General features: G+C 39.5%; 15 protein-coding genes and 4 long non-coding RNA genes across 21 annotated transcripts; 12 read left to right on the top strand and 7 right to left on the bottom strand.

Annotated features, from left to right (window-relative positions):
• Window positions 1-1,438: 1,438 nt before the first annotated feature.
• LOC103407050 (cold shock protein 2-like) lies at window positions 1,439-2,659 on the top strand. Its single transcript, XM_008346007.4, has one exon. The coding sequence runs from the start codon at window positions 1,561-1,563 to the stop codon at window positions 2,335-2,337; it is 777 nt and encodes a 258-aa protein (XP_008344229.1). The 5' UTR covers window positions 1,439-1,560; the 3' UTR covers window positions 2,338-2,659.
• A 5,821-nt stretch (window positions 2,660-8,480) lies between these two features.
• On the top strand, window positions 8,481-9,554 carry LOC103407049 (thaumatin-like protein 1). The gene has a single exon (XM_008346005.4). The coding sequence runs from the start codon at window positions 8,595-8,597 to the stop codon at window positions 9,354-9,356; it is 762 nt and encodes a 253-aa protein (XP_008344227.1). The 5' UTR covers window positions 8,481-8,594; the 3' UTR covers window positions 9,357-9,554.
• A 1,618-nt stretch (window positions 9,555-11,172) lies between these two features.
• On the top strand, window positions 11,173-12,147 carry LOC103407047 (thaumatin-like protein 1). Its single transcript, XM_008346004.4, has one exon. It carries the CDS (start codon window positions 11,257-11,259, stop codon window positions 12,016-12,018), a length of 762 nt encoding a protein of 253 aa, XP_008344226.1. The 5' UTR covers window positions 11,173-11,256; the 3' UTR covers window positions 12,019-12,147.
• A 4,460-nt stretch (window positions 12,148-16,607) lies between these two features.
• LOC103400493 (thaumatin-like protein 1) lies at window positions 16,608-18,606 on the top strand. The gene is made up of 2 exons (XM_008339151.4): window positions 16,608-17,418; window positions 18,050-18,606. Exons 1-2 carry the CDS (start codon window positions 16,664-16,666, stop codon window positions 18,180-18,182), a joined length of 888 nt encoding a protein of 295 aa, XP_008337373.2. The 5' UTR covers window positions 16,608-16,663; the 3' UTR covers window positions 18,183-18,606.
• A 15,435-nt stretch (window positions 18,607-34,041) lies between these two features.
• Window positions 34,042-35,611, top strand: LOC103456175 (thaumatin-like protein 1). Its single transcript, XM_008395832.4, has 3 exons — window positions 34,042-34,241; window positions 34,359-35,025; window positions 35,170-35,611. Exons 1-3 carry the CDS (start codon window positions 34,187-34,189, stop codon window positions 35,357-35,359), a joined length of 912 nt encoding a protein of 303 aa, XP_008394054.3. The 5' UTR covers window positions 34,042-34,186; the 3' UTR covers window positions 35,360-35,611.
• LOC139189331 (uncharacterized) lies at window positions 35,557-36,319 on the bottom strand. The gene is made up of 2 exons (XR_011573166.1): window positions 36,127-36,319; window positions 35,557-35,833 (listed from the first exon to the last, which is right to left on the bottom strand). It is a non-coding gene; the product is annotated as an uncharacterized lncRNA (long non-coding RNA).
• Window positions 36,320-37,235: 916 nt separating this feature from the next.
• On the bottom strand, window positions 37,236-40,066 carry LOC103456183 (calmodulin-lysine N-methyltransferase). 2 transcript variants are annotated; one of them, XM_029090505.2, is made up of 7 exons: window positions 39,704-40,066; window positions 39,461-39,626; window positions 39,168-39,247; window positions 39,009-39,069; window positions 38,745-38,860; window positions 38,346-38,478; window positions 37,236-37,832 (listed from the first exon to the last, which is right to left on the bottom strand). In XM_029090505.2, the coding sequence occupies exons 1-7, from the start codon at window positions 39,774-39,776 to the stop codon at window positions 37,553-37,555; spliced, it is 909 nt and encodes a 302-aa protein (XP_028946338.1). In that variant the 5' UTR covers window positions 39,777-40,066; the 3' UTR covers window positions 37,236-37,552. The 2 variants fall into 2 exon arrangements, with proteins under 2 accessions (XP_028946338.1, XP_008394073.2); XM_008395851.4 differs by having other exon boundaries at window positions 39,461-39,620.
• A 196-nt stretch (window positions 40,067-40,262) lies between these two features.
• On the bottom strand, window positions 40,263-42,707 carry LOC103456200 (protein NUCLEAR FUSION DEFECTIVE 4-like). The gene is made up of 3 exons (XM_008395862.4): window positions 42,299-42,707; window positions 41,222-42,054; window positions 40,263-40,929 (listed from the first exon to the last, which is right to left on the bottom strand). The coding sequence occupies exons 1-3, from the start codon at window positions 42,629-42,631 to the stop codon at window positions 40,476-40,478; spliced, it is 1,620 nt and encodes a 539-aa protein (XP_008394084.2). The 5' UTR covers window positions 42,632-42,707; the 3' UTR covers window positions 40,263-40,475.
• Window positions 42,708-44,652: 1,945 nt separating this feature from the next.
• LOC103456207 (oligopeptide transporter 7-like) lies at window positions 44,653-49,419 on the bottom strand. The gene is made up of 6 exons (XM_070808117.1): window positions 48,896-49,419; window positions 48,224-48,800; window positions 46,308-46,877; window positions 45,852-46,107; window positions 45,506-45,688; window positions 44,653-45,424 (listed from the first exon to the last, which is right to left on the bottom strand). Exons 1-6 carry the CDS (start codon window positions 48,933-48,935, stop codon window positions 44,843-44,845), a joined length of 2,208 nt encoding a protein of 735 aa, XP_070664218.1. The 5' UTR covers window positions 48,936-49,419; the 3' UTR covers window positions 44,653-44,842.
• Window positions 49,420-50,320: 901 nt separating this feature from the next.
• Window positions 50,321-53,286, bottom strand: LOC103456235 (rRNA (cytosine-C(5))-methyltransferase NOP2C). Its single transcript, XM_029090490.2, has 9 exons — window positions 53,152-53,286; window positions 52,737-52,881; window positions 52,531-52,621; window positions 52,049-52,246; window positions 51,694-51,923; window positions 51,380-51,511; window positions 51,131-51,198; window positions 50,976-51,037; window positions 50,321-50,553 (listed from the first exon to the last, which is right to left on the bottom strand). The coding sequence occupies exons 1-9, from the start codon at window positions 53,274-53,276 to the stop codon at window positions 50,420-50,422; spliced, it is 1,185 nt and encodes a 394-aa protein (XP_028946323.1). The 5' UTR covers window positions 53,277-53,286; the 3' UTR covers window positions 50,321-50,419.
• Window positions 53,287-53,302: 16 nt separating this feature from the next.
• Window positions 53,303-58,750, top strand: LOC103426785 (receptor homology region, transmembrane domain- and RING domain-containing protein 3). Its single transcript, XM_070811522.1, has 13 exons — window positions 53,303-53,526; window positions 53,654-53,814; window positions 54,204-54,431; window positions 54,583-54,981; window positions 55,440-55,537; window positions 55,827-55,855; window positions 56,153-56,297; window positions 57,121-57,301; window positions 57,416-57,515; window positions 57,750-57,829; window positions 57,915-57,985; window positions 58,095-58,148; window positions 58,427-58,750. The coding sequence occupies exons 2-13, from the start codon at window positions 53,694-53,696 to the stop codon at window positions 58,592-58,594; spliced, it is 1,674 nt and encodes a 557-aa protein (XP_070667623.1). The 5' UTR covers window positions 53,303-53,526; window positions 53,654-53,693; the 3' UTR covers window positions 58,595-58,750.
• A 1,010-nt stretch (window positions 58,751-59,760) lies between these two features.
• On the top strand, window positions 59,761-60,328 carry LOC114823757 (uncharacterized). Its single transcript, XR_003771704.2, has 2 exons — window positions 59,761-59,959; window positions 60,072-60,328. It is a non-coding gene; the product is annotated as an uncharacterized lncRNA (long non-coding RNA).
• A 1,495-nt stretch (window positions 60,329-61,823) lies between these two features.
• Window positions 61,824-66,722, top strand: LOC103426784 (MLO-like protein 4). Its single transcript, XM_008364860.4, has 14 exons — window positions 61,824-62,190; window positions 62,473-62,530; window positions 62,635-62,864; window positions 63,160-63,276; window positions 63,377-63,434; window positions 63,554-63,660; window positions 64,050-64,124; window positions 64,460-64,545; window positions 64,686-64,735; window positions 64,910-64,950; window positions 65,063-65,233; window positions 65,327-65,362; window positions 65,516-65,583; window positions 65,719-66,722. The coding sequence occupies exons 1-14, from the start codon at window positions 62,071-62,073 to the stop codon at window positions 66,155-66,157; spliced, it is 1,656 nt and encodes a 551-aa protein (XP_008363082.1). The 5' UTR covers window positions 61,824-62,070; the 3' UTR covers window positions 66,158-66,722.
• Window positions 66,723-70,286: 3,564 nt separating this feature from the next.
• Window positions 70,287-71,612, top strand: LOC103418269 (aspartic proteinase nepenthesin-1-like). Its single transcript, XM_008356405.2, has one exon. It carries the CDS (start codon window positions 70,287-70,289, stop codon window positions 71,610-71,612), a length of 1,326 nt encoding a protein of 441 aa, XP_008354627.2.
• A 1,146-nt stretch (window positions 71,613-72,758) lies between these two features.
• On the bottom strand, window positions 72,759-74,351 carry LOC108171441 (uncharacterized). The gene is made up of 2 exons (XR_011573145.1): window positions 73,885-74,351; window positions 72,759-73,300 (listed from the first exon to the last, which is right to left on the bottom strand). It is a non-coding gene; the product is annotated as an uncharacterized lncRNA (long non-coding RNA).
• A 4,285-nt stretch (window positions 74,352-78,636) lies between these two features.
• LOC103418266 (26S proteasome non-ATPase regulatory subunit 4 homolog) lies at window positions 78,637-83,289 on the top strand. The gene is made up of 10 exons (XM_008356400.4): window positions 78,637-78,791; window positions 78,954-79,067; window positions 79,459-79,564; window positions 79,742-79,856; window positions 79,945-80,154; window positions 80,603-80,915; window positions 81,217-81,334; window positions 81,861-81,964; window positions 82,073-82,141; window positions 82,831-83,289. Exons 1-10 carry the CDS (start codon window positions 78,780-78,782, stop codon window positions 82,876-82,878), a joined length of 1,209 nt encoding a protein of 402 aa, XP_008354622.1. The 5' UTR covers window positions 78,637-78,779; the 3' UTR covers window positions 82,879-83,289.
• Window positions 83,290-85,359: 2,070 nt separating this feature from the next.
• Window positions 85,360-92,296, top strand: LOC103418287 (alpha-mannosidase-like). 2 transcript variants are annotated; one of them, XM_070815059.1, is made up of 29 exons: window positions 85,361-85,796; window positions 86,063-86,146; window positions 86,236-86,324; window positions 86,421-86,595; window positions 86,711-86,830; window positions 86,944-87,027; window positions 87,132-87,203; window positions 87,346-87,459; window positions 87,541-87,641; window positions 87,729-87,822; window positions 87,937-88,104; window positions 88,231-88,320; window positions 88,417-88,482; window positions 88,569-88,625; window positions 88,707-88,932; window positions 89,066-89,202; window positions 89,335-89,400; window positions 89,501-89,563; window positions 89,700-89,771; window positions 90,001-90,048; window positions 90,215-90,334; window positions 90,464-90,529; window positions 90,655-90,767; window positions 90,867-90,954; window positions 91,043-91,153; window positions 91,234-91,329; window positions 91,417-91,464; window positions 91,565-91,633; window positions 91,727-92,296. In XM_070815059.1, the coding sequence occupies exons 1-29, from the start codon at window positions 85,572-85,574 to the stop codon at window positions 91,910-91,912; spliced, it is 3,048 nt and encodes a 1,015-aa protein (XP_070671160.1). In that variant the 5' UTR covers window positions 85,361-85,571; the 3' UTR covers window positions 91,913-92,296. The 2 variants fall into 2 exon arrangements, with proteins under 2 accessions (XP_070671159.1, XP_070671160.1); XM_070815058.1 differs by having other exon boundaries at window positions 85,360-85,796; window positions 91,565-92,296.
• LOC114820121 (uncharacterized) lies at window positions 92,094-93,740 on the bottom strand. Its single transcript, XR_003767525.2, has 5 exons — window positions 93,389-93,740; window positions 93,037-93,147; window positions 92,707-92,817; window positions 92,509-92,604; window positions 92,094-92,425 (listed from the first exon to the last, which is right to left on the bottom strand). It is a non-coding gene; the product is annotated as an uncharacterized lncRNA (long non-coding RNA).
• A 10,798-nt stretch (window positions 93,741-104,538) lies between these two features.
• LOC103418267 (alpha-mannosidase) lies at window positions 104,539-116,561 on the top strand. The gene is made up of 30 exons (XM_070815057.1): window positions 104,539-104,972; window positions 105,199-105,282; window positions 105,372-105,460; window positions 105,557-105,731; window positions 105,860-105,979; window positions 106,092-106,175; window positions 106,278-106,349; window positions 106,493-106,606; window positions 106,688-106,788; window positions 106,875-106,968; window positions 107,083-107,250; window positions 107,376-107,465; window positions 107,562-107,627; window positions 107,715-107,771; window positions 107,844-108,069; window positions 108,184-108,320; window positions 108,450-108,515; window positions 108,616-108,678; window positions 108,815-108,886; window positions 109,115-109,162; window positions 109,331-109,450; window positions 109,590-109,655; window positions 109,795-109,907; window positions 110,008-110,095; window positions 110,184-110,294; window positions 110,374-110,469; window positions 110,561-110,608; window positions 110,711-110,779; window positions 110,873-111,140; window positions 116,527-116,561. Exons 1-29 carry the CDS (start codon window positions 104,748-104,750, stop codon window positions 111,059-111,061), a joined length of 3,051 nt encoding a protein of 1,016 aa, XP_070671158.1. The 5' UTR covers window positions 104,539-104,747; the 3' UTR covers window positions 111,062-111,140; window positions 116,527-116,561.
• Window positions 116,562-136,999: the final 20,438 nt, after the last annotated feature.

The following is a 136,999-nucleotide window of genomic DNA, read 5'->3' as shown; positions in this document are numbered from 1 at the left end:
TGTTAGTGAAATACAAGTGTCAAGTAACAAGTAAAAAATGTAAATAACAAAAGGCAAATAACGAGGGTAGTTGGCATTCCTCTTAATAGTATCTTACGAATGAGGTGATCTGAGTTAGTGGCGTAGCCAGGATTTTCAAATAATGGGGTCATGATTTCAACAAATAAAATTGCATTGGACCATTTCGTTGAGCACTTAGTAAAAACGTAAAGACATAAACTTTATTGGTCCTAAGTTCCATTTAAGGTTTTGATATAAAGGCTCCCAACCAGTGATGTAGCCAAGATTTTCAAATAATTGGGTCATGAGTTCGACAAAAAAAACTGCAATGTACTATTTCATTGAGCACCTAGTAAAAACATGTCAATTCTTGCCAACATCTGCTTAAGGCTTATGCCAACATATGTCAACAATTACTATGATACGTAGAGGCTTGTCAAGAAATTGTAGAGTAATGTTGAAGACTGCCAAGGCTTGTCAACTAAGACATTTCATTCGAGCATTTCGTGGGCACAACAAAGTCGGACACAAGAAGAGAGAAAAGGAAGACAAGATAGAAAAAAATAGAAGTAGGAGAATGATGTTGTAATTTAGTTTGCCCTAACTGTTTATAAGGGTCAAATAAAATACACATGCAAATATAGATATCAGGTTTTTAAGTTGTTTGAATCATAAACAACCAATGATCCTATGTTGGCTTTGATCGGAGCGCCTTATGGACTTTTTCCTCCATCCCCCTACATTTGATAGATCCACGTGTATCTATGCTTGATTAAAGTACAACCATAATTTTGTTGAACTACGAAGTAGATTCCCATTGATTGTGTAAACGTGCTTATCCAACCTAAATTTATTCCTATTCCAACATAAAATCTTGGCCGCCAATGATAGATCTTAAAAGGCAAATCGAATTTTTTATTTAATTAAACAATAATAAAACTAGAATATTTTACAGGAAATAATTAATTAGAGGTTACAGGATTTGTTACAATACATCGAGAAGCAGGAGATCGAATCATTAAAAAAAGCGTAAAGTAAAAGATGCCCAAAGGTAATTAAGAATAGGGCCTCAGACGGATTAGGGCTGTCTTAGGGTTTTGCTTAAAGGGAAAATTTTATTTAAAACCATTAATTCTATTTGCAAATAATTTTTTTTTTTTAACAAACGATATTATCTATACTAAAAATGAGAGTGAACTTAATCTCATAATGGGCTAGCAATAATATGGTCCAAACTCGCTTTTAACGAGAATCAAACTTATGCTCACTTAAATGAAAAGGAATATTACTAAACCGTAATATCGAATTTAAGCTCATTTAAATGAAGAAGAATATCATTAAACCGTAGCAAGTAGCAACTCAACTTAATTTTTTAATCGCATGAAGACACTAATTGGGTTTGAATAAAATTTATCATTAATAAAATACTAATCATCCTTAGATTTGCCTTTGCCTTCACTGCAACTCTCTCTCCTCCTATATATATTCACAGTCTCACCGTCTCTCTCTCGCTTTCAAACGCTCCGCATAAATCCATATCGGAACTTTTAACCTTTTACGATGGCTGAGGAGAGATCGACCGGGAAGGTGCGGTGGTTCAACGACGTCAAGGGCTACGGCTTCATCACCCCCGACGCCGGAGGCGAGGACCTCTTCGTCCACCAGTCCTCGATCAGATCCGACGGATTCCGCACCGTCGCGGAGGGTGAGTCCGTCGAGTTCCTCATCGACTTCGGCGATGACGGCAAGACCAAGGCCATCGATGTGACAGGCCCTGACGGTGCGCCGTTGATCGGTAACAAGAAGGAGAGCTTCGGTCACTCTGGTGGCCGTGGCGGAGGTGGTGGTGGTTCTGGATTTAGCGGTGGATGGAGAGGCGGTGACCGGAGGAATGGGGGCGGTTCCGGTGGTGATGGGTGCTATAGTTGCGGCGAGCCTGGGCACATGGCTAGAGATTGCCGTCAGGGCAGTGGTGGTGGCGGAGCCGCTGGTGGTGGCTGTTTTACTTGCGGTGGGTATGGCCACGTGGCAAGGGCCTGCCCTAATGGGAGTATCGGTGGTGGTGGAGGTGGTGGCGGAGGCGGCTGCTACAAGTGTGGTGCATTTGGGCATTTGGCTAGGGACTGTGCTACTGGTGGAGGAAGCGGCGGCGCTGGCGCTTGCTATAGCTGTGGGGCTTATGGCCACATGGCCAGGGATTGCAGCAGCGGTGGTGGGGATGGCGGTGCTCGTGGAGGAGGACGATATGGATTCAGCTCTGGATCAGGTTGTTATAACTGTGGGGAATCAGGGCATTTTGCTAAGGAGTGTTCTAACCCTCCTAATGCCAAGGCTTGAAGAAAATAAAAGAGAAGAGAGAGAGTAATAGTAAATATTCTCTTGAAGAATCTTTAGTCTTTTTTTACTAAAGCATTAGTCTTTTGGTAATTGGGTCTCTTAATTTTGCGTTTTGGTGGGATATACATATGATGGTTTTTGCAAAAGGGTTTTAATTTCTCTGATGGTTGATAAGTGTTGTCGTTTGGCAAACAAGTTTTCCCCTTTTACATACATATATGTGGAGGTTCGGCTATAGAACTAGGTGCCCTTTTCATATTAATCCTTGTTATCGATGACTCTCGGAGCTATTAAATTGAAAGCCTTATATTTCAAGTGTTAACCTTGGTCTCTACTTTCAATAATCGAACAATGTCTGTGGTTTGATGATGTTCTTTTTGTTGGAAGTTGAATTAGATATTTTCAACTGTTGTGGCAGTACACAGCTACATGGTCTTGATTTTCTTGTCAAGTGTGAATTTATGGTATCTCTAATGCATTGATGTGGTGGTTTGGCCGTGTTCTAGTATTTTCGGTTTGGCGGAAGTTGAATTGAATGTCTTCAATTGTCTTCAACTTTAGGCAATAGAGTTGATTATCATCTTGTTTGCAGCTAGGTATTGCCACTTGCTTTTGTCATTGTTGTTGATACCGCATTGCTTATCAGGATCCTGTTTAAATTTGCTAGTTGTTACATCTTGTTGATGTTGAGAGATCGAGATCATGTCTAGTCTAGAAAAACTTTGAGGTGTTTCGATCATTAGGAGAAAAGGAGATGAACCAGTTGCTTTTGTGTTATTAGTTAATAAGGGATATGATTTGTAAGCGTATTGTTCTGATTATGCTTGATTAGTGAACTTGTGATAATCTTTGTCATAATTGATTGTTACATATAGTATAGCTGCCGCCGTGGTGCTGCATTCACTCGAAACCTACTGTTGTGTTTGCTCCACAAGGCCCCGAATTCACATTTACACTGTCTTGATTTGGGTTTAGGTTGTATTATAGCATAAGCTTGGGTTTTGATTGTTGTTTTTTGTGTTAGGTGGACGTTGGATTTGAAGTTTTAAATCACATCTAGCATTAGGATTTGACGAACAGATTGTAATAGGGTATGTGTGTGTCAGTTCATATCTGTTGTTGCTTAAGTGATGGTGGGTGGGGGTAGGGCTGCAAGTGACTTAAGCAGCTTGTCACTCCCATCTGGGTCTGTTTGGTTCTACCCAAGAAAAGCCTTTTAAGCCTTCCCGGCAAAGTGTTAGTATATCCCGAGCTCAGTTTTCAAACTAGCATAAGCTTTAATAGGACCTGTCAAGCTTGCGAATCCTTTCACGTGGATTGTTTACCTTCGAATGTTGATGGATAGATTAGAGTGTTGCTTCTATAAATCTTTTGTCGATCCCTGTCTGCCTTTGTGTGGTTTCCTTCCTGTTTAGCCCCGTGTTTCAAGGTTACGGTATAACTTTCCTCTTGTAGCTGTAAGCCTTTTACTTAGCTCTGGACATTAAACGCTTGGAGTGAATCGTTTTCCTACTTATCTGTCGGTCCCTGCTCATTGTGCTGTATGGATACTTGATAGGTCAGGCAATAGGGATAGTTACTAACTGAACATTTGGAAATCTGTGATGGTCTTTATATGAAGAGAACCTTCAGGCGGATGTCATGTTCTTGTATATTTCAACATTGAAGGTGCTCTAATTCGGCTCGTGATGACAGCGGCCAAAACCTATTGTATGCATTGCTTGGTTCTTATTTTTGGTAATCCTGTCACAAATGTAGATACAAGACTGTCACGTATTGAAGCTGCACTGAGAGGAAATAGTAATTAAACGTGCAAATCACTTTCACTCCCATCTGGGTCTCTCTAAAATTTCATCTCTCCAAAATTTCATCTCTCTCCTCCTTCAAACCACTTTCTCTCTCTAGAACTCCCTCGCCGCTGCCTTTTCTCTAATGGTTGCATATGGGTCTGCATAAACCCTATGACGAGTAAGTACCTTCGATCTGTTATTTTCAGTGTTTTGAAAAGGGTTAGCTGAACCTCATTTGATTAGAAAATATTGAGAATTTGAGAAATTCGAGTTTCGGATTACTACAGTGATGTCGAAAGAAGAAGACCGACCTGTAATAGAATATGAATCAAAAGGAGAAGAAGAAAGGCAGCTTTTCAACGGAAAAGCTAAAACCAACCCTTCGACCTCCTCATCACGGCGGCGGGTGCTTCTATATTCATTGTTTCTCTTCTTTTTGTATGTGCAAATCTATGCTTGCTCACTGATTATTTTAAAATTTTGATTCTTTTTAAATTTTAACTTATTATTTTGAATTTTTTTTTTGTTGTATTTTAATTGCAGGATGAGCAAGCTGTTGTTTGGTTTTGGCCGGAGAAAGGGAAGCCACATGAATGCCCAGTATGCACACAATACTTTGTGGTAAGTGAAGGCTTGAACTTGATGTGATATAATTTTTTTTCCAGCTCCCTGATCTGGACTGGGGAAACGGATCCAAATCCAGATATGAACTTTTATGTTATTTTTTGGATTATGATCCAATGGCATGTGGTTGGAACAACTGCCATTGGATTATGATCCACTGGCATGTGGTTGGAACTCGATAATCTATAATACATCTGATTGTTAGATGGAGGTGGCCGTATTGCTGGAAACGAAGCCACCAAGTTCTTCGCCATGTCCAAGCTTTCTCGAGAAGAACTCAAGCAGGTTTTCATTCTTTTGCGATAGCAGGCTTATAGTTTTCTTTGTTTATAGGGATTGCTTATGTAGAAGTCACTGTTGCTCATAAGTGCTTTTAGTAAAAACACTTTGAAATTTTTATAAAAGTCCAAATACTTATTTGAAAGCACATTACAGGTTCTCAGAAGCGCTTCTATATATTGTGTCAATCACAGTCAAAAGTGGTTTTGGTTGTGAGAAATGAAAATGCTTCTCTCTTAGCTGTGTCTTCCTTTTACCTCCCTTTTTACTTTATATCATACATTGTGACTTTCACTTACTATTTTCTTGATTCTATACTGACAGAAAACCAAGAGTTTAACAGCATATGGAGTTGAAGTAAATGGTTAGAAAATCGATCCAGCTTTTTTGGGAATGTGCTACAATCTGAATCGGAAGGAGAAGAAGAAAGCCAGCTTTTCAATGGATAAAATCAATCCCCTCGACCTCCTCTTCATCGGCGGCGGCAGCGGCGACCACCAGGTTCATTTTTTTAATTTCATTTCAATTTTTTGCTTTTTAAAGAAAATGAAACGGATGATAATTTAAACTCCAAATTTTAAGAAAATGAAACGGATGATAATTTAAAATGGTGAATTTTTTTATTTTTATTTTTGTGTTTAGTATATCGAGCTGTGATGGGTTGGTGTTGGATTATGTAGAAGGGTTTTACTTTGAATGTTTTTTTGTAGCATAAGCCCTCGATAACGTTAAGCACTTGAAGAGATGTTTATAAAGAATCTGATCTGTTATAAAGTAGTTTAGTCTTTGAAGTCAACCACAAATTTTAAATTGGGTTATAGATGCTATTGTTTGATTCTGCAATTGTAGCAAAGGGGTTAATCATTCTCTTATCAAACATTTATTTTAAGCTCATGTAACATAGATTATAGTATTAATAACAAGCCTATCACAACATCCCACAATCTATCATAATCTGTGTATACCCTTTTTTCCCTGATATCGTGTGTCCTGCAAAACTCATTTATGGTTCAGATTAATTCAAAGTCATGCTATCGATATACATGGGAAATTGTCAAACAAGTTTCCATCTATCCCAGGAATCTTTTTCTCTCTTGTTTTATGTGTTTTTTTTTTTTACAATTAGTTTATTTGCTCTGGCTTCAATGAAAGGATGCGAGATTTACACTGCTCGATAATCTATAAACATTGAAAACAATAGAAGGTTAGCTGGTGAGATGAAGTGGTTAGCATGATTTGCTCTCCCTTCCATTTACATGCAATCAGCTTTTCTAAATTGACTTTCTTTTCATGAGATACCTTTTCAATTCCATTCCATACTCGGAAGATGAAACTGAGAGCAAGAATCGAAAACATCATTGCAAATATAATTGGATCTGTTTTCGTTGCTCAAACAAAAGTCACTCACAGTTTGTAGTAAGCTAAAATTCGTAAGCATACCTTTGATTTCCTAAGCGTGGAGAAAAAACTTAATATTATATTCTAATTTATATTGTTCCTGACAGAAAATTCGACTTTAAAATAGTCGATTTCGTTCACCCTTATCCACTCTCATACTTTTGATCTGAACTAAGAATGAAAATGAAATCAACTGAAAAGCGAAATATGGATTACAACTTTTCCTTACGTATTAGACCAATTTGGTTTGAGCATGATTGACTTGATTGGTTTGCGCGTGAATATGATTTTGATAATTTGGATTCGTATATGATTTAAGGTTTAAACTTATTCATCATATCATCTGTTGTTCAAACCATATATATATACATATATATGTTGTTTCTTCATTTTTACTAAACCTATCACTTACATTATCAACTTGTATTTTTTTTTTCTTTTCAATTTGTAATAGAGAAATGGAAACACCTGCACATAAGAAGAAAAAAGGAAGTTTTAAAATGCAATGAAAGATGATGTGAGAACTTGCGATGATGGAGTTGTATAGCTATTTTTGCTGCATAGATAGAGATGAGCAACCATGGATGTGAGATGACATACTTTTGTACTCAAACCAATCGTTAAAATAAAAAGTTGATTGGTCAAGCGTATAAAGATTGCTAAAATATTTTGGAAAATAAGCAATTAATGATGTAGATGAGAGAATTTAGATGATATTTGAACCTATTATTTCCTTCATTTATTCAAACATTTATTGTGATGTTCAAATATACTTTGGATGATTTTTAGATTTTGATATTGATGTAAATAAATTTTATATATACTTCTCTTACAAATAGCTTGTAATATTATTCATACTCTTTTCAATATACAATGATGATTCTTACTCGCAGCTTTGCATTTCATCGGACACCACGTATGGTTGATGCGTCCTAAAGCTTGTCTGAGAGGCCCAACTCTTTTGTGGTTCCCACCACAAATCAAAATCTTTGGAATTTCATTTCTCCTGTCTCTCTCTCCGTCCTCCCCCACCGCGTTTGCTAATTGAGATTAGCAGGGGAGGATAGAGTGGGTGGTAGGGGCCCGGGGGGTGCGCCTTTCAAACGTATGCAGAATTGGTGCTTCCTAAAGCTTGCATGAGAGACCATATAACAAACAAACAGAGTGACAAAGAAAATCCATTTGCTTGTGTTGGTAGGCTTTCTTTGTTGTTGCTGTTCGTTTGTGTTGTTCCCGTTGGTTGGCCGTGGGTTGTCGGTCCCGCACGCCTTGCTGAAACCAATATCCACCTTACAAATAGAATTTCGTGGAACTTGTCAAATCAAAGGCAGAGAATTGCAGACGTGCAAATGAAAATCCAATTCGACGGATGATTCTTTGTCAAGCAGTGGTGGCTTTGGCTTTGGCTTTGAGTGTGATTAATTAATGTAATTACTAATTAATTAATATAAATAAAATAGATAAGCAGTGGGAGGATCGAGCGGGTGGTAGGTAGGTGGTGCGGGGACAATACTTGGGTACTGCCTTGTCAGTACCCAATTTACTCACCCTCTTAGTCGGCCCACTAAAATCACAACACCTGTCAAAAAAAAATTTAACACAAACCTACAACGAAACACCATATTCTTCCCTTTAAACCTATAACCAAACATCATCATCTTCCTGCCCTTTCTGGGTTACCATGGCAAATCTGTCATGGTTGCCGTCAGCCCCATCCCCTATTTGGTCGGATTTATTGGTTTTCATCAGTGTTGCAGAGGAAGGGTAACGATGGAGTAGAGATATCTGAGGTCTGGGGTGGCTCGACCATTGGAGGATGGAGTGGAGTGTGGGGTGTGATCGACGGAGGACAGCGGTTGGAGGAGAGATGGGAGTGGATAGTGGGTGGTGATTGGTGAGGCTACTTGAAACTGTATGGAACGTGGAAGGTCTGCGTCTATGGAACGTGGAAGCTCTGCATGTAGGAAGAAGATAGGTGTTGTATTTCTATTGGACCACTTAATAAGGTGAGTAAATTGGATAATATGGTCCTTATTACGTTGCGTTGTCTGCACAAGTTGCCGCCACTACAAATAGACACAAAAGACAGAAAAACCAATCTCCCTGCACGCCCTGCTGAAACAAAAAAAGCACAGAAAAAAGGAGACGTTTCAGATTTCACTTCCGATGGCTTCCCATCAAGTTTTTTCATCCTTCCTTTTCCTTCTCTGTCTCCTTCAATCCATGAGAGTCGGCTACCCGGCGACGTTCACCATCGCAAACAAGTGCACCACCACCATATGGCCGGCCATTCTGTCTAATGCCGGGACTTACCAGCGACCGGCCACCACTGGATTCGCTTTGCCTCCTGGAGAGTCCAACACGTTTTCCGTCCCCACCTCGTGGTCCGGTAGGTTATGGGGGCGAACGCTCTGCTCCCAAGACTCAACCACAGGCAACTTCACTTGCTTGACAGGCGACTGCGGATCTTCGGCAGTCGAATGTGCTGGCGGTGGAGCCGCGCCGCCGGCTACTCTCGCAGAGTTCACGCTGAACGGTACGGGTGGGCTTGATTTCTACGACGTGAGCTTGGTCGATGGGTATAATCTTCCCATGTTGGTGGTGGCCGAGGGCGGGACCGGAGGGAACTGCACGTCCACCGGGTGCGTTGTGGACTTGAACAAGGGGTGCCCCTCGGAGCTGAAGGTGACGGCGAGTGAGGAGGGAGTGGCGTGTAAAAGCGCGTGCGAGGCGCTTGGGGAGCCGCAGTACTGCTGTAGCGGGCCGTACGCTACGCCGGACACATGCGTGCCGAGTTCTTACTCGCAGTTTTTTAAAAATGCGTGCCCGAAAGCTTACAGCTATGCGTATGACGACAGCACCAGCACCTTCACCTGTGCTTCCGCCAATTACATCATCACTTTCTGCCCTGCTCCTTCGATCGGGTAACCATTTGCACTATTGATGATTTTAAGACTAAAATCGTCCTAATGCCAAGGCTTGAAAAATAAAAGAGAAGAGACAGAGTAATAGTAAATATTGTCTTCAAGAACCTTTTATATTTTTTTGCTAAAGCATTAGTCTTTTGTAATTGGGTCCCGTAATTTTGCGTTTTGGTGGGATATACATATGATGGTTTTTGCAAAAGGGTTTTAATTTCTCTGATGGATGATAAGTGTTGTCGTTTGGCGAACAAGTTTTCCCCTTTTACATACATATATGTGGCCGTTCGGCTATAGAACAAGCCCCGGCCGGCTGGTCCGGTCGCTTCTGGACATTACACGCTTGGAGTGAATCGTTTTCCTACTTATCTGTCGGTCCCTGCTCATTGTGCTGTATGGATACTTGATAGGTCAGGCAATAGGGATAGTTACTAACTGAACATTTGGAAATCTGTGATGGTCTTTAAATGAAGAGAACCTTCAGGCGGATGTCATGTTCTTGTATATTTCAACATTGAAGGTGCTCTAATTCGGCTCGTGATAACAGCGGCCAAAACCTATTGTATGCATTGCTTGGTTCTTATTTTTGGTAATCCTGTCACAAATGTAGATACAAGAGTTTTTACTGTCACCTATTGAAGCTGCACTGTAGAGGAAATAGTAATTAAATGTGCAAATCCTTTTCACTCCCATCTGGGTCTCTGAGACTAATATGATCATGTACTGTTGATTAAAATATTAATATCTTGAAAAGCTAGAGGGGCTAAAATGAACCATCTGACCAACCTTGGATTGAAGATTTGGATTGAAGATGGTCTAAGTGTCCCAAATAGTTGACGATGATACCACATATGATTGAACAAATATCATCCATGTACAGAATTGAAACTTTTCTCTCCGTGTGAGAGTTCCTTCTCTCTTCTTGAGAGTCTTTTCCACCATCTGTGTGTGAGTGATTCCCTCATCGATTAAAATTGTTGTCGAAGGCCCTCGCTGTGGCGGGGGTTGGAGGAAAGGTTTTTGTTTTGCTTTTTGTTTCTCAGTTTTTTTGTTACTGTTCCTCCCAGTTCTTCCTGATTTACCCAAAATGTCTCTACCCAACGCCTGTTTTCCCCCACATACTTTCAACTCGATCTGCTGTCAGATTTCAAAGCACATGGTTGCGATCGTTTTAGGGGTACGTAGAGCTCCGGTGGACTCATTGGCTCGGGTGTTTAACACACCACCTCCTTCTCCTTCTCTCTGTCTACCTTCGTTGGCAGTGTCTACCTTGTATGTGTAATCTAAAGTTTGAAATAAAATTGTCTCCTTTCTTCGGAAAGGTTATTCCAAAAAAAAAAAAAAAGAAAAAGAAAAAGAAAAGAAGGTGCTCCCAACTCTTCCATGGTTCCAACTTCCAACCACAAATCAAATGGTTCCAACTTCCAACCACAAATCAAAATCTCACATTTCTTTTGTGGTTCCCACCACAACTCTTCTGGAATTTCAGGGGAAGCTCTGCTTTATCCAATTTATTAAGCAGTGGTCCCACCACAACTCTTCTGCATGTCCGCTGAAAATATCAGAGCAGTCGATGAACGTACCAACTATTTACCTTTTTTTAAAATTTTTTTTTTATGTTTGGTCAAATCAAATATCCACCTTAAACGTGGAATTTCGACACATGTCCACTTGTCACATATTTGCTTTACAGGTAATAAAGTTCACAAACATATAAATAAAATAGATTAGCATATTATTACAATGCCTTCTCTGCACAAGTTGCCGCCTATAAAACTAGAGACGCAAAACACACGTCACATATTCTTCCCACACGACACGACTGCTAACTCTCTCCTCTTTCCCTATAAAAAAGCAACATTCTCCCACACCACCTACTGAAACAAAAAGAGCACATTTCACTTCCAATGGCTTCCCATCAAGCTTTTTCATCGTTCCTTTTCCTTCTCTGTCTCCTTCAATCCATTCGAGTCGGCTACCCGGCGACGTTCACCATCGCAAACAATTGCACCACCACCATATGGCCGGCCATTCTGTCTAATGGCGGGACTGACCAGCGACCGGTCACCACCGGATTCGCTTTGGCTCCTGGAGAGTCCAACACGTTTTCGGTCCCCACCTCGTGGTCCGGTAGGTTGTGGGGGCGAACGCTCTGCTCCCAGGACTCAACCACGGGCAACTTCTCTTGCTTGACAGGCGACTGCGGATCTTCTGCAGTCGAATGTGCTGGCGGTGGGGCCGCGCCGCCGGCTACTCTCGCAGAGTTCACGCTGAACGGTACGGGCGGGCTTGATTTCTACGCCGTGAGCTTGATCGATGGGTATAACCTTCCCATTTTGGTGGTGGCCGACGGCGGGACCGGAGGGAACTGCAGGACCACCGGGTGCGTTGTGGACTTGAACAAGGGGTGCCCCTCGGAGCTGAAGGTGACGGCGAGTGAGGAGGGAGTGGCGTGTAAAAGCGCGTGCGAGGCGTTTGGGGAGCCGCAGTACTGCTGTAGCGGCCCCTACGCTATGCCGGACACATGCATGCCGAGTTCTTACTCCCAATTTTTTAAAACTGGGTGCCCGAAAGCTTACATCTATGCGTATGACGACGGCACAAGCACCTTCACCTGTGCTTCCGCCAATTACATCATCACTTTTTGCCCTGCTCCTTGGATTAGGTAACCATTTTCACTATTGATGAGTAAGTTATGATCTCAACTGTAAGAAATAAATCGAAGATTGCGATGCCGTTGTTGTTTTGGTACAAAGTACTCCGATGATCAAGTTAATAAAATAAGAACCATTTTTGTACATATTTCTTTTACTTTTACGCCTCATTTTATAAGTATTGGCCGATACTACATCGGTGTCATTCAGTGCAAGATTTTTCAATTGAAGTTGATTTAGAGCAGCAATCCCATGAAACCAAGTACCTCAATTGGCTCAATTGGGCGGCAGAATAAAGCTCTCCCACACTAATACCAATTATACCTTGTGGCTTGCCTCCTAATTCTAAACCAAAACTCGCCATGTAACCAATTAATTAACCAACTCAACGGTGTTCTATCTAGTGTCCTTCAGACAAAGGTCATTGTCTCTTTGAATTTTGCAATATTGCATGTGATTCCTATTCTCTATTTTTAATAATATAAAAATTAAATCGACACTAATATGAGTGACACTTGGTGCCTCATTTAACAATTGAAAGGAATTTTTATTTTTTTTAAGTATTCATTTAATTGTATAATAATATGTTGTGTAACGGACCTGTTATGGACGCACTGAAAAATCGTTACTACATGACCCTTTGCATGCCTTTGTCTTGTGATTTTCGTTTTTTAAATACAACGATATTGAGAGTTATATACAAGCTAAACAGCACCGGCTTCGAGCTTCCCAAAGGCAGTTCCCGCGTTTTCCAAGCCCCGACCGGCTGATCCGGTCGCTTCTGGGGCCGAACTGGCTGCAGCTTTGACGGTTCAGGTCGCGGTTCTTGTCGACCGGAGACTGGGCCTCGGGCGAGCTCGAGTGCAACGGTGCTGGAGCTGCGCCACCGGCCACCTTAGCCGAGTTCACACTCGGCTCGGGTTCTCAAGACTTCTATGACGTCAGCCTCATTGACGGTTATAACTTACCAATGATCGTTGAGGGGAGTGGGGGAACCGTCCACCGGGTGCGTTACGGACCTCAGCCGTAGGTGCCCTGCCGAGCTCAAAGACGATATGGAGTGTTCTAATCCTCCTAATGCCAAGGCTTGAAGAAAATAAAAAAGAAGAGAGAGAGTAATAGTAAATATTCTCTTCAAGAATCTTTAGTGTTTTTTTGCTAAAGCATTAGTCTTTTGGTAATTGGGTCTCTTAATTTTGCGTTTTGGTGGGATATACACATGATGGTTTTTGCAAGAGGGTTTAAATTTCTCTGATGGATGATAAGCGTTGTTGTTTGGCGAACAAGTTTTCTCCTTTTACATACGTATATGCGGCGGTTCGGCTATAGAACTAGGCGCCCTTTTCATATTAATCCTTGTTATCGATGACTCTGGGAGCTATTAAATTGAAAGCCTTATATTTCAAGTTTTAATCTTGGTCTCTACTTTATAATCGAACGATGTGTGTGGTTTGATGATATTCTTTTTGTTGGAAGTTGAATTAGATATTTTCAACTGTTGTGGCACTACACGGCTACATGGTCTTGATTTTCTTGTCAAGTGTGAATTTATGGTATCTCTAATGCATTGATGTGGTGGTTTGACTGTGTTGTATTATTTTCGGTTTGGCGGAAGTTGAATCGAATGTCTTCAATTGTCTTCAACTTTAGGCAATAGAGTTGATTATCATCTTGTTTGCAGCTAGGTATTGCCACTTGCTTTTGTCATTGTTGTTTAAATTTGGTAATTGTTACATCTTGTTGATGTTGAGAGATCGAGATCATGTCTAGTCTAGAAAAACTTTGAGGTGTTTCGATCATTAGGAGAAAAGGAGATGAACCACTTGCTTTTGTGTTATTAGTTAATAAGGGATAGGATTTGTAAGCGTATTGTTCTGATTATGCTTGATTAGTGAACTTGTGATAATCTTTGTCATAATCGATTGTTACATATAGTATAGCTGCCGCCGTGGTGCTGCATTCACTTGAAACCTACTGTTGTGTTTGCTCCACAAAGCCCTGAGTTCACATTTACACCGTCTTGATTTGGGTTTAGGTTGTATTATAGCATAAGCTTGGGTTTTGATTGTTGTTTTTTGCGTTAGGTGGACATTGGATTTGAAGTTTTAAATCACATTTAGCATTAGGATTTGACGAACAGATTGTAATAGGGTATGTGTGTGTCAGTTCGTATCTGCTGTTGCTTAAGTGATGGTGGGTGGGAGTAGGGCTGCAAATGACTTAAGCAGCTTGTCACTCCCATCTGGGTCTGTTTGGTTCTACCCAAGAAAAGCCTTTTAAGCCTTCCCGGCAAAGTGTTAGTATATCCCGGGCGCAGTTTTCAAACTAGCATAAGCTTTAATAGGACCTGTCAAGCTTGCGAATCCTTTCACGTGGATTGTTTACCTTCGAATGTTGATGGATAGATTGGAGTGTTGCTTCTATAAATCTTTTGTTGATCCCTGTCTGCCTTTGTGTGGCTTCCTTCCTGTTTAGCCCCGTGTTTCAAGGTTACGGTATAACTTTCCTCTTGTAGCTGTAAGCCTTTTACTTAGCTCTGGACATTAAACGCTTGGAGTGAATCGTTTTCCTACTTCTCTGTCGGTCCCTGCTCATTGTGCTGTATGGATACTTGATAGGTTAGGCAATAGGGATAGTTTCTAACTGAACATTTGGAATTCTGTGAATGAACGGAACCTTCAGGCGGATGTCATGTTCTTCTATGTTTCAACATTGAAGGTGCTCTACTTCCCGCATCCATAAACCGGGATATGACTTCGGCTCGTGATAACAGCGGCCGAAACCTATTGTATGCATTGGTTCTGTTGTACAAGAGTTTTTACTGTCACCTGTTGAAGCTGCACTGTACAAGAAATAGTAATTAAACGTGCAAATCTGGTCTTAATTTGGGTTTGCAAATCTGATGGAGTGGATATTTCTCATCTTTTTGGACTTTCTGGGTTGACCTGAATTTGTGTTTTGAACTGACCCAAGGAGCATGGGCTGCAGCAATAGGCAAATGTTTTGGGTCTCTATCGGTCTGGCCCTTCAGGTTTTCAGAGGACACTGCCCCTGTTCCCCTTCTGTTTTTGCCCCAAACCCTTCCCCCGGGCTAGTTGTCAAGTTGCTTACTTGTAACGAAAGCAACATTCGCGCACTCGTCATCGTTGAAGTTTTAGGTTGCCTGCCCTGGGTTGGTGTCAAGTTGCTTGCTTGAAACGAAATCAACGTTTGCGCACTCGTCATTGAAATTTAAGGTTGAATTTCATTTTCTAATTGCTAATCTCATGATACCCACTTTTTTTATATTTGGTGAAGACCAATCCACCTCTCTCGCCCGCTAAAATTAAATATTAGAGAATCATATTGGCACTCGAAAATGAGATGAGTGTTGAATAACTATTTCGGAATGCTGGTAGAAACTCTGTATTAGTATTACAAGTTTCCAAGTTGAGATTGGCTTTCCAAGTTGGTATGTACATATCAAAAAACACCACTGTGTTTGAGAGGGATTGTTTACCATTTTCCACTACTTGAAGCCTTCAACTTGTTCAATCTTGTTCTGCGAAAGAGTAAGTGAAAGCTAGGTTAGAATCTTGAGAACAAGGCAATTGCTCAGGTCACGTCAATTTTGTACTCGATTGAAATGCGTTTTGTGGACTGTCATTTAAGAGCTGTTTTGCCATACAATCGGAAGTATAGCTTTTTTTGTACACGTACAAAATTTATGTACATCAACAATGAATAATACATTACATATATTAACGGCTGACAATCACCCAATTACAAGCTTCAAGAGTATGATATTTGATTCCGATTACCTAACCATGTTGCCTAGACCTAGGGAGGAAGACCGTGTCAGGATTTATTGAACACGTGGCAGTTTCCTAATGCATGACTCATGTTGCTTCTCACACAATAGTGTCGAAATTCCACGTGTAAGGTGGATATCTGCTACCTTCATTGACTGGTCTGATATTTTCAACTGACACGCTGAAAGTTCACGAGTCTGGCTTCTACCGGATCACTTCCCGAAATCCATATCCAAATCCAAACATGTAAGTTTGGAGCCGCACTTTCTGAGCTCTGGAATAAGCTCAAATTAATACAAGAAACTTTGCGCGTCCCAATAACAAGCAAGTTTTATAAACTTCTCCAAACGCATAAGTCGTTTAGCAGAGAAACTTAATAGAAATATAATTGTGTTATTGGCTCAAACTAATCAAACTAATCAACTTAATATAGTTGATTATTTAACTTTTGATAGTTTATAAATAGTTTCTGGTAATAATGCTGCAACAATATTCACATTGCTTGAAAGTTTTTCTAGTAAGTCGGCTAAATTATTTAGAGTAATGCATCGTTATGTTCACTCAAATTCAAAACTAGTTACCTTTACTTTAAAAAAAATCTCCATAGCATTTGTCTTAAAAATTTAATTTCTCTAACGTTACTCAAACTTTTCAAACATATTATTACAATGCCTTCTCTGCACAAGTTGCCGCCACTAAAAACAGAGACACAAAAACACGTCACATGATCTCTGCCATCGTGACTCGTGAGCCCCCCCTCCCCATATTCTCCCACATGACTCCCAACTCTCTCCCCTTCCCTATAAAAACCCCCTCTCCCACACTACCTGAAACAAAAAAGCACATAAAAAGGAGACATTTCACTTCCAATGGCTTCCCATCAAGTTTTTTCATCGTTCCTATTCCTTCTCTGTCTCCTTCAATCCATTAGAGTCGGCTACTCGGCGACGTTCACCATCGCAAACAAGTGCACCACGACCATATGGCCGGGCATTTTGTCGAATGCCGGGACTGACCAGCTACCCACCACTGGATTCGCTTTGGGTCCTGGAGAGTCCAACACGTTTTCCGTTCCCACCTCGTGGTCCGGTAGGTTATGGGGGCGGACGCTCTGCTCCCAGGACTCAACCACAGGCAAGTTCTCTTGCTTGACAGGTGACTGCGGATCTTCGGCAGTCGAATGTGCTGGCGGTGGAGCCGCGCCGCCTGCTACTCTCGCAGAGTTCACGCTGAACGGTGCGGGCGGGCTTGATTTCTACGACGTGAGCTTGGTCGATGGGTATAACCTTCCCATGTTAGTGGTGGCCGAGGGCGGGACCGGAGGGAACTGCACGACCACCGGGTGCGTGGTGGACTTGAACAACGGGTGCCCCTCGGAGCTGAAGGTGACGGCGAGTGACGAGGGCGTGGCGTGTAAAAGCGCGTGCGAGGCGTTTGGGGAGCCGCAGTACTGCTGTAGCGGCGCCTACGCTACGCCGGACACATGCAAGCCGAGTTCTTATTCGCAGTTTTTTAAAAATGCGTGCCCGAAAGCTTACAGCTATGCGTATGACGACGGCACCAGCACCTTCACCTGTGCTTCCGCCAATTACATCATCACTTTCTGCCCTGCTCCTTCGACCAGGTAACCATTTTCACTATTTTTTTCAAAGATGATCCATGACATGAAATTTGAAGAATAAACGGTTTAAATTATTAAAATTCGATGCGGAGTGAATAACCCATTAAGCGATTGTATCTCATGATCACGTTCGTTTGTCTGAGTTGCATTGTGTTTAGCTGTTACGTTGCATGACATGTTAAGCATGAGTTGGTTCTATTACAGTATGATCATAGAGCTAGTCTTAGTTCGAATCTGCGTTATAAAAAATTTGAAATATATTATTTATGTCACTTTAAACCTATTACGTGTGATTAAAGTCTTATCGAAGAACTATGAAAGTAAAACACAATTAAGATCCAATGTTGCGAAATTGTACGAGTATTTGGTGAAATTGTTGTTATACTTTACAAGATCGGTTGAGATTCGACCATTTTTGGATTGTCAAACATGTTAAGACATGGCTGTCACGTTTTTGTTTTAATAATTGACATGCATCGCCACAAGCACCGTCCACGCTTTATGATTGTAGGCAACTGCCACAAACATGTAACATTTTTTTTAATTATTTAATTACATTTTTTAAATTTATTTATCGTTTTAAAAATGAATTTCTGATTGTTTTTTAGTGAAATATTGACGGTGGGTTTTGCAGTGTGAAGTCGTCGAATGGGACAGTCCCTGGTGCAGTCGGTGTCTCAGCTAGTTTACGTAATACAACTCCCAACATCGTCGTTTTCGCCGTCACTGTTATGGCGGCGGCTTGGCGGTGGCTGCCGCTATTTTGAATCTCTGTAGCAGATTTCACACTAGAGATATCTCATCGGAGATCTGACGTAATAGGCCAGCAGTTTGATTTCGAAATACGTTGGGGGCCCAAACATGTTGACCTTTTCTGAAAGCAGACGTCGGAGAAAATGGGGCCCACGATTCGATCGGAGTTTACAACTTTGCACGTGGGTGTCAAACGGCGCCGTAACAAAGCTATGGCCCCATGTATGCAACTTTGGTGATACATACAAACACATACACACTGTGATCCACGTCGTCTGATTTCAAAAGGACACATCAGGAGCGTTGCCTTTGCTGCAATAAGCAGAAAGGGTTTTCCATTTCTTTTTACTTAATTATTGTCAATTTTCGGATTTTAGATTGAGATGTAAATAAGTATATATATTATAATAGAAAGTACATAGAATTAGTAGCTGGAAATGTAGTTCTTTTGCTGCTAGATGTATGTTTTGGTCAGCATCATCATGAAAGTCCGAACAAAATGTGGTCATGTCGTTGTTTCACACTTCGAATTTCTGATCAAAACATGCAACAACAAAGAGCATATTATCGAATTAATTAACATTTCATCTTTCTAATTAGTGTGATAATTGAATTGAATTTACGTTTTGACGTAGAACAACACAAAGTGAGCAGATAAAACTGCTTTTTCAACCATTTCTTGTAGATAAAACGGGTTGATCAATTAAGTAGCTTTTACACCTAGACATTGCTACATGCATGTGCATGGAAAGCAATCCGAATTGGCTATGCACTTTTCCATTTCTCATTCATATTTTTTATTTATTTAGAAACTTTAATTCCATAAGTTGTACGTAGAATATAAAGAAAATTAATGAAAATGACTTGAAAACTTTGACTTTTAATGATAAGGACAAAATAAAGAGTAAAGTGAATAATACCAGGTTTGACTTTTTAGTGTAAAAATGTGGTTTTTCGTTAAAGTGAACAGTATTGTTGACTTTTCGTTAAAACTCTCTAGAATATAACCAGTAAAGCTTTATATTCTTTCTAGCTAATTTCCCAACTTTTTTTTTTCTGATCTAAAAGACCAATTATGACAAACCAAGTCAGAGCACATCTTAGTACTAATTTGAAAGTGATTTTAAAATGATTGAAAACGTTTTTTTTTTTTTAAATTCTGGTTCCAAAAACACTTCCAAGATTCACTTGCATTTTTACTAAAACTGGTTCTAAAAACATTTTCACCAAAAGCTATTTCAGTCATTTTGAAAGTATTTCCAAACCAGCCCCCTTAATCATTTTAAATGTTGGATACTTAAGTTAAGATTCTAAATGTCTTAGTCACCTTAATTAATGTAATCAACATTTTGTTGAACAAGTTACAGAAGATTCTTTACTCGTGATCAAATAACGAAAATGTTTGCATTGACTTCCTGGCAGGACCATGCATACATATATACATTGTAGAGCAAGTAAAACGTGAAATTTTCATACAAACCGTCCCTGGAGGAAGATGAAAATTCATATCTAAGAGCCTGTTTTTAGTTTTTTATTTTTGTATTTTATGCTAATCTGGTCAAGCTTCCTCTTCATGTTTGTAGCATAGTCATGTGCGAGCCGGTGCAACTGTTTATTCTCATGCTTGAGCCCTCTAATCTCCTGTTTGAGACTTATCACTTCAGCCGCCAATGATTCAACTTGGCGGGTTCGAGCAAATAGGCGTTGGGCCATATTAGACACAGAACCTGCACACTGAACACTGAGAGCCAGAGAATCCTTAACAGCTAACTCATCAGACCGTTTGGAAAGTAGTCTGTTATCTTTGGGAGTGAGAAGGTTCCTGGCCACCACCGCAGCGGTCATATCATTCTTCATCACGGAATCCCCAACGGTAAGAGGACCAGTAGGGGAGACGAAGGATGGACGCCATATGTTGTCAGGAGAAGGCGGGGCTGCCTCTTCAACAAGGTTCAAGTCAAAACGACGGTCGGAGGGGCCAGACATTTTCAAAGGTGTTGAAGAGAGAAGAGGTCGGACAAATCAAGATCTTAGAAGTGCAAGAATGGAGCTTCTACTGGTGGAGATTCAAGTGTGCTTTGGAACTTAATGCCAGCCCCTATAAAAATCTGCACTCGACGGAGCTTTAGAAATCGAAGAGGCGCCTGCTCAGAAATCGAAGAGGCGTTTGCTTTCTCAAAAGCAAGGCTGCTCAGATACCACGAGGGTCGATCTCAGAAATCGAAGAGGCGTTTGCTTTCTCAAAAGCTGGGCTGCGCAAAGACCACGAAGGCCGATCTCAGAAATCGAAGAGGCACTTGCTTTCTCAAAAGCTGGGCTGCTCAGAGACCACGAGGGCCGATCTCAGAAATCGAAGAGGCACCTACTTTTCCAGCCTTGTCAGCACCTGTCACACGCACACTTAGCTTTGCGGAAATTATGGGCATTCGGTCGAAGACTTCTGGTGAAGTAGAAAGCACATGAGTTTTACTGTTCAATCACCCACTTCCCACACGCAACAGTAGCTCATGGGTACCACAGATAACTTTGCCAAAGTTCTCTGCCAAAGTTGAACATGTGAAGCTTGCAGCTCCCACTATATCGCTCTGACCAAGAAGGGTAAAAGAATAGCAAAGAAACAACACTAACAAAGTTTAGACACATAAATTTTGAAGGTCTAGCTACCATATTATTACCCACAAGGGTAAAGGAACAGTACCACTGCTGGATAATTGGAAAGTCCTTGTGTGTCAACCTCTGTGCTTCATGGCAAGGTAGACTAGCAAACATGCCCAACCTTTAATCACATTCGAGAAAACACTCCCAACAAGATTGCTTGCTCCAAAATCGAAGAGGCACCGTCCTCCGAATCTCGAGAGCCAGACTCCCAACATGACTACTTTCTCAAAAATCGAAGAGGGTAAAGGAACAGTACCATTGCTGGATAATTGGAAAGTCCTTGTGTGTCAACCTCTGTGCTTCGTGGCAAGGTAGACTAGCAAACATGCCCAACCTTTACTCACATTCGAGAAAACACTCCCAACAAGATTGCTTGCTCCAAAATCGAAGAGGCACCGCCCTCCGAATCTCGAGAGCCAGACTCCCAACATGATTACTTTCTCAAAAATCGAAGAGACACCGCTTTCCGAATCTCGAGAGCCAGACCCCCAGCATGATTGCTTTCTCAAAAATCGAAGAGGCATCGTTCTCCGAATCTCGAGAGCCAGATCCCCGATAGGATTGCTTGTTCGAAAACCGAAGAGGCAACACTTTCCCAACTTCAAGAGCTGGATCTCCTTGGATAAAGTTGTCTGTAATCTTCACACGCAACATCAGCTTTCCAGATACCACAAACCACTTTTTCAAAGTGCTCTGACAGCGTTAAAACATGTGAAGCTGACAGCTCTTACTACCGTGCTATGACCAAGTAGGGTAAAGGAATAGCATTACTACTTGTTGTTAAGGAGACTCCTATATATGTCGACCTCCATCCCCAACGGACAGGCAGACCTGCAAAAATGTTCAACCCTTCCTCATATCTGAGAGGGCACTCCCAACGAAGCCTTTCGAAATATTCAGCTTTCTTTCCCCCCAATAATCCCTCTGCAAACAAGCTATACTAGAGCAAGAATATCTCATATCATCAGGGTTAAAAGCAAGAGTATCCCATATCATGCTTTTTCCCTGTCTTTTCCTTGGACCTTGTTCTTACCTGCAAGACAAGGAGAAAGAGAGCAATCAGTTAGTACTTGGAATCAAGCTTCCAGCCAGGAACTGACTGCCTGGAACCCCTTACCTGATTACTTACCTGACATTGCTCTCGAGTACTCATCTTCAACATCTTATGCTTCTAGGGAAGATACCGCATCTGCCTGAGGAACAGATAGGGCAAGGGAGAAGGATACAAGGAAGCATGTGGAGACAAGCGTAACAGCACACGTGCCGATACATCCATTACTCTGTCAAAGCAAAAGTATCCCATATCAGCAGGGTCGAACGTACTCTAGATTTGATGGACTTGTTTTGACCCTCAAATTCTTCAGTCGGCCTTATACTCTGGAGGAAACCAGAAAACCCTCTAGCTCAGTTCAAGAATAAGCCTGTGGAAAGTTACTTCTTCAAAAGCAAAAGTATCCCATATCATCTCATCTCATTTTCTTCTCTTTATCCTTCATGCTGCCTGCAAGATAGGGAGACTGTGAACAATCAGCCGGAGCTATGATTGCTTACCTTGTCTGTCACCTCTTTCAGCAGATCCCCTAGCTCGGCGACTTGGGGGACTCCTACTACATGGTTTGTATCGCGCTTGACCAAGCCTGAAACTACAAGTAAGCTTCAAGTGAAATTGATACATTACCTTGTGCATCTCCACCAGTTAAAGATACCACCCCGGGATGGAGAAAGAGTACTTCCAGAGAAGATGCCCCATCTACCTATGAGATAGATAAGGCACGTCAAGACGATACCACACTCCGATACTTAGAAGTTTCGTGATTACGAGATCATTCTCCCACAATATTTCCTAATGTCTTTTGTACTAAATTATTCACTTGTACTCACTAAAGGAGAGCTTGAACCTATGTACTTGTGTAAACCCTTCACAATTAATGAGAACTTCTCTATTCCGTGGACGTAGCCAATCTGGGTGAACCAAGTACATCTTGTGTTCGCTTTCCTATCTCTATCCATTTATATACTTATCCATACTAATGACCGGAGCAATCTAGCGAAGATCACAAAAAGCGACCGTTTTCGCTACCTAAGATCTATCGTGCAAGAGAACGGAGAATTAGATGGAGATCTCAACCATAGAATACAAGCTGGATGGATGAAGTGTAAGAGTGCATCCGGCGGGTTGTGTGACCGTCATAGGTCACTGAAGCTCAAGGGAAAATTTTATAGGACGGCAATAAGGCCAGCGATGTTGTATGGCACAGAATGTTGGGCGGTGAAGCATCAACACGTACAAAAATGGGTGTGGCGGAGATGAGGATGCTTCGTGGGATGTGTGGGCACACGAGAAAGGATAAGATTGGGAATGAGGATATCCGAGGTAAAGTAGGAGTAACCGAAATTGAAGGAAAGATGAGAGAAAATCGGTTCCGGTGATTTGGACATGTGCAAAGAAGGCCTACTGACGCTCCGGTTCGAAGATGTCACTACTGGACAGAGGTTCAGGGCCGAAGGGGTAGAGGAAGACCTAGGAAAACTTTGGAAGAGACTCTAAGAAAAGACTTAGAGTACTTGGATCTAACGGAGGACATGACACAAAACCGAGCGCAATGGCGTTCTAGGATTCATATAGCCGACCCCACTTAGTGGGAAAAGGCTTTGTTGTTGTTGTTGTTGTTGTATGCTTGAGATATGAGGAAATTTATATGAAAGAAACGAGACCTAGAAGAAGAATGGTGATGGAAAAGATAAATAAGCAAAATGAAACAAAGTCTCAAAAGCGAAATAACTTAAAATAATTTTTTATTTTCATTTGCGGGAGAAAAAATCAAATTGCCTACGACTTTACGCAAGGTATATATCTAATCTCCGTTATTAATTGTTTTCTAATGTGCATTAATTTATGCTGAACTTAGCAACAGAAGTTATTGTTTCACACCTAATTTTCTTAGCCTTTTCTAATACTTTTCCAACATAATCACTCTCAATCTGACTAAGAAATTTGCCTAATGGCATGCTACGAAAAACAAGTTGAAAATTCTGGTGGCTGTGTGAGAGTGTGAGTAGAAGAAATTCAAAAGCAAATTCTATCTTTGGACTGGTGATTGAAAAGATGATGGGGTTTTAGCAACCAATTTAGTGGGCTTGGTTGGAAAAAGTCCAATGCCACCTCAGAAAGGATGCCTAAATTGTCGAAGAATACACGTTTTGCCAAAGTTGGTGGAAAGTCCAATATGTTACCATCTCGAAATTTGAATTGGTATGCATGCATGCATGTTCAATTAATGAAGCAGGAAACAGATGATTTATGTCTTAACTTTGAACTACATATGTTACAATATTGTCGATAATAATTTTTTCTCCTCCCAAGAAGGGGAGGTGCCTCGCTCACGATTAAACAAATATAAAGTAAGGAAATATCACTGCTGCATCAGCAAAATTGTAAATAACAAGATAGCATGGAAACCCTATTTTGCATTAGTTTTGTTTTATAGAAAACTTCATTTTAATCCCTAAATAAGATTGCTTTTTCAATAATACCGTATGTAAGATTAAAAACTAAAAATAGTCCTCCATGTCAGATTATAGTATTCCATGTCACATTTAATCATTTTTTAATAAATTTATTGCATTTTTAGTTTCCCTATTTACCCTTATTACTCTCTTAAAACCAATTAGAGAAACAAATATATAATTAATTTTTCAAGAATGCTTAATTAACTAGATCCATAATTAACATGTTTGTTATAACATAAATCTCCATGTGTTATTCCAATCAAAGAACCCAGAAAACTTAGAAACCATGATCAAACAAAAAAAGCCATAAAACTTACAAACCAAATATCTCGTTGTATTCGGAAGAAAGAAGAAAAAATGGTCTTTTAGATGCCAAATTGACGGTGAATCCAGAGATAAATGAAAAGAAAATACAAATTGAGAAAATAGAATGTGAAATCACAACTTAATTGACCGTACCAAATTAATCGGACATACACTATATAGTACCTAACCGACCATACCAAATGGATAAGACCTAATTGATAGTACCTAAATGATTAAGGTGCATTCATATAGGTACTATGGTTTAGGTGCATTCATATAGGTACCATGATTTAGGTGCATTCATATAGGTACCATGGTTTAGGTGCATTCATATAAGTACCATGGTTTAGGTGCATTTGACTTGGTACTATGATTTATGTGCATTCAACTAGGTTATATGATTTAAGCACATTAGGACATGGTTTAAGTGCATTCGATTATGTAAAATATATGATTTGGCTATTTATATTTCCTCTATGCTTTGAATGGTGATAATGAATAATTTGAATTAGGTATTTGTTAATTCTTGTAACGTATCACTAATATTTTTTTGAATTATGTTTATCATTTTAGAAAGTCAGACAATAATCAATGCCAAAAAATATGGAGCAAATTAAAATCAAATATTTAATAGGGGCATTATAGGAACCAAAAAAACGCATTAAATATTTAAAAACAAGAAAATATAAATTTTAATATTTATGCTAACATGGAAATTTAGTCAAAGGACAATAATGAATATATAATCTAACATAAGGTTTTAATTGAATTTCAATCTTTATCAAGGATTAAAATGGAGAAACCCCTTTGTTTTATGACTCTGGGAGCAGAGGAAAAAAAAACTCTATTTACCCAAACCATTTGAATCAGCATCTCAATTTGTGAACATACGACTGTAATGTACTTCAATATATGGCAAGAACGGAAAATTCTGAATTACTTGCTTATTGACAAAGAGCTAATCCCATCAAATCCTCTTTTATTTTCTCTAGAAAAACAAAATAAGACCATCAGGGAATCAACTAGTTTTCAACACAATCGTTTCACAATACTAGCAACCAAAGTATTGTTCTCGTGATTAGGCGACCTTACTTTTAAGTGCTTATACCTACAAATCCCTCATTCTAATATGGTTGTAACTTGCCAGTCATCCATGCACGACTCACATCTGTTGATTTAACTATAACAAAGTTATAAAGCATAGATTACAAAGCACTTTTGATTACCATATTTTGATAAGCAAAACTAATTAAAGCTCCTCTTTTTATCATGACTTATTGCCTCCTCCATGTTCACTGCCCCTTCACACCCCCTCCCCTTCCATGCAACTTGTATCGTTCCTGTTAGGGATATCAATTATTTTACTTTTCTCGTGTCAAAAGGCATCTAATTCTTCTTCATATAGTTATCATGTTTAGTTGTCTAATTAAGCCAACTTTACTTTGAACAACCTTTTTCCTTTTCACCATTAATCGTAATAAAACCATGCATTTCTTTCCCTTTAAACAACAACAATTAAGCCTTATCCCAATAAGTAGGATCGGCTATATGAATCATGGAACATCATTACGCTCAGTTTTGCATCAAATCTTCCGTTAGCTCTAAGTACTCCATACCTTTTCTTATTGTCTCTTTCAGAGTCTTCCTAGATCTTTCTCTATTTCTTTTGCTCTGACCAGATCTCACAGTCGCATCTTTTAAGTGGAACATCTGGTAGGTCTTCAGTTCACATGTCCAAATAAACAATTTTATAGGCAAGGGGATGGAAATTAAGGCTTAAAAAACAAAGGATTCCCGATTACATAAACCTTTTCAGAAAGAATAATTTTATTATCAAAAGTGCCACGGTGGGTTTGGGCGACATACTTCTCTTTACTAAAACAAAATAAGGGGATGATCGATCGATCGAATCGATCAATCGAAGATGCTGATGAAAAAGGAAAAAAGTTGAAAATCTTATCTAGATATGTACTTTACACGGCATATAACCTATCACTTGGAGGCTTAAAGGAGTTGACAGAATCATCCGATTTAAATATCACATAACATTACATTTCTTCCCCCACAAGGAACGATATTCGATTCTATATAGCAAGCCCTAGAGTCGTTATGGATCCTGATCGGAATTCGGAGCTCAAATGCGTGTTGGATTTATAGTTCGTATCAACTTAGTACAATCTTCTACAACAATTTTGTTACATAAACACTCAATAGAAGGTCAGGTGGGTTTGTTTTAGGGATATATTGATCTTGATTAGTAAGCTAAGGTTCGTTTGACAATCATTTTGATTTTAGTTGTATCTTTTTGTGTAGGATGTGAGGGAAGCATATTGAGAAAATACGTGATCATTAAGAAGGGTGACAAGAGAGGGAAATAAATAAAAAAGAACGAAAATAAAAATCTTGAAAGTGAAAACAACTTAAACATGTTTTTGGTTTTAGTTTCTATTTTTCATTTTGCATGCCTTTTTTCATACATTTTATCTACATCTCTTCCGCGCCATTGTTTCTCGAACTCTTTGAAACCTCTCAAGCATTATCTCTTATATATTTCTCCCACATCTCAAATATAAAAATGAAAACTAAACAAAATTGTAGTGTTTTTATGAATTTATTTATTTCTAGTCAAAATGGAATATGAGAATTGAAAGGGAAGAACCAAATTAGAGTAGCGTTTAACTAACTCTAAAAAGGATCAATCTCTAGTTTAGTGAGGAGTGATAAAATAATGATCACTATGTACTCCTGTCACATTCACATTTTTCACTTTTCTTCTTTCTTTAGCATTGTCACATTTGGCGTTTTGCACACATTAACCCTAATTACAGAGTCAGAGAACAACTTAAGGCGACAACTCGCATGCATAGTCCCATTTATTTAGGTCATCGAGTTTTAAAAAGCATGCATTCGCGTCACCAACAAAACCTAGATGTGGACTAACGATAAAGTTTTATGTGGTGGTGTATTATTTTACGTATTATGATATAGGTGGATCGTAAGTTTGATTAAAAAGTAATGGTCATTGTATATATGCTATCTACATAGTTATTAAAATTTTGAAAATAAAATTTACAAAAACAAAAAATGTATCAATGGTTCTGGTCGTTTAAGCTTTTTAGTGACAACCTTTAAATGATTTTTTGTCGCTGAATAATCTTCTTATATCTTTAGCGATTGTTTATAGGTAACTATTTTGTCACTAAAAGTTTATTTTATTCAGTAGAAAAAAAAAAGTGGAAAAGAGAGGAAAATAGGAGGAAAAATGGGGATAATTGATGTGGTTACTTGGCTGTGAGGGGAGAGAAAAAAAAACAGTAAATTATTTTGTGTTTAATTTACTATATTGTCCATAACTTTTCTTTTGATTTTTTTCTTTACTTTTGTTGATACGGTTAATTTGATCTTTGCATTCGTTATATGTTAACAAAATACATTTTGTTCCAAATGATATATATATATATATATATATATATTAGTTTGAAAGGAATATTAATAATATGTGGTAGCATTTCGAGTACATTGAAAAATCTATCCTAAGAGCTTCTCCAGTGAGGGGCTCTATATGAGGCTGGAAAAGTAATGGATATAGTCTATTTTAGAGCTCCGAGGAATCTTTGGGGCTTTATAAAAGAATATCTCCCAATATCGGGCTGACACGCCCCGACTACGCCCTCACGGTTTTGTTTCTGGGAACTCACACAAGAACTTTCCAATGGGTCACCCATCATGGGATAAGGATTGCTCTCGCGCGAACTCGCTTAACTTCGGAGTTCTGATGGAACCCGAAGCTAGTGAGCTCCCAAAAGGCCTCGTGCTAGGTAGGGATGAGAATATACATTTAAGGATCACTCATCTGGGTGATGTGGGATGTTACAATCCACCCTCCTTAAGGGGTCCGACGACCTCGTCAGCACACCACGACCAAGGTTAGGCTCTGACCATTTGTCACATCTCAACCCGGAGCAGGCCCGGGCGGACCACTTCCCGGGCCCGTTCCACCACCGTAGCACGATATTGTCCGCTTTGGGTTTAAGCCCAAACCACCTATTTATTTCTAACCAAAATCAAAACCCTTTACCTAAACCCATTAGACACTAACCCATTCAACCCAAATCCTTCAGAAAATCCTTTTATTTATTTATTACATTTATGTGCTTATGGGCAATTATAGTGGCGTTTCTGTCTTCGCTAGCTGCGTGGCTTTTCGACGGCGAAGTACTATGAGTGGACCCCTTCTAAAATTACATGATTTTATAATTTAATTGCATAAATGAATAGCATGTCTTACAAGTTTATGTTTTGATTTTATGTTAAACATGTTTATTGAATATGTTGATTTTCGTCTCGTGTTTTTGTAAGGAATTAATTGTTAGCCTATATTGAGCTATATTTTGATATATCGTATTTTCTATAAAAACCATGAACTGGTAGACTATTTGATGGATGACGATAGGATGCTAGAACATGTTTTAGAAACCCTTCTTTATAGTATAAACGATGGATGACTTTATACTATGAAGTGGTTATTTATTAGAGGCGTAACTATTTGTGCGTACCTAGTGGTCACTATGCCGCCTAGGGTGAGGATCTGGTGTTGGCAAATAGGTCGGGAGAAATAATCCCTAGCTACGGGCTGAGGGACACGGAGCAAGCATTGGGCCGAGAGTTGGTAATCTCTGGCTACGGGCGCAGAGACCACGGAGCAGGCATGGGGTTGGGAGTTATATTTATTCAGTGATCTTACTAGTAGCACACCGCGCTTACGAGACGATCTACGAGACGATACACGAGATGATTTATATGATGTTTTTCCGCGTTATACCTGCCGATATATTTTATGGCATGCTAGAGTTTCAGAAAAACTTATCATTTATTATGCTAGTAGTTTTCATTATTTATAAATCTGGGGGTTAGTATGTTCATAACTGTTTTCATATTATGTATATATATAACTTGGTCCACTCACCCTTGCTTTGCCCCCCCTTTCAGGATTTAGAATCGAGGCATACGATCCCGACGTCAACATCTTCGCTTTGGCATATTCGAGTCCTCTCGGTGTAGGACCCACATCCTTTTATTTATTCAATTTTATATTAATTCTTTTAGAGCTCTAGTTAGTTGTATACTCTGAACACGTTCATAAATTATTAATTCATTGTATTTTAAATTCCTAACCCTTATTTATTTCTTATTCTTAGCTTTTGTATCAATTAATGGCTTTCGTCACCCTTGGGTGTCAACCAGCACGTGTCTATCCTGTATTCGGGGAATATCAGGGTCGGGGCATGTCACAGGCTATATCTTTCGGGCTCTATATAGGGTTATATATATTTTTTTATGTAGTAATTTGATTAAGCAATGATTTTCTTTTGTGTTAGCTTTTTTTAAGTTGATTTTTGAATGTGTTATTTTATATATTTTTGTATGAACCTTTCAACCTAAAAAGTTCAAATTGTGACAAAGTTAAATTTAATCACTTATGAATCGTTTGTTGGATTAGATTCCCTTATATCAATCTCCTCTGTTGAAAGAAAAAAACCCCCACTTCGTCCTCTGAAATAATTTGATTTTCACATATAACACAACAATTTACATAGCACCAATTGGTAAATTAGTATCATATACAATTTTGAAAAAAAAAATATTTGAAAATTTCACCCATCAATGCCCATGAACATTAAATCAATTTGAAATTTTAATTCTTATGGAATTTAAAACAATTGATTAATTAGTCAAATTGCAAGAAAAATAAGTAAGAAAAAAGAATTTAAAAAATAATAAAAGGAGAGTATAAGTGTATTCGCAAGTAGAGGGAGAGTGATAAAATTTCGCTCACATGGGTTGCTACTTTTTTGTGAGACCCATTGTTTTTTTGGACTAGATGTAGCCCGATTTTATGCTACCCAAGAAAGAAAGTTGCTAGCCTTAGTTGTGGATCTAGCCTCATTTTCCAGCTCATCAGAGATGAAATTTCTCGCTAAAGCTGAAAATGTGATAACCTTATGGAGGATAAAGCCCCCATTGAAGATGCTCTAACATAAAAAAGGGTAACATGGCATTGCCACACAGAAGCTAGACAGATGCTGTCCCACTGAAAAAAGCTAGAAAAGATTTAAGCATAAAGATTGGGTGAAACGACGAACGAACCTGGGTACAAGTTGTTATGTGACCCCTTTCATAAGGTTCTGTAATTTGTACATCATACATGTGAACTTTGTCGGTCACTCCCAAATTCCCAATTAACTTCTTTCCTCTCTCATGTTGCAGACAAAGTTATAGACCTCAAAATATTTATACTTTTTCAGCTGGACTGGATAAGTCGATTTTGATCTCAACTGTAAGAAATAAATCGAAGAGTGCGATTAGGGCTAATACCCATCGGTTATGGGTAATAGCGGTTACCCGTTTATTTAAATTTCACGGTTACGGTTATAGGTAATCGTTTAGATAAATAAACGGTTATGGGTATAACCGTTTATCCGCGAAATTTAAATAGACGGTTATGAGTATTAACCGCGGTTATAAACGGGTAACCATTTACCCATTTATTTTATATATGTAAAATTAACACAAACTATGTTCCTTATCAGACAAAACTTAGATCAATGCTATTGACTATAGTGCATGATTTTTATAGCTAATATAATATAGTTTTCCTTAACCATTTTAAATTTCATGATCCATTATATATATTATGTTAATATTTTACATTATGAGTTAAATAACCCAAGAATACTGTCTTTTAACAGTTTTTGTAACCCAAGAATACTTAAACAAATTTTATATAACCTTCATTGCTAACAATTAAAAATATTGTCTGTAAACTATTATTTCAATTATTGGAATGGTATAAAGACTTAAAAAATTAAAATGAAGAAATGTATGATGAATGTAACTATAACGGTGTTTAATTGTTAGAAAAAGAAAATTATGACAAATTTTTGTTTTTTAATTTTCAAGTTGTTAAAAAAAATGTAGACTGGTGAAAAATGAGTAAATGGTAAAAAAGAAAGGATAAACGGGTTTAAAAATAATAAATGGGTAAACGGATACTAAACGGTTACGGTTAAATGGGTACACGGGTATGAGTTTGGTTAACCGTTTATAAACAGTTATGAGTATGGGTATAAACGTTTAGATAATTACCCAACGGGTAAATGGTTATGCGGGTATGAGAATAAACGGTTATAGATAATTAACCTCGGTTACCCGCCCGCCATAATCGTTGTCCATCCCTAAGTGCGATGCCGTAGTTGTTCCGGTACAATTACTTCAATGATCAAGTCAGTAAAATAAGAACACGCATGAATAGAGAAATGACAAATATAAAAACAGAGGAAGAGAGTGGAAGGGGCCGGAGGGAGGAGTGAAATGGCTATTTAGCACGAAACAAATTGAACAAGAATATCATTTCAAATTACTTTTAGTGTTCATTTTATAAGTACCATTATGTACATATTTCTTTTACTTTTACGCCTCATTTTTCTTATACAATTTTTTTGTCTTCCTAACAAAAAAATTTTGAACAAAAATTAAAATAAAATCATTATCAAACGAATTCTAAACATAATATATCTCAAAATACTCTTAAAGTATTGGCCGATACCACATCGGTGTCATTCAGTGCAAGATTTTTCAATTGAAGTTGATTTAGAGCAGCAATCCCATGAAACCAAGTACCTCAATTGGGTAGCAGAATAAAGCTCTCCCACAATAATACCAATTAAACCATGTGGCTTGCCTAAACCAAACCCCGCCATGTAACCAACTGATTAACTAACGCAACGGTGTTCTTTCTTTTGTCCTTCAGACAAAGGCCATTGTCTCTTTGAATTTTGCAATAGTGCATGTAATTCCTATTCGGAGGCAGATTGTCTGCCCTCTTGTTTGGGTGTCGTTTTCATCTCCTCCTATTTTGTGCGGTCACGGTTAAGTCACATTAACATTTTATATTAATTTTTTATAGCGATAACAAGACAAAAAATAATAAGAATATAAAATGTTGACGTGGCTTAACCGTGACCGTACAAATAGAAGGGGATGAGAGGGCAGACAATCTGCCTCCTTCCTATTCTCTATTTTTACCAATATAATCAGGTGAAGCAGAATCTTATTAGCGAACAAATTAAATCCGCACTAATATGAGTGGACACATGGTGCCTCGTACTGCCTTTGACTCCACTAATATGCTTTTACATGGCGAGAAAATTTTCAGTGTGGCTGAGATCTCAAACATGATATCACATGTCATTTAACACTTGAAGGGAAATTATTTTTCAAGTATCCCTCTAATTGTATAATAACATGTGGCGTAATGACCCGAGTTACAGACACACTGAAAAATCTTTACTACACGGCCTTTTGCATGCCTTTGTCTTGTGATTTTCATTTCTTTATAGGCAACGATATTGAGAGTTATAGGTAGGGCTAAGTCATACAGTAGATAAATAATAATTTGACATTAATTTTACCATTCTTGAAAGTTGAGTCTAAAACTTTTCACTTACAACTGAATACAAATGAAATGAAATTTCAATAAAATGTAGTGCTAGTGTCATGATACGATTTGAGATTGTGACTTATCAACTCAAACGGATAACATACAATTGGACTCATTCCTCACTTAATAAGATAAGAGTGAAACCACAGATACCCGTTAAATGTTAAGAATAAGAGAGAAAGGCTGGTGTTATAGTGGAAATCAAGCACTTTTATGGCCATTCTCACCCAAGTTCAGAGATTTGAGATTTCGAACATAATTGCATTCTCAAATGTGCGATAATGTTTTGGTGCATTCCACCTTTGCAGTCATCTTCTCCTTCAAGAGGTTGATGTTAGGTTATTTTGTTTTGTAGTGTTTTTCCCACGATAATTAGGGGAAAACCCATCCGGTGATGATGAGATGAAATGAAACTAAACTAACTGAATTATGAGAAATTAGACAACTGCAAAAGAAAAACGTCCGCCAATCATACGCTGCCACTGGAGCAAAGTTCCAGCTAAAGAGACATCTTTGCCCAACAACTCATACATTTTTAGTCATTTCACAACACTAACCTCATATCTAATTGGATCAACTTCTCACTATTAAAATTAAATTAGGATTAGTGTTACGGAAACTAAATTTATGTATTAAATTTGTGCTATAAATGATGTGACGCTTATTAACCAAATTCCATGTGAATCGAAGCACATATCTAACTAGTGAGTCCGTGACACATCAAATCCATTTGACGCACAGATTTAATACAAAAATTTGGGTGCCAAATCTTATTCGTAAAATTAGAAATTAAAAAAAAAAATAGTGAGTCAGTGGTAGCTGACACTCACATTGCTTTCTGTTTCTTTTTTGTGCATGAATTCCTCATAAATAAGACTCTCAGCTGATCATTCGGAACCTCCCACCACTCCCTCCACAACCCCCCCCCCCCCCCCCCCCCCCACCAAAGCACCAGCACCAGCTCCTCCTCCTCCTCCACCCTCACTTCAATTTCTCATACAGCATTTGCCATTCAAGATTCAAAACCTTTTCACCAGAATCCTTATGGCTACTCCAATTCCTTACCACTTCACCTTCATTCTTCTAATTATTACCGAAGGTAAAAAAAAGACACAAACTTTTAATAAATCGAGCAATTTTACCACCTGGGTTGTTCTTCCATTTTATTAATTCAATTGAATTATCACTAATCTATACATTTGTCTCTGTTTTTTAGGGGTGTTAGGGGCCACATTCACGTTCACAAATAAGTGCGACTTCACAGTATGGCCGGGAATTCTAGCCAGCGCCGGCAGCGACAAGCTCGACAGCACCGGCTTCGAGCTTCCCAAAGGCAGTTCCCGCGTTTTCCAGGCCCCGACCGGCTGGTCCGGTCGCTTCTGGGGCCGAACCGGCTGTACCTTTGACGGTTCGGGTCGGGGTTCTTGTTCGACCGGGGACTGCGGCTCGGGCGAGCTCGAGTGCAACGGTGCTGGAGCCGTGCCACCGGCCACCTTAGCCGAGTTCACACTCGGCTCGGGTTCTCAAGACTTCTATGACGTCAGCCTCGTTGACGGTTATAACTTACCAATGATCGTTGAGGGGAGTGGGGGATCGGGTGCGTGCGCGTCCACTGGGTGCGTTACGGACCTCAACCGTAGGTGCCCTGCCGAGCTCAAAGTCGACGGCGCGTGCAAGAGCGCGTGTGATGCATTTGGAAGTCCGGAGTATTGTTGCAACGGCGCGTACGGTTCACCGTCTACATGCAAGCCGTCCATGTACTCGCAGTTGTTTAAGTCAGCGTGTCCGAAATCATATAGTTACGCTTACGATGACGCTTCAAGTACGTTTACGTGTATAGGTGCTGATTATACGATCACATTTTGCGCTTCTCTTACTTCAAGGTAAATACTTTAATTTTTTTTTAACAGTGTTACATGTTATGTTGTTCGATTATTAGTTTTCAATCCACAGTAATCAGTTTTAACGATTTGCAAAATATGTTTGTAATTGACATTGATTTGGTTCCGGAATATGTTTTTTTGCAGCCTAAAATCTTCAAGAGATTCGGGGTCGGGGTCGGGGTCAGATTCCGGGTCGAACCCAATAGGTTCTTCATTGCTAGCTGATTTGGCCAGCGGAGATTCAACCAAAACCCAACCTTCCATTTCCATAGCTCTTCAAAGTATGTTGATTTTGGTCATCTCTTTGGCTCTCACATTTCGACAGTTACATTAGCCAATCATGCCCCAAATGACCCAGTGACCACATCCTTGAGAGAGAGAAACTTACATACAACCGAGAGACGCCAAGGTGGCGGTAGTCACGAGGAAAGTCGACAAAATCAAGGATTGTAACCCACCCACATCCAAACCCCACAATATTGGTGTTCGATACACATACACGTATTAATTTATAAAGCAAAAGCAAAAGCATTTGTTGAGAAATAAAAATGTGCTTCATTTCCTCTATGGAAAAAACTCTTTACCACGACCGCCTTTCTTCTTGTAGGGGTCTACAAATATTTTTAGGTCCAACGTTCTTTTTTGTGATAGTACGACGGTCACACAGAAGAATTACTCGTAACCTACCACCACGTAACCCACATACGCAAGCATTTTTCAGTGTGAACATTTAGCACGACGAATAGGCGTGTGCGATGAGCATTGATGAATTGATGCGCGTAGGGGTCTCCCATTCGGATCATCATACCTGAAGTCAAAAAGAAAATAATGTGATTTCAATCAGTAATGGCAATTCTGAATGGTTCATCTTCTCTCTCATTATGATTACTAACAAGATAAGCAAACAAGGCTAAAAATGCCAACGCAAGTAGGTTCCAAATTGCCGCCCTACGACAGTGATTTCCTTCGAGTTTCATATCCTGGATGTATATGTATACAAAGAGATGATTCTTCAACAATTTGTGTGGGGAAACCCCCCAAAGCAAGCAAATACAAAGACAGAAAAGAACCACTTTTTCCTTAAGATAAGATGATTGATACCTGATCATGACTGCGGTCCATTTTCAAAGATGATTCGTAATCCATCTTTTTCGACATGTCTCCAAATCAAAAAGTTGTGTGAACGAATACACTACGAAAGCACAGACATGAAAGGGAGCGAGGAGGGCAAATGGATAAAACAGGAATGCAAAAATCACCATCCACAGAAATGCGAACATAATTTGTTACTGGTGGTATGATGAAGCTAGCAATGAATTATATTTTACTCAAGTACTATATATTGGGATCACCATCTTAACGGATACCCTTCCCAGTGATGCCTATACCGATTGAGAACAATATATATTTTGCTATTTTATCAGTTCTTGCATTAATCAGTGTTGAAAGTTGAGGCAGTTAGGAACTAACAGAAGGAAAACATTAATTCGTGATAAAATTTAAGCGATCAAACTAACAAGAGGAAAACAGTTCAAGGTAGAGCAAGAGTATGAGAACCACGGTATTATTCAAAATAAAATCATAATATATCGTTCCCAAAATTTCACCCTATTGCCGAATCATGCATTATAATCAATCAATGGCAATGCTCGCGAATTTTTTATTACTTCTTCAGAGAAGATGTGCACTGCAAACTTGAGTATACTTTCCGAGCTAACAAGTAAAATTTCATATAAACAAGTGGCACTCGGAACCAACCAGCGTAAAGTAATAGTGAAAGGAGAATAGAGATAGACTTATCTTTAGAAAAGCTTTGGATTTGATCCAGGACATGTCATCTTTACACTCTTCATCCAAGCCTTCTTCCTTTCTGTGAGCCTGCAGTGACATATAACTTCAAAGCAAACAAGTAATCTCCCACACCCAATATATGTTAGTTTAACTGATCCAAAGAGCATGTCGCTTTTGACATTGTTCAGCTGCGTCCTTTACTGTCCATGTCGTTGTTTAGCCATGGACGGCTATGTTTTAAATCTAATAATGTGACTTGATGCTCAAATAAAGATAAGGAATCTTCAGACAAAAGTTTCAAACTTTCAGACCTTGAGAATTGGAAATCAACAATATATAATATCAATCATGAAAAGCAATCTGATTCTTCCATTACAATTGGTAAACTATAAATCTGGCAGGAGTCAGGACACATAGACTTTAAAAGGAAATCACAATTATTTTACATCAACCAACAACGGTAATGCCATTCTTTCCATTCCAATTGGTAGCTACAAATCAGGGAGGATCAACACAATGATAAGGAAGGAATACGCTGTTTAAGTGACTATGGATCTGTACCCACCACCATTTGCAGGGGCCAAACTTTGGCTGTACATTGCATTTCCCATTCCTAATGATAACAAAAACAATTCGCACACGCAATCCATGCTGCCAGAAAAAACTGACACCCTAGAGACAGAATCTATATTGCCTGAAATATGTGCAGCTGGTGAAGGAATATGGGTTCAAAAGTTCATACTGTAATCCTGATCAATAAGGGATAGCAGTGATCCTTTTGATAGCTGGGCCAGGAACCATCACCGTCCAAAAACTCCTCGTGATGCTTCCAAATTTCTGCATCATAATTCTCTGTTATGCTGAAGTGCAAACCACATTCTTTGATTGTTTCTAAGAACTTGTCTAAGGAGTCACCCCTTTTAGGACTGAAGAATATAGCTTCGGAGGATTGCACTTTTCCCAGCAGAAATTTGAGAATTTGAGCAAGTCCATTGTGGAATTCCTTAAAAAAAGTGCTGTGAATATGACATATCAAGTTAATGAATATAAACAAGATAGAGCATAAAGATTTAACAACATGTTAGGGTGCATTTATGTTACATAATTAGTACAAGTGCCTCTTGTCATTTAATGAAGAAAACCAAGAGGTTAAGTTTCCCCACGTCAACCAAAATTGCAACCAACAAACAACTTTTCCCCACCAACAACCTCCCATACTCATTAAAAAGTATTAATTAAAAATAACCAAAGAGGAATCGACAATATCCATTCAAGAATAATGGGTGGTCTGCTGCAAAGTTGGGCCTATCATGACAACACCATAGCACCAAGTCTAAATTTCATGCCTTTCAGATGGAAAGAAGAGATCCTTGGGCAGTGCATAGAACTTGCCACATAAGTTGAGGTAACTATGGCACATAACCTCGATCCAGATTCAATGATTCCCTTCCTTCATTTAATGAAAAGGGCAGAAAATGATGTGGGATTGCACATATTAATGAAGAAACTTCAACGAAAGAGGAACATACCAGTCACTAGCAACAATGAGATCAAATTCGCTAGAGATAGTAGAAATTTCGTTCTGACTCCAATGCAACATCATGGACTTCACTCTTGTACCACCAAATGCCTTAGAGTTTGCATCAATATTGTGCTGAATATCTAAATATTAAGGAATCTGTACATAATGTTTACAATTGACCAAGAAATAATCTGGTTTCAAATTATCACAATAAGAGAAATAAGAAAATACGTACTTCCAAATGTACTTAAAAGAAAAGGGGAGGGGGGAAGTCTATTTACAATTAATGGTTCTTTGATGACATAACACAAAAACAGAACCAAAAAATAAAAATAAAGGACGTGTTCATGTTTGAAAACATTCCAAGCCCGACCATGTTCACAGTTCAACGATGCAATTAGGATACAATGTACTACTTGCGGATTCCCATCTGAAATTACAACTTCTGATGCCTCAGTAACAGCTGCAATAACCAAGCCGCCTAAGCCATAGCCTGACCCAAGCTCAAGTACACTTTTCGACCTAGAAAAATGCAAGGCAAATGCAAATATATCACACAGAAGAAAAATGAACACTGAAAGTTGCACCAAAATGTCGAAACAGCCAATACAGAAACTTCAAGACCAAATGAAAATTTCCAAAAGAGCAGTGCAAGGCATAATTTGTAAACCTGAACATGTCCGCGTGAGTCAAGCAAAAATACGCAAGAACCTCTTCCGACGGCCACTGACCTGCACAACAACATGAACAACATATATTAAGTCAAAAGCTTGCTCAAAATTACAGAACCAATAAAATGTGCAGTCAAATTGCACAAAGAGGAACTTACAAACAAGCCCAGTGTTGTCAATATTGTACTCATTACAAATCTCAAAGTCACTGAGCTCAGCTCGGTCAACCACTCTTTGACTGCTCCAAAAAGCAACAAAATTCAAACAAAGCCCACAAAAATTCAATAAAAAATTTCAAACTTTCGCATCACTTTATCAAATTTCAAATATCCCACATCGAGAAATCATATATCTATCTGGGTTTTGCAAATGTAAGTTCGAGCATCATTTACTGACACGAAAGATTCGACCTTGGTGCAGCATTTGAAACAAAAATTGAATGCTAACTCACGTGAGGTGAAGCTTGGGGGCAGAGTCGCCGGGCAAGGTGTAGCAGACGGTGACGTCGCCGGAGCGAGACGATGGGTCGTTGGCGATGTGGGATGGGATCAAGTTGAAGCCCTGCGTCGTCTTCCTCGTGATTTTCTTGACGCTGATTTCGGATTGCGAATCTGCTCCTGCAGTTCACGGTATTAAATAAAAACTCCATTTGATCAGAAGAGAGAGAGAGAGAGAGAGAGAGAGATAGAGGCACCGGTGGGTTTGCGGAGGAGAGCTTGGCGGAGAATTTTCCACCGGAGAGAGGAAGCTTTGACGGTGGCTTCCATTGGATTCAGTCTCTGCAGCTCTTTCTGCGGGGACTTACTTCAGTCAGGTGGTTTGGTACGGATCAACGGAAGATTGTGCGCAATATTTGGCGCTGTCTACGGCGCCGTTTCGGTTGCCTTGAGATTGGATCCATAGATTGGGCTGTGGTTCAGGTGGGCCCAATTCTAAGTATGGCCCATATACAAGCCCACACCACCCAAAAGATTTTGTTAGTAGTATATTTCACTAATCCGAATCGTCTATTTTTTGTACTTTCATTTCATAGATTATGCATCCTTGAAATTTTTTATCCAAATTCAAAATGACTGGGGCATTATTGTGACTAATGAATTGACTAATATGAAATTTTATGATTAGAATCAAATGGGCAAATAATTTTCGATTGAGCTAATTTTTTGCAAGAATGAATTATGAACTGAGACTTATATAAAAGATAGTTTAGATTGTTGTACAGAAAGCTAAGCAGATTCGCATAACAATTCCCATTTCTTGAAAAGTCTTTCTAAGTGCAATGCGAATACTCTTAGCCACTTTAATTACAAAGACGCTCGCTGTTATAATATCACTTCAACTCATTTATCTCCAAAAACACAAAAACCAAAATAAAAACATAAATGTTTGTTACAAAACTAAAAATTGAGGGTTCAAAATCTGTACAATGAAATCAACATTTACAAAAAATAAAGGGGAGTTTGAAGCTACTGCGGTTTCTTGCTCTCACAAATCTTGGCATAAACATGCTTTGTCCTAAATGCCAGCAAAACGTCCATTGCAAGCCCAAACATGCAAGCGACTGCCATCACAACAAACACAAGCATGTAGCAGTGGGACCCAACGCAAGTGGTCCCACCTCCACTGGGGCTAACTGTGGCTTGAGAATCGTAGACAATGCCAGCAAGCAAGCCAGAGAATAGGAAGGAGCCCAAGGGAAGGTTGAGGATGAGAATGTTGTACAAGAGGCCATAGTATTTGAGACCAAATAGCTCCGAGGCAACTGGAACTGTTATGGTGAGAAGGACTCCGTAGCCCATTCCGACTAGACTCGAGCCGATATGGAAGGAAGCCGGCAAGGCCGACGCCATGGATATGAACCCGAGGGCCAGTAGAATCTCGGAAGCTGCATTCCAAAGAGGCCTAGGGGTGGCTGATTTCCTGAAAATAGTGAAATTAAGGTTAGCACATTTTCGGAACCCTAATCGAGTATGTTACTCTTTAACTTGATTACATAAGTACGGAAAAAGTGTTTAGTAATGGCTACTAGTCTACAGTATTAGGTAAACTTTTATTATGTGGTTGATAGTTGACAGTTGATACTGTGCTGATAATATCGACAATGTATCAAGTACTGTAAATTGGTATCCGGTACCAGTTAAGTACATCAAATTATCTTTACATTATCGAAACAGTTACTTTAATAAACGGTTTAAAATTAGAAGGAACATACCCAATATAGTATTCCGAGACTAGGCCGGAGACTATGCGTCCGAAGAACCCCCAAATGCTAGTAAGTGACACAAAAATGGAGACATCATAGTAGCCAAGGGCAAGTCCCATTTGAGCCATGTTGTTCATGACACACATTCCAGTCCCTACACCACAAAGAAACGACACAAAAAGTATCCAAAACTCAAGTGTTTTTATCATTTCAAAAATGGTATGGTCTTCCCCAATCAAAGGTTGTCTCTTCACCGCAACATCTTCCACCTTAATGCCTGCACCATTAGAGTTCTGCATCTCTGGCTTCGCAATTGGTCCGACTTGAGCAAGCAAAGGCTCCTTAATTTCTTGTTCTAAATCGTGATGAGAATTGCGTTTGAAGAGCAAAGTGTACATAGGTACACACAAGGGAAAAGCTAGCAGGAAAAGAAGTCCAACAGAAAATATCAAAGAGAGAGCATGGCCATGCTTTCCAGACATGTCAAAGGCCAAGAGATAGATAGCTACGAAAACCGCAATTAAATCAAAAACATGGAAGAACTTGGCTTCTTGTTTTATCTCCGGTAGAGTGGAAGCCGGTGGGGTTTCGTTGAGGAAAAGGGTAGCTATGAGGCAGATAACAGCAGGGACTACGGCAAGCATGAAGAGAAATTTGGAGGGATTGGATGAGAAAAGAGCTGTGCATAAATCTGTGAAGATTGCTGTGCTTAGCCCTACATACCCTTTGAGGATTCCTGAGACCGGGCCGCGGTTTTTCGTGAAATTTCTCATGCATGTCACTAGCACTGCTGTGTTCATCCATGTTGTGCTGTTTCCTCCCATGCACATAAATATGCACATCTGCAGCCAGAGTAGAAAATCATTTCAAGAACCCGTAAAAAATATATACGAAAATAGAAAGCAGTTCAAATGATGTAAATGTTCTTGCATATAACCAATCTCGAGTTTAAGATGTTGAAATTGCCAGTTTGACAACGCAAACACAACAGATTGCGCAAAAAAATTTAAATTAATAGTATGACAACATAACATAACATATTGCACGATAAGAGAACATAATACCTAAATGTCGAATCGACAATACCTGCCAGTAGGGAAGAGGGCTGATTCTCTGACTAACAACCAGCCATTGAACTCCATATCCAATGAGGCCCTCCAATGCTCCGACAATGAGGATGGCGGAAGTCGGCAAACGATCGGAAGCAAGGCCGGATAACAACCCGAATGCCTTGCCAACATCTTTAGCAACGGATAGATTGTTGAGTTGAGTCTGGGAGAGTTCCATCAAAGATTTTAGGGCACCAGAATAGTTGGAAAATGTGTAGTTGTTGCCGCTGATGGCTTGAACCCAAATGGCTGTCACAAATCCCAGCCATTTTCCGGCAGGGGAAGCGAGAAATCGCGACGGAAAAAGCATGGTTAAAAGTAATCAAAGGAAAGAAAACTCAGACCAGATGTGTTTGTTTTGGTTAGTTTTGTCCGAGGATTCTGGTTCTGCCTGACCAAGTTATTTATAAGTTTGTTTTTGCCTTCATTAATTAGCTTTATTAAATTATTAATAACTAAAACAAATGTCTAAACATATCTGTTTGGTTTTTCAGTCCATGGTTTTACAATTCCGGGACTGATAATGATATGATTAAATTTATTTAAACAATACCAAATTTAATAATGTAATGTCGGGTTCATCAAGTGGATGGAGAGGACAAAAAGGACATTTCAAAATCCACGGGAGAGATTAGAGCTAAAACCATCACATAAACCAGGTGAACCCCTGGATCAAAACCGTCTGTTTTTTCTGTAATCCTTATTTGCCCAAGGTGGCAATAGTGTATTTGGACTTCCAAGCCAATCTCATTTTAGATAGGACTAATCTGTTTTTTCTGTAATCCTTATTTGCCCAAGGTGGCAATAGTGTATTTGGACTTCCCAACCAATCTCATTTTAGATAGGACTAATCTAATAAACGGTTATTATGGTGATAAAATAATCAGGAGATAGTCTCCGTACTAAAAAAAAATTAGGATTTAAACTCTGATGATGTAGTCCGTTAGCAACTTTAATCCAAAAGTAATTTTTTTTTCATTAATTTTCTGTTAAATGTAGGGATAAAAATGTCTTTTACGTGTGTACCTTCTTTTTCCTCCTCTGAATCCACTTTAGAACTTATTATTCAAATAAAATAAAAAATTTCCGCATCCGTTGGTAACTTAAAAGTCTTGTCTCTAGTTTTATTAAAGGAGAAATTAGGTTCACATTCTTTTTTTTGCTACTCCATTGATTAAAATTCTATTCATTTTCAATTTTTTATCAAGGTCCTTGGGTATTAATAACATCATTAATTATTTGAATAATAAAATTTTTATTTATTTTTAAATTAGTATATTTTATATTTATGGCTAAAATTTTTATCATATATTTTTATTTTTAATTTTAATTTGTGCCAATTTTTTTTTCATTTTTAATTTGTACCCATATATTAGTTTCTTTTTGTGCCCATCTTTTTTAAAGTTTTATTTGTGTTTGTACCCATGTGTATACCGTCACATGACATTGTATATTTAATCAATGATAGAAAAAATTACATATGGTATATTTATGTTTTATGCCTAAACTTTGTATATCATATATTTATATTTTTAGTTTGTACCCACTTTTAATTTGCAACATTTTTTTAGATTTGTAGTATTTTATTTTTAGGTTTTTTTGTACCCATGTATTAATTTCTTTTAGCGCCTATATTTTTTAAAAATTCATTTGTACTCATAATTTTTTAATCTTTTATCTGTACTTTAAATAATTTATAATATACCCATTCTTCTTTATTAATGTACCACTTTGTTATATGTGAAATGTACCAATTTTTTTTGTAAAATTTACCAATTTCTTTAACACTATGGATACATTCTGTTGCCATTTATTATTTCTTATTTTTACATAGTTTTTATCCATTTATTCAATCAAAATGTTTGAATTTTTTTTATTGTAACCGTTTCTAATAGTATTATAATAAGGGATTTTGAATTTATAGGATTATAAATCTCATAAAATATCAAACAATTAATGTCATAACTATAAAAATATAAATATTAATTGTAATATAATGAGGTGTACAAAGTCAAGAGACTTTGATCAAACTTTGAATACCGTTAAAGTTTTAGTCAAAGAATGTTAAGAATTAGGAACCGTATCCAAAGTATCCATTTATTAAACTTGTAAATGGCAAGTCAATATCACTATTTCTAAGCAAAATGCTCTCATTCATGCATAGCAAAATGCAGCTCAAATTAGAACCATCGCTTGCAATAAAAAATGAATTGGTAATTTTATTTTATTTTATTTTTTTTTTGTGTAGAGTGGACTAAGCCTGACAATGGTTTAGCAATAATATAATTCAAATTTACCTTAGCGAGAATCAAACCTAAGCCTCACAATAGGTTAGCAAAAATGAATTGGTATTTGCTATCAAATAATCAATTAACAATAGTTATTACACAAGTTATTTACAGTTCTACCCTAAGCGCACAATTATGCATATCAAACATACAACATTTCTGTTCTAAAAAAAAAAAAAAAAAAACACATACAACTTTTCTTGCAGCAGGGGGCATGTTTTAGCTGTAACTCATTAGGCTGTTGAGGAAGAAGCCAAAGGACAACCATCTGGACTGCTTCCCCACCATTTCAAGCTAACATGTTCCATCCCCAGACACAAGTACAAAAGTACCCCCATAAACGCTAATCCGGCGTCCAGAGCTCCAGATAGCACGTAGTTGTGGCGACTCCACAAGGCGCGATAATACCTGTAAGCGATAAACCCTGATGCGAATCCAATGAGAATCCAGCTGGTGTAGTTGACAGCAGTAGCCGGAGGCATGTTAACTGTTGCCCCAAAGAGCACCGGCATGGTGATAAGTTTAATCCAATGTTTGCTTGGGAAGGCTTTGTGAGCAAGCCAAACTGGGACAGGAGCTATAGCACCAGCTAAGAAAAACCAGTTGATGGTGGAATAGTGGCCAAGATTACCAAATATTCTGCGAGGCCCGACAAGACCCCAAATAACAGAAGCATCGTAGAAGACATGGTCGCCCGGGCAAGTCCATGGACTGTCTGATGGTAGTAATGCCCTATCACATATGTCTGGGACTGTGCTCATAAGCCACCAGGCAGTTCCTAAATGGACGAACGCTGCTATAACAGTACCAACTACCTGACAAGAAATTTGATGAAACTTGGTGAGTTTTTTTTGTTTCCGAATATGTTTGAGAAGAGAAAAACACAGGATGCTAACCTGTGCCATGAACATTGCTCTGGGAGGAATTTTCATGTAGTGCCCAAGCTTGAAGTCTTCCAGGAATGCGATGGCCTGCTTCATGCTTATGTATCCATAAACTTTGAACAATATGTTGGCAACTGGATATCCTGGATACAGATACCCGATGATGTACTCTGTGATCACATTCAACGCTGGCATCTGTTCGGAAATGAAAAGATTGTTAATGCTAGAGAAATAAAAATGCAAAGCTAGAAAGACGCGTGCGACAAAAGATTGGATGACATAAGTGGATAGAAAGGTAAATAAAATCCTAACTCAAAACAAAAAAAAGCAGAATATGAGAAGGAGCGTGATACTACACCTGATTTGTTGTGGCATTGATGACTCCAATAGGAAGAGTGAAAAACAAGGCAAGACCACAAGCAAGCAAGACACCCCACCATTGCAGTTGTAGTTGATAATTGTAATAATGGCAAGTAAATAGGGTTGCGGTTATGTTAGCCAAAAGGATGCACATGAACCACCATCCAGGAACTTGCTTATATTTTCTCATGAGCTTTGTGTGCACATCCATCTTGTTCTCGTTGATGGCAGACTTGCTTAGCTGCCAGATGTCTCTGCACGCTCGATACAATAAGGCTTTGTGAGCAAAATGTATAACAATATATAAGCTATTTCACCAGAGAATCGATATCACTGCACATATATTGATGCAGAACCCGAGCTTAAGTGAAGAATTCTAATACAACTTATGGAAAATTTGCTTTAGAGAATATTGAACAGACAGCAGCAGTTGAATGTGTAAAGTGTCACTTACCTCCCATTAAAGAGGAGAACATGAACAATAGTGGCAGTAAGGCAGGCAAAATTGATGCCATAATAGATAGCAAAGAAGGTGCTCATATAGAGGGGGCCCTCTCCCTCGTATGCATTAATGTCAAGGCGGAAGTTGGAATCTATAATAGCTGATATGTTGTAGCTTTGGCCAGTAGATGTGAACAGATCATCCGAGAATATGGGAAAAGTTTTGGCATTATATACATTGAGCCAATAAGTCACAGGAGTAATGACATACATCACAAGGAAAAAACCAGCAGCAATATTGGCAGTAGCGAACCACGGACTGGCAAGTGGGCTCCCGAGGTAAGAGGATATACTTGACCAATCGAGGCCAATAGCACCGATGCCAAGACCGTGCAGTCCTGAACCGAGCTGATGAGCCAGGATGGAACTAGGGAAAATCCAGCAGATCCAGGAAAGGGAAGTTAGCATTGGGAATAAGTAACCGGGAAGGACATAGTAAGCGAAGCTGCAAGTGAAGGCAATGAGGAAGAACTGGTTTCTTGTTAATCCACCCTTTGGCCTCTCTTCTTTCTCATGCAGTGCCCTGTAAATACATAACATGCACACAAACCACACAGAGCAGTCATGATTCATGACTTCCTCAACATTCTCGTTTATACTACTTAAGTGAGAGGCTGATAGTCTTATAGTATTACACTAAAAACCAACTGCAAAGAAAAATAGGCAGCAAGAATTACACATTCTCGGATCTTGAAAAAGCACGTTCATGAATTTCACGATTCCATTTTCTGAAAATATTCTCTGAAAACGTTACAAGACGTGCCTAACAAGTAATGCTATTATGCTAGAAAAGCCCCATCTTGAGGAAAAATAAGTGAACATATTATGTAGCATATGGAGACCCCTAATAATGCCAGAGTGTTCAAAATACTACTTATGATAAAAATGAAGGCTAACATAGCAAGAGGTTTGTAGCTTAGTTGGTTTATGAGTATTCTTCTTTACACCTTAGTTTCGCTTTTGAATCCCCCTTCCCCCAAATATCGTTTGTAAATGCTTTTAACTACTAAAGTTGCAAACTCTGGCCCCTACATTTTCCTTGCTATAGTAACTTCTATTGTAATTTTTCCTCTAATTACTTAAACCAGCATGTTTAGATAATATTAGCATCAATTATCACAACTAATAGGTAATTAACTACCACTTGTTAATTATAGACGGAAGCATAGCTATATTGGTTAGAGCGGATGAAGACTTATATGCACTTGAGTTTAAGCTTGTATTAAATAAATAAATTCAAGAGTTTATAAATTTATGGAAACCCTAAGCTACTATAAAAGATTTTAAAATAGTTATTAATTCATGGAGTTTAATGGAGTTCCATAGACTCTATGTTAATTTTGGGTGAAATCATTAAAAATCTTAAGACGCATAAAGCCTAAACAACACTATAAAATCCCTTCAGATCTATTAAAATCCTTTATTTTAAAAATACTTCAGATCAAATCCTAATTTAATACATAAAGAGTTTTATTAACTACTTCAAAATTCGGAATTAATACACTTAGATCGCTATAGACTTTAACTCTTTTAAAATGTTGATTGAATAGTAAATACTATGACTTCTATAAATTCATTTATCTTGATTGAATAAACTCTTAATTAAAATCACCCTTACCTAAAGGCCCAAGACAAGGCGTATTACTATGAATAAGATAGTGTTATTTACACGTTCATTTTTACATCCGACACAATTTGTTATTTTTTTTTATTGATCTTTTTTAATTCATCTGATGTTGAGAAAAGATATATCGCTCAATAATAAGCAAATTGGTTTGACCATTGGCTAGTCAACGAGCCTACGTAGACCAACAATTACATGCGCCATTAATGAAACGACACGTGGATGAAGAAATCAGGCGAGTTTACCTGAAGAGCGAAACCTGAACGAGATTTTGAGGCCACCACATTGCGGCGGGCTCCACCAAGTACCGCCGGAACAGCCCGGCCCACCCGAACCCCAACACCTGAGTAGTCAAAACGACAAGCAGCGCAACGAAAAACGACAGGTTCTTCTTGTAAAAGATCTTAACCGCGCTCACGATATGGATGGCGTAGACGTTCCCAGCTCCGGAGTTGGCGAAGATGGTGATGAGCACGTGCTCCTTCACATTGAAGGGTCCCGGATTGAGCGTGAATTCCCATTTTCGCCCCTTGAAGAAAACTCGATCCGTGATCAGCGACGCCATGAGGTGGCCGAGCGGGACCACCGCAATCTGAGCGGAGATCGAGGTGAGCGAGAGGGGCTCGCGGCGGTACCAGAAGAACTGGTTGAGGAAGGAGAGTAGAACGCACGCGAGGGCTCCGAGCGTCCATGTCCTGAAAGTGACGGTCGGGAGGGAGGGATCGTCGGTGACCGGAACGGTGAGGGCGACTTGCTCGATCGGAGAGTTCTCGTCCGCCGGCGGCGGAGATGAGGCGGAGGCATCGTATTGAGTCTTCGGAACTGCGGCGATAGCAAAATGGAGGGAAATTAGTGGAATTAGAAATGTAAATTTGGCGAAAAAGAAGGAGAAACTTGTAATTTGAGCGTTTGCTTACTGAGAGGAGCTGCGATTTCGTGGCCGCTGCCGCCGGTCATCTGCTCCTCCGAGCGCTAAACGAGAATGTGAAACGTGGACGTTTTGGTTTCCGAAAAACGAGGATTGGAGCCTTTTTGATCGGAGCTTGTGTGTACCTTGTAGCAATATTCTGGGTTTGACTGGCAGTTCTTGAGAGACGTCAGCGGTGACCTGGATTTACCGACGAGTTTGTCCTGAAGCTTTTTGGAGGCTTGCTAATAATGCAACGTGATGAAACGACGGCGTGTTGGTTTTGGATACTGAAGTATGCATATGTAATTACGTCGGATGAATCTGTACACATTTCCGGCCGCGTACATTTTCTGATTCAGATTCAGTCTTTATTAGTTTATAGAACAAAAAACACGTACCAATTATTATTAGAGAGATTGTTCACCGTCACACGAGATAGTATATTATGTGTTTCTATATAAATGGTAGGTTATATGTATTAAAAAGTTAATAACTTAAAAATTAAAATTTTTCACTACTTGTATAAAAACATATGATATACCGTCCTTATTCGCATCATAACCAAAAATTTCTTCAATTATTGGGGATGTACTTTCCACTTGTTATTTATTAATTAATGCACGCAGTGTACGTACCTAAATGCTCCCTCCAAACATTATTGGTAGGAATGGGCTTGAACTAATTTGGTTTGATTTAAGAGAATTTTAACAAAAAAAACTTCTGGTATTGTTTATTTTAACGAAAAATCATATTTTTAGACTAAAAAATCAATCATATACTATTCACTTTATCTTTTATTTTGTTCTTATCATTAAAACTCAAAGTTTTCTAACATTTTTCATTAGTTTTACTTTGATTTAATCCTCAAATAGCAATCAAGTTAATATTAACATTACAGTTTGGCTTCGTATAGTTTAGGAGGTGAATCTTCAATAGCCTGGACTACTAGATAATCCAGTTTTATAACCATTAGATTGACAAGTAAGCTAAAATAGAGTTTTTTTTTAATTATTTTTTTAAATTCAATTATGATCATTCATTTTCCGTACTAAGTAGTCTAGACATTTCAGAAAAATTGTCATTTAGGTATTAAACTAGTAACATAACAAAGCCTTACCGATTATCGTTAGGATCTAGTAGTTTCTTGACAAGCCCGACCGATTTGGTATAGTTCTTCTACACTATCCGGGGAAAATACTTCAACAAAACTTTAATTGCATAAAAAGAGATGAGTTTTGTGACTAATGAACTAGCTAACTTAAGTTTGTCGTATTCTCTTAGTCCAGTTTATTTCGATCAAGCTCTTGCATGTTGTCATAATATATTGGTGTCGAACGCTGATGGAATCTCTAGATCTCTTGATGTTTTGCTTTTTTGCTTTAGTTTCTCTTTGTTGGGCATGGAGCCACATTTATTTACCAAAAAAAGGAGGGGAGGAAAGCTGAAATGCCATTTGCCTTGCTAAATGGTTGTCTGAACTATTCAGCAGTGCAAAGAAACGAAAAGAAAATGCAGTACAACTAAAACTTGATTAAATGGTCAATTTCGAGAACTTTGCGACAAACAGTCCGCTCGTTTTTGAAGTCACGGGATCAAAGCGCAGGGTATCTGGTACTCGCCCGTTCTTGCACGGCCAATTTTCAGCAGCATCTATCACCTGCAACTCTGCGGAATAAGAAGGAACCGATGAACCACAGGGATATCAGCGTGTAAAATGATATGACTATACTCTGATGTAATGATAAATTGTTCATAGAGTACGAACTAGAGATGCAAGAGCTGCGCGAGCAGGAGAAAGTCGTAGAAACAACTTCAGCTCGTAATGTAATGTAGATAGTATGGGATTAACAACTGATTATGAGTTTGTCTAGAGTAGATATTGTTATCTGGTTTCTTTATGACATTAAAAATGTAACGAAAAAACAAAGTACTTAAACCATCATGTCTGGTAAACTAATTTTGATTAGCCGTTCTGCTACAGGTAAAATGATACTTAATCGTTTAATACAGTCACCATACCCATAAGTTGCAGGCTGTAAATTACTTAAACCATCACTAATGATATTACAAAGCACAAAGGACTTTACCCGCACAAGGATTTCCCTCAAGAAACTGCTTTACCACGTCTTCATTCTGAGCAACTGTCAAACTAATCAACAGAAAACGAAAATTAGCAAAATACAAGCGAATATCCTTTATGCGTAATGTCCTAAAGGTTAAAGGAGCAAACAACAGAAGGCACCTGCAAGTGCTATAAACAAGAATCCCCCCAGATTTTAGCAATCGAAAACCATTGGTTAGGAGCTTCAACTGCAAACCAAAGACACATTTTCATCACTTTACTAAGCATTTTTATAACAGGGGACGATGCACAAGGAAGCTAGAATTCTGCCATTAAATGCACATGGGAAAAATTACAATAGAGAAGTAATAATAATAAATGAAGTAGCATAGTTCGCAAATACATTTGAGAGAAACTGAAATCAGATACCTGAAGCACGGTGAGGCTATCACTTCTTTCTGCATCCAGTACACGACGTTGAAGAGTTTCCCATCCCCACTGTTCGAATTTCTGGACATGTTTAATTGATCCATCATGAGTGCACTCTGCATCCACTAGTACCTGAATAAACATCCCGCTAACTTAGCAAACTTCAATGAAACTATAAACGACGTTAAACGACAAAGAAATAACATAAAAGATATGGAAATGGTGTTAGTGATTGTCCAAAAAAATACGGAAATAGAAAGAGTGAAGAGACCTGTAAAGGCGGGTTTAAAGAACGAACCAAAATGCAGTATTACCTTGTCATAGCCGCAGCTCAAATATTCGCTGTCACGAAAAGTTTGGTACAATTCACTTTTAGTCAGTCCAGCCACACCAGAGTGGCGGCCATAATAAATGAGCTCTGGAAGTTGATTCCCTGACCGAACGGCACCATTTTTTCTTACCCTAGCTGCTTCTTTCCTTTCTTTCCATGGTCTCCTAGATGTCCACTCCTTGAATGTCACATTTTCTTCCCAAGTAGATTCACCTGCATAATTCTAGACAGAATGACAACATATTAAAAACAGAAACATGCTTGGATATAGCATTCTTATGATTTTCACTCCACATATGATATGAAGCTTCAGGTATATGTGGATTCAGATCAGTTACATGATTTTGGATCTGAAAGAACTCTCGTGGGTACGAGGGAAAAAGTTGTCCCATCAGCAACAAATAGTCGGCAGCGATTGCCCAATGCATATTTCTGTAACATTGTCCTACAGGCTGCTAAACGATGGCTTGAAACATCAACACCAGTTACAGAACCCGAATTGCCAAGAAGGTCTGATATCATACAAAGCTTAGCACCTGACGATAGAACATACACGAGAAGAAAGCAAAGTGAGCCATTTGCAAAAAAAAAAGAAAGAAAAAAAGTCATCATTGTAACAACTGAATCAGATTTCGCACATGAATATTGTCAAATACATCTCACACGGAATTAGTTGCATTTGCTCATAATCTTCAACTGGCTTAAAAAGCTGATAAATTTACACATTGTTACACGTTAAGCATTGCATTTTACGAAATCAATTTACTCCCATTCGACGCAATCTACGATAGTAACAAACAGAAACAAGAAAACAACTTACCAGGAGCAGCACAAAGGTCAAGAACATGATCTCCAGCTGAGATACTCAATGCTGAAACAGCAGCACCAGACGCCGCGTCAATTCCATATATCTAAAACCCAAAATCCAACGAACACAAACTCATAATCTTGCAATAAAAAATCGCAAAAACCGAAACTTTCTTGCTAGTAAAAAAACAAAACCCGACTGCCCAATTCCCCCCTCACCTTCCCCTCCCGGTATGCATTTGAGTTAGCAATCTGAACATCCGGCGGAAGAGCATAAAATCCAGGCAACCATTCCACTTCTTCAAGCTTGCACTTGATCTCAGCTTCAATCTCTTCGATTCGATCTTCGAATCCGGGCTTCAGCCTTTCAATCATAACAAACAAAACCCAATTCTTCCATTACAAAAACACATGCAAAAAACAGCAGGGGCAAACATGCACAAATCAACAAAGTTACAAACTTTTAATCAAAAACCGAACCGAAGCACTCATACAATGAAAAATACTAAAAATTAATTTATATATGATTTATTGTTGGTTTAATATCGTTGTATTCTAATTTTTGATTAAAAGTTCGTAACGGTTCTATTTACGAGTATTTATCAAATAATAAATTCACAGAGAGAATTAGTACCTTATGTAACGTGGGGTCGATTGGCTCTCCGAATAAATCGAAGGGTCCAACCCGTTCTCCTTCAGAAAATCGAGGAAGGCGTCCGGCAGCGCCGGCTTCGAAGCTGCTTCTTCTTCTTCTTCCATGAAATTCGCAGACAGATTCGAAAGCTGCAACTGAAAAATCAGATCAGTGTTAAAAACCGAAGCTTTTCAACTCCGGCGGCTAATGGTTACTGATCAAAACGCAGCGCTTTAGGTCAAAACCCTAAACGACAGCGTATAGCTCGAATACAGTAGAAAATACCGTTGAAAAGTTGGAAACTTGGCAATTTTCAGCTCTCCATCTGCTTCTGGGGTTTTTCAGTCTCGCTAATCTTACGAGCTCACTGAATCGGTATGCCCTTTTATTTATTTTCAATTTCTGTTTTCGATTTTCGGTTTATTTAGTCACTAATTGCTTGAATTCATGAATTTCAATAAATTTTGATTATTTTTTTTTGTTAATTTTGTGTTTAATTTAGGTAATTTGGAGCTGAGAGAGAGAGAGAGACAGAGAGGAAGATGAGGGAAGCCGTAGTGGGATTCTTTGTGGTTGTTTATCTTCAGCTTCTCCAACTTAGCTCAGCTAACATTGTTCTCCAACCATCTGGAATTCTTATCCCCGACCTTCCCGCCAAATATGGTAACTTTCCATCTTTTGCTGTTTGGTTGCTGAGAAAATGTGGGAAAACTAGTCTTTCCTTCCTTTTGTCTCTTCAGTTAGCACAGCTTTCGATTTTAGTTGAACCCGTTTCGGAATTTTCAGGTTTTGGTTAATCTAAGGGGTCATTAGATAACCATTTCGAATTTTTGTTTTCACTTATTTCGGAAAGAAATGGGAACTAAAAACTGAAATGGTTATCGAACGATCCCTTAGCTTAACGTAAAAAGTCGAAATGGGTTCAACTCAAATCAAATATATTCGAAATGGGTTCAATTCAAATGCCCTTGAACAAGATTATATTTGGATGATCACTTTTAGTTTTAGACCAAGTACTTTTACTAATCATTGAAATCTGAATATTGTGATAGCTGTTGCTGTCGGCGGCTCTGAAATATGTGGAGCTTTGCTTGTAGCAGACCCTTTGGATGCCTGCTTGCCTCTGCGCTATGGTGTTCAATCAAATGAAACTGATATAACAAGGTTTGCTTTAGTAGAAAGAGGTGAATGTACTTTTGAGGATAAAGTGCAACACGCTCAAAATGCCGGATTTCATGCTGTGATTGTTTACGATAATAGAAGAGAAAAATTGGTTCACAGTGAGTCACCATGTCCCTTGAAATTTCTGTTTACTTCTGTTATATTTGTGTTGTTCGATTTCATTTTGGGCTCCTCTTATGTCGTTGAAGATTGTATTGAGTCTACGTTGAGCTGTTATAATTTATAATGATTGCCGTCCTCTTTTATCAGTGACGATAAACAGCAAGAATGTTACAATTCGTGCTGTATTTGTTTCCAAAGCATCTGGTGAAATGCTAAAGGAACATGCTCGTGGGGAAGAAGGGGAATGCTGCATCTTCGTATTACCAAATGAAAAGGCCTGGTCGGTGTTCGCTGTATGTTTCATCTCATTTCTAACTGTATTGGGTCTCCTTGTGATTGCCCTCTGTGCTCAGAGAAACTGGAGCTGGACTACTCAAGGAAGAAACCAACTTCCTAAAAGTGCTGATACCAAGATTGTGGATGCTCTACCTTGCTTCACATTCAGTTCTGCCGGTTTGGATGAATGCCACACTGAAGAAACTTGTGCCATCTGCCTTGAGAATTACAAAGATTCCGAAATTCTTAAAGTTCTCCCCTGCCAACATGGTAATTTATAAGATGTTCCCTCACGTTAATATTCCTTGTATTTTCATCATAGTTGCGGTGTCAGTTCCATCAAGCCATAAATGTTTGACATCATAGTACATGTTTGCCTCCTACCTTGATGATACCGCAGAAGAATTTCAACTGGTCATAAATTACATTGTAGAAGAACTTGGGTTTGTAATGCGCTGAACTTTCATACTGTGGACATGTGATCACAAGTATTAGAACACGTGTCCAGTCTAAGAAGAAAGAACTTGGAGAAGCTGCTATTATCGCCATGCTGTTAAATCCTATGTTGGTCATAACCTTATAGGGTTAGGGACATTTCATGCCCATCATCATATTAGGCAATTGACTTTGGCCTTAATCGAAAGGTTAATTGTAGTTTAGATCTACTTCCTCACCTTGTTATTCGAAGTCTGTTGATGTCTGTTAATCAGCTTGAGAGCTACTTGCAGAATTTCATTCAAGCTGTGTGGATTCATGGCTGAAAAAATGGGGGAGAAACTGCCCCGTGTGCAAGAACGATATAAGAAAGAAAATTGCGAATGCTGAGGTAAGAGAATTGGGCCCGTCCTCGCTATTTAGTGTTTGATGGATGATTCTTTTTTACTGTTTGAATTGTTCAGGTTGTGGGGTTACTTTTAATTATAAGAAAAACTAATGAAAAGGGCTTGAAAATTTTGAGTTTTAATGATAAGGACAAAATAAAGAGTAAAGTGAATAGTACCAAGTTTGACTTTTTAGTGTAAAATGTGGTTTTTCGTTAAAATGAATAGTACCGCGGACTTTTCGTTAAAACTCCCTTTATTATATACTGAAAATTTGGTTATTTCTTCTTGCAGATCAAGAGAAAAACCTGGTTATACAATTAGCGAATGGAAAATATGACTCTCAAGGTATCGAGGTTAGTTTGAAAGTTTTTCCCTCGTACTCCAACAAAAGGATGAATAACCTTTTTATGGACGAGATTCGCTGGACATGTTGAGGTCCTTTGAAAGACTGACTTTGTTGGCATTTGGACTGTTGCGCTGGCCATTTTGATGCAAATCAAAGCCAAATCATTTTACAAATCTCTATCATTTGACTTATAGAAGTGACAGCAATCCCTTTTGGTTTCCAAATGCTTTTCAGTTGTAATCCACGCCTAAGGCGCGTTCCTACTTTCTAGCAACCATGAGGCTTCTTCTGTCATCACCATTGTCACATCCAACATTGTGTCTGTTGTTTCTTTTCAGGGTTGCTCCTGTTTTTTGTGGACATCCATACAAACGCCACTCGAATGTGTTCCATTGCGTGGATTGAAGAGACATAAGGTTGATATTTGTCTACACTGCCATGGAAATATCAGTAACAGCTGCTGCTTAATGTTTCCGTGAAAGCGTACACCTTGAACGCATCTTGAATAAACCTGCGCTCTCGACGCAGATCCGTTCATATGAATCACCAGAAATTTGATGACCCTCTGCAATCTGCCGCATGTGTTGCATGAAGCTCAGGTGGTGTCACGAAATAGTAATTTAGGTGTAAATATGTATATATAATTTAGGTGTAAAGGTATCTAGTATGTTAGTCGGATTCGATACAATACAAAGCATGTAATCCAAGAGTTTAGAAATATTAATTTCAAGATCTACTTAAATAAAATAGCATTTTGAGCAATTTGCCCTATCAAGAGATTGATTAGTGGATTTTGATGGATATGGATTCCACAAAGTCCAAATCCATTGTTATACTATTAAATTATTAATCAGGTCACATTAAAATATTAAAGATTCTTTTGGTTGAATACTCGTATAATTATATTACAATAACTGCAAGTTTAAAGAAAAAATAATAATTTATGTGAATCACAATTTGATGCACATATAGAAATAACTCATTAAAAACATAAAGAAAATGTTTTTGGACACTTTGAATGTGACTAGTAGGAAAGTAGTAATGCTGTAACATGTTTAAGAAACAACGGACGTCATCCGCAGAGAATTTCTCATAAAGTCATAACATACATAACCCATGATTGGACATATGCTATGAATTTGGTTGAAGTTCACATCAAAGGTGGGTTCTCATTAGGCGGCACGATGTTATGTGGACCCATGATTGAAACTGCAAGTAGCTTTAGCTCCCCATCTGTAAGGAATTCTTCCGGTCTTCCCCACAGAAAAACGAAACACCGCAGCAGCAGTAAGGTTCCTCAGCCCACCTTTTCCATCCTCAGCTGGTTTTTCCCGGAAAATCAACCAAACAGCCAACAGATTTCACAAAAACCAGAGCTACTTATATAACACCAGTTCTTCCTCATGGGTTCTATTGGAAGGTGGCCCTTTTCTATCCAAATTTTCAGAAAATTAATTTCTTGAGTTCTGTATTGCAAATTGTGATATGGGTTTTTCTTGGTTTGCCGGGTTGCTTTCTGGGTTTGTTTATATAGTTGTTCTGTTATGCTGTAGCTCGGAATCGGAAGTTGTCACCGTTGATGTTCAAGAAGCAAAACATCTGCTCGAATCTGGCTATGGTTATTTGGAAGTTAGGTAAAGAGCTCTCTTTCCCCTTTCATTTTTTCTTGATCTTTCTCAAATTAGGGAACTTTAGGGGGAGGGGATGGACTTAGCCTCATAATAGTTAGCAATAATGTGGTTCAAATTCGTATTTAACGAAAATCAAACCTAAGATCTTTAACTTATAAGTAATGATAAATATTATTAGATCGTAGTATTAAATGATAACTTTTCAATGAGGAATTTAATTAATGGTATTTATAATAGGACGGAGGAGGAGTACAAGAAAGGGCATGTGGATACAAAGAAGATTCTGAACATTCCTTACATGTTCAATACACCTAAAGGTGGCTGTAACTTCTGTTAGCTATTAATGTTTTCACTAGTTTTCATTTCTATTTACCATCAATTTCATGTGTTCTTCTACCTCAGGTATGGTGAAAAATCCCCAGTTTTTGGAAGAGGTTTCATCTGCCTGCAACAAAGATGACCTTATTGTTGTGGTAATTTTCTTACTGTTTACTTTCATGGGTTATCTTGTAGCTTTTTACCAAGAATCAAGAACATTTATTTACTGGTAAATTTCTGAATGTGAAATAATTATATTTACAGGGTTGTCAAAGTGGTGTTAGATCCCTTTATGCAACTGCTGATCTTCTGGCTGCTGTAAGTATTCTCAAATCCGTATCCATTTTTTGCATATTTTATCGAAATACGTACAAATAGAACTGATTACAGATGTTTAATCAGAATTAAAACTGGAAGGCACTAAACTAAATCGACAATAAGTCGTATAACAACCACAGTTTATTGTCCCTTTCGTTTATTTTTTATTAAAAGTTTGAAACCGGTTTTATTTGTGCGTATACTTCCACCTTTCACTGCGCTCATCTTTGTTCTTTCATTTCTATCAAATTCTTAGAACATTGTCAATGAAATGATAGGGTTTCAAGAATGTGAGCAACATGGGAGGAGGCTATCTCGCTTGGATCGAGCATGATTTTCCGGTTACTAAGCCGGAAGACGCTGACCGGAAAAAGCCAGAAGATGTTGTGCAACCGAAAAAGGCAGAAGATGTAGACCAGCAGAAGAAAGCAAAAGAAGAGCTCTAGTTTCTTACATGGCAAGCAACATATGTATCTGTAATCTGAATTTCGGTGTATATATATAGTGGATGATATTTAAGAATGTATCACTTCCCAAGTATGAGTAAGGGGAATACAATCTTGGCTACGTAATTGCAAATATCGAAAAGAGTTCGACTCTCATCCTCTTTTTCAAGAGACCTTATTTAAATTATTTAAACACGAAAAGAACATACCAAAGCCTCTAAATATCAGAACTAGCCACGATTAGATTGAATTGAGCCTTACTAGAAAGGTATGAATTCACAAGTATTCAAACATTTTGTTGATTCAACCAGGTGTGGTGCGATTGGCAAATTGTCACCTTCAGTTGGCAGATTCTTTGGTACCTTTCTGGTAGGGGTTGAAACCAACTAAGAGCACTTTATGGCCAGAGGCAAGCCGAACCTCGAGCAGAGATTAGTCACATCCTTTGGGTGTGGGGACACTTCGTGGTCTTTACCGTAAAAAGACATTATGTTGACTCCAACTACAATTAGTTTTAATGAAGTAAGAATTCTTGGAGTATAATAAAATTTTCGCTATTTGATATACATTTGTAATTGAATTCAATATCTCACAATTTTAAATGAGCCGTCTAACCAATGAGAGATTTTTCCAAGTGCCTAGTATTCAAAGCGTACTTCACAAGTTATAATACAAGTGGATGAAATAATATATTTTTCTGTGTCCCTCCACTCGTATTATAACCAGTTGAAAACGATACTTTGAAAAATTTATCATAATGAACAACAGAATTTTTCAAGTACTCAGCTTGTCATAATACATGTTGGAGTTTTTTTTTCCCTAATCATCAATGCCACCTCTGGGCTTCTATTTATGAGAAATACTAAGACGACTTTCAAAATTGAGACTTTTCATACACTATATGCTAGGAGTGGGCAAACGGGCCCTAGGCCCGAGGGTAGGGGCGGATCCTAATTTTAAAAAAGAGAAACGGGGTGGGGCGGGGCGGGCCTTTGAAATTTTAGGTTCGGGCCAGTTCCAAAAGTATAGAAAAACGGGTACCCGGACCGACCCATTTGCAAAAATACCCCCGTAATGGGTACTGTTACTTTCTCCCAGGCCCACTTCTTTTTGTTCCTCCCCGTGGGCTGTGACATTTCTCACTCTTTAGAACACTCCACACACACACGCACCCCACTTCCCCATGTTTCCCCCTCCCCCAATCTCTCGAACCTTCTCCCTCATTCCTCTACTTTGTTTCTTCTCCCCTATCTCTGCAACTCTCCTTCCCGGAGCATAGACACACCACACCCACACCCCACCGAGAAATGATATGTTGCCACCGCCCTCCTCCCCACCAACTCCTTCTCTAATCTCAACACCGAGGTAACTCATTTCCCTCATTTCTTCCAATTTCGTCAATTTCTGAATTTTGATTTACAAAATTTGTGAAAAGTTGTGAAATTTTCAATCGGATCTCCCTGTTTGAGTCGTCCAGCTGTAGTGGGGAGTGGTGGAGAGAACTGAGAAGGCACACAATGTGGTCAACTCAAGCTTTCTCTCTCCAGCGAGGAAGTTGGATTTGTGCAGCTTGTGCTCCGGCGACGCTTTCTTCGTTTTTCTTTTGTTGCCAAACGCTTAGATGGGGTTTCTATTAGAACACCTGGTTTCTGTAATGGATTACAATATGACCCATGCTTTGATTTTGTCTGTTTCTTTATCATATTTGCAATGCTATTCTGATACATCTTCTCACAGTTATTGTTTTGAGAAGATATTGAAAATTAGAAGGAAAAAAAAATAGGGTACCCGTTGGACCCTTAGGAACCGGCCCATTTTATACATGCCTAGTTAGGTCCGGTTCTCGGTTTGAAAATAGTATAATCCGCCCCGCCCTAGCCCGTTGTATTTTCAAGCGAGTCCGGTCCGGTCCCTTCAAGCCACCCCTACTATCCGCCAACTCATATTTTTTGCACAATTCTCATGCCAACATAATAAAAAATTATGTCATAAACATGAGGCAGCAGAGAGTCCAACTTTGAGAGAATCTCTTTAGCATTTCTCTTATATTATATAAAATCCATGAAATCGCTTCCCAGACAATATTGATTGTTATAATCTTCTCAACAACCATGGCCGATAATAGATATACCACAGTGAATATAGCTAGGTGGTCGACAACTCATTAATTACAGACCCAAAATTAACAAATTAGTTGCCACTCTAAATTCTAATAAAAGTGAGCGTCTTAGCAAATGTGTTAATTTTATGTGTTTAAATAACTTTGTTCTTGTAATGTTGGCATTTAATTCAAAACATGTGTACAAATGTGCTGGTTATTTTCAAACTTATCACGCCAAACTTTCATTATTTAACATAGAATACTCTTAACACGTCATCTTACATGTCACAACTTTCCGCTTCTCCTCACATGTGGACTTGTCTCAACAAGGAAGCACGTAAGACTGCTTGTGACATGAATAATCTCCTATGACACCATATTAAAATATAAACATTCAACCCAAAACCAATTAAGAATCAGAGAAGTGACGCTTACAAGATTCAATATTCAACATGCAATCTCTAGAAAAATAAAGGGCATTTATCATGCCTTAGACTGCCATATGTCCTATACACCAACTATGATTAATTTTTCAATTAATTAACTTTATTTTAATTTAAACAAATATATGGTAGAAAAATGCACCAGAAGAATACGATCCTAAATTTGCCCTGCCAATATCCTTTATTAATTTTCTTAATCAATGTGACATTTTTTTTTTTTCTACCAAACGATAAATTTTTTTAGATTAAATATTAGATGGAAAAGACTTAGCTGCACAACATCTCTTTCTGCCAACCAATCACGGCCAGATACGTGTCCAAATTGATTAAAAATTTCACAACTTGAACACCTGTTCAACCGTGATTGGTTGGCAACAAGAGATACTGCTGAATTTTCAGCAATCAAGTCTAGTTCATATGAGATTAGTCACTTACAAAGTTTGATTTTACGCACCATTCAGGTAAATGATCACTTGCAATCAATGCGACATGCTAACTAATGCTAACTAAACAGTATTATATTGACACGGTCAGCATGAAAGACAGAAACACGCTCAAAGCCCCAGAGATGCTGTGGTCAAGGGACAACTTCAAAACATGCATACTGCTAGTGTCAGCTAGTGGGGCCCATTTCTGTGGCCACCCACCATGCTGAAATTGGGTCAGTGTATAATTTCGTGACAATATTCCATGCATGTTTCCTTAAATTTTCTGCTGGTGCACTTCTCAGTATTGGGCATGGAAACCCCACAATCCCAGCAACCCACCACCTAATCGGAGCCCATTAATGGCTTGCAATTAACCCATGTAACAACCAGTCGTACCATTGTTAGTGTTAATGTTCTGGTTCATCAGACAAGCGGAAGCAGATAGCTTTTGAAAAAAGCAGAAGTTGTTCTTCTGGGTTTTTCTGCGTTTGGGATTGGTCAAAAATGGAGGAGAGGGAAGGAAGATCCTTGGCTGAAACCCCAACATGGACGGTTGCTTGTGTGACCTGTGTCATGGTTGTTCTTGGGTTCTTCTTCAATGGCTCTTTGGAACGGGTTGGAAAGGTAATTTTGATCTTAAATCTTCAATGTTTGTCTTTGTTTTGGTGTTTGCTTACCTTTCCTTGAATCGTGTGCCTCTTCTTAGTGAGTTTAGCCAATTAGTCACACCCCTTTTATCTAAGTTCGATCCGTAGATTGCAGTAGTTTAGAATATTGTCCTTATTTAAAGAAAAACTTCAGGTGTGTCCGCCCCTTTTCATCAAGTTTGATCCTCAATCTAAATTAGAGTAGTTTAGAATATCGTATTATCTCAGAGTCTTATATTATTCCCCTACTTTGTGGCAGTGGTTGGATAAGACTAAAAGGAAGTCTCTAATTGCTGCTCTGCAGAAGATTAAAGAAGGTAATAATTTTAGGAATTGGTTTTTTGTTCTTCATTCAATTTGTACTAATCTTTGTTAAGATGATTTCGACTCATCCTTTTGGCTGTCAATGTTGTTGAAGCAGAGCTCATGCTTTTTGGGGTTATGTCATTGTTGATGAGTCACTTCATTATCATTGTGGCCAAGATTTGTGTTAAATCGTCGGTTATGAGCAGCCGGTTCTTTCCATGTGCATCGGAGAGTGAATTTTTGAATGCTGTTGAACATGTTCTTGTTCCGACTTCGGGTAATTTGAATAGTTCAGTCTCCAGAGTACAGGTGAAGGCTGGTTCTCAACACGGCTATTGTCCTGAGGTAATTTCACTTGCTCATGGCATAATGAATTCCTTTTAATGCAGTTGTAGTTGGAAATACTTTAAGTGTATATATTCTCCCGCGCGAATCTCAGCAATCACTTGTTCTAATTTTGTGTATTGATCATTTTGAAAAATCTTGATGACAGAGTTTATGGTTCTTTCACATGTGACAACATTCGCTTGCATGTTAGTTGAAAAATTGCTTGTCACATGGTACTCAGTGAAATCTGATTGGCCCCAATAGAAAGCAATAAACACGAAGATTGTTTCATATCTTGTTATATGGTTGCTAGGGTCACGAATCCTTTGCTTCTCAACAAAGTCTTGAACAGCTTCACCGTTTGATGTTTGTGCTCGGCATCACCCATGTTTTTTACAGCTTCGTAGCCATTGTCCTAGCCATGATTAAGGTAACTATGTCATATCATCGATCAAACTTCTCTAATGGTCCATGGGGTTGTGCCGTCCTATTTACAGGAAAACTAAGCGCATTTTCCTAATCTTATGCAGTTATACAGCTGGAGAGTATGGGAAAATGAAGCCAAAGAAGCAATTAAGACCTTAGAAGGTGAAAAAACTGTTTGTATTGATTTCCAGAATTGCCATGATTACCAGACGTAACTTTGGATATGCCTTACAAATTATAGACGTCATGGATGCCCTATCATTTTTGTTTCCTGTATTCAGATACCGCGCAAGGTCAACCAGGTATTCAAAGAATGAGGAGATTGTCTACTTTCATATGTCACCACACATCCCATCCATGGAGTCAGCACAGAGTTCTTGTTTGGCTGGTATTCTCACATCCTAATTTCTTAATGGATCTAACCGTACACTTGAATTTATCACTTTTTTGTGATTTATATGCTAGATGGTGATTCTGTTTTGTCATCTTGACCGAGAAATGTATCTTAAAATTTTAATTTGAGGTCTCAGACCCCACATTTGCACGCATTTGGGCATTATCACATTCTCCACAGATGCTACAACATTGCTTAAAACTAACCTCGTCGTTCATTTACACGTAGGACAATCAATTTCAATCAATGATATTCTATTTGGCTATTTGCAATGTATGCTTGTGCTATGTTAACTGCAGTTTCCTAAACTTTTATCTCTCAGAGTCGCTTTATCTGCTGTTATGATTTTCTTTACCATCAACTTTGTTCAACCCAATTTGCAGCTTTGTTTCAGCCGCCAGTTCTGGAGTTCTATAAACCGGTCTTCTTACATGGCTTTGCGCTTCGGCTTCATCACTGTACATTCTGTTCTAGTCTTAATGTTTTTTTGTCTTTCTTGAGCATTTACGGTACTTGTATAATTCATATTCATATCTGCATGCTTTTTCACATGGTGAGTCCGGTTATAGTAGAAAAGTTGGCTTTGCCATGGCATCTGGAATATTAATTTCTTTTTACGACTGTTACATTTATGGAAAATAAGTCATATCCACGGTATCATAGCTTGCTTTATGTTTATTTTTTATTTTTTATTACATATTGAGTCATTCAGAGTGCAAAAGAATGTGCGAGTAAATATCACAGGACTTGCTTTGCATTGCTGACTCTGCTGTGTTTCCCCTCCTTCATGTAGACTCATCAACTTCCTTTGTCGTATGATTTCCATAATTATATGATTCGCAGCATGGAGGAAGAATTTCGGGATATTGTTGGTGTCAGGTAAACTTTTTACTTATTACTCTTCTTCGGAAACTGGTTTTTTTTTGTAAAAGTTTATTTCTATGACGAATTTAGTAATTTATTCATCTCAACAGAGATTCTGGTGAACGTAATTACATTTTTTTGCACTTATTTTGCAGTTTGCCTCTTTGGATTTACACCATCTGTTGCGTTGTTCTAGATTTTCATGGTAATTTTCTTTTTGTCTCGAAAAGCTTATACCAATGCTTGACTATGGTCTCAAAGGATAACAATTGTCACCCAAATTAAAATTTATGCAGATAAAATTCCTGGAAAAAAATTGATACATTTTAGCTGTCAAGCTAATCTTACCACGCGCTTTAACTTTGTTACTGACATTCAGGAAGCAACCTTTACTTTTGGCTGTCCTTCCTTCCAGCCATTGTAAGTCACTAATGTTCAAATTTCCTTGAGCTTCTCCAAAGTTCAACATTTTTCGAAGTAACGCTGCATAATTTCTCTTTTTGTTTCCCTTCTTTCATGACTCCCACATCAGTTGATCCTGCTTATTGGTACAAAACTGCACCGAATAGTGGTAAAGCTGGCTGTCGAAATCATGGAAGAAAGTCCGTATATGGAAAATCATCAGTTTAAACTAAGAGATGAGCTCTTCTGGTTTAAGAAGCCCTGGCTTCTTTTACGTGTAATACAACTGATATCCTTCCAGGTGAGTACTAGACACTTGCATCCATTTCAAATCTTAAAATTAATGACATTTAATTCCCACTGTCCTAATATTTTACCGGCATTTGTTTTTCAGAATGCCCTCGAGATGGCAACTTTCATCTGGTCCCTGGTATGAATGTAATGACTTGTTAAGGGCCCATTTGATAACCATTTTAGTTTTTAGTTTTCATCTTAAACGGGCCTCTGAATTAAAAAAGTTCGAAGCTTCCTTATTTTAGTTCCTTGTGATGCTGAATCGCTGATTCAAATATTTTGTTTCCAGTGGGAAATTAAGGAACCTTTGTGTTTCATGGACAACCGTACTTTCCTTGTGATTCGCTTGACATTTGGGTATGTAATGTGCATTTTTCGCTCTTTCCATTGCAACTGATGTGTTTCAGGTCTAGTTCATTGTCTGCAAATTGCGCCAATGTGGTTCGATATCATAGATATAAATGCTGATGACTTATTGATCACTCACTGCAGGGTTGTCACACAGTTCTGGTGTAGCTTTATAACATTCCCACTCTATGTTATCATCACACAGATGGGTTCAAGGTTCAAGAAATCTGTAGTATCCGAAAATGTAAGAAATTCGCTACATGGATGGAAAAGGAGAGTGAAGGCCAGACAAGGTACTTCATCCACTGCTACTACACACTTGGTGAGGACATCAACATCATCCGATTCTATTGTGGATGAAACTCACAAACTAGAAAGTTCTTCCTCAAACTCTTCGGAGAGAAGTTCCTTCAAGAAACAGAATACATCTTTCCGACATCTGCAGGGCGGAGATGAGAAGTTAGAAACTCCTCTCTCTGTTGGTCCAGTTTACGACAGTTATAGCGATGACAACGATGAGGGTGATCACCATCACGATGATCATAGTAACATAAAAGATGAATTGGCTCTCCTTCCACCATAAGCTTTTCTTTGTTGGAGTATCACAAGAGATATAGACTGCTTGTATACACTTTGATACATTAATTAATCATTTAGCGTCCGAATGTTACAACCACTGCGCCTCTCTGAAGCAGTTCTCCCTTACACCGTTGGATCAACCACTGCGCCTACTCTATGTTCTCAACCTGGAGAGCCGTTTTGGTGGTATTAGTAGATCCCACTGGCTGCAGCTCAAAGCTAAGCTTCAAAATTTGAAGAAAGGAGCCCTATCCGTGTCTGACTATCTTCAGCTTGTTAAGCAGACCTCTGATGCCCTTGCTGCAGCTGGTGCTCCACGTGATGACCTTGATTTTGTAGCACATACCCTCAAATGGCCTTCCTAGTGACTACAATGCCTTTGCTACTTCGACTAGTACATATTTTCCTCTTTTTTTTTTTGAACAAACGATATTATCTGTAACTTTGTAAGAGGGAGGGGGTAGCTTAGTTTCACAATAAGCTAGCAATAATGTGGTTCAAATATTTTTCCACTCTTTGAGCTTCTAAATTTCTTTAATATCTTGATTAAAGATGCATCTTCACATCAAGTGGCATTTACGTCTAGTAATACATTGTTATGTAAAACCCCATCCCTAAAAGTAATGTAATTTCATTTTGTTTTGGGTATTATTTTCTTTTAAAATTGTTTTTGGTGTTAAATTGTGTGCCACGTGGGGCCATCCCTTTTTTGGTCTACTTCCTCCCTCTCTTTCCCGTCACTCTCCGTCACTCTCTCTTTCTTCTTCTCCTTAACCGTGCCACACTCATAACCCATATCCTAAAATCATCATCAAATCACAATTTCAACATCACCATCGTCTTTATCTCGTCGCTACGAACTCAACCATAGTCTTGGCATCTTGGAAGTCGAACCATGAAGCCCCGTACACGAGCTCCGACGCAGACCGCCACTTTCGAGGCAATTTCCGGCCAAAATACAACGCGTTGTCCAGCATGCAAGGTATCAATCTCTTTGCCTCACTTATAACTACAACTTTCCATTTTGTTTCACTCAATTTCGTTGAGTATTGAAGAAGTTATACTCATTTGAATTTTACTAAGTTTTCGGCCACCTCCGAGGCTTTCGAGGCATTTTTCGGCCACATCACGGCGAGTTATACATTTTGTGAGGTACCATTCTCTTCGTCTCTTCGAGGGCTACAATTTTTGTTTTTGAATCACTTGATTTCGTTAAGTATTGACAAAGTTATGGCCGTTTAAACTTTGTGTAAATTCCTTCCGAATCCGGCTTTCTCTTTCGAATGGGTCCGGCGACCCACATTCCAGAAAACCCAGGCCTTTTAGGCCATTTAGAACTGGGGCTTTAGGCCCGTTAGATCCGAGCCCAACCCAAACCCTTTTTTCTTTTATTTTGTTTTAATTTTAATTGTTTAATTATAAAGGCCTTTGGGCCATGTTTAAATTAGGGCCTTCAACCCGTTCCCTTGTTGAACTCAGAAATCCTTAGGCTAAAAGCCTTTGGGCCTTTTGAACCAGGGCTTTAAGCCCTAAAACCTAGGGCCTAACCCAATAAACCCTTTTAGTTTAAAAACTCTAAACCCAATTATTTACCTTAGGCCTTTTATCAACCTAATTCTCTAACCCATTAACCTAACCCTAACCCAAGTCCTAACCCTAAACCCTAGTCGGCCCAAAACCCTTTATGGAGAATATTCAGGAAATATTTTATTGACGTTTACGAAATTTATCTGGGACCCTTCTTAGGGTAATTCGATGTTCTGAATCCGTTTCCAATGTCCGTTTTTCCAAATTCGATTGCTATTATATAGTTTTATTTATTGGACTCTTTATGTGCTTAGAGACAATTATAGTGGCGTTTCTGTCTTCGCTAGTTGTGTGGCTCATCGGCGGCGAAGTATTGTGAGTGGACCCCTTCTAAAAATGCATGTTTTAATAGTAGAAATGCATACATGGAAAAACATAATTTAATGATTATGTTCTATGAAACGCTTTGAGATAACATGCTTACTGAGGCTATTTTGAATTATTACTATTTTTCCTATAACCCATGTTCTTGTAGAATATCCGATGGATGACGATATGATATTTAGAATATGTTTCGAATACCTCTTTATAGTATAGATGATGGATGACTTTATACTATGAAGTTGCTTTTCAAGATATATATGTTCAGTGGTTTTGTACTTACTTAGTGGTCTTTTCTGCTACGGGAGGTAGGGATAGATTCCGGCCCGTCCCGGATGATGGTTTGGTGTTGGCATAGGGCTTGGAGTGTGTTTCATCTGGCTATTTAGCACATGGACGGGAAGCCGGCATGGGGCCTGAAGTGTATTTTCCTCTGACTGTCTGCTCAGAGACGGGGAGCCGGCATGGGGCCTGGAGGTTATCGGACAATTCACTAGTGATTATTATATATATAAGTTATGCTTTTGAGACATTGCACAGCATGCTAGGTTTCGGAAAACCTATGTTTATCATTATATATGTGTTTTCATAAAACCTGGGGGTTAGTACGTTAATAACTGTTTTACTATATATATATATATATCAACTTGGTCCACGCATGTTTGTTTTGCCCCACCTTTAGGACTTAGAATCGAGGTATACAATCCCAGCATCCAGACACTTCTGCATCGGCATCTTTGAGTCCTCTTGATGTAGGACCCATTCTTTTGTTCATTCAATTTTATATTATTTCTTTTAGTATTCTAGTTAGTTGTCTGCTCTGAATACGTTCCTTAAATGCATATTCATTATTCTTTTATATTTATAAGTCTTATCTATCTCTTGTTTTCAGCAATTGCACTCAATAAATGGCTTTCATCACTTTCGGGTGTCGGCCAGCACATGCCTATCCTGGTATTCAGGGAATATCGGGATCGAGGCGTGTCATTGTTATGTGTGAATTTTTTCTTCATATGATAATGCACTACAGAGAATCTGCAAGTTGTAACCGAGAAGAAGATCCGCAAGTGCTCATCCCGAAGAAAAAGAATGGTGCTTAGGTGCACCTTGGTGCACCTTAGGGTGTGCATGCTTTGTTGTTCGCCCAATTGTGATTAACGAATTTGCTATATACAAATGTCAATCATAGTTGTTAAGGTTCAATAGGATAATATTAGGAAGACTAAATTTGTAGACAAAATTTTGTAAGCTAAACGATATGAAATTTGAAGATTGGATTAGTACTTAAGCGTTGATAAACGTGCTCATTCTTATTGTTTACACATCATTTAGTCTATAGATTGAAGCTCCCTAGCATTACCCTGGTTCAATAACTTACAAGTTACACCAATCTTCATATGGTAATTGAAAATCGACAAGAAACCATCTTCTAATTAGAATCTGTAACATTAATCGAGTCCCAAACTACATACTTTTGGGAGCATAGCTACCTCCACTATCTTCTTTGCAGCTGGCCATACTAATTTATGAAAACCTTTAATTCATATATGTTCTAATTTCGTGTATGAACAAAGGCTACAAAGTGCATCCCAAAGTTTAATTTAGTAACTCACACATTTGTTGTCAAAATATCATCACTTTTGTAAATTTAATTTAATTTCTCCACTAAATTGGTGATAAGAACCACATATACGGTAACCCTAAAATTGCAATCTCTCAGCGTGTCAGATCCCAATGTCTTAGAATGTATATGTTCACGTGCAACTTCTTCCACTGGCAGAAATGGTTACACCTAACACCACTACACATATCATATCGAAGATCCGTTTCTCGAGAGATTTTTTAGTGTGATCGGCACATGAAATGGTAAATTACGTGTCATTATACAAATAGTATGATATATGTGTTAAAAAGTTAATAACTTAAAAAATAAAATTTCTCACTATTTACATAAAAACACTTGATGAACCACTCATGTTTTCGTCACAATTAAAAATTTCTCCAGCTTCTTGTGCATTTTGTATTTGTTTTTTTTTTTCCATTGATTTATTTTTGAGTTAAAAACAAACAGGAGAGTGAAAAGAATAAAAGAGTGAAAATCATATTTCCCGACAACAATTTTATCACATTTTTCATATTATAAATAGTACTCTAGAGTCCACACTTAAAATCACAATACAAAATATATCATCAGATCATTCAAAACCATGAGCCTCATGAGAAAAATGTCTCATAACATTCTACTTTTCTCTCTTGGTCTAGTAGCCTTCCTCATGTTTGCAGCAAGCATGGGAGGCAAGGCACAAGGTTTCAGCATCAAGATGTTCACCACCCTTTCACCAAACCTCACCCTACTTGAAAAACACCAAAAACTAATCCAAGTCTCGAAATCTCGAGCCCATCGATTTCAACCGATCACGAACCCTAATTCATCATCACCAGTACTGGTCCCAAACACCATAAGGTCTTACGTTAGACATGCATTCAGTGACTTCTTTTACACAGTGATCACCATCGGCACACCTCCACAGGTAGCCAACCTGGCAATCGACACCGGTAGTGCTTTTACCTGGGTTCAGTCTGCAGAATGCAGAAAGTGTATCGTCACGCCATTGCCAGGCTTCGACCTCAGGAAATCATCCTCGTCAAGAGTCCTGCCTTATAATCACCCGCTTTGTGTTCCTCCATTCCTCAGCCCTCGCGGCCGTGGCTGTTCCTATCTTTTAGAGTATGCTGACCGTACTACCACTGAGGGTTTGGTCGGATTTGAGAAATTTACATTCTTATCCGAGCAAGGGCAACAAGATGTCCCATTGGCGTTTGGGTTAGGACTGGTGAACAATATAATCTTCAGCGTCCGTGACGACGATCATCCGAATCCGATAATCGGGATTATGGGGTTAGGGAGGGATCATCCCACAAGTATTCTAAGACAACTCACCCTTCTAAGATTTTCCTATTGCCTAGCGCCACAATTTGAGGCCACCCCATCATTGTTACATTTTGGTGACGATGCAAAAATTATAGGTGCCACAAATGTACGTAGCACACCAATTTTGGGCGGTCCAGACGACCATTATTACGTGAGATTAAATGGTATAAGCCTCAACGGACAACTTCTCCCCATCGATCCGAACTTATTCAAGCTAGGGGGAGGAGGGGTGGTTGTTGATACGGGGGCTCCGTACAGTCTTATCGTCGACGAAGCGTTCCAGATCTTGAGGCAGGCTGTGGTGGACTACTTTTACAACATGTACCAATGGCAACCAATTCCGAAAACTGCGAGAGACGACTTTGACCTTTGCTACGACTTCCATACAGTATTCACTGCACCGTCAGTGATGCTTCACTTCGAGGGCGGCGATATGGAGGTGCATAAGCCGTCACTCTTCACAGTCGTTGAAAAAAAGAGTGAGTTATGCATGACGATATTGTCACTGGGTACTAGTGAAAACTTGCCAAGCATCGTGGGCGCGGTTCAGCAGGTTAATTATAAGTTTTTGTTTGACGTTGGTGCAAGGATGTTGCACTTTGCTGAAGAAGATTGTTGAAGATTGACAGTATAATTAGGGTTTAATAATTGGTATGTATATGTGCCGATCATGAAAATCTAGCAGAATAATAACAATAATAACACTTAAAGACATTTGTATGTTCGGTTTATTGCCTAGTTATTCTTAAATTCGACATTTATCATAGAATCAAACTGAAAGAAGCTGAAGCTAGCAGTTCCTTTATTCAACTAGTGGTGCTTACAAACACAAGATCTACAACAAAGCGAAGCAATTCAGCGCGATCGGTCTTCGTATCTTCCTTATCCCTGCAACAAAAAAAGGGAGCGCAAACTCAGCTTGCAGTAAAGAGTTGCCAGATTTCGTGTCATACATCGATGCCCCGATAAAGTATTTGATATCTAAAATTTTAATCTTGCTTACATAATGTGCATCGATCTTTGACGTAGCGCGACATACTGAAGGTATCCAGCGATAATCCTTGAAGCATAAGAGAACTAGAATCCGCACCAGAGAATGTGAGAAAGCCTCAAATTATATTTAGTTGAATAATATGAAAAGTAACCCTAAAGGATGCTAGCTTATATAGAAATTAGCGTACTTGGGGACTTGTTGCAATGACAGGTTAAGATCCAACATAATCATTAGCACCAAAAACGATTCCGATGATGCAACTTCGAAAAAGATTGACGTCTAAGAGAAGATTATCAGTTGGGGTGACTCTCGATCGAACGGGATACGTACAAAACGAGAAGATAATATAGAGACAGTATCATTCACCACAATTCATTTTAAATACTAGATCAAACAAATTAAGTTCAAATACGACGCAAGGTGGTACTGACAGGAGTCATATAAATCCACAATTGAGCCAGCATCCAATTAATCAAACACATCACATCTTATATTCATGTTATTCTCAACTCGTAGTTGTCGTCGAAACTCTGTATAATCTGCTGCATGCCTTAATTATTACTGGGCTCTCCTACGGTACTTCGTATGAATCCTCGAACAACTGCGACTTAAGCCCAAATGAAACTCGAACGGAGTCTTTCAAGACTTTCAACCAAGTAAAATTAAACTCATAGACTTATATCCACAGTTTATCAGAACCATATTTTGTGAAACATCTAGTAGGCGAACATATGCATGCATATATGATCATCACAAAAAAAACAAAAAGTATAGAAGATAAAGAACCAAATTCAGTCATTTGAACAATCAACACATGGAATTCAAACTTTTACTACACACAATATAATTGGATTTAATCCTGCATTTAAACACGCATAATGCTATATATGTTGGAGAATAAACGTTGTCACAAGACCCGTCCGTAATGACATCTTCAGCTTCTCTAGATATCTGAAGCCCTAAGTTCACCCTCGATGTCATCCACAACCTGCGGTTGCAGCTGAGGTTGCTGCTGTGGTTGCGGCAGAGGTTGCTGCTGAGGCTGCGGCTGATGTTGCGGCTTTGGTGATATCTGTGTGTCCTATTTGCTCTTTCTTACAACACATCCTACTACAGAAATGGCCAACCAGTGCAACAAATAGTGAGATGCCGATTCCAATCACGATGTTAACAACCAGGCCAGTAATTTTTTTTTCCGGTGACTTCTGGCCCCGTGCTCTTATAGTTAGAGGTTTTCTGGAGTGCAGATTGTTTGTGTTGAGCTCGTGGATAAGAGGAACTCCATCCGATACAGCTGCGCCTACTTGCCATACCTGCAAAAACAAAGAGCACCATATGTGAGTCGGTACGATCGCATCTAACTCATCACTACATACCGAACAGCCTTCTCAGAAAGAAAAAAAAAACCAAGATACAACTCACATCAAACCATCAAAAAAGGTTATGAATGTAAAGTAACAAAAGCAAATGATGAAGGGAAAATGTTCAAAGTGATTATCATCACCACATACATGAGGTCACCTTAAGCACACAACCCTAAACCATCGATCGGGTTAATAAAACTATGGTGTTTTCCCACCCCGATAGGTGGTAGCAAATCACTAGCAATCCTCAGGTTTAATTAATCAAGGGATCTGGTTGATGATGGTTGAAAAATTATTTTAAGGGATGTGCTATCCACACACCCCATTTTACTTCTAACACACCTCTTGATAATTTCTGTCCGTTGATCTTCTTCAATTCAATCTGATCTGATGGCCAAAAATTAAAAAGGTGTGTGAGAAGTAAAATAGGGTGTGTAGATATCACACCCCTATTTTAATTACAGTGCCAATATATAACATATTCTTTTCTAAGAAGCTAAAGAAATATATGATCAGACTTTTCCTTCCCTTACCAGGTTCAAAGTTTGAATATTTTCTGGCATCCTTATCGTAACAAATATGGTGATGAATCCCAACCCCGTGGACGCCTCGGCACTCATCTGCCGTACCTCAAAATCAATTGGAGCCTCTACTAGGATGGTATACGAAGTTAAATGGAATGTCTTCACCGTTATGCTGCCGATGGGTTGTCTAAAGGCAACCAAAACTTGTGCCCCGAGCATGCCCGTGCTGATTGGGTTTATCCCCCATGCAATCCAGCCCTCTGGTTCGGCAGGCGGAGCAGTGAAGGCGATCGACAAGGAGGAGATAGACGGGTCGAACAACCAGTAGAGGCGAGAGTTGAGTGTAGGGAGGTCGTCACATTCGTAGTAACTTGTATTTGGGAAAATCTGGCTTGGGCAGTTGGAGTGGACTGATGATACTGAGAATATTAAGATAAAAGCTATAAACCCTAGAAAGTTCACCATTTCATTTAACTTTTTGTTCACTACCCAAAACTGCAGATGGAATCCTTTTTATGGTATTCAGAAACTCAAACGTATTTGCAGGGAACCTTCACGAGGCTCAAGATGACGTTGGTCATAGCTCAAGATGACGTCGTTGATATATAGGAAAGGAACAAGAAAGAACTCACTCATTGCGTGCGGCATACACATTAGACTATTAGAGAATTCTATTTTTGTTTTTTAAAAGGAGAAACTTAGATTGCCCCACTCATTTTCTACAATTTTTTTTATTAAAGATTTGATTCCACCTAAGCATTTTTAAATTTATTTAAATTAGTTTTTTTTTAAATGAAAATTGTTATAGGTGTTGTAGCCTATTTTATCTGATAAGGTTAAAGGGGGCCGGCAGCAAAGGTAGAGAGATTGAGAGAGATGTGTTTGTAGAATTGTAGGGGAATATGTGTTGTTATCCCTCCTACATTGTGCCTTTATTTATAGTAGGAAAACGAGAGAAGATATTCCTTCTTCCCTAAGTAATACAAGTTGTAATAGGAAATGATAACTAGAATCAAATATAATCTAGGATTTACACAATCACACTTAAACTAGGAAAGTTTACAACACTCCCCCTTGAGTATGTAAATACTCAAGGTAGATTTAGCGTCATGCAGAAGTTAAGGAACTCGACTCGTCGACATTGATTCTAAGGAACAACGCTAATTCTCAATAAGGTAGGAACTTGCATAGCTAGTAAGTCTCACTAAAAAACCCTAAGGCTATGACAAAAACCCGATGAGGGACAAAATCCATAGTTTATGGAAAAATATGTGAGAAAAGCAAAGTCAAAAGAAACGTCTACGAGACGTTATCAGGGATATGACCAGCCCAAGGTGGGTGTCTCGTTAAAACCTAGTTAGGTAGCAAAAACCCAGTGGAAAAAATGCTCCTAATTGTAGGGGAAAATAGTACATTAAGATCAAGCAAGTATCTTAAGGATACTCCCCTTGAGTTTGACACAATTCCAAAGAGAAATAGTAATGTTACAACTCAGAAAGTTTACGCATACCAATTCCATGAACAAGCTTCTGAAACATCGTCTTCGGCGGTGATTTGGTGAAGAGGTTGGCTAGATTGTCTTGTGAATGGATTTACGTGACTTCAATCTTCTGATGCTCTTGTTATTGATGTGAAAAGAAGAACTTCAACGCAATGTGTTTGGTGTTGTCTCCTTTGATATAACCTTTCTTGAGTTATTTGATGCATGCTGTGTTGTCTTAAAAAATCGTCGTTGGGACATCAACGGTGGGATAAAGATCGCATGAGCTTCAAATATGGCCCACTACTGCTTTCAACCAAAAGCATTCCCGAGTTGCTTCATGTACGGCGAGAATTTCAGCATGGTTAGATGAAGTGGCAACTAAGGTTTGATTAGTTGACCTCCAAGAGATTGTGGTGCCTTTAATGGTAAAGACATAACCCATTTGAGAACGCGCCTTATGCGGATCATATAAGTATCCTGCGTCGGTATAACCAACAAGGCAAGAATCGACTCGAGAAGCAGAGGGTGCGGCATCACTCAAGGATCCGTAGGGATAGAACAAGCCCAAATCCGTAATACCCTTAAGGTAATGGAAGATGTCTTTCACACCCATCCCCTATCTTCACCTGCCACCACCTCCTCTGTCCCCGACCCTTTCCCCACCCACGCCAACAACTCCAACCTTCCCCACATCATCTCTTCATCCTCCCTCCAACAGCTCCAACCCCCTATTCCCTTCCCATCTTCCTCGTCGGTCCCCTCTCCAAAACCTTCCTTCCAAGCCCAAAACCCCTCCTTCACCTTCCCCGCAACCCCCCCACCCTTATTCTCCCTCCCGAGCCTCCCAACCACCTCTATCTCCTCCACTCTCTTCACCTCCCTCCCATTCAAAACTAAAAATAAAATAAAATTTGAACCCAGATTGTCCAGATCGTCGCACCCCACCCAACCCTTCCTTCCCGTCGAAGTCGGACCACCTCATCCTTCCCCGTCGAAGTCGGACCACCTCAACTGGTTGTTTTATTTTTATTTTTTAAAGTATTGAATGGGAGGGGAGGTGAAGATAGTGGAGGAGAGGGAGGTGGTTGAGAGGCTCGGGAGGGAGAAGAGGGGTGGGGGGGTTGCGGGGGAGGTGGGGGAGGGGTTTTGGGCTTGGAAGAAAGGTTTTGGGGGCCCGGGGGGGATTGACGAGGAAGATGGGAAGCGAATGGGGGGTTTCGGGGGGAAGGGGATCTGGGTTTGGGATTTTTGGGTTTTTTTAATTAATTTTTTTAATAGAAAATAGGTCCCGCCTCAAGCCACGTCAGCATTTTAATGGAGGAATTGACAGACAACTGACAAAATGTATGAAATTGTAAAAAGTTCGTAGATGAGGTATGACATTGAAACTTTTTAATGATGAGGTATGAAACTGTTAATGACCCAATAGTTGAGGTAGTTTTGTGTAATTTACCCAAAATATTTCATGCTGTATTATTGACCTAAGATGCCACATTGTATCCGAGAATACGACCCTATATACTAAGTGTTCTAATACAATTGGTAAAAAATTTAATTTTTAAAGTATTTAACCACTAATATTATGATATTTGGCGTGTCAGACAATGTTTCTGGCACACTATAAACTCTCTGAAAAATTAAAGTGTTAAAACTTCAGGAACCAAAGCTAGCTCTGCAAAAATAAATAAACGAAAAGAAATAGACAGATGGATTTATATTTTCCGAGTTCGGCACGCGCACGCGGTGATTCCAATACTTAACAAACAAGATTCTTGAGACCATAAAGGGAAGAAATACTGCCTTTTTGTAAAAACCAGAGGAACTTTCATAAAAATAAACATAAAAACCCAGAGGAACTATATGTCACTATCAGACGGGGCGTACAGAAGGGAGATAGGCCAAATAAAAATAAAAAGCGTGAGTTTGTAAATGAAAAATATTGAAGTGATCATTTGTACAAAAGATAAGTCAAACAACGAGAGATCCATTATCATCTCATGTTGACGTTACATTAAACACGACCCTGAACCCTCGTGGGGATTGTAATTGGTAGCTCGGATGCAACCCAACGCCAATAGGCAGGTACAAAATCTTTGACGATTCTTAATTGGGTAATGCTAGAGACTAAATTTGTAGGCAAAATTTACAAACTAAATGATCTGTTACCAATAAAATTGAGCACGTTTACTTAAGTCATAATCCAATCATCAACTTCCATGTTATTTAATTGACAAAATTTGGTCTACAAATTTAGTCTCTTTAGTATTATCCATCTTAATTAGTTAAGGAAAAGAAAGAAATCAAGAGAATGTAGATACAATATTTCCCTTTTACTTGATAAATCAGCATTTTATAGACATAGTATATCTATTTGTTTCCTTGAGAAACAACTTGGATACTTCACTGGTTGAACCATTCAACTTGGTTGCCCATTTTTTTTTTAACATTAAACGATATAATACGTTTCAAATAAGCGTTTAAGAGGGAGTTGGGTATTTCCTAGAAAAAGCATATAAACAAGGGGTGTGCTATCCACACACCCCTTTTTACTTTTCACACACCCTTGTTAATTTCTGTCCGTTGATCTTCTTCAATTCATCCGATCCGATGGCAGAAAACCAAAAATGTGTGGGAGAAGTAAAAAAAGGTGTGTGGATATCACATCCCTATAAACAATGATGTATGCATTATACACAATAATACAGATTAATTTGCATTTGCGCGCCAAGAAACATAACTTTTAAATCTTTTTACTCACCACCTTATTTATTGTCGTTAGATAAGTTTAAATTTTGATATTCGTATACATCCACTACATATATAAATCTGGAAATTTAAACTTATCTAACCATAATAAATATAATTACGAACATCACCAAGCAAAAGAACATACAAATCCATTCGTAACAAATTAATTAAATAACAAGATATTAAAATTTAGGTCGTGCTACTAAGATCACTTCCTTAAATCAAATTTCTAGCTTCGTTACTGCATAGATACATCGCCCTATGAAGGTCCGCGTAAATGATATTATTTTATGTATAAATGTTTTCTCCGCAAGGCGCATATGGGGCACCCGTGCGACGGAATTCAAACTATGCAAACCCTAACTGGACTGAATATTGGCAAAATGATCCAGTTAGAGACGCAAGAGGCCCAGAATCAGGATCGGTAATAGATGGGCTTGGGCTAATACAATCCATGCAAGTCCTTTTGGGCCGGGCCGAGGACTCAAGCTTACGTGGCGACGAGTCACTGGTTGAATTCTCGGTACAGTTTTCACTCAAAAGTCCTGGTCCGCACCTGATAATTAGAACGCACAGGAAGGCAGCCTCCTCTGCAAGTAAAGTAGTCCTCAATCCTCTACTTGTATGTTCTTTTCGATCAAACAATCTCGATCTTTCTTCACAATCTGCAACCATGGTGCTCGAGGTAAGAGTTCCGAAGCCCTAATTTTCCCTTCACGCCCTCGGTTAATTTCCGCACTGCAAGTTCAAGTTCGAATTCCCCAAGTTCTTGGATTTTCTGGCGAATAAGGGTTTAAATTTAGGGAAGTTTTGTTTGTTTAATTGGTCTGTTTGGTTTGCTTGACAGGCGACAATGATCTGCATTGATAATTCGGAATGGATGCGGAACGGCGATTATGCTCCGTCGAGGTTTCAAGCTCAGGCCGATGCTGTCAATCTGATCTGCGGAGCTAAAACCCATGTAAAGATTTCTAATTTCTGATTCTTTATTGTTATTTGGTCCCGTTATTCTTTGCTTGGTTGCTGGGTGGTTTGAGATAGGATAGGAAAACTTCGATTGCCTTAGTGGGTTGAACTCAGCCTAACTTTTGAGATAGGTGATTATAGATTATCTCCCACTAAGCATTGCTTCATTGGAATTATGTAACTTTTGGGATTTGAATTGCGTTCTGTTGTTTAACATATGGTAGATTGTTATTTGATTGTGTTCTGGTGCGTCCATTGCGTCGAGAGAAGGAAAGAGACGAGCTCTTTGTGGTTTGGTTTTGGTTGTTGGGTCTGATATATGATCATAATGGTTCCTTTTTTGGTTTTCCAAGTGAAGTCATTTTGATATGGGTTGTTGTATACAGTCTAATCCGGAGAATACAGTAGGAGTTCTCACCATGGCAGGAAAAGGTGTTCGTGTTTTGGTCACTCCAACCAGTGATCTTGGCAAGATTCTGGCATGCATGCATGGTAACTGCTTTTACTTTAATATCTCACACATATGATTTGTGGTGTTATTGAAGTTTGGAACTTTTGATTCCTTGTAATGATTCTTGACTACATTCTCATTCCCATTGTTATCGAGTCTTGCTTGTTGTCTGTAATAGAATGCATTCATTGATATTTTGACCCCTTTTGAATATCTAGGTTTAGAAATTGGTGGTGAGATGAACCTGGCTGCTGGCATTCAGGTGGCTCAATTGGCTCTCAAGCATCGCCAAAATAAGAAACAGCAACAGAGGATTATTGTGTTTGCTGGAAGGTTCATAATTCCAAGCCATGTTTTTCTTTTCATTTTGTTATTTGCTATCTTATCGCATATTTAGGACTTTGACTTAAGTGTATTTCAGTCCTGTTAAACATGAGAAAAAGCTTTTAGAGATGATTGGAAGGAAGTTAAAGAAGAACAGTGTAGCCCTCGATATCGTCAATTTTGGTGAAGAAGATGAAGATAAGTCAGAGAAGCTAGAAGCACTACTTGCTGCTGTGAACAATAATGACACCAGTCACATTGTTCATGTACCAGCAGGTCCAAGTGCTCTTTCTGATGTACTTATAAGGTCAGTGTTTTGATTGCTTCCTTAATTTCTTTAAATTTTAAAGCTTAAGAGTTGAGAGAATAACCCTGACTCCCTGAATTTAACTTGGGTCTCAGCACCCTGAACTTTATACATGATACTCTGTTATATGAAAAAACTTTAATGGCACTTTTTTATATGAAAATCCATAAATGTAAACAAACTTTTTGTTTAGTTGTTCCAAATCTTGACTTTTGTCGATATTTTATAACAAAGTGGTCAAGTCAGTGGTACATCAACACTTATGGGCCACGTTGGTTCAAAAGTTAGGATTTGGATAAACCAAAACATCAATGTCATTTAGGGTTCGAGTGTCAGAATTTTGAACTTCAAAACCAGTATAGGATACAAAAGACAGTTCATGGAGGATTGGTGAAATTTACCCTTGGAATTTTTTATTTAAGTTATGTTTTCTTTTCTACTATGGCAGCACACCCATCTTCACTGGGGATGGGGAAGGTGGGAGTGGTTTTGCAGCGGCAGCTGCTGCTGCTGCTGCAGGTGGTGTCTCTGGTTTTGATTTCGGCGTGGATCCAAACCTGGATCCTGAGCTTGCCCTTGCTCTTAGAGTTTCAATGGAAGAGGAGAGGGCCAGACAAGAAGCAGCTGCTAAAAAAGCAGCTGAGGATGCTGGCAAACATGAAAAAGGAGGGGAGGGGCAATCCAGCTCACAAGATGCAACGATGACGGAGCGTGCCAGTGTTGGGACTTCTGAAGCTGAGAATAAGAGTAGTGATTTCATGGTGGGTGTCATTTCCTTGTTTCCTTGTTTCTTTTTCTTCTCTTTTTTTATTTTTTTATTTTATGAATAAGGAGTTGAGGGAGGGTGTAGCATTACAAGAATATATGTTCTCTTGTCCTGACATACCATGAAGTTTGCTAGCACCCTCGAGTTCTAATTGATCTTTTTCTTGGGTTGTTTTAAATGTTATTAATTCTTCGTTATGCCTTATCTTTTATCGGTTACAATGCCTTATCTTTTGTGTTGTCCTTAGCATGAAAGAAAAAACCATTATATGTAAACTGACCATAAACTGACAACAGGATGATGAGAATGCTCTGCTACAACAGGCCCTTGCAATGTCGATGGATGAACCTGCTTCCAGCCATGATATTCGAGATACGGATATGTCTGAGGCAACTGACCCAGAGTTGGCTCTAGGTGAGTTTTTACACTTTACCATACTCCAGTCTTGCATGGATGCGTAGGCTGATAGGGCCTTTTTGGAATCCATCTTGGATCCAATTTTTTGTTTTACAAAATGATGAATGTAACTAAATTACTTATTACTCATTAGTCTCAAAAACAAAAAAATAGGATCCGAGAAGGATACAAAACAACCCCTTTGTTTTTTGCAATTTCTCATTGGTTGGACTAGGAATTAAGAGACCAAGAGTAAGATGCTGTTGCGAAAATGGTGAACTTCAACCATTTAGTAAGCATGTGTTGCTCATTTTGAGTCATTTCACTTTAGAAAATGTGCTGTTTAAGCTTTGTGCTTATCATTTGGCTATGTCCATTTAATAATTGGCAGAAACCCTGAAATTCTTAACATGTGATAGAACTGCTTTGGTGAATTTAATTAATACGGTTCTCCTTGGTCATATATTCTGTAACTTCCCAATATCATAATGACTGTTATGTAAGTAAGTATTAAGCTTTAATTCCTCATATTTGGTGCTTGCAGCTCTTCAATTGTCTGTTCAGGAAGGTGAAAAAGATTCTGATAGCGAGAAAGATATGAGTAAATTATTAGCCGACCAGTCTTTCGTGTCTTCCATCCTTGCCTCGGTATGTCTACAACATTCTCATTTTCGTCCTTCCCTCCCCCGTGGAGAAGTGCAGTATAAACTATCTCCTCTAGTAAATTAATCACATGACATTTAAATGTTTCTGCAGCTTCCAGGGGTTGACCCAAATGATCCTTCAGTTAAAGATTTGCTTGCTTCCATGCAAAACCCGTCAGAGGTGAGATTATCAAACTTCTGGGTATGTTTTATGAACAAAAGAAATTAGAGTGCTAATACTATGTGTGCTGACCTATTGCTCTGGACAAAATGAATTCTAAATGTATATCATTGACAGTTATTGATGTGACATTGAATCGGCCATCCCTCTAGGATAGGAACATTAAGATCAGTAGTACTTTTGTGTGTTATCTGTGTTTCCAACTGAGTGCTTGTGCTTTAGTGGAATTTGTGAACCAGTTATGTCAGCTACAGGCTTTATCCATAACAAGAGCTTTAACATCATCCCGGCTTCTTTGAACCCCCATAGGAGCCACATCTAGCTTTATACCATAGTGCTTCTTCTGTAGTCCTGGTATTGCCTTAATAGGTTCTAAGTGGGGTCTCTACGCAACATTTGTCGAAGATGTTCAACTAGAGCACCTAGGTGTGGGGGCTAGGCGGAAAAACCAATTAGCACCTCTTGTACCTATGAGTGAGAGTAAGTCACTCAGGCAATTGCTTCTCACACTTGGAAACCCCAGTAATTTTGCATACCTAACACATACTTGCTTATTGTGTAAATGAAACCGCATACTTCAGTATCCTTTCCTAACATTATATGATTTTGATTTCTGGATTTACTTGTTTGATTAAATTATACTCGTCCAAATTGTTTACTGACATAAATTTATTTGTTTTCTGTCTAAGCCTGATCAGAAGAACGAAGACAAACCACCAAAAGAGGAGGAGAAATGATGCATGTCCGGAGTTGTCTTTTCAAATTCAAATGCAGGTTTCGTTTGCTGAATTCACCCAGTTCATGTCTGTTGCCAACTTGCGCTGAAAGATGCTTCTAATTGGCAGCAAATCTCTCCAACCTTTAGTGAATGTCTCTCTCGGGTTCTGACCTTTAAGCTTGTAGATTGAAATTTGGATCTACGTTCGTTCGTCAGGTCAGAAGGCTCCGTTTCTACAACAGTACATTGATCCTTTATCATATTCGCTTCATACGGCTTCAGATAAACTGATGGCGTTCTAGCAATAGACGTGCAACATTGATATGTATCTCTGCATTGAATTAATATTTACATTGTTACCAACGACGATATTTGTACTTGGGTGTTCTTTGTTGTTATTGGTGATTACTTCGGTAACTACTTAGTGACATCCTTCTGACTTTGTTCATGATGGTGATGAATAATTGCGTGATGCCATAAACTCGTGTTCAACTTCCGAATAAGTCTAGCAGGTAAAAATCTGTCTCCAGTTATGTCGTTGTTCGACAACTAGCAACATGAAATATGCCATGTAAACCGTGGTTGGATTGTAGGTCTTATATGCATCAACGGTTGATAGTCACTCATGTGCATAAACAGTCCTCCCGGTAATAAATCTACGCGACAAACACATTCAAACAAAACACAATTTTTAATACGGTCTCTGTTCGGCAAGTATGATGTATCGGTGATTTGGTCTTCGTCTTGATTGTTGGGATGTCAAAATCGTATGCAAAACGAGGATTAATAGTTTATATAAATATTACGATGTTTTCTATTTTGGCACAACATATGGTCTTCTATGTCACGTTGGATTCAAGCATCTCTCCAAATTTGAAAGGGATTAAAAAAAATGAAACATTGGTATTAGTATTAAACAAGCATGTTATTATATTTTTAATCGATGTCCCCTCCTGTTAATTATGTCACATTTTATGGTTTTTAGGTTAATTTTCTCAATTTCGTATTGATTTACTCTTGTACTACATAAATTGACACGCTTGCTAAGAGTTTGAAAAACTTTAATACACGTGCCCCACATACGATGATAGGACTTACCTCGAATAGAATCGAATGTAAGAGAGTTGGATTCTCTCCCCTCCATATTCCCCTTCCTACCCTCTTCTCTCAGTTTCGTCGTCTTCTTTCTCTTTCTGCAGAGAAGGTAAAACAAGATAATGTAGTGTAATCTTGAGTGTTCAAATAGGAGGGGAGGAAAGGGAGAGAGTCCAGATTCGTATGTAAGTGATTGTGTGAGTTTTGCATGTACAAACAATATAATTGTCATAAGAATCTGCTCCAGCTGTAATGAGTAAGATGGAACCAAATCTTTCCTAATAAAAATTGACACAAAGGATGCTTCCAACATTAATCAAGGGCCTAACTTCCTCCCTCTTAATGTAGATAATATCGTTTATTCCAAACAAAAAACAAAGTAGTGAATATGATAGAGTTATATGATCATTAGAAAAACCACTGTATCGGGCGACATAGAGGGAGAGAGGATGGGGCTGATGAAATTGGGGTTCCACCATAAAACCAATTGGCAATATGAGGAATAGCCCAAGATCACATAAGCACATAGCAAACTTTGTCCCTCACCAATGTGGGACAACTCTCAACGCGCCCACGCACGTGTGGCAGATTTTCAATGTGGCCGTTGGGCTTCACACGTGGATAACCTTGCTCTAATACCATGATGAAATTGGGTTCCATCATAAAACCAATTGACAATATGGAGAATAGCCCAAGATCATATAAGCACATAGTAAACCTTATCTCTCACCAATGTGGGACAACTCTCAACAGGGGCATGTATAAGCTTGCAGGAGGGGTGGGTGGGGAGCGTTTTGCTGCTGCAATTATGGTGGATGCTGAGGCGATTAGGCAAGGGATGGAGATGATTATTGCTAGTGATGTTATGGAGCCTGGGATTAGATTGGTGGTGGAATCAGACTCAAAGGGGTTGATCCAAATGATTAACAAGGAGATCACGGCTGGTGTGGCACTTGATGTTTATCTGCAAGATATTTGGAGGATGGCGAGCTTGTTCCAGTTGGTGAAGTTTTGCTTTACCCCTCGGCAATGGAATCATGCAGCTCACTTGGTGGTGGCGCACGTAGTTAAGCATAACAGGAGATTTGACTGGGATGAGTTGAATCTGGAGTTTTTTTTTTTAATATTTTAGCAGAAGATGCAAATGTAACAGTTCATATTTAAATTCAATAAATTTCTATCTTTCAACAAAAAAAAGAAAAAAGAAAAAACAAATCCACATCCAACGGCCAAAAAAGTGGCGGTAAATTAACTCAACCGTTTACAATTCACTCCCCATCGTTTGAAGAATTTAAAAACGGCTCCTCTGTCACAGATGCCGCCATTAAATTTGATATCTCAAAAGGCCACAAGCTTTGCCAAGCTCACACAAATGGAGCCCCATCCCCCCTACACGCCCTCCTACAGACTGTCCCCCTTCACTATCCAGTCCCGTCTTACCCTCTATATATTTAGGCCGGCCATTTTATTCCAACGGAGAAACCGAGGCCTCTTTTGTCCTGTCCTAACCGAAATTCCCAATCACAAGGTTAACAACCGTGGCAACAGGCCACAGACTCGCGGAGTCTGTTTTTGATATAACCCGGCAGAGCGAAAACCCTATTTCGGGTTTCGAAAATGGGAAAGGCGGAAACTCTGGGGTTGGGTTTTCGGCTTGTGGTTGTTTTGGTTGTGGGTTGTTTGTATAGGGAGGCTGTTGGCAGCGGTTTTGTGAAGTATGAGACGGGGAGTGGCGTGGTGGAGGGGAAACTGAATGTTCATTTGGTGGCGCATTCACACGATGATGTCGGGTGGTTGAAGACGGTTGATCAGTACTATGTTGGATCAAACAACAGCATTCAGGTCATCCAATAAAAATGGACTATCAAAGTTGTATACAATATATGAGCTCGTTTGATCCGGTTCATGTAGAAAGCACCTCTGTTGATAAGCATTTTTGCTAGAAATGCTTTTACCACAGTCTCTCTGTTGATAAGCATTTTTGCCAAAATCCAAGTGCTTTCACTAAAAAGTGGTTTTATGATGCAAAAATACCTTATAAGGTTTTTGCCAGAAGTGCTTTTGAACGTCTTAATGTGCTAGTTAATGAACTTGCTCATTTTGATTAGGGTGCTTGTGTTGAGAATACGTTGGATTCTGTTGTTGAATCGTTGGTCCGTGATCCGAACAGGAAGTTTGTGTTTGCTGAGATGGTAAAGCCAGTAATTAAGCTCCACAACATGATAAAGTTTTTCAATTTTTAGATCTTTTTGTTTTCTGATTTGTTTAGCATGAATATTAGGCATTCTTCCAAAGATGGTGGTTAACACAAAGTCCGGGAATTCAAGCTCTCGTGCGAAAACTAGTAGATGCCGGGCAGTTAGAGTTTGTGTATGCTTCTATTGACCTGAATCTTTGATTTGCGTAAAGAAATGTGTTTGGTTTGCATCTTTTAATCTGTTATAAGAATTTCTATTGTATATATAGAAATGGAGGTTGGTGTATGCATGATGAAGCAACAACCCATTACATAGACATGATTGATCAAACAACGCTAGGTCACCGTGCAATAAAGGCGCAGTTCAACAAGACGCCTCGTGCTGGATGGCAGATTGATCCTTTTGGACACTCTGCCGTGCAAGCTTACTTACTCACAGCCGAGGTCAATTTGTTATGCTTCATTATTTTTCTACGTTGGTTTTGTCACGTGCTTGAATCTGAACTTTGTTTTGTATCGTATAATTCCGATGGAGCTGATTCTTACAATGTTATTGCAGCTCGGGTTTGATTCTGTGCATTTTGCAAGGATTGATTATCAGGACAGAGCGAAGCGCAAGGAGGATAAGTCTCTTGAAGTTATATGGCGTGGATCCAAAACTTTCGGTTCTTCATCTCAGGTTTAGAACTACAACTACTTCACTGTTACTATTTTAATTACCAAACTATTAACTTTCTCTTAAATAAAAAATGTAATTTAATGTTTACTATACAACTAACGGGCCTTATGCAGATTTTTGCCAATGCTTTTCCGGTTAACTATAATCCACCTCCCGGTTTCCATTTCGAAGTATTTGACGACGTAGTCCCTGTCCAGGTTCTAGTTTCAACAAAGAGTAACTTTTCCCATCAAGTATTTGATGTTCTTTCAGGTTGGATGTAATGAGGCATCAACTAATCTGTTGAATGATAAAACTGCAGGATAATCCTCTTCTGTTCGACTACAATGTTGAACAGCGTGTAAGCGATTTCATCAGCGCTTCAGTTACCCAAGTAATCACCTTATCCCTTGAGTATATAATGAAGTTTATGTGTTCTTAAGTGCTCCTTTAATTTTCTTATTAACTTTTCTTTTATCTAATGGTGAAAGCTGAAGCATGTATATGAGAAATGATTGAATGATCTTGGTGTGCAGGCAAATGTGACAAGGACGAATCACGTTATGTGGACGATGGGTGATGATTTCCAGTACCAATATGCAGAATCATGGTTCAAACAAATGGACAAGTTAATTCACTATGTTAATAAGGTGGAGTTTAATCACAAACCTCATACTGTTATGCGGATTTCAAGTTCGAAGTTGCATCATTGAGCTTATTTTTGTTTTTAGGACGGTCGAGTTAATGCCTTGTATTCTACACCATCTATCTATACCGATGCTAAAAATGCAGCAAACCAGTCATGGCCACTGAAAACTGAGGATTATTTTCCGTGAGTATTATTCTCTCATTTTCCCTCTTTTATCTGCAGAATAGGACTTACTGACTTAATCTATTGCATACCAATGATTGCCAACAGGTATGCAGATGCGGTAGATGCTTATTGGACTGGATTTTTCACTAGTCGCCCGGGTTTGAAGGGATATATCCGCTTGCTAAGCGGATATTATTTGGTATGAAATTAAATTAGTCGTTATGGTAATCATCCATAGCATCTGATGCATTCTGTCAGTTTTAAGTGTAATCCAAGTGGTACTTTGGTGTGAACTTCTATTTTTGCAAAATAGGCGGCACGAGAACTAGAATTTCTGGCTGGAAGGAGAGCAAATGGTTCCAATACAGATGGCCTTGCAGATGCTTTAGGAACCGCACAGCACCATGATGCAGTCACCGGCACTGCCTTACAACATACTACAAATGACTACGCAAAGCGCCTTTTCATCGGAGCTTCTGAGGTCTCCAGCTAGTATCTCTACACCTTTTGATCCTTTGATTTTTTGCATTTGTCTCCGACACTGTTATTCATCGTCTGTGCTAAAATCTGCCTTAGATATCTTATGTAGCATAATGACATTTTATAGGCAGAAGCTGTTGTCAGTTCCGCTCTTTTGTGTCTAACTACAAATAAAACAGGAGATCAATGTACTAGCTCAACACCGACTTTTAGCCAGGTGATACTTCAATTCATTGTCATCCGTTGCGTTTGGATCATTAATGCTAATTTTCTGGATATACTTACAATTTGCTAATGTTGCATTGTTAAACAGTGTCAATCACTCAATATCAGTTACTGCCCTCCAACAGAGGAAGATATTCCACAAGGGAAGAGCTTGGTAATTTTTCTCCTTTTCTTCTAATTTACTTGTGGATAATTCGCGGATGAAATCTTTTGTTTATCATTCGTTCTCTTCAATTTCAGGTTGTTGTGGCGTATAATCCTCTTGGATGGAATCGGGCTGAGATTGTTCGGATTCCTGTGAGCATATGTTATTCGCATTTAGTTTATGCTGTCATACAGTCAATAGTGTAGGTTTGCTCACTTTTTCTGTTCAACCAGGTTAATGATGCAACTCTTTCTGTTCAAGATTCTTCGGGAAATATTCTTGAGGTACAATATGTAAGTTTGGACAATGTAACAGCGAATTTAAGAAACTTCTACGTAAAAGCCTACTTGGGACAGCCACCAGACCAAGTTCCAAAGTTCTGGCTAATCTTTCAAGTCTCCGTGCAACCACTTGGTTGGAACACATACTTCATTTCAAGAAGAACTACCAAACGTAGATGTACGCATCTTTCCTCTTTCCTTCAGGACCTTGGGAATTCTCAATTGTTATTCCTTATGAAGCTCATGTGCTCAAAGTATCCTAGAATAAATTATGTGCTATCTGCATTTCTTTGTGCCCCTTACTTCTGTAGTGAAGAGCGGAAATGGATTTCTTTCTGTGATGGACAGTCCACAGAATGGAACAATTGAAATCGGACCTGGAGATCTGAAAATGTCGTTTTCTTTAGCTTCGGGACAACTCAATCGGATGTATAATTCTAAAACAGGAGTAAGTTGTTTCACATGTGCAAGTGACAAAGTTTAGATTTACAGCCCTCAAAATAAAGAGCCGGTTTACTTTATTTATTTAGACTGTGGTGGAAGTTTAAAGCAATTTTAATTAACAATCATGTATCACCAGGTTGATGTACCGATACAGCAGAGCTACCTCTGGTATGGTTCAAGCAGAGGCGATGCCGATTCCCAGGTGTCGAATATTTCTGCTGGGACTTTGATTTACTTTAGCATGTAATTCCGGTCGATGAAGTGCCTGCTGAACTAACATGCAGTTTATGTGATCTATCCAGCAAGCTTCTGGTGCATACGTATTCCGGCCTAATGGCGCCCCTCCAACTGTTGTGTCAAGATCAGTAAGCCTTATTTTGAGTATTATCATGCACTTTCCACGCTTTGAATTACATGGAATTTCACTTTATAAAATAAGGATTGAGAGATAATATTTGGTTATTCACTATAAATTCTGAAAGTTTTTATTTTATTCTACAGGTTCCTTTAAAGGTCTTTCGTGGACCGATAGTTGATGAGATTCACCAACAGTTCAGTCCATGGATCTATCAGGTTATTGGCACTTTGTCAAATTGCTTTCTCTGGTTGAAACGTCTTTTGTATCGGAAATGCATAAATAGCTCACTGGATTTGTTTGTGTGAGATTCTACGTCCATGAGCGAGCTATACAGATCATTTTGGACCCTAATAAAACATAGTACAGAAGTGAAATTGAAGCTAACGTTGTCTTATGTTGTTACCAACTGCATTTTGCTAAACGAAAGATTTCATTTGTTATTAGGTCACTAGACTCTACAGAGACAAAGAGCATGCCGAAGTTGAATATACGGTGAGTCACGCACCTTCCATTTATTTGGACAATGGAAGCATAATTGCCTTTACTTTGAATGTCCACCGTATTCATCTGGCTGATAAATCCTCTCTTTATGCAAAGCAGTAACGTATTATCTTGCTAGACTCAAATCATGTAGTTCTGACATATTTTTGTTTTGAAGATCGGTCCTATTCCCACAGAAGACAGTGTGGGAAAGGAGGTCATCACAAGAATCACAGCAAACATGGAAACAAACAAGGAGTTCTACACCGATTCTAACGGAAGGGACTTCATTAAACGGGTATCTCATACAAATTAGTAGTCTACACGGAAAATTTTAACAGATGAAGTTTGCTGGTTTATCGTTGATTTGTCTTGTGAATTCTTAAATTTGGAAAAGTTAAGTAACACTTAAGTCAGGGTTTTGCAGGTGCGAGATTATAGACCAGATTGGCCCCTTGTGGTTAATCAACCTGTGGCAGGAAATTATTATCCAGTAATTTCTTCAATTTTCTTACGTGATATACGCACTTACACCACAACTAGCTAATCTCATTGTATATATGGTGTGATCAGTTAATAGTAATTTTGCTAACGGTAGCTATCTTCTTGTATTTTCAGCTAAGTCTTGGAATGTTTACTTCGGATAACAAATCCGAGTTCTCAGTCTTGGTTGATCGTGCCACTGGAGGATCAAGCATTGAAGATGGACAAGTAGAGCTGATGCTTCACAGGTTTGATTCCGACAGACTAATTTTCAGCATCCAGGTCAAATAACTGCTTTATTATGGATATGGATATGTTGACCTAATTCTCTGTGCTTGAAACACAAGGCGTCTACTTGAGGACGATCCAAGTGGACTGGGTGAAGCTCTTGATGAAATAGTGTGCATCGAAGAAAATACATGCGAAGGACTAACGGTATCATGTTATACAACAATAGTAGTTTCTATTTCTATGAACTTAGAGTAAAAACGCTTATTTCTTGTACGTTTTATATTTTTCGCAGGTTCGAGGGAACTATTATATGAGCGTAAACCAGGCAGGGTCGGGTGCCCCCTGGCGCCGCACAACTGGCCAGGAAGTTTACTCTCCGCTTCTTCTAGCATTCGCCCACGAGGTCTGACTTCACCATAATTACAGAAGACTTAGTAAAGCTTCATTGCTGTTGATCTTATAATATACGATTTTAATTTTCAGAAAATGGAGGATTGGACTGCATCACATTTGACAAAATCATCTATCATGGATTCTAATTACAGCTTGCCTCTCAATGTTGCCTTAATTACTCTTCAGGTAACTGTAAACCACTGAACAACGAGACGAGTGCCCGTTAATTTTCACTCTCTCTCTGGCTCTCTTTCTAACATTCTAGTTTTGCAGGAACTGGATGACGGTAGTGTGCTCCTTCGGTTAGCTCATCTATATGAGGTAAAAAGATGTGCAAAAGAACGCGCTAGTGACATAATTGATTTGATGATGCAGTTAATTTAGTTTGTGTTCACTTCTTTTACGCTATTGATTCTACCAGGCAGACGAAGATCCTCAATATTCAACACTGGCCAAAGTTGAACTGAAGAAGATGCTTACAAGAAAAGCGGTACATTTTATTGTACATTGTTTCGCCCGACATACGTTTTACAGTATAATTGACGATTGCCATAATGTGCATGTTGGTGATTGTACTTTTCAGATAAGGGAGGTGAAGGAAATGAGCTTGTCTGCAAATCAAGAGAAGTCGGAGATGAAGAAGATGACATGGAAAGTCGAGGGTGACGGTGGAGATGTACCTACACCGGTTAGAGGGGGGCCCGTCGATGGCTCAACTCTTGTTGTTGAGCTTGGACCCATGGAGATACGCACCTTTGTATTGAGATAACTTGCAGCGCAAGCAATAGGTATGGCATGCAAATTATGTGAGAACCATATAAATGATATATAATTGGATTGGACTGAGGTAGCTCAGGTTGGGTGAGAGAGAGAGAGAGAGAGAGAGAGAGAGAGAGAGAAGCCTCATGTTTATCTATAGAGGAATGTTGAACACACCACCAATCAAGTTACTAAATCACCGACATGGTATGCTATTAGTGAATTATTTTTTGTATATGTGTCAGACTGTGATTGACAGGTACAAAGGGCTATAGCTACTTAACTATAAGGAGCGAAACAGTGCTCAATTGGATATGTTGACTTAAGTTTCTATTTCAGATAAAACAATGTATCATAGACTGAAACAACGCTATCTTACCATTTTTCCTGTAAACATCTTCTTCAGTTCAACTTTGGCCAATGTCGAAAACTCAGGAACTTCAGCTGCCTAGACACGCGACAAACATGGAGGAAGTGAGTGTAGATGCGCTAGATTAAGCAGTACACTTCCATCTTACAATTCCTGTAAAACAAGGGTGAGTGAAAAGTGAGAGTAACAGACGCTCTATATATTCGTTCAACGGTAAATTCACATTTTACAGTCACCTGAAGAGTAATTAGAGCAACATTGAGAGGCAAGTTGTAATTTGGATCCATGGAAGGTGTTTTTGTCACATGAGATGCAGTCCAGTCCTCCAATTTCTAAACAATACCAAACATATTACACAATCAAGAGCTAGTTACGAAATCCAAATCGACATCCTTCCATCCAAATAGGTGCTTAATGTAGTAGTCGAGTCATACTTCATGAGTAAAAGCCAGAACAAGTGGAGAGTAAACTTCTTGTCCAGTTGTCCTGCGCCAGAGAGCTCCATCCCCTACTCGGTTGATGCTCACATAATAATTTCCTCGAATCTGAAATGAAAAATATAAATCAAGATAAAGATAACGTGATCAGAAGCATAATGAACCGGTTTTGGTGTAAGATTGTTAATTTCATCGATGCAGACAATTTCGTCAAGGCTTCATTCATTCCTTTAGAGTCGTCGTACATTAGACGCCTTGCGTTTGAACAACGAAAATCAGGTTAACATGTGGACACATCAAGATTATGATAGTATGTCTAAAACAAACCTGTGAAGCATCAGCTCTACTTCTCCATCTTTAATGCTGGATCCTCCAATGGCGCGATCAACCAAGATAGAATTCAGGTTTGTTATCCGATGTAAACATCCCAAGATTTAGCTGAAAAACAACATCATACCGGCGTCAATAAGAACCTTAAACAGTTCAAACCATTTTTCATGTGAACTAGTGCTGAGAAACTTAATGGATAGTAGTTTCCGGCTACAGGTTCATTAACCAAAAGGGACCAGTCTTATCTATAGTCTCGAACCTGTGAAACCATGATTCGAGTCAGCATTTATATAACCCTTATGAATTAAAAACACTCGAGACAAATTTGCATCTCTTCATCAAGAATTACCCGTTTTATGAAATCCCTCCCGTTTGAATCAGTGTAAAACACTTTGTTTGTGGTCATATATATTCGTTGTCATTCGCATGATGACGTCTTTTCCCACACCATCTTCTACTGGAATTGGACCGATTTTAAAAATAAAAGTATATCAGAACGTCAAACACGGTTGATTTCAGAATAAAGCGTAATGTCTGTTTTTCATGAGAATAAAACTGTTAGTATATATCGCTCACAGTGTATTCAAATTCAGCGTACTCTTTATCTTTGTATAGTCTGGTGACCTGATAGATCCATGAGGTGAACTTTTGGTGAATCTCATCTAACAGAGGTCCACGAACAACCTTCAATTGTACCTGTAGAATGGCTAACAATGTATATCAAGCTAAAACGTACAAAGATAAAACACATGTAACGAATATAATGAGGCTTCGCAAATACATGGTGACATGGAAAGATGGCATACAGATTTTGACACAGCATTTGGAAGGGAGTCGCTAGGCCGGAATATGTATGCATCGGATTCTGCTCAATAGATCATACAACTTTAAGTTAGTACAAATGACACAAGGTATGTTAGAAATCAAACCTCCAGACCTGCTCAACCAAACCTTGCAGCTAGCAACAATGGGAAAAGGGAATTGGAGAAGATGAGATGAAGCACAATTCTCAATTTCTGTATTGATTTTCAACCACGCATTGCAACTGAATTACAAAAGCATATATGCTTTGCGAATGCCAGATGGTGAAATGCAAAACAATCTAACAACTTATAAGTTCTATTAAAATTTTGCCCCAAAAGTTAACATATTAACCCCAACATTTATTTAATATCAAAACTGATCACAAACCATAACAATACTCCCCCCTTCGACAAAACCTTGTCCACAAGGTTCAAACTTGGAAATCTGGAAACTTCATTGTAAAGGTGTCATAATCCTCCCAGGTGGCTTCACTGTCATTGCGATCAACCCATTGAATCAGCAATTGGACTCCTGCAACAGTGCCTTTCCGATACATCCTGCGAGCTAGAACAGCCTTAGGAATAGCTTGGAACAAGCCATCAACAGTAACTTGTGGAAGAGTGGCACCAGCAACCACATCAGTACCCAATTTCTTTTTAAGATTGCTCACATGAAACACTGGATGTATTTTGGTACCCTCAGGGAGTTTCAATTTGAAGTTTATGATACTAGTGTGGTGCTAAGGACTGAAGCTGATATGGTACTAGTCGCAGGTAAACCAAGTCACCAACTTCAAACACCCTTTCACTCATTCTCTTGTCAGCTTGAACTTTCATCCGGTTTTGAGCCAAGTCAAGGTTATGCTTGAGTACATCCAGGATCCTATCCCTCTGTTGTAAGAGTTGCTCCACTGATTCCACCCGTGTAGACCCTTCTTCATAAGGACAGATATGTGGAGGAGGGTAACCATAGACCACTTCAAAAGGGGTAAAGCCAGAAGAAGTGTGATAAGAGGTGTTGAAACACCATTCAACCCAAGATAACCATTGCACCCATTTCTTCGGTTGGCCTCCAACAAAACATCGTAAGTAAGTCTCCAAACATCTATTCAACACCTCTGATTGACCATCACTTTGTGGATGGTACCCCGAACTCATTGACAACTTAAACCCTTGCAATTTAAAAAATTCCTTCCAAAAATTGCTTAAAAAGATGGGATCACGATCACTCACTATAGAGCTTGGCATGCCATGGAACTTAAACACATTATCAATGAAGACTTGGGCCACTGTGGCAGCACTGTAGGGATGAGCTAAAGCCATGAAATGGCTATATTTGGACAGCCGGTCGACTACCACCATTATGACAGACTTGGTTTTACAAAGAGGCAAGCCTACGATAAAGTCCATGCTTATAGCAGTTCACACCTTACTCGGAATAGGTAGGGGTTGTAAGAGTCCAGGAGGAGACACTGTTTCAAATTTGTTTTGTTCCACATTGAGACACAAAAGCTTGGATATCCTTCTTCATACCCTGCCAATAATACAGTTTTTTGATCCGGTGATAAGTCTTTAAAATGCCCTGATGTCCAACTGCAGGAGTAGAATGATACTCCTCAATAATCTTCTGTCGCCATGAAGAAATCGAACTAAGTACAATTCGATGCTTGTAGCACAGAAACCCATTGTCCAGAGTATATTTGGATGCAACTGAAGCCCCTAGTGTACCGTGGGCGGGGAAAAGCACTTCCCTGGTCTTGGCAATTACCCATTCATCCTTCTCAATATCTCGCTGGAACTCGTCTAACCACCCAAAGTAGGGGTAGGAAATGGCAGCACAACTCATCTCAATGGCAGAAACTGGAGGGTCACCAATATCAAATTGTAGTGTTTCAGAAATTCTCAAGAGGGCATCAGCCACCACATTATCATTGCCCTTCTTGTACTGTATCTCATAATCAAACCTAAGGAGCTTAGAAACCCACTTCTGTTGGAAGGAAGTATTGGCTCGTTGACTGAGAAAATACTTAAGACTGTTGTGGTCAGTCCTTATGATGAAGTGTCGCCCCTGTAAGTAATTTTGCCATTTCTTCACGGCATGAACTATGGCAATAAGTTCTTGCTCATAGGCAGAGAAGGCTTGGTTCTTTGGGCCTAATGCTTTGCTTGTATAAGCTATGGGTCGTTTGCCTTGCTGTAGGACTGCCCCAATGCCATTCCCTAAGGCATCACATTCTATCTCAAAGGGCTGTGTAAAATCTGGAAGAGCTAATACCTGCGGAGACATCATAAGGGACTTAAGATGGTTAAATGCATCCTGGGCAGTGGCATCCCAAGTAAACCCGTCCCTCTTGGTTAAATTGTACAGTGGCTGACATATTTTTCCATAGCCAGGGATGAACTTCCTGTAATAGCCAGTAAGCCCAAGGAAACCCCTTAACCCTTTCACTGTCTTTGGAGGATGCCAATCTTTTATAGCCTGTAACTTAGATGGATCAGCTTGCACCTCATCTGGAGAGACTACATGGCCTAAATACTCCACACAATTCTGCCCAAAACAACACTTAGAGTATTTGAGAAATAATTGATTCTGTTGTAAAACCTGAAACACAATTGCAAATGGTGCAAATGATCTATCCATGTCTTATTATAGACCAAAATGTCATAAAAAAAGATGAGAACAAATTTTCGCATAAAAGGTTTGAATAAATCGTTCATGAGGTTTTGAAATGTGGCCGGAGCATTAGTAAGCCCAAAAGGCACTACTAAAAACTCATAGTGGCCCTCATGGGTACGAAATGCAGTTTTCTCAACATCTTCATGACTCATTAGTATTTGATGATACCGGGATCGATGATCAAGTTTAGAGAAGTAGACTGCACCAAAAAGCTCATCAAGTAAATCATCAATAAGTGGTATTAGATACTTGTCCTTCATAGTCAGTGCATTTAGCTCCCAATAATCAATACACATACGCCAAGTGCCCTCTTTCTTCTTAACCAAGAGGACATGGAAGGAAAAAGGATAGTGGCTGGGACGAATAAACCCCGAGTCGAGTAATTCTTGCACAGTTCTTTCAATTTCAGTCTTCTGTATAGGACCATAATGATATGGCCGCAAATTTGGAGGTTTGGCGCCTGGAACCAAAGGAATGTGGTGGTCATGACCTCGAGAAGGTGGAAGCTTAGAAGGTAATACAAAGATGTCTTCGAAAGCCCCAAGTAACTCATTTAGTTCGTGTGATTATTGAGGAGATAATGCAGAATGGTGCAATAACTGACCCTCCATAGAATAGAGGAAGAGACCCAAATGAGAGTTAGAAAACTCTTTATCCAAGTGTTGCAATGAAACTTCCTGAATAAGTGAGGCAATAGGTGGGCTGTGAGTCAATTTGTAGTGCTGAGCATTGGCAGAAAATTCCATGGTCAATAGTTGGAAGTCCTAAAGAACAGGACTTACAGAAGACAACCACTGGACCCCAAGCACCACGTCACAACCACCTAAAGGAAGAGAGTATAAGTCAACTACACAATTGTACCCTCCCAAACAAAGGGCAGTGTCCCTACAACAACCCGAGCTCCGGACAGTTCCTCCATCAGCGATCATAACCTCAAAGGCTTGAGTACTTTGTGCTTGGCGAATCCATTTCTTAAGCAACAGAGAATCAATGAAATTATGAGTACTCCCGGAGTCCAATAAAATCTTGACAGATTGTCCAAGAACCACATCATTAACCTTCATAGTTTGAAAAGACTGTTTAGCAGTGGTTCCATAAAAAGCACACTCACTTAAAGACATTGCCAATAACTCAGGAGGAGCATCATCAACATCAGTGAATTCACAATGAGCATCAGAATTAACAAAATCCAACATGAGTAATTGTTTTAGGCCATATTTATGCCCCGGAACCCATTTATCAGGACAAAACCAGCATTCTCCTTTGTCTCTCTTCAGTTGAATCTCGGCATGAGTTAATTTCTTAACAGGCACATGACCAGCTCTGAGGACCCGCAGGGGCAGAAGGAGGAAGAAGTAGTGGTTGAGGTTTAACAGGGATAGAAGTTCGAGGTGTAGTTGCTTTGAGCTCGGTAAGTTTAGAGTCTAATTGCCCAGCAATAACAATAGCCTCATGTACAGTTGTCGGTTTCAAAAGCTTAACATCAAACTTCAATTCACGTTTTAATCCCCCAAAAAAAAGCTCTTAAGGAGAATAGGCCCAATTCCAGTGGTACGATTGGCTAATCTACGAAATTCCACAACGTAATCGCACAGGGTACCTGTTTGCCTCAATTTGAATAATGCCTCAGCACTATCCTCGAACTCATTTGGGCCAAATTCTCTACAAAAAACCTTAGTGAAAGCTAACCAGTCCGGAGTAGATGTGAGACAATTTATCCATTGAAACCACTGCAATGCTTCCCCTTCCAGATGAAAGGATGCAGTGAGCACGCGTTGGTTCTCTGGAATGTTGTAGAATGTGAAAAACTGCTCCGTTGTGTAAATCCAGGCGAGTGGGTCATCACCGTTGAAAAAACGGGGAAAATCCACCCGCTATGTCCACTAAGTTCGATAAGGATGCCCCCCACCCGCCCAATTGAGGTGCCGAGGAGGTGGATGTAGATCCAAATTAGGAGGAAGTGGTAGAGGCGGAACGGGTTGAGGCATAGAAGTGTCGCTGACGCTCTGAAAAGAAAACTCACGGCAAAACTGCTCAAAGTACACCGGAAGGCGACGATCGAGATGAGAAGGGAGATCGGACTCCAAACCGGAGTGCACAGAGGTCTTCACCACATCGGCGATGATAGATTGAAGATCTGCAAAAGAAGCTTCCAGAGAAGAGAGGCGAGCGTCCATGGTAGTAGAGCGGGTAGCAGCGGGTTTACGGGGCATACACGGAGGAACCAGGATCGAAGGGTGATACCAATGTTAGAAATCAAACCTCTAGACTTGCTCAACCAAACCTTGCAGCTAGCAACAATGGGAAAAGGGAATTGGAGAAGATGAGATGAAGCACAGTTCTCAATTTCTGTATTGATTTTCAACCACACATTGCAACTGAATTACAAAAGCATATATGCTTTGCGAATGCCAGATGGCGAAATGCAAAACAATCTAACAACTTATAAGTTCTATTACAATTTTGCCCCAAAAGTTAACATATTAACCCCAACATTTATTTAATATCAAAACTGATCACAAACCATAACAAGGTATTCCAACGACCGGCTTGAGTTCTGTAATTAAGTAAATCGCAACCCTAGGACATATATTTGACACTCGGGAACAACAAACCACCTCCACTTGCATTATACCAGAAGTAGCTCTACTGAATTGGTACATCAACCTAGTGATATATGTTGGAGCAATAATAGAAAATATGAGAAATAACAATATAACTCCAATGATAATAATCATAAAGAAATTCACAACATCAATTATATATGAGATTAATATAAACAATTAGAGATAAAGTTAGAAAAACTGACAAACTTGGAGATTGAGGCTTGCATAAATGCAATGTCCTAAAGATAGAATTTCGCCCCTACTCTTGTGCTTGTAGTTCGATAGGCGTCTATCTCCCAAGATTCAACAATCTATAATCCGAAGTCAAAGCACTTCAATCTTCCGACTCTGGCGAACTTTATATATTCCGTACTCTTAAGACACGACTCGGAATTTGACACACAAATCATTTGAGAAACAAAGTGGGGAAACCCTATTTCTCAAGAGTAAAAATTAACTCTAATTTTCTATATCTAATACCAATGGTTTCATGGGTTTATATAGAATCAAACTTCTACTTATTAAAGAGATGTAACTTTTCACTATAAGTATACATCACTTATAAAGGGAATATCACTTAAACAACATAACCATTCTAAGATGTTGGTTAACACTATTTTTCATTCAATTATTAAAATTATATATTACAATATTTCATATTATAATATATAATTTCCAACAATATATGATACATATACAAATCACTCTTTCTTGCATGTAAAGAAAACTACGGAAGTAAGTAAAAATGATTGTGCAAGTTCAAATTCCCCCAAATTCATCGTCTTTCTTGGAAATTAGGGGTTTAAATTTAGGGAAATTTTGTTTGTTTAATTGGTCGGTTTGCGTTGCTGGACAGGCGACAATGATCTGCATTGATAATTCGGAGTGGATGCGGAACAGCGATTACGCTCCGTCGAGGTTTCAAGCTCAGGCCGATGCGGTCAATCTGATCAGCGGAGATTTCTAACTTCTGATTCTTTGTTGTTATATGTTCCTGTTATTCTTTGTTTGGTTGCTGGTTAGTTCGAGATATGATAGGAAAACTTGGAATGCCTCAACGGGTTGACCTCAGCGTAACTTTGGCTGAAATCACCCAGTTCATGTCCGTTGCCAACTTGTGCTGAAATGCTTCTGCTTGGCAGCAAATCTCGCCAACCTTTAGTGATCGTCTCTCTACTCAGGTTCTGACCTTTAAGCTTGTAGATTGAAATTTGGATCATTGTTTGTTCGCCTGGTCAGAAAGCTCCGTTTCTACACCAGTACATTGATCTTTATCACATTCGCTTCATATGGCTTCAGATAAACTGATGGCGTTCGAGCAAAAGACGTGCAACATTGATATGCATCTCTGCATTGAATTAATATTTAACTTGTTCCCAACGACGATGTTTTTACTTGGTGTTCTTTGTTGTTAATGGTGATTACTTCGGTAACTACTAAGTGACATCCTTCTCAACTTCCCAATAAGTCTAGCAGATAAAACATCTGTCTCCAGTAATGACGATGTTCGACAACTAGCAACAAGAAATATGCTGTGTAACTCGTCATTGGATTATAGGTCTCATATACATCAACGGTTGATAGTTACTCATGTGCATAAGCAGTCCTTCCAGTAATAAATCTACACGACAAACACATTCAAACAAAACACAATTTTTAATATGGTCTCGGTTCGGCAGTATGTATGTATTGGTGATTTGGTCTTCGTCTTGATTGTTGGGATATCAAAATCGAATGGTAACGAGGATTAATAGTCGTATAAATATTCGGATGATGTCTATTTTGGCATACATGTATGCTATTATATGTCACGTTGGATTCAAGCATCGCTCCAAATTTCAAAGGGATTAAAAAATTGAAACATTGGTAATGGTATTAAACAAGCATGTTATTATATTTTTAATCGATGATCCCTCCTGTTAATTATCTGTCACATTTGATGTTTTTTGGGTTAATAATTTTCTAACCACATTAAGTGGTCTAATGGTAAAGGCACGGACTGTGGCTCCCCAATAAACAAAAAAAAGTGAGAGGTCTTGGATTCGATGCTCCGAGCTGGTAAGTCTGTTTGACTGTGGCCATGGGCAACGTGAAACTCCCCATAACCTCTCTAGACCCGGGAAGAGTGGATTAAAAAAAAAAAAGGAAAAAAGGAAACAATTTTCTCAGTTTCGTTTTGATTTACTCTCGTACGAAAAATAAAAAAAAGGAAACAAATGAAAAAAGGAAACAAATTTCTCAGTTTCGTATAGATTTACTCTCGTACTACGGAGATTGACATGCTTGCTAAGAGTAAAAAAAACTTTAATACACGTACCCCACATACAATGATAGGACTTATACCTTGAATAGAATCGAATGGATTTAAGGGAGTTGGATTCTCTTCCCTCCATTTTCACCTTCCTCGTTTGTTCCCTTTGTTTCCTCCTCTTCTTCTCTTTTTAGAGAAGGTAAAACAAGATGATGATGTGGCTTAATCTTGAGCGTTCAAATACGAGGGGAGGAAAATGAGAGAATCTAGAACCATATGTAAGTGATTGTGTGAGTTTTGCTTGTACAAACAATATTTTTGTCATAAGAATCTGCTCCAGCTGTAATGAGTAAGATGAAACCAAATCTTTCCTAATAAAAATTGACACAAAGGTTGGTTCCAACATTAATCAAGGGCCTAAAAAGGCCATGCGTTTTTTTTTTTTTTTTTTTTTTTGCAATAATAAGGTCATGAATATGATAGAGTTGTATGATCATTAGAAAAAAACTAACCAAAAAAGAGATAAAAGTAATTTTTACACACAATCACGAGTAAGTTTGAAAAGAAGAAAACTTAGATGCAACAGTTTCATATTCACTGTCTTTATCACCTGATCATGTCAACTGATGATGCTCCCACGACTCATTTTCTAACTTCGGGTTCGAGAGTTGAACGGTTCTCCATATATGAAGGAAAAGGAGACAGCAAGCATAGTATTCCGATATGCAAGTTAAAGATGAACAAACATAGTGAATGACTCGATGAAACATTACGTGTAGGCAAATATCTCACTTGACACGGAGGATTGGATTGGAATAGATAAACCACAGTATTGGATAAGTGGGATTGAGAAGGATGCGACATGGAAGGAGAGAGAAAGGTGCATGTATAAATGCGATTAATGTGCGTAAGCACGATTGCATATTCATATCTACAATTTATAATTGTGTTTACGTGCATTGCATGTTCGTATTATATCACGTGGTATGTGATTTTGTCAAGTTTAAATTTACCTCTTTTTACTTCTCACACACCATTTGTTAATTTATGTTCTTTAATCTTCTTTAATCTATTCGATCTAACGGTCGAAATTGAGAGGAGTGTGTGGAAAGTAAAAAGGGTGTGTAGATAGCACACCCCTTAAATTTTGATCATACACATAGTTTGCAATTGAGAAATATCATTTAAATGTACAAATATAACACACTTTTTGGGGCGCCATATTTAATATTAGGGTTTTTTTATTAGTACCCCACATAATGTTGAATACACCCTACATAAATATGTATTATTAAGTAACTCATGTATCTTAACATGAAATGAGTATTTAGCCCCAAAAAATTTAACAGAATTTGAATACACAAATTATTGATTGATATGAACCCTAACTCTAAATTGTCTAAACCCGAACCCTAAAATCCTAAAACCCCTAATTGACAAAAACCCCCAAATTGATAGAAACCTAAATCCTAAAAATAAAAAAATGTTACGAATTCATAACCAAACGTACTACATTATGAATTTTGTAAGAACTACAACATTTTTTTGTTATCAAAATCTATAACTACTCCAAAACAAATTCTCAATATCTTAAAAGAAAAATTGTCACATCCCGACCCGGGCCCCATCTCTGCCGTAGCACGATATTGTCCGCTTTGGGCCCCAACCACGCCTTCACGGTTTTGTTTCTGAGAACTCACATGAGAACTTCCCAGTGAGTCACCCATCATGGGATTGCTCTCGCTCGATCTCGCTTAACTTCGGAGTTCCTATGGAATCCGAAGTCAGTGAGCTCCCAAAAAGCCTCGTACTATATGGAGGTGGGCATGTACATATAAGGCACATCACCCATTCTCCGTTGGTCGATGCGGGATGTTACAATCCACCCCTCTTAGGGACCCGACGTCCTCATCGACACACTCGCACCACACAGCAGAGTGGCTCTGATATCATTCTGTCACTCGCACCACACAACAGAGTGGCTCTGATACCATTCTGTCACATCCCAATCGCAACTCCGCCATAGCACGATATTGTCCGCTTTGGGCCCCGACCACGCCCTCACGGTTTTGTTTCTAGGAATTCACACGAGAACTTCCTAGTGGGCCACCCATCCTGGGATTGGTCTCACGCGATCTCGCTTAACTTCGAAGTTCCTATGGAATTTGAAGTCAGTGAGCTCCCAAAATGTCTCGTGCTATATGAAGGTGGGCATGTACATATAAAGCACATCACCCCCTATCCGTTGGTCGATGTGGGATGTTACAAAAATTGAATAAATCCATTATAATATAAACAAATTTTTCTCTAAGTAGTAATATTGGCAGTTGGCACTACTTTCTTTTTAAGTTTTGTACCGTAAAAAGAATTGAACCCATTATAATTTTGAAAAAAAAAAATTCACCCATGTCCTATCATTTTGTATTTTTGGGTCAAAATTTTGTGAGATTGACTCTAGAGGAGTAACAGATAAGGATACAAATTTGGGATTTGTGCTCTACCAGTAAAATAAACCAGCAATCGAATGTCATGTAGTTGACCTCATAATTAGCATTTACATGTTTAGCGAGAGTCTTGAAATTTGGAGGTGTGGTGAGAATGAACAATGAGAGAATGTTGAATGCATGTGAAGAATGATGGATGTATGTAGAAAGTTTGGGGTGTGAGGGTAATATAGGAAAGTATATGGGGTGTATAAAGATAAATTTTGATTGAAAAAGTAAATGTGGGGTGTATTTAGTATATTGGGTGTATTCAACAATATGTGAGCTGTTAATATAACAAACCATTAATATTAAAACTTTATTACAGAGTGTGAATGTGTCAGTTTCAATTTGTGTGACAAATATTACTGTAGTTTGCGATTATATGAAAGTGGCTTTTTACCACAGTGGTGGAAAAGAGTTGGGTCCTTGCGTGGCGGCATGTGTTCGAATTCTGTTGGTGGCTAATCTAACAAAATTTATTGTTTGACATAAAATAAAAAACATAAATCCACATCCAACGGCCAAAAAAGTGGCGGTAATTTAACCCATCCGTTTACAATTCAACCCCCCCCCCCACAACTCAATCGTTTGAATCCTCTGTCAAATCTCAAAAGGCCACAAGCTTTGTCAAACTCGGACAAATGGAGCCCCATCCCCTCTACACGCCCTCGTACAGACTGTCCCCCTCACTATCCAGTCCCGTCTCACCCTCTATATATTTAGGCCGGCCATTTTGTTTCAATGGAGAAACCGAGGCCTCTTTTGTCCTGTCCTACCCGAAATTCCCAATCACAAGGTTAACAACCGTGGCAACAGGTCACAGACTCACGGAGACTGTTTTGGATATAACCCGGCAGAGCGAAAACCCATTTTCGCACTTCGAAAATGGGAAAGGCGGAAACTTTGGAGTTGGGTTTTCGGCTTGTGGTTGTTTTGGTTGTGGGTTGTTTATGTAGGGAGGCTGTTGGCGGCGGTTTTGTGAAGTATGAGACGGGGAGTGGCGTGGTGGAGGGGAAACTGAATGTTCATTTGGTGGCGCATTCGCACGATGATGTCGGGTGGTTGAAGACGGTTGATCAGTACTATGTTGGATCAAACAACAGCATTCAGGTCATACAATAATAAACAACCAAGTTTGTATATAATATATGAGTTCGTATGATAAGTTTTATGCACCTAATAAGCGTTTTTGCTAGAAATACTTTTGATCACTAAAAAGTAGTTTTTATGATGCAAAAACACCATATAAGGTTTTTGCCAAAAGTACTTTTGATTGTCTTAATGTGCTAATTACTTTAATCATTAACAAGTTAATGAATTTGCTCATTTTGATTAGGGTGCTTGTGTTGAGAATACGTTGGATTCTGTTGTTGAATCGTTGGTTCGTGATCCGAACAGGAAGTTTGTGTTTGCTGAGATGGTAAAGCCAGTAATTAAGCTCCACAACATGATAAAGTTTTTCAATTTTTAGTTCTTTTTGTTTTCTGATCTGTTTAGCATGAATTTTAGGCATTCTTCCAAAGATGGTGGTTAACACAAAGTCCGGAAATTCAAGCTCTCGTGCGAAAACTAGTAGATGCTGGGCAGTTAGAGTTTGTGTATGCTTCTATCGACTTGAATCTTTGATTTGCGTAAGGAAATGTGTTTGGTTTGCATCTTTTAATCTGTTTTAAGAAAATCTATTGCATATATAGCAATGGTGGTTGGTGTATGCATGATGAAGCAACAACCCATTACATAGACATGATTGATCAAACGACGCTAGGTCACCGTGCAATAAAGGCGCAGTTCAACAAGACACCTCGTGCTGGATGGCAAATTGATCCCTTTGGACACTCTGCCGTGCAAGCTTACTTACTCACCGCTGAGGTCATTTTGTTATTTCAGTCCTCAATGCTTGATTATTTTTCTATGTTGGTTTAGTCACATGCTTGAATCTTAACTTTATTTGGTATCGTATAATTCTGATGGAGTTGATTCTTACAATGTTCTTGCAGCTCGGGTTTGATTCTGTGCATTTTGCAAGGATCGATTATCAGGACAGAGCGAAGCGCAAGGTGGATAAGTCTCTAGAGGTTATATGGCGTGGATCCAAAACTTTTAGTTCTTCATCTCAGGTTTAGAACTACAACTGCTGCACCGTTACCATTTTAATTACAAAACTTTAACTTTCCCTTAATTCAAAAATGTAATCTAATGCTTACATACAACTACCCTGGCCTTTTGCAGATTTTTGCCAATGCTTTTCCGGTTCACTATAGTCCACCTCCCGGTTTCCATTTCGAAGTATTTGACAACTTCGAACCTGTCCAGGTTCTAGTTTCAACAGAGTAACTTTTCCCATCAAGTACTCGATGTTCTTTCAGGGTGGATGTAATGAGGTATCAACTAATCTGTTGAATGATAAAACTGCAGGATAATCCTCTTCTGTTCGACTACAATGTTGAACAGCGTGTCAGCGATTTCATCAGCGCTTCACTCACCCAAGTAATCACCTTATCCCTTGAGTATATAATGAAGTTCTAATGTTCCTAAATGCTCCTTTAAATTTTCTTATAAACTTTTGTTTTATCTAATGGTTAAAGTTGAAGCATGTATATGATAAATGATTGAATGATCTTTGTGTGCAGGCAAATGTGACAAGGACGAATCACATTATGTGGACGATGGGAGATGATTTCCAGTACCAATATGCAGAATCATGGTTCAAACAAATGGACAAGTTAATTCACTATGTTAATAAGGTGGAGTTTAATCACAAACCTCATACTACTATGCGAATTTCAAGTTCGAAGTTGCATCATTGAGCTTATTTTTGTTTTCAGGACGGTCGAGTTAATGCCTTGTATTCTACACCATCTATCTATACCGATGCTAAAAATGCAGCAAACCAGTCATGGCCACTGAAAACTGAGGATTATTTTCCGTGAGTATTATTCTCTCATTTTCCTCTTGTATTTACAGGACAGGACTTACTGACTTAATCTATTGCATACCAATGATTGCCAACAGGTATGCAGATGCGGTAGATGCTTATTGGACTGGATTTTTCACTAGTCGCCCGGGTTTGAAGGGATATATCCGCTTGCTAAGCGGATATTATTTGGTATAAAATCAAATTAGTCCTTATAGTAATCATCTATAGCATCTGATGCATTCTGTCAGTTTTAAGTGCAATCCAAGTGGTACTTTGGTGTGAACTTCTATTTTTGCAAAATAGGCGGCACGAGAACTAGAATTTCTGGCTGGAAGGAAAGCAAATGGTTCCAATACCGATGGCCTTGCAGATGCTTTAGGAATCGCACAGCACCATGATGCAGTCACTGGCACTGCCAAACAACATACTACAAATGACTACGCAAAGCGCCTTTTCATCGGAGCTTCTGAGGTCTCCAGCTAGAATCTCTACACATTTTGGTCCTCTGAGTTTTTGCATTTGTCTCCGACACTGTTATTCATCGTCTGTGCTAAAATATGCCTTAGATATCTTATGTAGCATATGACATTTTATAGGCAGAAGCTGTTGTCAATTCCGATCTTTTGTGTCTAACTACAAATAAAACAGGAGATCAATGTACTAACTCAACACCGACTTTTAGCCAGGTGATACTTCAATTCATTGTCATTCGTTGCGTTTGGATCATTGATGCTAATTCTCTGGATATACTTATAATTTGCTAATTTTGTATTGTTAAACAGTGTCAATTACTCAATATCAGCTACTGCCCTCCAACAGAGGAAGATATTCCACAAGGGAAGAGCTTGGTAATTTATCTCCTTTTTCTTGTAATTTACTTGTGGACATTTCGCGGATGAAACCTTTTGTTTATCGTTCGTTCTCTTAAATTTCAGGTCGTTGTGGCATATAATCCTCTCGGATGGAATCGGACTGAGACTGTTCGGATTCCTGTGAGCATATGTTCTTCGCATTTAGTTTATGCTGTCATAGTGTAGGTTTGCTCACTTTTTCTGTTCAACCAGGTTAACGATGCCACTCTTTCTGTTCAAGATTCTTCGGGAAATATTCTTGTGGTACAGTATGTAAGTTTGGACAATGTAACAGCGAATTTAAGAAACTTCTATGTAAAAGCCTACTTGGGACAGCCACCAGACCAAGTTCCAAAGTACTGGCTAATCTTTCAAGTCTCCGTGCCGCCACTTGGTTGGAATACATACTTCGTTTCAAGAACAGCTACCAAACGTAGATGTAAGCATCTTTCCCCTTGAGAATTCTCAAGTGTTATTTTATGAAGCTCATATGCTCATAGTATACTAGAATAAATTATGTACTATCTGCATTTCTTTGCCCTTACTTCTATAGTGAAAAGCGGAAATGGATTTCTCTCTGCGATGGACAGTCCACAGAATGAGACAATTGAAATCGGACCTGGAGATCTGAAAATGTCGTTTTCTTTAGCTTCGGGACAACTCAATCGGATGTATAATTCTAAAACAGGAGTAAGTTATTTCACATGTGCAAGTGACATAGGTTTAGATTTACAGCCCTCAAACGAAGAGCCGGTTTACGCTATTTATTTAGACTGGTGGAAGTTTAAAGCAATTTTAATTAACAATCATGTTCACCAGGTTGATGTCCCGATACAGCAGAGCTACCTCTGGTATGGTTCAAGCACAGGAGATGCCGATTCCCAGGTGTCAAATATTTCTGCTAGGACTTTGATTTACTTTAGCGCGTAATTCAGGTCGATGAAGTGCCTGCTGAACTAACATGCAGTTTATGTGATCTATCCAGCAAGCTTCTGGTGCATACATATTCCGGCCTAATGGTGCCCCTCCAACTGTCGTCTCAAGATCAGTAAGCCTTATTTTGCGTATTATCACGCACTTTCCATGCTTTGAATTACATGGAATTTCACTTTATAAAATAAGGATTGAGAGATAATATCTGGTTCTTCACTACAAATTCTGAAAGTTTTTATTTTATTCTACAGGTTCCTTTGAAGGTCTTTCGTGGACCGATAGTTGATGAGATTCACCAACAGTTCAGTCCATGGATCTATCAGGTTATTGGCACTTTGTCAAATTGCCTTCTCTGGTTGAAACGTCTTTTGTATCGGAAATGCTTAAATAGTTCACTGAATTTGTTCATATGAGGGTTTACGTCATTAGCGAGCTATACACATCATTTTGGACCCTAATAAAAGATAATACAGAAGTGAAATTGAAGTTGACATTGTCTTATGTTGTTACCAACCGTATTTTTCTGAACGAGAGATTTCATTTGTTATTAGGTTACTAGACTTTACAGAGACAAAGAGCATGCCGAAGTTGAATATACGGTGAGTCATGCACCTTCCATTTTATTTGGACAATGGAAACATAATTGCCTTTACTTTGAATGTCCACCGTATTCATCTGGGCTGATGAATCCTTTCCTTAGGCAAAGCAGTAAAGTACTATCTTGCCAGACTCAAATCATGTAGTTCTGACATATTTTTGTTTTGAAGGTCGGTCCTATTCCCACAGACGATGGTGTTGGAAAGGAGGTGATCACAAGAATGACAGCAAACATGGACACAAACAAGGAGTTCTACACCGATTCTAACGGAAGGGATTTCATTAAACGGGTAACTCCATTACGAGTTTCTCATACAAATTAGTATTCTCCACCGAAAATTTTAACAGATGAAGTTTGCTGGTTTATCATTGTCTCGTGAATTCTTAAATTTGGAAAAGTGAAGTAACACTTGAGTCATGGGTTTGCAGGTACGAGATTATAGACCAGACTGGCCCCTTGTGGTTAATCAACCTGTGGCAGGAAACTATTATCCAGTAATTTCTTCAATTTTCTTCCATGATATACGCACATACACCACAACTAGCTAATTTGATTTAATAAATGTTGTGCTCAGTTAATAGTAATTATGTTAACGGTAGCTATCTTTTTTTCTTTTTTCTTTTTTTTTTTCAGCTAAATCTTGGAATGTTTACTTCGGATAACAAATCCGAGTTCTCAGTCTTGGTAGATCGTGCCACTGGAGGATCAAGCATTGAAAATGGACAAATAGAGCTGATGCTTCACAGGTTTGGTTCCAACAGACAAATTTCCGGCATCTAGGTCAAATAATTGTTTTATTCTGGATATGGATATGTGGACCTAAATCTTCCGTGCTTGAAACACAAGGCGTATACTTGAGGATGATTCGAGAGGAGTGGGTGAAGCACTTGATGAAACAGTGTGCATCGAAGAAAATACATGCGAAGGACTAACGGTATCATGCTATACAGCAATAGTAGTTTCTATTTCCATGCAATGAGAGTAAAAACGCTTATTTCTTGCATATTATATATTTTTTGCAGGTTCGAGGGAACTATTATATGAGCGTAAACCAGGCAGGGTCGGGTGCCCCCTGGCGCCGCACAACTGGCCAGGAAGTTTACTCTCCTCTTCTTCTAGCATTCGCCCACGAGGTATGACTTCACCATAATTACAGAAGAGTGTAAAGCTTCATTGCTGTTGACCTTATAATATATGATTTTAATATTTCAGAAAATGGAGGATTGGGCTGCATCACATTTGACAAAATCATCTACCATGGATTCTAATTACAGCTTGCCTCTCAATGTTGCTTTGATTACTCTTCAGGTGACCGTAAACCACTGAACAATGACACGAGTGCTCGCTAATTCTCTCTCTCTCTCTCTCTCTCTCTCTCTCTAACATTCTAGTTTTGCAGGAACTGGATGACGGTACTGTGCTCCTTCGGTTAGCTCATCTATATGAGGTAAAAAGATAAGCAAAAGAACACGCTATAGTGATATAATTGATTTGACAATGCAATTAATTTAGTTTGTGTTCACTTCTTTTACGCTGTTGATTCTAACAGGCAGCCGAAGATCCTCAATATTCAACACTGGCCAAAGTTGAACTGAAGAAGATGTTTACAGGAAAAACGGTAGGTTTTACGGTACATTATTTCGCCCGACATATGTTTTACGGGATTATTGGCGGTTTCCATAATGTGCTTGTTGGTGATTGTACTTTTCAGATAAAAGAGGTGAAGGAAGTGAGCTTGTCTGCAAACCAAGAGAAGTCGGAGATGAAGAAGATGACATGGAAAGTCGAGGGTGACGGGGGAGATGAACCTGCACCGGTTAGAGGGGGGCCTGTCGATAGATCAGCTCTTGTTGTTGAGCTTGGACCCATGGAGATCCGCACCTTGGTGTTGAAATTTTAGATGCCGTGTTTTTTTATTTTTGTTATAACTTGCAGCGCAAGCAATAGGTATGCCGTGAAAATTATGTCAGAACTATATACAACAACAACAACAACAACAACAAAGCCTTTTCCCACTAAGTGGGGTCGGCTATATGAATCCTAGAACGCCATTGCGCTCGGTTTTGTGTCATGTCCTCCGTTAGATCCAAGTACTCTAAGTCTTTTCTTAGAGTCTCTTCCAAAGTTTTCCTAGGTCTTCCTCTACCCCTTCGGCCCTGAACCTCTGTCCCGTAGTCACATCTTCGAACCGGAGCGTCAGTCGGCCTTCTTTGCACATGTCCAAATCACCAGAGCCGATTTTCTCTCATCTTTCCTACAATTTCGGCTACTCCTACTGTACCTCGGATATCCTCATTCCCAATCTTATCCTTTCTCGTGTGCCCACACATCCCACGAAGCATCCTCATCTCCGCTACACCCATTTTGTGTACGTGTTGATGCTTCACCACCCAACATTCTCTGCCATACAACATCGCTGGCCTTATTGCCGTCCTATAAAATTTTCCCTTGAGCTTCAGTGACCTACGACGGTCACACAACACGCCGGATGCACTCTTTCCATCCAGCTCGTATTCTATGGTTGAGATCTCCATCTAATTCTCCGTTCTCTTGCAAGATAGATCATAGGTAACGAAAACGGTCGCTTTTTGTGATCTTCGCTAGATTGCTCCGGTCATTAGTGTGGATAAGTATATAAATGGATAGAGATAGGAAAGCAAACACAAGATGTACGTGGTTCACCCAGATTGGCTACGTCCACGGAATAGAAGAGTTCTCATTAATTGTGAAGGGTTTACACAAGTACATAGGTTCAAGCTCTCCTTTAGTGAGTACGAGTGAATGATTTAGTACAAATGACATTAGGAAATATTGTGGGAGAATGATCTCGTAATCACGAAACTTCTAAGTATCGGAGTGTGGTGTCGTCTTGACTTGCCTTATCTGTCTCATAGGTAGATGTGGCATCTTCTCTGGAAGTACTCTTCCTCCATCCAAGGGTGGTATCTTTAACTGGTGGAGATGCACAAGGTAATGTATCAATTTCACTTGAAGCTTACTTGTAGTTTCAGGCTTGGTCAAGCGCGATACAAACCATGTAGTAGGAGTCCCCCAAGTCGCCGAGCTAGGGGGTCTGCTGAAAGAGGTGACAGACAAGGTAAGCAATCAGAGCTCCGACTGATTGTTCACCTTCTCCCCATCTTGCAGCAGCATGAAGGATAAAGAGAAGAAAAATGAGAAGAGATGATATGAGATACTTTTGCTTTTGAAGAAGTAACTTTCCACAGGCTTATTCTTGAACTGAGCTGGAGGGTTTTCTGGTTTCCTCCAGAGTATAAGGCCGACTGAAGAATTTGAGGGTCAAAACAAGTCCATCAAATCTAGAGTACGTTCCACCCTGCTGATATGGGATACTTTTGCTTTTGACAGAGTAATGGATGTATCGGCACGTGTGCTGTTACGCTTGTCTCCACATGCTTCCTTGTATCCTTCGCACTTGCCCTATCTGTTCCTCAAGCAGATGCGGAATCTTCCCTGGAAACATAAGATGTTGAAGATGAGTACTCGAGAGCAATGCCAGGTAAGTAATCAGGTAAGGGGTTCCAGGCAGTCAGTTCCTGGCTGGAAGCTTGATTCCAAGTGCTGACTGATTGCTCTCTTTCTCCTTGTCTTGCAGGTAAAAACAAGGCCAAAAGAAAAAACAGGGAAAAAGCATGATATGGGATACTCTTGCTTTTAACCCTGATGATATGAGATATTCTTGCTCTAGTATAGCTTGTTTGCAGAGGTATTATCGGGGGGAAAGAAAGCTGAATATTTCGAAAGGCTTGGTTGGGAGTGCCCTCTCAGATATGATGAAGGGTTGAGCATTTTTGCAGGTCTGCCTGTCCGTTGGGGATGGAGGTCGACATATATAGGAGTCTCCCTAACAACAAGTAGTAATGTTATTCCTTTACCCTGCTTGGTCATAGCACGGTAGTGGGAGCTGCCAGTTTCACATGTTTTAACTCTGTCAGAGCACTTTGAAAAAGTGGTCTGTGGTATCTGGCTCTCGAGATTCGGAGAACGATGCCTCTTCGATTTTTGAGAAAGCAATCATGTTGGGGGTCTGACTCTCGAGATTCGGAGAGCAGTGTCTCTTCGATTTTTGAGGAAGTAATCATGTTGGGAGTCTGGCTCTCGAGATTCGGAGGGCGGTGCCTCTTCGATTTTGGAGCAAGCAATCTTGTTGGGAGTGTTGTCTCGAATGTGAGTAAAGGTTGGACATGTTTGCTAGTCTACCTTGCCACGAAGCACAAAGGTTGACACATAGGGACTTTCCAATTATCCAGCAATGGTACTGTTCCTTTACCCTCTCTTCGATTTTGAGAAAGTAGTCATGTTGGGAGTCTAGCTCTCGAGATTCGGAGGACGGTGCCTCTTCGATTTTGGAGCAAGCAATCTTGTTGGGACTGTTTTCTCGAATGTGAGTAAAGGTTGGGCATGTTTGCTAGTCTACCTTGCCACGAAGCACAGAGGTTGACACACAGGGACTTTCCAATTATCCAGCAGTGGTACTGTTCCTTTACCCTTATGGGTAATAATACGGTAGCTAGACCTTCAAAATTTATGTGTCTAAACTTTGTTAGTGCTGTTTCTTTGCTATTCTTTTACCTTTCTTGGTCAGAGCGATGTAGTGGGAGCTGCAAGCTTCACGTGCTCAACTTTGGCAGAGAACTTTGGCAAAGTGATCTGTGGTACCCATGAGTTATTGTTGCGTGTGGGAAGTGGGTGATTGAACAGTAAGATTCATGTGCTTTCTACTTCACCAGAAGTCTTCGACAGAATGCCCATAATTTCTGCAAAGCTGAGTGTGCGTGTGACAGGTGCTGACAAGGCTAGAAAAGTAGGTGCCTCTTTGATTTCTGAGATCGGCCCTCGTGGTCTCTGAGCAGCCCAGCTTTTGAGAAAGCGAGTGCCTCTTCGATTGATTCGGAGAACGGTGCCTCACCGATTTTTGAGAAAGCAATCATGCTGGGGGTCTGGCTCTCGAGATTCGGGGAGCAGTGTCTCTTCGATTTTTGAGAAAGTAATCATGTTGGGAGAGTGGCTCTCGAGATTCGGAGGGCGGTGCCTCTTCGATTTTGGAGCAAGCAATCTTGTTGGGAGTGTTTTCTCGAATGTGAGTAAAGGTTGGGCATGTTTGCTAGTCTACCTTGCCACGAAGCACAGAGGTTGACACACAGGGACTTTCCAATTATCCAGCAATGGTACTGTTCCTTTACCCTCTCTTCGATTTTTAAGAAAGTAGTCATGTTGGGAGTCTGGCTCTTTAGATTCGGAGGACGGTGCCTCTTCGATTTTGGAGCAAGCAATCTTATTGGGAGTGTTTTCTCGAATGTGAGTAAAGGTTGGGCATGTTTGCTAGTCTACCTTGCCACGAAGCACAGAGGTTGACATACATGGACTTTCCAATTATCCAGCAGTGGTACTGTTCCTTTACCCTTGTGGGTAATAATATGGTAGCTAGACCTTCAAAATTTATGGGTCTAAACTTTGTTAGTGCTGTTTCTTTGCTATTCTTTTACCCTTCTTGGTCAGAGCGATGTAGTGGGAGCTGCAAGCTTCACGTGCTCAACTTTGGCAGAGAACTTTGGCAAAGTTATCTGTGGTACCCATGAGCTATTGTTGCGTGTGGGAAGTGGGTGATTGAACAGTAAGATTCATGTGTTTTCTACTTCCCCAGAAGTCTTTGACAGAATGCCCATAATTTCCGCAAAGCTGAGTGTGCGTGTGACAGGTGCTGACAAGGCTGGAAAAGTAGGTGCCTCTTCGATTTCTGAGATCGGCCCTCGTGGTCTCTAGGGAGCCCAGCTTTTGAGAAAGCGAGCGCCTCTTCGATTTCTGAGATCGGCCTTCGTGGTCTTTGAGCAGCCCAACTTTTGAGAAAGCAAACGGCTCTTCGATTTCTGAGATCAACCCTCGTGATCTCTAAGCAGCCCAACTTTTGAGAAAGCAAACGCCTCTTCGATTTCTGAGCAGGCGCCTCTTTGATTTCTGAAGCTCCGTCGAGTGCAGATTTTTATAGGGGCTGGCATTAAGTTCCAAAGCACACTTGAATCTCCACCAGTAGAAGCTTCATTCTTGCACTTCTAAGATCTTGATTTGTCCGACCTCTTCTCTCTTCAACACCTTTGAAAATGTCTGGCCCCTCCGACCGTCGTTTTGACTTGAACCTTGTTGAAGAGGCAGCCCCGCCTTCTCCAGACAACATATGGCGCCCATCCTTCGTCTCCCCAACTGGTCCTCTTACCGTTGGGGATTCCGTGATGAAGAATGATATGACCGCTGCGGTGGTGGCCAGGAACCTTCTCACTCCCAAAGATAACAGACTACTTTCCAAACGGTCTGATGAGTTAGCTGTTAAGGATTCGCTGGCTCTCAGTGTTCAGTGTGCAGGTTCTGTGTCTAATATGGCACAACGCCTATTTGCTCGAACCCGCTAAGTTGAATCATTGGCGGCTGAAGTGATGAGTCTCAAACAGGAGATTAGAGGGCTCAAGCATGAGAATAAACAGTTGCACCGGCTCGCACATGACTATGCTACAAACATGAAGAGGAAGCTTGACCAGATGAAGGAAACTGATGGTCAGGTTTTACTTGATCATCAGAGATTTGTGGGTTTGTTCCAAAGGCATTTATTGCCTTCGTCTTCTGGGGCTGTACCGCGTAATGAAGCTCCAAATGATCAACCTCTGATGCCTCCTCCTTCTAGGGTTCTGTCCAGTACTGAGGCTCCAAATGATCCCCCTCCGGTGCCTTCTCTTTCTGGGGCTCTACCGACTGCTGAGACTTCTCCTAAGCAACCTTTGTGAAGGCTCCCTCTTGTGTGTTTATTTTGACTCATGTATATGTACATATTTGTAACTTATCGGGGATATCAATAAATAAGCTTTCCTTCATTTCAACGTATTGTGTTAAATACACCAAAGCCTTCTTCGCTAAGTTCTTTGAATTTTCTTTTGTTGAAGCTTGTATGTTGAAGCTTTCTGAGTGGAGCATGTAGGTTGGGGTAGTGTTCCCTTAATTTCCCGAGTGAGGAAAACTTCTTGGTTGGAGACTTGGAAAATCCAAGTCACTGAGTGGGATCGGCTATATGAATCTTAGAACGCCATTGTGCTCGATCCTGTGTCATGTCCTTCGTTAGATCCAAGTACTCTAAGTCTTTTCTTAGAGTCTCTTCCAAAGTTTTCCTAGGTCTTCCTCTACCCCTTCGGCCCTGAACCTCTGTCCCATAATCGCATCTTCTAATCGGAGCGTCAGTAGGCCTTCTTTGCACATGTCCAAACCACCGTAACCGATTTTCTCTCATCTTTCCTTCAATTTCGGCTACTCCTGCTTTACCTCGGATATCCTCATTCCTAATCTTATCCTTTCTCGTATATAAATGATATATAATTCGATTGGATTGAGGTAGTAAATTAATGAGTGTTGTGAAACTAATTATAAAAGTGGGTGAGAGTGAGGACGGGAGAGAGAAAAGGGCTTATATTTATCTATAGAGGAATGTTATACCATGGACGAGTAGGTTGTGGTGTAGGCCGCTGCAGCGACATTGAAAATAAGATGGGCACCATCGAAGTCTCTGCGTTGTGAATCGGCCACAGAGATTTGCAAGACGTTTATTTTTCTATGAAGGAATTTTTTATGCCTTGTGTTGTTAGATCCCACATCGTCCAGGGGAGAGGATCCTCTATGCCTTATATGTACATGCCCACCTCCATATAGCACGAGGCCTTTTGGGAACTCACTGGCTTCGGGTTCCATCGGAACTCCGAAGTTAAGCGAGTTCGGGCGGGAGCATGCTCAGGATGAGCGAGTTCGGGCGAGAGCATTCCCAGGATGGGTGACCCACTGGGAAGTTCTCGTGTGAGTTCCCAGAAACAAAACCGTGAGGGCGTGGTCGAGGCCCAAAGCGGACAATATAGTGCTACGGCGGAGTCGAGCCCGGGATGTGGTGGAGCCCGGGTCGGGATGTGACATGTGTTGAGACCGAAAAACTGTAATGAGTGATTCTAGCAGTAATGTGATAATGGCGGAGTAGGAGGTGCAGGCTTCGCGGGCACTATTAGCTTGAATCATCGGGGGATTTGCTTTTAATAGAGATATATATTAGGAAAATTATCCTTTCATTTCATTATCTCAATAAGGTTACACAATATGCCTTATATACTAGTTACTCACTAGTATTAGATAACTAACTAATTACACCTTCATCAACTAATCACTCACTAATTACAAAACTACCATAACAACCTTAACTGTTTACAGTTTTACCCTTATTATCCCCCCTCAAACCTAACTGAGGTAGCCGAAGGGAGAGTTTGTCCCTGAGAAGATGGAATATGTGTTTGGACAGAGCCTTGGTGCAGATATCCACAACCTGATCTTGAGTACACACAAACAAAACTTGAACTTGATTAGCAAGCACTTTTTCCCGAATGTAGTGATAATCAATCTCCACATGCTTGGTTCGAGCATGGAAGATTGGATTTCTAGCCAATGAAATGGCAAAAATGTTGTCACACCAAATCTGAGGGGAAGAAAGAAGATCAAGACCAACATCAATTAATAGCTTGCATATCCATGTCAGTTCAGCTGCAGTGTTAGCCAAGGATCGATATTCAGCTTCGGTCGATGACCGAGCCACAGTAGGCTATTTCTTGGCATTCCAACTTATAAGTGAGTCACCCAAATAGACACAAAACCCCCCAGTAGATCAGCGATCAAGACTGCAACCGGCCCAATCGGCATCAGAGAAAGCAGTGAGAGTAAGAGGTTTAGGACATTTTGGAAACCATAAGCCAAGAGACAGAGTACCCTTTAGATATCGGAGAATGCGTTTGACTGCCTGAAAGTGAGCTTGTCGCGGACAGTGTATAAATTGACAAACCAAATTAACTGCATAAGATAGATCTGGCCGTGTCCATGTTAAGTATTGCAAACCACCAACCAAAGATCTATATTCCTCAAGTTTATCAAGCAGAGAAGAGTCATGATCCAATTTAGTTGTACTAAGAGGAGTGACACAAGGTTTGGAACCTTCCATGTGTGCTTTGGAGAGAAGATCGAGAATATACTTGTGTTGAGAGAGAAGGATACCAGATGATGACCGCTTGACTTCAATACCAAGGAAGTAATGAAGAGAACCAAGATCTTTGACAGGAAATAAAGAACTGAGCTGAGAAATAATATCTTGGCAGAGTTGAGCATTCGGTCCAGTAACAATAATATCATCAACATAGACCAAAATGAAAATCAACGCAGGAGCATTCTTGACAAATAGAGAATGATCATTTGAGGAACTTAAGAAACCCAGAGACTTCAAGGCAGTGGTGAGCTTGTCATACCAGGCCCTGGAGGCTTGCTTGAGCCCATACAAAGATTTATAGAGATGACAAACATGATTTAGCTTGGTAGGGTCTTCAAATCCTGGTGGTTGGATCATGAACACAGATTATGTCAAGGTACCATGCAAAAAAACATTGCTGACATCAAGTTGATTGAGAAACCAATCAAACTTGGCAGCCAAAGTGAGAAGTAACCGAATAGTAACAGGCTTGGCAAATGGACTAAATGTCTCAGTATAATCAATGCCTTACTGCTGATGGAAGCCTTTGGCAACAAGCCGAGCTTTGTACCTATCAATGGTACCATCTGGTTTTCTTTTGATTTTAAACACCGATTCCGCACCAACCAAGTTCTGAGTGGGATTAACAAGAACTAGAGACCAAGTGCCAGTTTGAATGAGAGCATTGAACTCTTCTTGCATTGCTCGACGCCAATGAGGATGTTTGGAGGCTTGAAGATAGGTAGATGGTGTATAATCGGGAGAGAGATAAGAAGAGATGGGATACTTGGTTGCCATAAGTGTTTTGGGTTTAAAAATACCCGATTTGGATCTGGTTTGCATGGTATGAGTATTGAGAGGTATTGAGGGTGCAGAAAGTGGATGCAGGAGAGAGGGAAGAGTAGGGTCAGGTAAGGCAGTAGAAGATGAGACAGGAATAGATTGGGATGGAGAGGGTGAAGATGGATTTGGAGATAAGAGAGGAGACGGAGAGGGAGAAGGCTGAGATAGAGAAGGAAAAGGCAATGTTGTTGGAATAAGATTGGAGGGTTGTAAATTAGAAGAACTAGAGTTGGAAGGTGATGGCTGAGGATGATCCTTTTTTAGCAAAAGGAAATGTATCTTCATAAAAAATAACATGCCTTGAAAGATACACTCTGCTAGTGGAAGGATCAAGGCATTTATAGCCTTTGTGGTTCAAACTGTACCCCAAAAAGACATATTCCTTGCTTTTGGGATCAAGCTTGGAAGTTGTATAAGGTTTCAACCACGGGAAACATCGATATCCAAAATTTTTTAGTGAGATGTAATCTGGAGATCTGTGAAATAGTAGTTCCCAAGGTGAGAAGTTGGTGGTTGTTGGCATCCGATTGATGAGATAGATAGCTGTGGCAAAAGCTTCAACCCAATAAGAATGAGGAACCTTGGATGCTGTTAAGAGAGTTCGAGCAGTTTCAACCAAATGCATGTGTTTGCGCTCAACACAACCATTTTGCTCATGTGTGTGAGGGTAGCTTAACTGATGGGAAATGCCATGTTCTTGAAGAAACTTGATAAACTTGAGACTAAGAAATTCCCCACCAGAATCAGATCGCAAGATAATAATCTTAGTACTGAGTAAAGTTTCCACCAACACTTTGAATTACACAAATGTTTCAAAGACATCAGATTTAGACTTGAGAGCAAAAAACCAAGTATACTTGGTGTAGTCATCAACAAAAATTAGATAATATCGATATCCATTAACAGAAATGAGTGGTGCAGGACCCCATACATCAGTGTGCAGGAGCTCCAGAGGCCTACTGGATGTACAAGAAACAGAAGCAAAGACAATTTGGAACTCTTGCCTAGAGCACAACTGGAGCACATAGATTTATTTAAAGCACTGGAAACTGAAATACAAGACTGAGATGTTAGTTTATTAAGTATTTTGAGGGCAGGGTGACCCAATCTGTGATGCCAAGTATGGTGTGAAGCTTTAGCAGAAGCTGCAAATGCCTTTTGATGACCAGCAATAGAGGATGCATGAAATGGATAGAAACCAGCTCTCACAGGACCGTTAAAAAGCGTTTTCTCCGAAGAAATATCCTTCACAATGAAGTGAAAAGGATACAAATGAATAGAACACCAATTATAAAAAATAAACCGATTTGCGGAAATCAAATCTTGCTTAAGATGAGGAACATGCAAGACATTTTTAAGATCAAAACAATGAGAACCAGTATTAAGTGTAGAACAATCAGAATTGAGTATAGGCAAACCTTTGCCATCACCAATATACACTTGCTCAGGTCCAGTGTGGGCTCAGGATTCTGCAAATTTGTGGATGAATGAGTCATGTGCGAGCTCACACCAGAATCAAGAAGCCAAGTAGGAGAGGTAGAGGCATGATAAGCAGCTGGAGAATTCTTGTTACCAAAATTGGGATTCATGCGTTGAGGACACTCAACAGCTTCATGATCCAATTAGCGACAAATTTGACAAGAAATCTTTCTGTGAGAATTGTTGTACTGAGAACGAAGACCACGATTGTAACGATGATTGCCCTGAGAACCGCGATTGAATCTTTGATTGCCCTGAAAACCTTGATGATTTATGAACCACGATTTGTGTAATTACGAGATTGAGAGAAATTGCCACGATTCGGAGGACCATAGGATTGTGAAGAAGATCCGTTCTGAGTAAAGAATGCTTGAGCACTAAAATCACCAAGAGGTGTGGGAAGAAGACCAGCAGAAGCATGAAAATCGTGAATAGGAGCAGATGGTGAGGTTTTCTTGCGAGCAGTCAGTTGAAGCTCTTTACTCAAAAGCAGCCCATGAAGTTCATCAATAGTGGTTGAACCCAGGCGAAATTAGATTGCATCAATGATAGACTCATACTCAGAGGGCAAACCATGTAAAATTACAGAAATCAACTCAGAATCTTCGATTGGAGAGCCTGCATTTGCAAGAGCATCTGCGATTTCTTCAATTTGTTAAAGGTAGAGTGCAGTCGTAGAATCACCCTTCGTGATGCTACGAAGACAAGAAAGAAGTTCATGAATGTGCGATTGCTATGCAGTTGCAAGGCGCGATTCCAATTTGGACCAGAGCTCACGGGCCGAATTAACTCCAACAGTATACGAAATTAAGGCATCCGATAGGGTAGAATTGATCAAAATCAAGATATTCTGATCATTCTCAAACCAAGTAACATACTAAAGATTGAGAGTAGAGATTTGATTACCCGAGGAGTCAAGAAGGTATTTCAGCGGAGCAGACATCGTGCTGTCAATGATTCCGGTAAGATTGTACCGGCAAAGGATGAGAGCGAACATAGCACTCCAGGTGAGATAGTTCGTCGATGTGAGCTTGATCAGCACCATAGATCCCATATTTTGGATTGTAATCGATGATGTCATCGAGGAGAGAGAAGAATTAGGGCAAGAAACAGAGCCAGAAGAAGGAGATTTAACCATGGTGATTGCTAGGTTTGGAAGAATCGAAGAGAAGAAAGCGGGAGATTTCTAGGGTTTGAAGATTCGAAGAGGAAGAAGCAGGAAGCAGATGGAGAGGATCGGCTGTCGTAGGACTTAGGCGAGTGATACCATATTAGGAAAATTATCCTTTCATTTCATTATCTCAATAAGGTTACACAATGATGCCTTATATACTAGTTACTCACTAGTATTAGATAACTAACTAATTACACTTTCATCAACTAATCACTCACTAATTACAAAACTACCATAACAACCTTAACTGTTTACAGTTTTACCCTTATTAATATATTGTCAAAAAAGATGAGACGTTATGAAGATTATGTAGATGTGTGGTGTGATATTGATATCAAACACAAGGTTTCCAAATTGAATGCAGACAAGAAGCAATGGGTTGAGGTTGATCATATCAATGACCACATACTGATCGTGGGGCACGAAATTGGAGTGTACAGCTTAGATTTTGAACAAACATGCCACTCATGTATCATACGAGTGGTAACATCTACCGGCCCCCAACTTGGACCTGCGTGTCAAGCAAGAAAAGAAAGAGCGCAAAAGAAGAACAAGAACAAGACGTGTACCTAGACTTCGACAAGTTAGATAAATTGGATTTGGGAAGTTGATCACTACGAAATTAATTAGGTTGTATAGCGATTTTGTAACTCAGCTTCAAACAAAACTGAAACACTCTCCATAGCACCCAAAACTGCATTAAGAAACACATTTTGTCGAACCCCTTTGGCGTCCTTTGCACGTCCCCACAAGAAGACTTGAATTATTCACAGGACCTCCTATAACCGGTGTAGATTCTTCTGTGCTATCTCCCTCGACCTTCCATGCATTCCTCTTCATCTCTGACTTCTCTTGGTTTGTAGACAAGCTCACTTCCTTCACCTCCCATATCTGAAAGTTTCAAACACACCACCAATCAAGTTGCTAAATCACCTCTGACACGCCTGACCCAGATAACCTCCAAATACCTAGGGTCGGCACGTGTTCGTCGATACTCAAAGGTGACGAAGTCATACTAACATGCATGAGAACCAAAGAATATAAATAAAACTTATAAATTTAAATACAATGAATATGCAAATGAGTAACGTGTTCAGAGCACACAACTAAACTGAAACACTAGAAAGGAATAATAAAATTGAATAAACAAAGGATAGGGTCCTACACCGAGAGGACTCGAAGGTGCCGATGCGGAAGTGCCTTGACACCATGATTGTATGCCTTGATTCTAAGTCCTGAGGGGGGGCAAAACAAAACATGAGTGGACCAAGTTGATATATAAGTAGTAATCAAACAGTTAATCTTTAACGTACTAACCCCCGGTTTAGAAATCTCATATAGCATAATATGTAGTAGGTTTTCCAAAAATCCTAGCATGCCATAAAACCTTTCAATAAAACATATATCATATATAGTGTGTTTAGTAGTGGTATATATATATATATAATGAATATACATATATATAGTATTTCATTCGTCCGAAGGCATATAAAACACTTCTTCATTCATCTGAAGGTTCTACACCACGTGCACGTAGGCAGATCATATGCCCATAAGCAAAACCATCGCCCGTAGGCACCAACCAAACACCCGGCTGTAGCCAATAATATATCTCTCGCCCGTAGGCACCTGCACATGCTTGGCCAAAGCCATCTACCAACGCCCGGCTGAAGCCAATATAAATATCTCTCGTTCGTAGGCTCCTACACATGCCCGGCCGAAGCCAATTCATATATCTCCTGGCCGAAACCATCTACCAACACCCAGCTGAAGACAATATAAATATCTCTCACCCGTAGGCTCCTACACACGCCCGACCGAAGCCATCTACCAACGTGAGGCCGAAGCCAATATAAGTCTCATCGCCCGTATGCAGGACATTCGAATAACCACTAAGTAAGTACGTAAGGACATTAACATAAAATTTCTAATATATATAACTATCTTAATCCGAGTTCAGTAGTTAAAACGTCGTATCGTAAAATATCTTCATAGTATATAGTCATCTATCATATATACTACGAAGAACGTAGAATCGATAAAGCATGATTATCATAAAGTGTGAAACTAATTTACTCATAAACGTTGCATAAAAAGTAGTCATAAAATCATGTTTTTCATGTATGTATTTCTAATAGAAAAATATCCATTTTAGAAAGGGTCCACTCACCTTACCCAGTTGGCTAAGAGCCGTGCAAACAAGAGAGGATGAAAATGCCATACACAATTGCACCTAAGCACATAAAGGTACCAATTAATAAAACACTATCATAACGATTGAATTTGGGAAAACTGACGTCGAAAACGGATCCAGAACCTCGAAATTAGCCTTCCTGTGGTGTTTTCTTTGTAGTTTGATGTCCAAAACATTTGACGTCCAAAACACACCAATACGGTCAAAAACTAAATATGAGGACCAAAGGGAAAGGTTTAGAGTTTTTTCGAGGCTCACCAACGTCGGAGGTGTGGGAGACTCGCTGGAGATCACGAACCGTGGCCTTTACCATGTTGAGTTCCCAAGTCCTTGTCTAGGGTTCATGGTGACGAGGTCCAAGTAGTGGTGGGTGAAAGGCCTCGCCGCAAATGGTGGTTTTCAAATGGGGCTTTCCATTGGCACCATCTTGGTGCTTGCTAAGAGAGAAAAAAGAAAGTTGAGAGTGAGTTGAGGGAGAGAGGTGAGAGAGAGAACTTTAACGGGGAGAGAGAAGAGAGAAGATAGGAGAGTGGGCCGAAGGGGGGAACAACACCAAAAGAATTGGGCCCCACCAGGCACACACATTAAGACCCAAAAATAATTTTCAAAATAAATATCCCAAACTTAGTGAGTTTTAAACATGTTTTCTAATGTAAAAAGTTCACTTGATCAATTTTTACACATGTTTCTTAATCAAAAAGGCATTAGGCGCTAGTCGGACGACAATCAAGTGCCTAACGTCTAGGCCCTAGTTTTTAAGTATAAGTAAGTTTATTATATAACATATAAATAAATGTCTACTTATACTTAAAAAATTATAATTGTATTGAGATACATAAATTGCAAAATTAAATGATATATATATATATATATCATAAAGTATTAAAACATATTGAAAACACGAGAAATAAGCGTATAATGATTATTCATAACAAGTCTCTTACAATTCATTGAAAAAACTGAAATGCAAAATTAAAATCTATTTTTTGTCTGAGTGAGAGTCACGACCTAGGCGGGTATAGGTGGGCTAGACGGGTCTAAATTAGCTAGGTGGGCGCTTAGGTAGTTCTAAGTGCCATTTCTTTTAGGTGCCCTTTCTTCTAGAAGGAAATTTTTAGAACAATAAAATGTACCTAGAGACTTGATATATAGTCTAGAGAGAATGTGACAATGAAAAATAAGGGAGTCCCCAAATGAAAAAAGGATCCCTAAAATGAGGGTGAAAGAGCCCTATCGTAGAACAAGGGTTTCTACATTACCTACTCTTATATGTGGAAGTGAGATAAAAAACAGAGAACTAATTGTGTTTGACAATCGGGTGAACTGATTGACTCACTCAATGTATTTGTAGTTGTACTGACATGAGACGAGATCAAGTGGTATGTAAATACAAGGGGACTTAATCAGTTGTCAAATCTAAAATTTCTTCCTAAATATGACCAAAAGAATGACACAAACAAATTGAGTTAACCTTCCAACGTCGTCGTCATCAGTTAAATTTCCTTTTCGTTTTTTCCCTCCAAAAATAGAAAAAGATAAACACAAAAAATCGTTAACAGTTATTCGCGCGGCAAGGCGCCGAGACAGTTGAGTTAACCTTCCTTTAAAACTGCGTCTCCTCCTAATCCTACTTGGCATTACCGAACAACCGCCGCGTGTCATGCAGACTCCGGTCACCATCTCGAGAAAGTCCGAGCGCCGAGGTCCCATCCATCTTCTTCTCCGTCATTTCGCTTAGTCTGAAACCCTAATCTTCTCCAATCTTCAGAGCCAAACAGGAGAAGTCACAGCCATGGCGAACCCAAACCCCGTTCCCAAACATCCCCTCTACCAGGAGATCATCCAATCGAACCCAGAAGCTCCTTCAATCCCTACCTCCTCAGCCCCAAATCTCTACCCTTCCCTCGACATGAAAGACCTCTGCGAAAATCTTTTCCCCGAATACCTTAACCCTACCTACCAATACCCACCCTCCGCTCCGCCCGAGGCGTCGGATCCACCCGAAGCTCCGCCGTCAGCTCCACCGGTGGCCACCGAAGAGGTTCTCATCAAAATCCCCGGCACCATTGTTAATTTAATCGGCACGCACTTCAGTGTCGAGCTCGCCTCCGGCGACTTCACGATCATACGCCTCGTCCATGGCGACGACATCGTCGCAGTCCTCGCCCGAGTCGGCGACGAGATCCAGTGACCTCTGGCGAAGAACGAAGGCGCTGTCAAGCTCGACGACTCGCATTACTTCTTCTCACTCTACGCTCCGCCGGATTCCGACTCCGGGTCCGAGTCGGACCCTAAATCGAAGGCGAACGATCCGGACAGTTTTTTTGAACTACGGATTGACGATCGCGTCAAAAGGGCAGGAGGGATTCGTGAAGGAATTGGATGGGATTTTGAAGAGTTACTGCAGTTTTTCAGTGCAGAAGGTTTCGGACATGGCGCGAAAGAAGGGGGAAGCTTTGGACGACACCCTTGCGTTGGAGACCTCGCCAGAGCAGTTGAGCTCGGAGAAAAAGGAGTTGGAGGAGCGGAGCGCCGCATATTGGACCACATTGGCACCGAATGTGGCGGATTACAATGGAATGGCTGCCAAATTGTTCGCACCCGGTTCAGGGCAGCTGATCAAGGGGATCTTGTGGTGTGGGGATGTGACGGTGGAGAGATTGAAATTGGGGAATGAGGTTAGGAAGAAGCGGATAGACCCGCGTTCGAATAAGGAAGTCAGTCCCCAAACCATGAGAAGGATTAAAATTAAGGTGAGTATAAAATGTATATTGTATTTCTATGTTATGATTTACAATAGAGATGCTCTTTATAGGAGCCAAAGGAGCGGACAACAACTAATGGAAATAGTAAAGAAAGACTAATGGACAATTAGTGGACTAGACAAAATTATGAAAGGCATGTCTAATGGAAGTACTCATGAAAGGCTAGTGGACAAGCAATCAATGTGTTGAGAAGAAGATTCCCTTTTACGCCTCGCAAGACGGTGGTCCCGTCAGAGACACCGATCTTGGATCGTAACAATTGGAAGCGTGGACGAGGAAGAGCTTTTGTGAGGACGTCTGCAAGCTGATCCTGAGTAGAAACATGTAAAACTTGAAGAAGCCCGCGATTGACGCGATCACGAACAAACTGAAAATCAAGTTCAATGTGCTTCATGCGAGAGTGAAGAACAGGATTGACACTATAAAAAGTTGCCCTAATATTGTCGCAGGAAATGGTTGGCTTATCCATTGAGGAGACACCAAGCTCATGGAGAAAGGATTGAAGCCAAGCTAGTTCAGCAGTAGTAGAGGCTATGGCGCGGTATTCTGCTTCCGTGGACGATCGAGCGACAGAACGTTGTTTGCGAGAGCTCCAAGAGATTAAGTTGCCACCCAAATAGATGACATAACCCGTGGTAGACTTACGGTCATCACGATCACCAGCCCAGTCAGCGTCTGAGAAGGCATATAGACGAGATGAAGCACTGCGGCGGAAGAGAATGCCATGAAAAATAGTGCCTTTTAGATAGCGGATAAGACGTTTCAAGGCCTGCCAATGAGACTCAGTTGGTCGATGCATGAACTGTGAGAGTTTGTTGATGGTAAATGAGATGTCAGGGCGGGTGAGACTGAGATATTGGAGACCTCCAACAAGTTGTCGAAAGGTAGTAGCATCAGTGAGAGGAGAGCCATCAGAGAGAATCAAAGGAGTAGAGGTAGCCATTGGTGTGGTCACATCCTTAGCACCATCCATTTTAGCTTTAGCGAGAAGATCATGGATGTATTTATGTTGAGAAAGAAACAAACCCGTGGTGGTAGGTATCACTTCAACCCCAAGGAAATAATGAAGGTTCCCCAAATCTTTGACAGAAAAACGATTTGCCAAGGCTTGAATGAACGTAGAGAGGAGACTGGTATTATTTCCTGTAAGAACAAGATTATCAACATAAACTAGAAGGAAGATCACATCATTATCCTGACGAAAAATAAAGAGAGAGGTATCTGAGATGGCATTGACAAATCCTTGATTGAGCAAAAAGGTGCTCAACTCCTTGTACCATGATCGGGGCGCCTGCTTGAGGCCATATAAAGCTTTGCGAAGTTTGCAGACATGTGTTGGAACGGTAGATTCACCAAACCCGGGGGGTTGTACCATGTAAACATCTTCAGAGAGTGATCCATGCAAAAAGGCATTGTTCACGTCTAATTGACGAAGAGGCCAACCATGAGTGAGAGCCATATGAAGAACAATACGGATGGTGATGGGTTTGACAATTGGACTGAAGGTGTCTAAGAAATCCACGCCATGACGTTGGTGAAAGCCTTTAGCAACAAGGCATGCTTTGTACCTATCAATGCTGCCATCAGAATGTCTTTTGATGCGGAAGACCCATTTGCACCCGATAAGATTTTGTGAAGGTTGAGGAGGAACAAGCTCTCATGTGCCATTGCGGATTAACGCATTGAACTCGTCGGACATTGCTGCACCCCAAAGAGGATCTTTGATAGCCTGAGAAACACATGTTGGTTCAATGGGAGAAGGAAGTGGGTGTTTGGTGGCAGTGCAAAGTTGTTTAGGTTTAAAGATATTTTTTTTGGCTCTGGTGGTCATGGGGTGATGGTTGAAATTATTTGGTGGTGGTGGTGGGGGTAAAGGAATGATAGATGTAGGTATGAGATGATGTGGGGATGGGGGGTGAGCAGTCGCAGATGGTGATGGTGCAGGGGAGAGACATAACTCCGAGACCTCCGAAGATGTATGAGTGGCAGCATGCTGAGAAGATGTGTGTGATGGAACCGGTGGCACTTCGGCAATGTGAGCAGGAATGAAGATGGCGGCTAGAGTGACAGGAGACCATGCAATGGATTCGGGGGAAGGAACTGAAGGGATGACGGAGTCACGAGAAGAAAAAGGAAAAGTGTTTTCATCAAATCGAACGTGACGGGAAACAAACATACGACGGGAAGGGAGATCAAGACATAGATAAGCACTTTGAGTAGAGGAGTAACCAAGAAAGAGACATGGACGAGATCGAAGAAGAAGCTTGTTGGAATTATAGGGTCTTAACCAAGGGAAACATAAGCAACCAAACACACAAAGCTTAATGTAGTTAGGAAGATCACCAAAGAGAGCTTTGTATGGAGAGATATTATTGAGAACATGAGTGGGCATCCTATTAATAAGATACACAACAATTTTGAAAGCATATGACCAATAAGTTAGGGGTAAGGATGCTTGGTGGAGAAGTGTTAACCCTGTTTCGACAACATGGCGGTGGCGGCGTTCAGAAACACCATTGTGTTCAGAAGTGTGTGGGGGAGTGGTGAGGTGAGTGATGCCATTTGTGGAAAGAAAATGTTTGAGTTTAACATATTCTCCTCCTTCGTCAGAGTAGAAGGTGATTATTTTGGTGTGGAAGTAGTTTTCTACAAGAGCTTTAAAAGTTGTGAAGATTGAGAAAACATCGGATTTGTGTTTCATGGGATAAAACCAAATATATTTCGTGAAATGATCGACAAAGATAACTGATCGGATCATATTTATATATATTTTTACTTCAAATTCACTCGTCTTTTCTTAGTTAGTTCCTTATATTTTTGAGCTATTTACGTTATTTTTGTGTTTATAGGATTTGTTATGCAAAGAAAATAAAAATGGCACAAACTTGTTATTTACTCACTAAATTTTGTCAGGTTGGAATCAGAGTTTGCACTGGGTTTTTTTTATTAAACTTAAAGATGTTTCAGGTGGAATGGTGAGTAACGCACAAAGAAAAGAAGCAGCAAGGCTGCCAAAAAGAAAAATAAAAGAGGAAAAGCAGCACTTGGCTGCCTGGGTGGAACAAAAGAAAACAAAAGAATAAATGAATGCTGCTGAGTGCAGCGTGGCAGCGTGGGCAGCGTGGAAGAGAGATAAGCAGAAGAAAAGTCAGAAAAGGGAGGATAGCAAAGCAGCGGAAAAAGGGTAGTGTGAAACGTGGAAGTGGGCTGTCTTGGAGCACAGGATATGAAGAGAGAAGGTGCAGAAATAAAAAAAAAGGAGAAATATAAGGGAAAAAGCTGCCTTTGAGCAGCGGAAAGGAGAAGAGGCTGCGTTGGCAGCTGGTGAGAGCCAGCAGAGAGGGAAATAAAATAATAGAAGGCAGAAAATAGAGAGGGACAACAGGGAGTCCACACGTGAGGGAGCCTCGGGAGAGACTTAGAAGAGGAATAAAAGTGAGGAGACACAGCAGAAAGCGGGGTCTGGGAGCGGGAGAAGGGGGAGCTGCCCTTTGGGCAGCTCGCAGAGACACAGGTCTTGGAGCGGAAACAAGGCAGCGCAAATAGAGCAGGAGGCAGAGAGCTGCCTTTGGGCAGCGTGAAGGAAGGACGGTCAGAAGAGTGAAGCGGGGAGAGTCCAAAGGAGAGCACGGCATGGTGAGTATGGAGAGAGGTGAGCACGGGGGAAGCTGCCCTTGCAGCTGAGACTGACGCAAGGAAGTCTGACGCGAGCAGGGGGAGAGAGAAGTGGGCACGAACGCAGCAGATCCTCTTTCGGTTTAATCTTTCCGAACTCATATTTTATTTGTGTTTTAATAATGTGTAATTAATTTTATTTTGGCTAGAGGTTAATTCGAAACCATGAATATATTTGTAATATGAATTGATTACCTTCAGTTGTGATTTAATAAGTTGTGAATGCAATTCAATTAACTACTTTCTTCAAAACTAATTCTTGTATGTTGATTAAGGATGCATACTTAATTTTCATGCATGAATTTGATGCTAGGATATAAATGAGTTTCACCTAATCGTTACAAGTTTATATTCATTGGTAGTGAAGGTTGCTAGTCACAATCGCGTTAATTGAATTCTTGGCAAACGTATCATGCATTCATAGTTACGAATGCCTCGTTAACACTTATGATTTTCATAGAACGTAATGATCTTTGATTGTATCTCTATTATGCATTCATGTAGAGGACTTTTGGAGAATAATTTGAATTGTCGTATGCATTCATCTAATTCAATAAATCAAGGAAAATCTGAGGATTAATTAGTGCATCACGGTTAATCTGGGGTGTTGAGTTTCATAATCTATTGAAAAGCAATTGGAAATCAATTCATGTACAAGTGTGTCATGTGTGGAGAAGAACCCCCTAGCTAGTCCGTCATTTATCATTTTACCTTAATTTTATGTTTTTATCAATTCTGTACTTTTCATCAAAACCAAACACCCATCTATTATTAAATTATATTATTTAGTTAGTTTTCTTTATTGTTAGTCTTTTAATTTAATTTCCGTCCATTTCAGTTCCTAGTGTTTAATTTGATTGTTTTCATTATTTTGAGTCATTTTAAGTGTGTTTCGAGTTATTAGAGTTTTTAGCCTAGTTTTGAGTCCTTGAGTCTTGTTTAATATTTTTAAATTAATTTAGAATAGATTAGCAATCCCTCCTAATCCCCGGCCTAGAACGATACCCTACTTACATCTATACTACAATTGTCAAAAAGAGGGTTTAATTTGTGTGTTAAGTAATTTTACGCATCAATAACATAGTATGAAAAACCATCAGAAGATAAATAGGGAGCAGGACCCCATACATCACTATAAACTAGTTCAAGGGGATGCTTACTAACAAGCGTAGAATGACCAAACGGGAGCTTGTGGCTCTTATTGCAATGACAAGAAGTGCAAACAGAAGGAGTTGAAGACATAGGAATGGAGGAGGTACGTTGGATTTGAAGATAGGTTCGATGGTTGGGGTGACCAAGCCTACGGTGCCACACATTGGAGGAGTCCATCACACTGCTCATAACTTGTTTTTGAGGCATCAAGCACGGCCACTCATATGTATCGTTCTTATTCGGGCCTCGAAGAAGTACCGCTCCCGTGTTGAGATCCTTGACAAGAAAGGAATCAGGAAAAAATTCAATAGAGGTGGCATTTTGTCTATTAAATTTGGCAATGGAAATAATATTACGGGAAATGGAAGGAACACACAGGACATCATTTAAGTGAAATGGGGTGGTAGAGGAAGAAGAGACTGATGTGGAACCAACATGTGTAATACTTAAACCTGTTCCATTACCAATAACAATCTGATCAGGACCATCATAGGTAGTGGAGTCCGGGATGTTCCTGGAGTCAGAAGTGACATGGTGAGAGGCACCCGAGTCGAGCAGCCAAGGAGATGATGTTGAGGGGCGGATAGTGGTGTGGTTGACCGTGGGTGGAGCGGAAGAAAGTTGAGGGCAACGTTTTGCACTATGCCCTTGAGTACCACACCATTGACAAAAACCACGATACCCCGTAGTAGAACGACGATGATTGGAGTTGTGGTGGTTAGCACGGTTAGAGTTGTAGGTGGTATTTGTTGGACGTTGTTGTGAGGCTTATGTGGCCCTAAAGTCACGCTGGAAGGAGCGGGGAGCTTGAGCAACAAGGGCAGTCATAGGAGTAACAGCAGCTGGTGGTGCATCCCATTGGAGGAAAGTTTCATGTTCAATGAGTTTGTCATACAGATTTTCAAAGGAGATGGAGGTATCGCTAGCTCGAACAACGGTAGCGATTTCTTTGAAGGCAGGTCCAACACCATTGAGGACGTGTAGAACAACATCATCGTCGGAGAGTGGAGAATCAATGATGGCAAGCTCATCAATGATAGCTTTGATAGCTTGTAGAAAAACTGACACGGGTTGTGTATCACGACGCATGAGCGTAAGACGCTCTTTGAGGTTGAGAACCCGAGAGCGTGTTTTGTTGGCGTAGAGCTTGGTGAGCTTGTCCCAAGCCTCCTTGGATGTTTTAGAGGAGGAAATGAGAGATATAATCTGTTCAGAGACAGAAGCTAAGATAGCATGTAGTAGCAGCTGATCTTGACGAATCCAGAAGGTGTAGCACACAGTAGAGGAGGCAGCAGGACGTGGTTTTGATCCATCAATGTAACCCATCAGGTCATACCCAAGAAGCAGGGCATTGAATTGAGCTCGCCAGGAAGGAAAGTTGGTGGGTGTGAGTTTTAGAGGTAACTGAGCAACAGCGTTAATGGTGACAGGGGTGGGCAAGGGGGGTGAGTTGGTGGATTCAGCCATGAGGATCGGAAAAAAAAAATTGCTTGATGGAGCTTTGTTGCTCTTGATACCAAATTAAGGTGAGTATAAAATGTATATTGTATTTCTATGTTATGATTTACAATAGAGATGCTCTTTATAGGAGCCAAAGGAGCGGACAACAACTAATGGAAATAGTAAAGAAAGACTAATGGACAATTAGTGGACTAGACAAAATTATGAAAGGCATGTCTAATGGAAGTACTCATGAAAGGCTAGTGGACAAGCAATCAATGTGTTAGAAGAAGATTCCCTTTTAATTAAAAGGTACAAAATTTGTGTGTTGTTTGTGTCTTTGATGGATGCATTAGTCCTGGTTGTCTATTGAAACTTGTGAAATTTTAAGACATAAATTATGGAAAATTATGAATCTTCGTACTTAGATTGATGCCCGAGACTAATATTTGTATTTGGAGTTTGGTCCTTTATCTTCATATCTTCATAAGTACTAATCTTTCGTACTTAGATATTAGTTGCAAGTATCTGGACATTGCCTTATTGTTCTACAGCTCTGTCTATGAACATTAGTTTGATTTGAAGACAAGGGTGCCATCTTCTAGTTGAGTGTTTGGGTTTTTGGCCTTTTCTTTCTGGGGTCGATAGAATGGTTTTGATCAAGAATCTAACTTTTACTTGTTCTGCAGGGTTAAGAAGGTGAGCAAAACGACACAGAAAGTTGCAGCCGGTGTCCTTTCTGGGGTCTTGAAAGTTTCTGGATTCTTCACAAGTTTGGTGGTAAACTCCAAAGTGGGAAATTAGGGGATGCATTGCAAGAGGTTATTAACATTTGTGTTGGTTTCGGATCAACAAGTTAACCCTCGGTTTCAAACCCTATATGTTTGTTGCCGGTATCAACTATTGCCGGTAGCAATAGTTGATGGCCTACTCCACGCTTTTCAAAATTCATCAGACGAGTGGTATGCTTCTGTGATAGGGTGTAAACGTTTGAGTATGACTGTCCTGCAGGTATGGTGAACAAGCAGGTAAGGCTGCAAACGACGGGCTTGATGCAGCAGGACATGCTATAGGAACTGCATGGACTGTTTTTAAGATCCGAAAGGCACTCAACCCGAAAAGTGCTTTCAAATCCTCCACCATAGCCAAATCTGCTGCCAAGGCAGCACCTGAGGAGGTAAGGACTAAGAAATCCAAATAACTTGTTCTGGGAATCTTCATTTAAGCACTTCCAAATTGTACTTTTGTATATTATTCTTGCAAAAATATTAGTCAAAACGAAAATATTTAAAGTATATAATTGAGTTTAAAAAAGATGGTAAACACTATGTTTTAGGAAACATTGAAATTTCATCATGACAATCAAATGAGCAAATGATTTCAGATTAAATTTATTTTTTGCAAAGATGATTTATAAATAAAGTCTTAAAAAATTGACCACATATTCATATCACATTGGTGTTCCACATGATGTGACAAATGATTCATACAATCATCAACCAATAAGATGAATTAATTGAAGTGTCATGTACACAACATTTGTCACATTAAATCGTATACTAATGTGGTCTCCATAGCATTTTTCATTGTGTTTGTATAAATCACCATACAATTTATAGCAATATCTTACCTGAAAAAAAGTTCTGAAACAGATATTGGCACTTGGAATAGTGAAAATTTTTAAAGTTAAATTTTGGTTTAGCTTTTGTATGATTTAGGTTTTTCTGAGCGGCAATTTGAAGTCCTATTTCCACTGAATCACACAAGAAATAATAAAACCATATTAAGCTTTTTAACTTTTTATTATTAATTTAGTTAATTTGTTGGTCTTGGGACACTAAATATGGATTAGCCTATGGATTATATTATTATTTCTCAAGCTTCAACAATCAAGCTGAGCTGAAGTTTTTCTCGAGCTGTCACATGAAAAATTTCAAGCTACTCACGAGTTTTACAAACCAAACACACCAATGCTCAAGTTTGACTTGTTTCTTAATTGAGCCGAATTAAACTTGGTTTAAATCTTTCACGTACCAAATTTTAACGAACCAAACAAGAGCCGAACATGACGCAAGCTTGAACTTTTCGAACCAATTTACATCTCTAACCATACTAATGGTGCAGCTGCCACCTGCGCACCCACCATCGGTGTGTCCAATTCTATGACCGACCATGCTACAGGTACCACTAATATGGACCCAATAGTATAATCCAACACAAGTGTGAGTGATTTTTTGTTTTCGAAAAACAGGATATATCATTATCCGGACAAAGATGCTAAAGTTACAGAAAAGCCTACACCGAGGCAAACAATTGATAAATACTAGAAAAGAGTAGTGTGAGAAGGTCACATTGAAACCACGCCTCCGTATCTAATGCTAGAATGTCCTTTCTCACACTACCATATGCACCTTTCTCACACTACCATATGCACTCAGGGAGACATGAAAGACCCTCATTACATAGAACAGGAACAAAACGGAAGATGAGGGTCTGTTGACCCACACAAGGTCACATACTTCCCTACAAGTGTGAGTGATTGATCGGTGGACCCAAACACCTCTTGGAACTTGCCAAGCGTACACGCTACACCCCCTTTTCTCAATCCTGCAATCCCGTCATCGTCACGTCCAACCTTCGTGGCTACCAACAACAAAAAGCCAAAATAATGTACACATTCCTTTGTACATTCAACGAAGTGCGCTCTATCGCATACGACAACACATTCAAATTAAACAAGATTGAATGAAATCAGATACATTTACTGTTCGTTGAATGTGCTGTCATGTGCGACAAGACAGCTGCACTTGAGAATTGGCTTTAATTTTAGGCCACCGGTTCCTCATGACCTCAAGGACATTTTCAAGTCATTAGCAACGAATCAAATCTCTCTTTAGTGTAAATCCTCTCACGTGATGTATTCTTGCCCAAAGCCGATTTATGCATCAAAGTTTCTCCACTTCATTTGCTTGTCTGATTCCAAATTACAAAGTTTTCTCACCCTCTAATTTTTGTGTGTGATTAATTTGAGAGATTGTTGTTATCTCTCCAAATTAAGAGATAATAATATAATTGGCATCGATAATCCTCTCTGACAATGTCCTTGTTCCCACGAATTGGAATTCAAATAATTGACATTGAAAATCTTACCTAAGATTTTTCATCATTACTGCTTAAAGTGCAAGAGGTCGCACTTGGTGCGATGGCAAGTGCCTTCGCCCATGAGCGGTAGGTCTCGGATTCGAGACTTGGGAGCAGCCTCTCCATAAATGGGGGTAAGGCTAGCCGACATTCACCTCTCCCAGACCCTGCGTAAAGCAGGAGCCTTGTGCACTGGGTACGACCTTTACTGCTTAAAGTGCAAGGACGTGTCATGATCATGATACAATGATTTACCTTAACAAAACTGAAAACATCCATTTTTCGGTTTTTCATATAGAATGACTCATTATTCTTTACAGGAAAATTATAGTTTGATCTGTGCATAAACTGATTATTTGTGCTTTTAACTAAGGATAAAGTCTGGATAACTACCAAACATTTAGAGGTGATTCCAAATTGTAGCTTTTTAAAACCTTCCAAATAACTACCTGAAAGTTTTGAAAAATGAATATCTATTAGGTTTACTAGTGTTCAATGATGACATTGACATATAGTAAGCGAGTTTTAATTTTCAAGTCATCTATGGAGATTTAAATCTCCAAATTGACGCCATTAGCTAAGCAAATTTATGGTTTAACTCTACTAAAATGGGTTGGGGATTAGAACTCCAAAGATGTATAGCATTTGTCTACCTCATCATTTTGCTAGTAACGTCATCACTTAATGCTGGTAAAATCCTCGGTAACGTACCAAATGTCTAATTTTCAAAATTTTAGGTAGTTATTTGAAATATTTAAAACGGTTGAGATTAATTTGGAATCATCCTAAAAAATTGGGTAGTTTTTATACTTAACTCTTTAATTATTATTGTTATTTAAAAAAAAAAAAGACCAACTGGAGGCAGAAAGACTCATAAAGACATTTTAATCCTTTTAATTATTTATTAAATATATCAGTTTGTGATT

Source organism: Malus domestica, chromosome 02, assembly GCF_042453785.1.
Source record: "Malus domestica chromosome 02, GDT2T_hap1".
NCBI classification, from domain to species: domain Eukaryota; kingdom Viridiplantae; phylum Streptophyta; class Magnoliopsida; order Rosales; family Rosaceae; genus Malus; species Malus domestica.
This window is presented reverse-complemented; position numbering and strand designations above follow the sequence as displayed.

What these genes read in the sequence shown, in the direction of transcription:
- LOC103407050 (XM_008346007.4), top strand. Translation starts at nt 1,561, where the DNA reads ATGGCTGAGGAGAGATCGACCGGGAAGGTGCGGTGGTTCAACGACGTC.
- LOC103407049 (XM_008346005.4), top strand. Translation starts at nt 8,595, where the DNA reads ATGGCTTCCCATCAAGTTTTTTCATCCTTCCTTTTCCTTCTCTGTCTC.
- LOC103407047 (XM_008346004.4), top strand. Translation starts at nt 11,257, where the DNA reads ATGGCTTCCCATCAAGCTTTTTCATCGTTCCTTTTCCTTCTCTGTCTC.
- LOC103400493 (XM_008339151.4), top strand. Translation starts at nt 16,664, where the DNA reads ATGGCTTCCCATCAAGTTTTTTCATCGTTCCTATTCCTTCTCTGTCTC. An exon ending in TGCCCTGCTCCTTCGACCAG is followed by an intron (nt 17,419 to 18,049) that starts GTAACCATTTTC and finishes TGGGTTTTGCAG; the next exon opens with TGTGAAGTCGTCGAATGGGA.
- LOC103456175 (XM_008395832.4), top strand. Translation starts at nt 34,187, where the DNA reads ATGGCTACTCCAATTCCTTACCACTTCACCTTCATTCTTCTAATTATT. An exon ending in TCTTCTAATTATTACCGAAG is followed by an intron (nt 34,242 to 34,358) that starts GTAAAAAAAAGA and finishes TCTGTTTTTTAG; the next exon opens with GGGTGTTAGGGGCCACATTC. An exon ending in TGCGCTTCTCTTACTTCAAG is followed by an intron (nt 35,026 to 35,169) that starts GTAAATACTTTA and finishes GTTTTTTTGCAG; the next exon opens with CCTAAAATCTTCAAGAGATT.
- LOC103456183 (XM_029090505.2), bottom strand. Translation starts at nt 39,776, where the DNA reads ATGGAAGCCACCGTCAAAGCTTCCTCTCTCCGGTGGAAAATTCTCCGC. An exon ending in TGACAACACTGGGCTTGTTT is followed by an intron (nt 39,070 to 39,167) that starts GTAAGTTCCTCT and finishes GTTGTTGTGCAG; the next exon opens with GTCAGTGGCCGTCGGAAGAG. An exon ending in ACTCACGCGGACATGTTCAG is followed by an intron (nt 38,861 to 39,008) that starts GTTTACAAATTA and finishes GCATTTTTCTAG; the next exon opens with GTCGAAAAGTGTACTTGAGC.
- LOC103456200 (XM_008395862.4), bottom strand. Translation starts at nt 42,631, where the DNA reads ATGCTTTTTCCGTCGCGATTTCTCGCTTCCCCTGCCGGAAAATGGCTG. An exon ending in GCCCTCTTCCCTACTGGCAG is followed by an intron (nt 42,055 to 42,298) that starts GTATTGTCGATT and finishes CTCTGGCTGCAG; the next exon opens with ATGTGCATATTTATGTGCAT. An exon ending in GTCTCGGAATACTATATTGG is followed by an intron (nt 40,930 to 41,221) that starts GTATGTTCCTTC and finishes CACTATTTTCAG; the next exon opens with GAAATCAGCCACCCCTAGGC.
- LOC103456207 (XM_070808117.1), bottom strand. Translation starts at nt 48,935, where the DNA reads ATGACCGGCGGCAGCGGCCACGAAATCGCAGCTCCTCTCA. An exon ending in GTTCAGGTTTCGCTCTTCAG is followed by an intron (nt 46,878 to 48,223) that starts GTAAACTCGCCT and finishes ATGTATTTACAG; the next exon opens with GGCACTGCATGAGAAAGAAG. An exon ending in TCAATGCCACAACAAATCAG is followed by an intron (nt 45,689 to 45,851) that starts GTGTAGTATCAC and finishes ATTTCCGAACAG; the next exon opens with ATGCCAGCGTTGAATGTGAT.
- LOC103456235 (XM_029090490.2), bottom strand. Translation starts at nt 53,276, where the DNA reads ATGGAAGAAGAAGAAGAAGCAGCTTCGAAGCCGGCGCTGCCGGACGCC. An exon ending in ATAGCCTCACCGTGCTTCAG is followed by an intron (nt 51,199 to 51,379) that starts GTATCTGATTTC and finishes TTTGGTTTGCAG; the next exon opens with TTGAAGCTCCTAACCAATGG. An exon ending in TGAGGGAAATCCTTGTGCGG is followed by an intron (nt 50,554 to 50,975) that starts GTAAAGTCCTTT and finishes CTTATTCCGCAG; the next exon opens with AGTTGCAGGTGATAGATGCT.
- LOC103426785 (XM_070811522.1), top strand. Translation starts at nt 53,694, where the DNA reads ATGAGGGAAGCCGTAGTGGGATTCTTTGTGGTTGTTTATCTTCAGCTT. An exon ending in AAGAGAAAAATTGGTTCACA is followed by an intron (nt 54,432 to 54,582) that starts GTGAGTCACCAT and finishes CTCTTTTATCAG; the next exon opens with TGACGATAAACAGCAAGAAT. An exon ending in GTGGATTGAAGAGACATAAG is followed by an intron (nt 56,298 to 57,120) that starts GTTGATATTTGT and finishes CCCCATCTGTAA; the next exon opens with GGAATTCTTCCGGTCTTCCC.
- LOC103426784 (XM_008364860.4), top strand. Translation starts at nt 62,071, where the DNA reads ATGGAGGAGAGGGAAGGAAGATCCTTGGCTGAAACCCCAACATGGACG. An exon ending in AACACGGCTATTGTCCTGAG is followed by an intron (nt 62,865 to 63,159) that starts GTAATTTCACTT and finishes TATGGTTGCTAG; the next exon opens with GGTCACGAATCCTTTGCTTC. An exon ending in CAACTTTCATCTGGTCCCTG is followed by an intron (nt 65,363 to 65,515) that starts GTATGAATGTAA and finishes TTTTGTTTCCAG; the next exon opens with TGGGAAATTAAGGAACCTTT.
- LOC103418269 (XM_008356405.2), top strand. Translation starts at nt 70,287, where the DNA reads ATGTCTCATAACATTCTACTTTTCTCTCTTGGTCTAGTAGCCTTCCTC.
- LOC103418266 (XM_008356400.4), top strand. An exon ending in ATTATTGTGTTTGCTGGAAG is followed by an intron (nt 79,857 to 79,944) that starts GTTCATAATTCC and finishes AGTGTATTTCAG; the next exon opens with TCCTGTTAAACATGAGAAAA. An exon ending in ATAAGAGTAGTGATTTCATG is followed by an intron (nt 80,916 to 81,216) that starts GTGGGTGTCATT and finishes AACTGACAACAG; the next exon opens with GATGATGAGAATGCTCTGCT.
- LOC103418287 (XM_070815058.1), top strand. Translation starts at nt 85,572, where the DNA reads ATGGGAAAGGCGGAAACTCTGGGGTTGGGTTTTCGGCTTGTGGTTGTT. An exon ending in GCCGGGCAGTTAGAGTTTGT is followed by an intron (nt 86,325 to 86,420) that starts GTATGCTTCTAT and finishes TTGTATATATAG; the next exon opens with AAATGGAGGTTGGTGTATGC. An exon ending in TTCCACAAGGGAAGAGCTTG is followed by an intron (nt 88,483 to 88,568) that starts GTAATTTTTCTC and finishes CTTCAATTTCAG; the next exon opens with GTTGTTGTGGCGTATAATCC.
- LOC103418267 (XM_070815057.1), top strand. Translation starts at nt 104,748, where the DNA reads ATGGGAAAGGCGGAAACTTTGGAGTTGGGTTTTCGGCTTGTGGTTGTT. An exon ending in CAACACCGACTTTTAGCCAG is followed by an intron (nt 107,466 to 107,561) that starts GTGATACTTCAA and finishes ATTGTTAAACAG; the next exon opens with TGTCAATTACTCAATATCAG. An exon ending in TTCTAGCATTCGCCCACGAG is followed by an intron (nt 110,295 to 110,373) that starts GTATGACTTCAC and finishes TTAATATTTCAG; the next exon opens with AAAATGGAGGATTGGGCTGC.